Source organism: Desmodus rotundus, chromosome 1 (genome assembly GCF_022682495.2).
Source record: "Desmodus rotundus isolate HL8 chromosome 1, HLdesRot8A.1, whole genome shotgun sequence".
NCBI classification, from domain to species: domain Eukaryota; kingdom Metazoa; phylum Chordata; class Mammalia; order Chiroptera; family Phyllostomidae; genus Desmodus; species Desmodus rotundus.
This window is the reverse complement of record NC_071387.1, coordinates 133,064,637-133,196,839: the sequence shown is the minus strand read 5'-3', so window position 1 is coordinate 133,196,839 and position 132,203 is coordinate 133,064,637. Positions and strand designations below refer to the sequence as shown.

General features: G+C 39.3%; 2 protein-coding genes across 2 annotated transcripts; both read right to left on the bottom strand.

The window, feature by feature from the left end:
* Positions 1-2,920: 2,920 nt before the first annotated feature.
* On the bottom strand, positions 2,921-21,382 carry ISOC1 (isochorismatase domain containing 1). Its single transcript, XM_024571653.4, has 5 exons — positions 21,018-21,382; positions 11,143-11,262; positions 10,825-11,028; positions 8,960-9,076; positions 2,921-4,132 (listed from the first exon to the last, which is right to left on the bottom strand). The coding sequence occupies exons 1-5, from the start codon at positions 21,321-21,323 to the stop codon at positions 3,986-3,988; spliced, it is 894 nt and encodes a 297-aa protein (XP_024427421.3). The 5' UTR covers positions 21,324-21,382; the 3' UTR covers positions 2,921-3,985.
* A 29,934-nt stretch (positions 21,383-51,316) lies between these two features.
* Positions 51,317-118,593, bottom strand: SLC27A6 (solute carrier family 27 member 6). The gene is made up of 10 exons (XM_024571488.4): positions 117,246-118,593; positions 106,052-106,255; positions 102,608-102,766; positions 92,666-92,790; positions 66,642-66,836; positions 60,648-60,738; positions 57,512-57,710; positions 56,485-56,582; positions 53,970-54,100; positions 51,317-51,506 (listed from the first exon to the last, which is right to left on the bottom strand). The coding sequence occupies exons 1-10, from the start codon at positions 117,724-117,726 to the stop codon at positions 51,330-51,332; spliced, it is 1,860 nt and encodes a 619-aa protein (XP_024427256.2). The 5' UTR covers positions 117,727-118,593; the 3' UTR covers positions 51,317-51,329.
* Between the last annotated feature and the right edge of the window lie 13,610 nt (positions 118,594-132,203).

The following is a 132,203-nucleotide window of genomic DNA, read 5'->3' as shown; positions in this document are numbered from 1 at the left end:
GCACATGTGCCTGTGACGACACTCGGTGTCACGTCTAATCCATGCTGCCTGCCTGCAGGAATACGCTGCTGCAATCCAATACTGACATCATGGGGCACCCAGGATTTAAATTTTGCCAAATTCTCCAAAAGAATAAAGCACTTACTTATTGGTATACAAACAATACGACCAGCTGATGCTAACATTTGGTTAGCAGCTACCAATTTACACCCATGTTCTTCATTCATATATTTCATGTATTCTTTAGGGTCTTAATTTCTTGGAAAAATAACCACATTTTCAACAATTTATAAAGCATCTCACATTTTTAGTTGGGGCTGCCAAACAGGCAATTTTGAAAGCACAATATGCACTTTCCAGAGGCCCAACTCAAAGCTGCCTGTATTCAATATACGTTAACAACGAGTGCTTGCTATTAACTATCAGTCCTGAGACACGCCACCCCTCATTTCTTGCATTTACTGTCTGAGTGGGAGGAACAATTTAAATGGGAAACAGCTGCAAGAACAATGAACGAGTCCAAAGCCAAGTGACTTTTAGAGTTGAGTAGTAAACTACATGGTGCAACTAACAATTGTATGAAGAAATGACAGGTGTGATCTAAGTTGACTATCTTCTACACTTAAAGATACAAAAAGCTAACCTTACAATAAAAAAATGCCCTATTAACACAATGGACCATAGGAGGTATTTTTCCTGCCTGCACCCTACCTTTCTGGAAACAAATTAATAGGAGCTAACTGGAATTTAAAATACTTATTTTATTCTTTCATGGCATCCCACTTACCTCCTTCCTCCTTTCTTCATGGAAACACGACTGCAAGTTAAAAAAGAAAAACAACCCCCCAAAGCAGGTATATTATTTCTGTTGCTGTGTAGCAAGGATAAGCTTAGTGGCTTAAAACACGAGAAATTTATTACCTCACGTCCTGGAGGTGAAAAGATCAGGCACAGCATGACCGTCTCTGCTCAGGGTCTCACAAGGCAGAGAAATCAAGGTGTCAGCTGCATCGCGTTGGCGCCTGGGGTCTCTGGGGAGAATCTGCTTCCCAGCTCACTCAGGTTGTTGTTGAATTCAGTTCCTTATGATGGTATAATTTACGTCCCTGTTTCCTTGCTGGCTGCCCCCATTCATAGCCTTGGACTCCCCTCCTTCTCAAAGTCAGCTGTGGAGAGTTTGCCTCCCTGAATCCCATTTGCCAGGAAGAGTCAGTCCCTTTTAAGAGCTCACCTGATTGGCTCAAGACCACAAATGCACTCTCGCTATCTTAGGGTGAACTGATTTGGGACCTTAATTACCTGAGCAAAAATTCCCTACAGTTGCACGGAGGTTAGTATTCACTGGGAGATGCGTGCACACCAGGATGGAAACCTTGGGGGCCACATCAGAATTCTGTTCCTAACAGCAGGCAAATCAGGGTTATCATTTCTCCAATAGGAATTTGACTTGACCACCATTTTGGATTTGTATCTCTTCTAAAATTAAACTTTTTTGACAAGAGGTCTGCTGTTCAGAATTCACAGCTGAAACAGACCTCTGAGATCATGGTCTTTCAGGTTCCATTCAGCTCAAAAGCCATATTTGCCCAAATATCAACTTTTAAAAAGGGAAAATATCCCATCTCACTAAAGAAATGTGATATTTGAATGGATATAACAGGGTACTTGGTTTCCTGGTTAGAATAATTTATGACTTTTAATTTTAGTCAAAGTTTCTGCAAATGTTTTATTTAGCATTTCAATAAATGAAGTGTCTTCATCCTGCCCCTGACACCCTTGGATTCTTTTGCTTATGTTCTTTATTTACATCAGTTAAAAGAGTCTTATTGTCCTACAAAATTACAGACACTCCTAAATTCAAAGCCTAATGTATTAAAATCAATTCCGTTTTCCTATAATAATGCTTTGTCACCCTGCTTTTGCATAATTTGCAAAAAAAAAAAAAAGGCAGAATTCACAACTATGTTACCCTGAACTTGAACGTTGACTTGACATTCCCGAACCTTTGACATAACTTAATTCAATTCACATTTACCGAGAGGTCATACTATTGATATATCAGATTTTATACCAGACCATATGTTTCCGAGGGGCATTTGTTTTTATCTGAAACACACAGCACAATATTTAGAACGTACTAGGTTCTCACACGTTTCCAGAATGACTATAGGAAATGTACAGGTCCTGCTTTCCAGGAGCTTATCCTCTAGTGGGAAAGACTTCAGCCCAGTGAGACCCATTCAGTCTTTTAACCCACAGAGCTGTCAGCTGCTAAATATGTGTTGTTTTAAGCCACTCCGTTTGTGGTGCTTTGTGATTGTGGCCACAGAAAACTAACTCAGGGCCACAAACTTGGGTTTAGCTCCGAAAAGGCTTCACTGCGATGGCATTTCATGAGAAATGCAGGGCCTGGTGCAATGAGGGAAACAGGTGTTGTTACTAATCACTGCCACTCAAAGTGTGGTCCCTTCTAACAGCACGGGTGGAGACCGGCCTTCTACTGGAAATGCGAAGTGTTGGGCCGGACCGCAGACCTACTGAACCAGAGTCAGCAGGTTAGCAAGAGCCCCAGGTGATTCACATTCAGATTGAAGTTTGAAAGGCACTAAGCTAAATTTATTAAAAACTACTTTAAAATGTGGAGAAATCTTTGATACTTCTTCCTGACACACAAGGTTGCTGGAAAATATATTTAAACACACTACAAAAAGGGTGCTAGACATTTCTACTGCTCCTAAATCATACAGAAGGCCGTTCAGTAGAATCCATTTACCCCTGCCTGCAAAGGATTTTCCTTCTTTGAAAATCCCCGTGAGTTGAAAGATGATACATGTCGACCATTGTTACACCTTCAGAGTCCCTGGAATAGTACTCACAGAGCTGGGTTGTGGGGACAAAGCAATTTCATCCACGTAACACCTTTTCTTTAATGAACTTTAATATAAAAGCAACATTCCATATTTCACATAATATTAAAAAGTTTTAAAACCCTCTAATAAGTACTTCATGAAAATAAATTTATTGAAGGATAGCAATGACTACAAAATTAATACTACCAAATCAATACTGGTGCCTTTATAATTGGAGGGTAGGTGGAGAAAATGCCAAACAAAACTATGAACATTTAAAACTACATTTTATCCAGCCTTTATGTTTTTGCTAATTCTTATATGTATTAGAAGATATAGTCAAGATTTTTCTAAAGATATTCAGCTAAAGTAACACTTCACAGACTTGGAAACAGCCCTCCAGCAGTTACACGGCACGCAGATCTCCCCATCCGCTCACAAAATTAACACAGGGGCCCAACGCGTCTTTTAGAAGATTCAATTACAGAAGAGAACATTACCAGAGAATCAGTGATGGTGACCAGAATAAGAAAATCAGTATAATCAAGAAAGATATAATTATTCATTACATAATTTCGTCTTGTTAGATGATGCAACTCACTCAATAAGTAAGTCGACTGCACTATGATGGGAAGGGGTAACGTGGATCAAAGTCCTGCTTTTAAATCTTGTATAACAATCCCATTTCAATCAACCAGCCTCTAAAGTACCAGCACTGAATCCATTAATGTTTTAACATACATGTTACAATAATACAAAGGTCAAAGTATTATCAATACATCTTTTTCTTTACAGTGCCCAATTGAAGAAAACTTCGCGAATGTGCACTGTGGAAAGTTATGGTCAATGTGTACAGTACAGACAAAACAGGCACCTCTGTTATCACGTTTTTAATAAATATAAGCACATGAGAAAGAAAGACAATAAGCAGCACCTGAAGCATCTGTAACTTCAGCAGCATCTGAAACTAAATGCTGGTACCCAAATGGTCTAATTGGTTAAGTTTTACTAAGAGGCGCAAAAAAAGAGCCAATTTTTGATTTAACATTTTAATTCTAGTAGAGACAAGAGCTTGTCTGGGCTTACAGTTCTGTCGCCTGACGGTGACGGTGAGTAGCATACGTCCTTCAAACGTCCTACACTTTGGAAAGCAGACCTGACTCTGGAGCACTTGCCTTAATTAGGTTCTGAATTTCCTTGAACTTTGGATGGTCTTTATCGGCCACCAGCTGTAGCAGAACAGCCTCGCTGGTGGTCACGATGATCCCAGTTCGAGCAAGACGCTTTAAGAAAGAAAGACAAATCAAGACATAAGCATGAGAAGAAACACCATGTTAAAACAGCAAAAAGCATGCTGGGACACAATAATTAGTATTCTCTATTAAAACCATGGTCCCTAGCCATACTATCAAACTCAGTGATGGGGACAGACTTCAAACTAACCACACCACACACCTGCTGGGATTGTTCTCAATATTAGTACTACGGGCTGGAAACAGGGAAAAGAAAACAGTTAGCCATAGGATAGACAGGAAATCAAGGCCAATGACTGCAAAACACTGATTTTCATTTCTTTTCTCTGTCCACAAACTTGTGGTATGTAGCACGTGTGTCCTTCCACCAAGTAAGAAATGACCCGGTGGTGGAAGAGCCACACGTGAGGTGTAAGAATATGTCCCTGGAGGGTAACAGAACCACCACCACTGCTGCCACCATCGTTAACTCTTTAGAATCACTGAAGAGTTAATGATCACAGAGTATGAGAGTTAAGGTTGTGTAATTTCACTGACAGGTCAAAGAACGTCCTTGCCAAATTGCTCCAGTGGAATCATAATAAAGAACTAAGGGCAGAAATTTAAGGAGGGGGAGGAGGAAGAGAGTGGAGGAAGGAGGGAGAGAAAAGAGGGAGGGAGGAAGGCAAAAAGGAGAAAATAGAGAAAATGGGATGGGGGAAGGGGGAAAGGAGGAGGGAGGTTAAAAGAGGATTCTGGAGTAGAGATTCATTTTTTGGATGTATTTGTTATCACAAACCCTAGGCAAAAAATCGAACAAACAAAAACAACGTAATGGGTCAACTGTCATCCCAAGAAACATCCGTTGTAAGAACCACGGAAGATGAGGTGGTTAGAAAAGTTTCTAGGTTAGAAAAGTTTCTAGGCAAGTCAGAGGAAAAGACCCAGGTCAGTCTCTCATCAGAAAGGAGTCGCTTGAATAGCCTGTACATCCCTGTGGGCAAAAGTAAATCCTCCTTCAGATGGTTGTAGAGATACAGGCCCAGCCCCACCCCCCGCCCCCAGCACACCCAAGGACGCAGAGGGAAGCATGAGCCATAGCCTATTTGTGAGAAAGCAAGCCTGGACCTCAACAACCAGACGGCAGGGAGTGCAGAACAGATGACCAGAACTCTCAAAAAATCAAAAAACAGCCAGGAAAAAACGTAGGAAAGAGGAAGAAAAAAAGCAAGGCTGCTGGTTCCCTTTATGTTGGGAGTTATCTCTTGAGTTTTTAAAAGACTTTTGGAAATGAATTTCTTCTTCCTTGCTTTTCGGTGAACTTATGACACCATATCAAAACCCTTAGAAATCTCAAAGGACTGTGCCCTGGCCGGGTGGCTCAGTTGGTTGGAGCATTGAGCATTGTCCTGTATACCCAAAGGTTGCAGGTTCAATTCCTGGTCAGGGAGCATACTGAGGTTGTGGGTTTGATTCCTAGTCAGGGCATGGATATTTCTCTCTTTCTCTGTCTCTCTCTCTCTCTCTCCCTTTGTCTCTCTCTCATTCCCCGTGTCTCTCTCTCTCTCTCTCTCTCTCTCTCTCTCTCTCTCTCTCTCTCTCTCTCCTCCCCCCCTCTCTCCCTCTTTCCCTCCCTCTCTCCCTCTCCCTTCCTCTGTCTCTACAAGATTCAGGAGAGGATTAAAAAAAAAATCTCAAAGGACTGTGAGCGTGCTTCTGACAGAAGGGCAGAGAATAAACACAAGACTAATTGCAGCTCGGCTGTGTATGTCCAGTCGCTCAAACCCGGCTCTCGCCCTCCCCAGACAGCTGGCTGGCCTGCCCTGCCTTCCTTACTGCTCATGGCTGAATTAGTGGACTTTCAATGTCCAGCCTGAAACCAAAAATAAGTCAGTTGTCTAATCTTTCGAGTTCCTTAGTGAGGCAAGAAGGACAGAAAGCTGTCCCCAGGTCTGTGGAAGAAATCTGATGACATGAGAAGGGCCCGTCTCCCCCAGTGCTCTGCTGACCTGGGCCGGTGTGCTCTAGGTGGTGCGGCTAGGATGGGATGCTCCAGGCACAGAAACACACTTTAGTAAAAACTAAAACCTACCCAATATTACTTAGCTTCAAGATTGACACATATGGCCAATATTGGTTGGATTCAAAAATAAGCCAACAACCTGAGTAGGGGAAGGCGTGACTCAGTAAAATGCAAAATTAGATCAGGCGCGTAGACCTTCCCACAGTGCCTGCCCAGCCCCAACCTGAAAGGGGGGCCCCAGCAGGGAGAGAACAGCAGTAGCTTTTCCAGCCGCGGAAAGGTTCCCGCTTTCCTCCCTGAGCTATGAGGATTCCTACAACACTGCTCCCAAACTCACTTTCTCTCCTGGCTTAAATAGGGCCAATTAAAACTCCAGCTGTTTTAACTGCACGTGGGTACATGGCTAATGCTTTCCCAAAATTCTTCCCTTACACTTGCGACATCAGTCCAACTAGGCCAAAGGAAAGGAACGATTTGTCTGACCCACAAACTGAAAAATGCAAGAGCACAAAGCCTGGACAGCCTCAGAGAGAGCAGAAGAAGAAAAGGACAAACCCATTAAATTTCCAAGCAGCATTAACAACTCCCCAGAAGTACAAAGACATCAACTTCAAGAGAGGGTTTTATTCTACGTTATTTTGCATTATTTGTTGAAAGAAACGATGCTTGACAGATAGCAGGCGCTCAAAAATTTCTGTCGAATAAAGTACACAGCACAGACCCTGGCAAAGACGTTTCAGTAATGGCAACTGCAAGCCTTACCAGTATAACGATCTGAACAGGCAATATAGGTGCTCCCGGGAATTACCCTCCATAGTTGTTCTAAAGGAACAGAGAAGAAGGGGGGCTGGCAGATTGCTATTGAACTTTCCTAGTCATAAAATAAAAATTAACATTTGTCCCAATAATTTAGGGACAAACTGAAACACCTCTACATCAAAATCAGACTAAGAAAAAAAATCCGAAGTGCAGCACATCTGCCCCATCACCACGGAACCCGACTCCTCCTTCCCTTCCAACCTCCTCACTGTAATCCAAGGCCATGCCATTCGCTTCCTGCTCTTCCCTAGATCATACTCTTCCCTTCCCTCCTTCCAACTTCTCAGGTCTAGTCCCTTCTGGGTCTTGCAAGCTACACATGCTTATACCTTTCTGATAAGACTAGTTTCATGAAGACAACAACAAATAACAACCACCATAAAAATAAAAGCAGCAGCTGACATTTGTGATTACTGTGTCAAGCACTGTACTAGGTGCTACCAATATATTATCTCATTTAACCCTCACAAAAATCCTCCCACGTAGTGAAGATTACTTCCATTTCACCAGTGAGCAATCTGGGGCACAGATACTAGATAACCTGTCCAAGGACACAAATTTACAAAATACCAGAACCTGCATTCGAGCCCGTATTAGTTCTCCAGTGTTTGGACTAATCACAGATTACAGACTACCTCTCAAGGAATGGGGTTCAGATGGTAAATAGCTGTGGTTTTATTTTGAGTCTCCTGAGAAGACGGAATTGCCAATAATAAAAATCTGTAATAAATGCCATAATAACATGTCTAAAAAACTTACATGACTATAGAACAAAAGTCCTTGAAATGTCTTTACAAGCAAGGAAGGTTTTTTGTTCCTTGTATGTTTTTAGTTTTCACATTCTTGGAAACACTTCAAGTTCTAGACCTCAGCACTGCCAGAAAGATAAATGTCCACAGAGGGAAAAGGCTGTGAGCATCTGACAGGGGAATTGTTTAAGCTCAGATTACTAAGGAAATCTGAAAAACAACACTTAGTACCTAACTACCAGAGAACCCAATAGTCCGGAGGGCTTTAAAATAGTTAAACAATATTTTATAATAAAACTATTTCCACCTGTCATGCCAGAACAGGACGCTCTGCTCCAGGAATAAAATAGTGAAGGGATGGCTAACCAGGCCTTAAAACAAACGCTGCTGCCAGCCAGCTGCCCACCTGCTTCTCCCAGCACTCCCCACTGACTCTTCTTCCCTCCCTGACTCTTCCTCATCTGCCCTGCCCCACTGCCCCAGGAAGACTGTAGGCCACCAAGATGACTTAGCAGTCCTACGAAAGGTATGGTCAGTTAAAGAACTTGGCAACTCGATCCACATGTATATTACTATAAAAATTATTACAGAATTAGAGAGACGGGGGGGAGGGAAGGAGAGAGTGAGAGAGAGGGACAATCTCTACAATATGGAGTGAATGTTTCAAAGGACTGTGTGCTAGTTTTCTTTTCAATAGTCTTGGAATTGGAAATGCTGAAGTAAGACTACTGTTACGCAAGAATGACAAGAAATCATTGACTCCCCATTTCTATGATACACATCATGGCACTCTAGTGCAGAGTGGCACGGGAAACTCCATGTGAGTGGTATCCAGGCAGACATACTTCCTGTCTCCAGGAATTCAAGTCTGGGCAAACCCAATATGAGGCTGAACCAGGCTCAGGCCCACTATGCCCCAGGTTTGGCGAGACCTTGGTTAAGTTAAACCTTGGTGAGCTGTTTTTAATTTGCAAATCTCTACATGGCTTGGATTAAGCTTACTGGAATTCCTCTTAGTTCATGCACAAAACTACAGCAAAGTTATAAAGAAGCTCTTGGTGTCACGAGTGATCTAAATCTAGGGAGAGACTGATGTAAAACAGGACATGGCAGTGACACCTCAAAGGTGGGTCAACTCACAGGCTGGACCCTGGAAATCTGAATCTGACACTGTCCAGCCAAGCTCAAATTTGAGAGGTAAATCTTTCATTGCTGTTAAATATTCAATGCTCCTCAAACTTATTGGGAAAACTTGGTAAATGATTTATTTTGCAGCAGGACAATCACCTCGAGAGCAAACATCCTGTCCATCATGCTTCGCGATGAGGTGGCGTCAGCAACGATATGCACCTCAATACCTCGGCCAACGAGCTCCAGAGCTGTTTGTTGGATGCACACATGAGTCTAGGAGGAAATCAAGACATTGTACATAATAACGCAGTAAACTCAAGGTATCATACAATTGTGCAACCACACGATAAAGCAGGAAGAGCACTACAGGTCTAACAACCCTGTCCTCCACCTAGTTTGCCTGTAACTTGTGAGGTGACCTTGAGCATAAACAGCATCTCTGGCTTTGGTTTCCACTTTGTAAAGCCAGGAATGGGATTACATCAGTGCTCCTCATCAATGCTCAAGAGGATCCTTGACCATATTCTCAGAGCTCTGTGAGAACTTTCTCAAAGATTTTCCTCTATTTCATCTGGATGACCTTCATACAGCTTATGACTACCACTCAATTTTGATGCCACTCACAGCTGGGTTTATTTCTGAATTCACACCAAGTGCCTAACACAAAGAATGAGTCTGCAGTGCTGCAGACTGAGAAAGCAGTGGGAAAACGGAGTCGTTACAAGGCAGCCAGGAGTGAAGGTAGGCCAAGTGAAAAATAACTTGTGACACAGGCAAAAAATACCCACTTTATATCGCCAGCAAATGCATTGTACAGGTTCCACCTTTCTTAGGACTAACTTGTATATCATTAGTGGAAAACACAGAGTAAAAACTTGCTCCACCAATAACTGGACTATACAACAAATGAAAGCAGATTTCAGGTAAGGCCACGATGCCAACCTTATCCTTATGTGACAAGAGAGCTCTGGAGAATTATCAACTGACATCTCATTAAAATTAGCACTGGAGGACTGCCCAAAGATGATTTTCATTAGGTGTGAGGTCTGATGATGATGAATGAGCAAAAAGTGCAAAAGTCAGCAACAGCATTTGGTGTGACATTTATACAAATGGGCTTCCCCTCCATGGTCATTATTGACTTATTTACATGTATACCTAAACCTGAAACATCAAAAGTGTATTAAATTAGCATTATTTGGATTTCACTGTTTCTATAGCTTTTAAAATACTTTAAAAATTTTAGTTCGTTGTTGAAAAGATATGAATAAACCCACATTCTATTTGCACATGTGCAAAAAACCAAACAAAAATCATTTTAATCAGCATTAGGAATCCATGAGTATTTTTTCCTTGAAAAAGTTATATATATGTTTCAAATGTCAATGACAATGAACTACATGCCTTTTAAGGTTTTTCTAGAGCAAAAATATGATCCAAGGTGAAATCTTACAACACAAATAAAAATAATGCTTTCAGTGAAAATGTGTTCCAAAAGTAATGGTTAAAAGTAAAGACTCAAGAATTCATCAACCTAGACTGAAACCTAGCTCCATCCCTTAACTATAGCATCTCTGCTTTAGTTTCCTCATCTATTAATATGAGAGACCAAGATACTTAGCTCAGAGGGTTGCTATGAGAATTCAATGAATTAACATATAGAGTTTAGATCAGTGCCATGCAAGTAGTCAACACTTAATAAATGGAGGCTATTTTTCGTCACGATTACCATCTACCAGGAATGTCCAACCCTCGGCCTGGGATGGCTTATGAATGCAGCCCAACACAAAATCGTAAATTTACATAAAACCTTGTTTTTGCTCATCCGTTTTTGTTAGTGTTTGTGTATTTACTGTGTGTCCCAAGACAACTCTTCTTCTTCCAGTGAAGCCCACAGATGCCAAAAGGTGGGCCACCCCTGGTAGATGTCACCCGTGCCATGGTACTCTATATACAAAAATGCATTCTGGGATCACGTTTTCTACAAATGATATATCCAAAATGTAACAAAAGGTACTCACTTCTACTCCAAATAACACAACACTCCTGACTCCAGGAATCTCTGCTAGTGCTGCTTCTACTTCTGGAAGTACCATTGAAAACTTGGTCTTTGGCAGTACCAGTTTTACACCTGTTAAATCCATTTCTTGAACAGTACTTCCAAGACCTTTAGGGTACTGTTCTGTTACAATAACTGGAATTCCTAAAATCCGAGCCCCTTGTAACTGAAAAAAAAACCACAAACAGAAAAACCCACAAAGATAGTTAGCAATACATATATGTGTGTATATATGATGTAGCTAATGCTTCAGTAAATAGGAAAAAATGAGCAAACATACCAATCTTTGTCCCACACTAATAATATCCCCAAAATACTTGATGGCCGGTCTGAACCTTTCTTGCATATCACAGCAGAAAAACACAGTGCTTGACGGTGTGAGATTTCCCAGGGTAGTGAGCTGAGGAGAACAGAAAAAAGGTGATTTATAGCACTCATTATACAATGACATTTATTTTCGATGGAGGCCAATAAAGAAAGAAAACTGTTCCTATCGTTTGACCCAGTAAGTAAATTTCTACACCTATTACCCAAAAGAAATGATTTAAATTACAGGAAAAAAGTTATCCACAAAGATGATCACTGAATTGCTTTTAAGAGTGAAAATGAGAAATAAATCCAGGGCCAGCCATACAGGAATGACACAAATTTTAATGCATTCACATAACAAAACATTTTTTAGCTGATTAAAATAGCATATGTATATATATGTTCTCAAAAAATTCGAACCACCTAAAAAGAAATGCTTATAATTTAATGTTAATATTAAAAAACAGAGCACTGTTCAACAGTATTTCAATAATGTAAAAAACGTGAATAAAAAGTAGAAGCAAATATATGAAAATAATAGGTAGTTAATAGGGTTATCACTAATATTTTCTCTTTATACCTTTCTTAAATTTTTCAAGTGCTATTTAAAAAACATTTCCTGAATGCTGTTTAAAATTATGTATTACTTTTATAAAAAGACAAGTGTTACAACAGTAAAAAACTTGATGATGGCATTGCGCACAAGTACAAAGTAAAATTTACAATAGTCTGTAGGGGAGACCATGGAACATAAAACAAATCCAGAGTTATTGCCTGCCACCGAGACAGAAGCATCATGATGCTATTATTAAGAATAACTAACGAGTCCACAGAAACTGCAATGACATGATGCCAAGCACAGCACCACTGTTAAGTGGCAGACATAAATTTGATGTCTGTGTTTTAAAACATATTTATCAAAACCAGGAAAGCCAATGACTTTAGATGAAAATTAGGTACTAGATTGCCAGGCTCTGCATTGCTATAGTTGGTTACTCTAACGACTTGGGCCCAACATGAATCTACCAGAAAGTGAAAATCTTGAAAACAAGAATTTAACCTCCCTGGATTCTTAAAAGTCCATGGTGCTTTTCTTCCCACCTTCTCAAGTTACAGAAAGCTCTGTAACGGTTGCAGCCTGGTCCCGAATGAACCCACACCACTACTCTTCCTAGTCACCCCTAGGCCTCCCCTTGAATTCGCCTGTTTTACTCTCTCTAGAACCACCCGCAGATGATAATCATGAATAGTTTTCTACAGGAACCTGTGCCTCAATTACATGGTGGTGGCTTCAGCACCAGCCTGGCCTTAGACTGCCTTAGTGCCTCTGCGCACAGCCTTCCCTCAGCAAGCAATTACCACAGGAATTAAGCGAATCACTAAAAGAAATCTTTTATCCCTAATAGTATGACTGCTCTCATCAGCTTTCACTTTACTCATCTATGATCTATGTCCTGGTCTGAGGGACTCTGGCCCTTTAATCTCCCTCTGGTATTAACTCCACAGATGTGCACTGATTAACCACGTGCAATGTACCACCAAGTTCACGCCAGAAAGAGTGCCCTCTATAATTCGAACACTATGTATAGGGTGTTTCTACTGTGCCAATAAAGTATAATTAAAATAAATATTCAAACATCTGAAATTATATATTCTATCTTTGGCTGCTCCCTTAAAATTTTAATGGAAGTATTATGCCTTCCTTTTAGTCATTTTTAAAAAGCAATGAATACTATACATATATACACACACACACACACACTTAGGGGACCATTTTAAAAAGAATCACTTTTTATGTCTATGTATTTTAAATTCTCAGTAAACATTAAATCTTGGTTACAAAGGCTCCAAATCTATACATTTTCTTCTTGTAAATTTGAGCCATATAAATTCTCCCCAGTCATTTGCAATGTGTTTAGGGCCCACGGTGAAAAGCAGTTTACCTGCAACCGGCCCGTTTCAAATCACGGTAGAGCAACCCAGCCAATCTTGCCATTTCACGACAGGGAAAACCAGCAAGCAAGCAAAAGCCAACTCCTGGCAGTTGCAGAATTGTGTTGGAGAGGGGTGCACTAACACAGTTTATACCTGCTTAGCTCTCCAGCTCGCAGATCTTATCTCAGACTGTACGGATTAACTCGACACATTCCTAATAGGTGTGGTTGTCTGGATTCTAAACTCACAGATGGTTGTGAACAGCAAATGAAAACGCAAACTGCTGCAGATAGGCAGGCTGACAGCTGTGAGAAATGAGAGCTGACAGAGAAAAGATTCAATATGCATTAAAAGCAGATCAAAACTTAACTTGTTCTAGACCTCTAGTGAGGGAGGAACAAGCTATATAAAACTTATAAATTGGGCCAATATCATTTTAGCATATCCATTAAGAAAATGTTAAATTATATTAACATTTCAGGACTACAATATAAAATGGTCAAAATGTTCAAACCTATTTTGGATACTGGAAGAAACAAAACCTTACCTACCCAGAAACCTAAATATTCAGAGTTGCGGTTTTCCTGGGGTTCCTGTTCTGGGCAGGGGACCTCGTCAGAAACATGTCATATTAGACAGAGACTGAGGTCAGAAAATGCATCCCTAAAATCATCACCACTCTGCAAAGCCTTTCTAGATTAGGAACTCATCATCTATAAACCTTCATGACAAAGAAAGATAACACAGAGACAAGGTGGCAAGGCACATTTTATGCGTAGATGACCTGTTAGAATTTAGCTACTAAAAATGCCTATACTCTCCTCTCAAGCAGTTGGAATTTAACTCTTCACTTTCCCTTGAATGTGACCTGCATTTAATTTCTTTCCTCAGAGTACAGCATAGAGGGAGGAGGGTAATAGTACCATGGAAAAACCTGGCAAACGCTTGCCCCAACCAGATTAACAGGAAAGTGATCAGTGATGTCATGTGGCTAGTATGTGGCCTTGACATAATGTGAGAACGACCTTCATAGTCTTCCTCTCAAAATCCCACAACTAAACATGAGGGAAAAAAATAAGATAAACCAAAATTGAGGTACATTCTACCAAAATATCTGACTAGTACTCCTCAAAAGTGTCAAGGTCATCAAAGACAATGAAAGTCTGGGAAACTGTCAGAGCCCAGAGACTAAGGGGACATGACAACTAAATGTACTTCGTACCCTGGATCGGATCCTGGAACAGAAAAAGGGCGACAGGGAGAAGCTAGTGAGATGTGAATGAAGTGTGGAGCTCAGTGAATGCACTCATACGGGTTCCTCCGTTGTCACGAAAACGCCACAGTGATGGGGGGAAGCCGCAGTACACACAGGTATGTAGGAACTGTCTGTGCTATCTTTGCTGTAAATCTAACACTATTCTAAAATAAAAAGTTTGTTTTGGAAACAAATGGTCTCCCTAGGCTATCGTAGTTAGGGGGAAAGATGGTACTTTATGAATAACCTCCACACCTTACAAGCCAAGAAAGGCTTTGAGGCTACAAACCAACCAACCAACCAACCCTGAAAAACTTTAACCATGACCAACCAACCATCCATCCACCCCAAACCCACATGAATTCCAAAAGTTTTTGTTAAATTACACACTGACTATCATTCAGGGACTTCTTACTTTGACTCATGAATTTCTCTTAAAACCTTACAGACAACTAAAAATGCTGCTTATAGCCACACATTTACGTGTTGCAACCACAAGACAGCAAAACAAAAGTGGACTTGACCAAATGCCTTCCCAAGCAGAAGTGCGGCATTACAGATAAATGCACACTCAAGAAGCATGGAGAAATCACATCTAACAAAATAGGTGGGTATATGCACACAGCTTCACCTATCTACGGTATAGCTGCAGATATCCCTACAACATATGCATACATAAGTAATATATATTTCAGTACACATGTTGAAATACAAAGAGCTGATCACAGCCAATGGCTTCCTCAAGCAGGAGTTTAAGAGATCAATTTCTAGTATAAATGCTTTGTCCACTTTCTTAAGAACTGTCACGGCTGGGGCTTGACCTTGGATTTCATATTCAGTAGCCTTTCCACCCCCAAGTCCCACCATTACCACCATCACGGCAGTATTCATCCGCCTTCACGACCACATGTGCTCTATTTTCTTGTATTTCGTCTTCTTTCTTAATACCACCAGATCTTTTGTGTTCAAATTCCCAATTGCTTATATAATATTTGTTTGTACTTTTTACATTTTTTACTTTTTTCCATTACCATTTATCACCCTTATACCCTCTTCCACCTCCACCCCCTACCCCCGCCCCCAATCACCACACTGTTGTCTGAGCTCTATTTTCTAACAACGGCTTCTACCCCCCCCCCAAGGAATCTGTCCCCCTCCTTGCTCCGTCCCCCCGTTACTCAGGGCAGGCACATACAGGGTGACTGGCCTTGCTTAGTGATGAACTGTGCACCAGTTCTGTTCTCTCCATAGAAGTAATGCACGGTGAATGTCATATGTTGAAGTGAGTCCCCCAAAATTTGTATGTTGAATAATTCCTAATCCTCAGTACTTCAGAAAGTGACTTTATTTCAACATAGAGTCAATGAAAATATAATTAGTTAACATGGAGTAGGGTAGGTGCCTAGTCTAACACGACAGGCATCCTTATAAAAAAGGGCAAATTTGGACTGAGAGGCCTTGTGAACAAAAAGGCTGAGATCAGGGTGAAGTGTCTGTAAGCCAAGCAATGTCAAAGAGTGCCAACAAATCACCAAAAGCCAGGAGACAGGCAGGGGACCATTCTTCTTCACAGCCCTCAGAAGAACCAACCCTGATCTCTAGCCTGCAGAACTGCGAGACAGTACCCTTCTGTTGTATAAGCCACTGCGTCTGTGGTACCTTGTTCCCGCAGCCCCTAGGGAACTACCACAGTGAGTAAAATTTCTATCTTCAGGAACGATTACAGTTTGGAATTGTAAATGTGATGTTTTCAAAATTTTGGCAGTCTTTAATAGTCACAAAATAGTCATAATCTACTTGGGGGAGAGTCCAGAAGAGGACATAGGGCGTCATTATTTCCCTCAGAAGTGTTTCCAAGGAAATCTGCTTATCAGCTACAGTAAGACTTTGCTCCCATGTCAACTCACTTACAACAGTGGTCTGTGTGATGTGACTGCCCTGGTGACAAGGCTCCCTGCATAGCACACACCCCCTGCAGTCACTGGAATCTGAGTCCAAATCTCAGTTTCACTCATTTCAATGACATGAAATTAGGCAAATCCATTGTGATCTCCAAATGGCAGTTTATTAATCGGAAACAAAGCAAGAAGGAGAGTCTCTACTTCATATGGCTATTTGAAGGATTAAATGAGCTTCATGTAATCAATCAATAAATGTGTTAGGCTATTGTGATACACCTCATATAGGAAACACGCACTACACTCTGAAGTTCGGCACATGTTAGAAAACCTTTTTCTGAAATGAGGTTAAAAGTACCATTTATTACTAAGATCCATTAAGAAATACACACATACAGAGTCACAAATATTGCCTAACTTGTTAACATAGCCTGCAGAACTAAGAAAATGATTCATAGAGTAGATTTCCAAATGTCACCAAAAGGTAGACCATTGCATGACCTGTTCCTGGCAAAACAGGTTTTGGGCTTCTTAATTGAGGCTGCCAAAGAATATTTCTACATGCTCCTCCAACATACTCCCATGGTAAATGTTCCCTAATCAAAAAAAATCACCCCATCAAACTAGCAAGCCCAAGGGGAGCGGATTCCTTTCCTCTTCTTCACAAACCCTGCCTTCGCTCCCTTCCCACCATGAACTCGGGGGTCTCTTCTAGCTATAAAACGTCCATGCCTATGTTTGAAATAATAGCGGTAATAAACTTCCAAAATAGTGAAAGCTGGAGCTGAATCCCTTCCTAATTAACCATCTCAGGAAAAGGTCAAAACAACCTTCCCAGGGAAGCTCTTATCTTCTGCCCACACAAAGCTGTCAGAGCCTTCCCTTCTACGTGCAGAGACGACATCCTCTCACTGGCGTCCTCACCAGGGCCATTTCTTCCTCTCTTCTACTGGGGCTCCGCCTTCCCTGGTGACAAGCTGGAAAACACACGGGTGGTGGTATGACACCAAATTTACATGAGTGTCCAGAGATGAATGTTTCTATTAGTTAAAACGTGGGAAATGCCTTTTGGAAAATTAAAACTTGTAAGTCATAAAAATGACCCAAATTCCTACTGCATAATCCTCTTATTTACATTTCTTCCCCCATGTCTCAAAATTCCTTGGACTTCAAGCATTCTGACAAAGCTAAAGACTCATAAACCACGCTTGAAACAAGAGCTCTCTTCAGCAGCCTATAACAGAATATTTCAGAAAAGATGACATTAAAAAGTTACTACAGCCTACTACTGGCAATAGGGGTCTTAAAGTCTTCCTAGAACTGCTAACCAAACACGGGTGCACAGTGGGGCAACAAGCTACCACTGTTTTTACAAGGGCACTAGCAATGGCATTCAGAACAAGCAGAAAAACAAACTCAGACCCCTATGGAAATGGAGAATACATTCTAGAACATACAGTATGTAAGCCAGGACCACAGAAGCTCTGAGGCCTACGTTTGGAGAAATAACAAGTCATATTACTTAAGCACTGGCCTACATGTGGCTAAACTTAGACTCTCTGTCCCTGCCTCTAGAAGGGGCCTAGCATCCCAGTAGCATGGCCACTCTGAGTCTTTCTAAGTGACAGACATCTATTCCAAAGAACAATAAATACCATCGGAACAAATGACACCACAAGCTCAAGTTTGTGGCTTGTTTTCCATTCTGCTTGATATTTTCAGAATTCTATGGTCAGCTGTCAGGGAGAACCTTTGCATGCTTTGCTATCCCCACCATTACCATGGAGCCTCCAGCAGTTCCCTGTACGTTCTGCTCTTCTGCAAAATAAAGAGTTAGACTAGGTAAGAAGACTTGGATCTTATTCACGTCTGCATTCACCTGCCAGGCGGTTACAGCTGCCACTCAGATGTCTGTGGAATGAACAATAAGACCTCATCTAGCCATAAATGGCCCATGTCTCTAGGATTATACAGCTGTGTTCTAAAAAAGTATGTAAAACAGCCATGAAAAGAAATAGCTTCACTTTTTTTCTGAAAGAGTGTGTGTGTTTGTATCTGTATCTTCTCATAGATATAAACAGGTATCAAGGATATGAATATGAAGTGGGACCCCCCAAAAATCCTGGAATTATCTTCTAGAGGGTGGGCACCTTGTAGTACAGGCTTCCCCTGCTAGGTGAGTGTTCTAGGAGCCCATCTGTATCAGTGTACCAGCTGGTGGTGTTGTGAGAGGCTGTATTTGGCTTCAGTGATTTTTTTTTTTGGAGACTCTTTCAATGCATTTGCCCATTTCATGATGCATGATTTATGAGTGCACCTGCCCACACTGAGCTGAGTGTTCAGTAGTTTTTGACCAAAAATGGCCTAACTCCCTTGCTCCTCCCTCCCTATTCACCCGATCTCACCCCAGTGACTATTTTTTTTGTTTCCCCTGATGAAAAAAGTCCTCAAAAGAAAACATTTGGTTAACATGGAAGAGGTGAAACAAAAAATGGCAGAAGCACTAAAAAGCATCAAAGTAGACGAGTTCAAAAACTGTTTTAAGCAGGGGAAAAAACATCTGATAGGTGTATTGCATCAAATGAAGAGTACTTTGAAGGGGACAACAGTTTAAAAATGCAAGAATACATACACAGTTTTTTTACAAATAAATTCTGGGGGTTTTTGGGTCTCCCCACATATATGTGGGAAGTGTGTATGTGCATTTATGTATGTATGTGTATCCCTCCACATTCTCTATTTTCAAGGCACCTGGCTGAAGAAGTAAAAATATGATTTCTACAAGAAGATAATATAAAAATGTTTCAATATTTAAAAATACAGAAAGTATTATGTAACAGATACTTAAGAATTCTTGGGCTATTTAGTGAAAACAATTTTTTAAAGGACAAAAAAGAGTAGTGCTATTATTATTTTAAACACAACCACAAAAAATTATGTTATCTCCTATACCAAGCAAAATATTTCAGAATCCACAAGTGACCTGAATTATATAATGCCTTTTGATAATGTACAAGTCATTTCGAGTATACACATACGAGGATGTTTAATTAAAAAGTTGTCAGACCCAGGCCTTGAATTTTTCAAAATAAAATAATTCTATCTTGGGGGGAACCTCGGATGGTGGGGGTTGGGGGGCCCCAGTTTGGTATTACATCTTATTAGGTAACAGCCCACCCTCCCTCCCAACCACCACAGGAAGTCATTGAAATCATCACAAAACAGTCTGCATCCTCCGAACAGCTCCAGACCTCCTCAGTTAGTATTTGGATTCTTGCCTTTATTAATGGATTTTTCAAAGGTGCATCCAACTTCTTAGGTATTTTGGCAGCAATAATCTAAATACACTGACAAGGAAGGAAGGCTGCAGAGAGATGGTAGCCGGGAAAACTCTTTTTTAAAAAACAAATTATAGTTTAATTTTTATTTTAATTTTATTTTTCAATTATAGTTGTGACATACACTGTTATATTAGTTTCAGGGGATCAACATAGTGATCAGACACCCCCGTGACTATTTTTCTAACCGCCATGTACACTCCTGAAGACATAAACGGGGATTAGCAAACACCTACAACCCACAATCCTCCAAATTCTCCACCCGGACAGCCCGGCATCAGGGACCACCTGCCTCCCTCAAGGCTCTGCAGGGGTGGACAATGGACCCTTAAAGCCTTTGTCCTCTGAGCACGGGAACTTTATCCGGGTTAAAGCACCTGCTTTGGATGCTTCTGCTAAGGGTGCTGGGATGATAGGAAACACGACCAATTCCATAGCTGGCTGTAACTGAAAAATAAACCAACTGGGGAGTGATCCTGAGAAAACAACGCTTCAAACCGCGAACCCCACATTTCAGTTTGGTCTTCCGAAGAAATGGCTTACCAGTTTCTCCACTAAAGGAAAAACGTTGGTGTAGTACCAACACCTTATGTTTTTTCTTTTCAAAAATGTAAATCCTCCAGTGAATCCTCTGAGCGTAAAAAAGGGACAGGAGACTGACCTGCTGTTTAATTAGACTATGGCTTTTTAAAAAATATTAAAAAGCTATAAAAAATTCCTGAGGTATAGTAACTTTCTCGGCCAGCACGACCAGGAAATCCTGGTCTAGCTAAAGTTAGTACTAAGAGAGCACTGCAGTCCTCGAGTCAAATACTTTTTAAATGATTCGGATGACAGTTACTAGGAAGAGCTTCAGCAAATGGTTATTTTACTTTAGGTTGGAGGAGGCTTAACGTCAAGAAAACTGAAAGCTGGGAAGAGGAGGGGCAAAGGGTCTGACTCCCTAAGTTTTGGGTTCCATCAAGTGGTGAACGCAACTCCGGGGAACAAACCCCAAGGCCAACACTGTCCGTCCTCTCCTCGCCCACGCCCGTCCCGCATCACCCCTGATAAAAACACAGCCACTACGGCACAGCCCTTTGGTTACGCAGGAGGATGGACCTGCTCCGGGCACATAAAGCGGAGGCGGGCGGCTGGGGACCACACACGTGGGGGCGTTCGCGCGCGCCGCCACCAGCTGGGAGGCCCACGCCCCCACCTCGTCTGAGGACAGCTGGTGACCGTCACCTTAGGACGGACACGTTCTCGGGGCCGTCCCCAGCGCTGGCGATCGCGGGCGACCCTTCCGAGCCTGCGAGGCGCTCCGGGCCCGGCGTCTGCGCGGCGCGGGGCACCGGGGCACCTGAGGAGTGCGGCGGGGACAGGCACGCGCCGGGACTCGGAGGGGCGGCGGGGCGCGCGGCCCTCTCGCAGGACCCACCTGGATCTGCAGCGGCACGAGGCGCACCTTGCAGCGCTCGCTCACCGCGAACCCCTTGGGCAGGTCCACGTACTGGCCCCACTCCTCAGCGAAGAGCTGCACCACGAATTTGCGGTGCATGTCGAGCTGGTCGCCGTACAGGCTGAGGAACTTCTGGATGAGCAGCTCGTAGCCCGCGCCGTGGGGCACGGCCGAGGGCCGCGCGAAGACCGAGAAACAGAAGAGCACCGGGACGGTGCCCGACGGGGCCCCCGTGCCCACGCCGCCGCCAGAGAGCGCCGGGACTGCCGCCTCCTCCGCCGCCATGTTCCCCCGAGCGTCTGCCAGCTCGGCTGCCGCCGCGCCCCGCCTCCCCGCACCGCCCTCCCGTCCGCCCGCTCGGGGAGGCGAGGGGCGGGCCCTGGCGGCCGCAGCCGGTGCGCCCTCGCCTCCCGGCTGCGGAGGTGGGGCGCCGGGTTTGGGGTGCGCGGGGAGGCCAGCGCCTGCGCCAGCCGCCCGGACCGCCCCTTCCAGCCGCCAGTTGCAGTGCGGCCGTGGGGTTTGGGGGCGCCCCTTACATCCCGCTCCGCCCACATTCGAACGAGTGGTGTGTTCCAAGAGTTTAGAGTTGTGCCTAGGGCTACAGCGTGGCCGGTCTGAACCTGCTGCGTTACCTGTTGGCCTGGTGCGGAGGTATGCAGCCCTCCTCGAAGATGGCAGCAGTAGTCGTGAAAGCAAGAGGGCAGGCTGGTGCTGTAAGAGCAGCAGAGTTTAAAATGCTAACTTGGGGTCACCCAACGCTCAGAATTTCACGTATTTTTTTTTTTTTTCAATTCCATGGAACAAAATATCTCTAGTAATGGATTTACACTTTCTGAGAGAGCTTGATATGGAAACTGCAAAATAGAAACAGGTTTAAGAGTAAAGATCAGGACTTCATATTTAAACCGGGAACTTGTTTTTAAGCAAGTTAAAGCGATCACCTTCAAATGAAACAGTTCTCTGCCTTATTAACTCTGTAAGTCACTATAGTTTACTGGAATTAGAAAAGCATACACTAGGAACCAAGCTTCCTTAACACCAGGTCATGGGAAGATAGACTCATGAGTCTGAACATAAAATTAGATTTTAAATATTAAGGGTTTCCTGATCTTATAAATTAATAATTTTTAAGGCTGGGTTTCTCAACAGGCGTTGTAGATACTTGGAATGGATACTACTTTTTCATGGGGGCCTGTCTTGGGTATTTGTAGAACGTTTTGCAGCATCCCTGGCCTCTATCCACTAGATGCCAGTAGCACCCCACTCCTCACTGATCTTGACACTCACAAACCTTTTCCAGATAATGCCAAATACCCTCCAGGGGGCAAATTTGTCCCCAGTTGAGAACCACTGCTTTGAAGTAATGCTAAGACCATCCTTTCGCCTTTATTGCTCATTAGTACTCAAGCTACTGAAAATGCTGTTTTTTGGCTTCTCATTAAACTTTGTTGTCTGAACCCATCAGACCCAAAATGGTATTTTTACAGCTATTACTCCATTGCAAGATCTTATGTATACGGATGTGCAAATCTGTGCTAATAAGAGAAAAATAATTCCTGTAGGCTGATTACAAAAGGTATCTATTCTGGGTGGACTAATTATAAAAAGTGTTCCTTGCAATCTGTTAATAAGACTCAACTGTCAGAACCCTCTCCTCCACAGGAGTGCTACCTACCACCCCAAACCAAACAATCATCATCCCTCATCTGACTATAGTGTTATCTTCATAAATGGTGCCCATTCTTTGATATTCATACCCCTAAGATTCACTTCCACGTGGCAACCAGGGTAGTACTTAAAAAACCCCCATAATTCAGAGTATATCACTTTTCTGTTTAGAATTCTCCAGTACATACAGACATCAAGAAAATCCAGATGTTGGAATTAAAAAATTAACTTTATAGAAGTTATTATAAGTATATGTAAGAACATAAAGCATGGTCATAAGGATGAACAGATGGAGAATATCAGCAGAGAGATGAAAATGACAAAAAAGTAAACAAATGTAAATTTTAAAGTGGAAAAATACAATATCTGGAATAAAAAATTCACTGGATAATCTAAATATCAGATTACAATTGTGGAAGAAATGATTAGTGAAATTATCACAAACCCCAGAACACTTCCCAGCACATAGCAGGTTCTCTACAAATATTTGGTGAAGGGTTGTTACACTGACTACATCTTCAAGCTTACTGTACTGAAAAAAACAGAGGTATACTCAGTCAAAGGTGATTTTTTTAGCTGAATGCTTCATTTACATTGTAGATTAATCCTGAGATAGCTATTATTAGAGGATTACTGGATTTCTCAGCAGGCTCCACACAAGACATTTTGACTCCATTTATGTTTTCTGGAAACTTTGTGATAAGGAAAGCAAAGAAAGTCAGTTATGGAAATAACTTGTACCCTTCACCATGGAGAATTCTGACAGTTTTCTGCAAAGGAAAGGAGGGGTGTCAAGATGCTATTTTATACATAGATGGAATGTGGTAAAATCAAATGATCTGAGGAGCTACCAGACAAATTTTAGACCAGAAGACTACCTAATAGATACATATAGCTAGGATTTATTATTACTTTATTACAACATCACCAAAGGTCTTATAGTTGATTGCTGGCGCATCCAGCTGTGACTATCACCCATAAAATGTGATTCAAACTCACATTAATATAAAATCGATTGTTTGAAGTTTTCATCTAGTCATTTGATCAACAAATAATACACAGGAAGAATTCTGTAGTGAACAAGAAAGATAATGCTTTTGTAGTGCTCCTGGAACTCACAGAGCTTACAGTCTACGGGGGATCTGTAGACAATAAACATGTAAACAAATAAATGAATGAGATAATCCTAGTCGGTGAAAAGGCTAAGAAGAAAATGTCACAGAGCACAATGGGGAGTGGTAGGATGCAGGATCTTTTAAATAAATTCTGTGTGATCTACTTTCTTAGGAAGAAACATTTAAGCTATGATCTGACTTGGAAGGAGAAGTATTCCATACGGAGGGGAGAAAAAGGTCAAAGGATCTTAGAATGCAATGAGCCTGGTATGCTTGAGGAATGGTGGGGTTGGAGCCTGGTGAATTGTGTGAGATGAAATCAGAAATGTGAGCAATGGCTATGACCACATAAAGCATTTGGTTTTATTCTGAGTAAAATGTTTTAATCAGGAAAATGACATGAATTTATTTATGACTTAAAAACCACTCATCTTACTAGTGTGTGCAGAATTGCATGTAGGAGATCAAAAGTAGAAGCGGGAAGATCTGCTTGGTTGGCGGTTCCAGTTATCCAGGTGGGAGGTGGTAGCAGATTGCTCTAGAGCAGTGGTTCTCAGCCAGGGGCTATTCTGCTCTGGGGCATATTTGGCAGTGCCTGGGGATGTTTTTGGCTGTCACAGTTGGGAACTGGGATGCTACTGGCACCTAATAGGTAGGCCAGGGATGGTCTGGGATGCTAAGCACCCAACAATGCACAGTACATCCCTGCACAATGAAAACTGATTCAACCCAAAGTGTCACTAGTGCCAATGTTGAGGAACCCTGTTCTAGGCTATTGGTACTATAAATGGAAATGAGTGGATGAAATGTGCTATTGTTTTGGAGGTAAAAGCAAAATAACTAATAACTTCTTATAGATTAGATAAGGGAGAAAATAGAAGAGGCAAGAATTCAGAATGACTGCTGGTCTTTGGGCTTGAGTATTGGCAATGCCATGGTGCCATTCCTGCGATGAAGAAGACTAGGAGAAGGGCATGTCCGGTTCAAACCAAGAGTTCTCTTTTGGCCACGTGAAGTCTGAGATGCGAATTAGGTATCAAAAGTAGATGGTGAGTAGGTAGTTGCATATATGTATCTGGACCTCACAGGAGAGGAAACTCACGATATAAATATGAGACACCAGCACGAAGAAGCTAGTTAAATCGCAGGAACAAATGGGATCACCTGGAGGGAGACTATAGCAAGGGCAGAAAATAGGGTGTATGACAGAGTCAAACAAAGGTGATGAAGGTAGGGATGAGATTGATAAGGAATAGATACTGAGGCAGGAATAAAACCCTGAACACTGGTATCATGGAAGTTAGTAAAGTATTACTATTATATTGAGCCCAATGTAATTGCCTAAGTCACTTTTGACCTACAAACCCAGAAATTTCATTCAGTTCAACCTCATGGAAAGAAAGAATGCCCAGCTATGTCAAATACTGCTGAGATCAAGTATGATGAGAATGAGCATAGAGCATAAGATCACATCAAGGCTCTTGGTGACTCTGACCAGGGCAGTTCCAAGGAAATGGGGATAAAATCTGGTTTTATTGAGATTAAAGAGAAAATTGGTAGTGAGAAATGACTCAGTCAATTCTTTAAGAGAGACAAGGTTTTAGAAGAATTTCTCTAAAGATAGAAAATACTGGAAATGTTGGATTATTGTTCCACATGGGTGAGAATAACCAGAAGAAAGGGACGGATTGACCGGGCAGTGGAGAGAGGACACTTGAAGGAGCACAGGCTTTGGAAAGGCTGGAATCCAGAGCACAGAAGGGGGTTTGGGCTTCTTGGAGGATCAGGAACACCAGTTCTGCTGCGAGTGAAAGGTATGGGTAAACATACAGGCAGATTAATAGCTTTAGAATAAGAAAATGAGGGACTTGTCTAATTTTATTTTCTTTTTATATTGTATTTATATAACTATACCATTCTTAAATGTCTCTTACCTTTAATTCTTGGTTTATATTATATATGTTATATACTACTATATATATTACTATATATATTACTATATAAAAGGCAGTCATAATTTTGGTCTAGTGTGGTATTCCTGTCTTTAATTATTTTCTTTTCAAAAAACATACTGTCAGAACCACATTTCTATTTTAGTACATTCACCTTGCCATGACCATCTTTTATAGATAGAAAGGTGTTTATAATTTATTATATTTTTATATTTCAGAATTTCCATGTATCTCATCAGGAAGTTTCTGTCCAATGCTGAATCTGCTTCATTTTTCAGTAAAGGGACTGCTGGAGTTGAAAGGAAAGAACAAAGTTGTAAACTATTTCCCAAACCCAGAACTTCCTTTGTCTCCAAAATTTATCTTGCTATTCAGTATTCATCTTTTTCATAAGTTTATTTATGAAGTACATGAAAGCAGAGGCTTTGTCTACCTCAAATTATTCCCAAAAGCACAGTGCCTGTCAAATAATATAAACCCAAAAAATACTTGAACAAATCAATGAATAACTAAATTTGGTTTATCTTTTCCTCATCATTTCTTTTTAATTCTCTGAGTGATCTGAAGTCATCTCCCTCTCCCTCCTCACATACTCTGTAACACACGGTCATCGTCAGTATCCATGGGGATTGGTTTCCGGACCTCCGCAGACACCAAAGTACATGGAAGCTCAAGTCCCATATACAAAATGCACAGTATTTGCATATAACCTACGCATATCTTTTCGTATACTTCACATCATCTCTAGATTACTCACAGTACTATATACAATGTGAATGTTACATGAAGTGTTGTTATTCTATATTGTTTAGGGAATAATGACAAGGAAAACAGTTTAGTACACATGCAACTATCAGTGTAGGCCTAACTAGTACAAATAAGTGACAAATAGCAGTTTTTCAAATATTTTTGACTCACAGTTCTTTGAATTAATAAATAATTCAAACCCATGGATACGGAGGGCTGACTATAGTTACATCTTAGTGTGCTCCAAGGTCCCTGAAGCTAAATTATTGATAATCTGAATTTATTTGTATATACTGTATCAGTTACAGATACTTCTATTTGCAAGAAACAGAATGCCTGCCAAATAGTTTGCATTCGCTTGTAACCAGAGGTCCAGAAGAGGGTAGGGGCTGCAGTGGGGACAGGAACTAAACAGTGGCATAGGTTAAGGTCGGTGTCTTTCTAGTTCTCTCATGACCCTGTAATTCCAAGCATCACACAACTGTACTCAGCGGCTGGGAGCAAGGGCAGCCCAGGGGAGGGGCATTTTCTCTGCTTCCTTGCCATTGTGGAAGAAAAAACTATCTTTTCCACCACCCCCCTGAGGAAACCTCCTGGCACCTCATTGTCCAGAAGTGGGTCACATGCCCACCCATCCACTTCAAACTAGGTACTATTTGGGTTCTAAGGAAGAAGAAGGGAATGACTTCTGGTGGCCCACAAACTATCACAGGGTCGCCAAACTCAGCCTTCCATCTTGGCTTTGCTTAATGAAGGCAGCAGAGGGCAGTTGCCCCAGTTTCCGCTCCATTACTCCACTCACCATCTCGGGGGGGTCTGTTAACACGAGAGCACCGTGACTGGAGCAGAGGGGGAGGCCCCGGCTTCCTCCATTCAGGTGATACGCCTGGCTTTTCTGCAAGGCCTCTGTGGCCACTTTATATTGTCAATTCTTTCATCTCCATTAAATTTTAAAATCTAGCGATGAAGAGTTTAAGTGATTTCTCATAACTTCCTTCCTGGAGCTGAAACTTGGCAAAAAGAGGATTTCTATAATTAATACTGCTTTGATGCCAGCCTCTACTTTCATAGGCAGAGTTTCCCTCCAATTTATGTTGATCAAAAAAGTGTACTATCTTCTTTTACTTTTCTTTTCAGGAAAACCCCCAATATGATGCCCCTAAACATTGTGCTACTGGATTTTTAAGCTTTATAGAGTAAAGAAAACAATATTTGGGGCCAAAAGAAATAAAGAACCTAATGGGACTTTTGTGTACAAACTTTTTCCTTTCCCTTAGCTTTATTTAAATCAGTTGTCTACTTAATCCTTCATGTCTCTGAATAAATTAGTGCTTTGGTCTCACCTTTTTTAGATACTGTTTATTGAATATTTACTTTTCATCAGGTCCCAGAGTAAGCACTTCACATGTTTTATTTAATTTGATTCTACACAATTCCAATGAGGCAAGGTTTTCCCCTCCTCTCCCGCTCCTGCCCTCCTCCCCACAGTGGACCAAGAGAACTGAGGCCCAGAGAGGTGAAAAATGGCTGCTTGGGTGTCACGTAACTTGTAACTGTAGAGTAGGGACTCAGTAGGGGGTCAGTTTATCTGACTTGACAGGCTTTTAATCACTGCAGTAGACCTCCTTCTCTTGCCTGAGCTTCTTATCATTCTTTGGGAAGCAGATTTCAGCTCCATATACTGTTCAGTGCCACCATTTTCAAAGCTTTGCCAAATACCTCACATACGCTTCCAGGTGACTTTGCTGGCTGGAATACGAGTAGGACATACTCTTAACTAAGCAAAGGGGAAGGCTTTGGAGTGTGGCTGTGGCTACAGGAGCCGCTTCTCCCTTATTACATTTGATGGAAAGGTCCACTGGTGGACTGCCACTGGGCGTGTTCTGTTCATGCCCCTCATCAGAATAAGCTTCTATCTAAACCTCCTTCTGTGTGCAGACACAACCAACTGCCCTGAAAACACACAATTAGTGGTTTTTGAGCTCTCCAGTTCTCAGTATTTCAGAATGTGAACTTCTGGGTATTTCCTTAGAGTACTAATAAAAAATACTTTTATAATGCTTATAAAATGCTTATAGTGTTTTAGAGGCATGGGTCTGAGTGTATGTATTACTTTCCTGTGCCTACGTATCAAATTACCACAAACTCGGTGACTTAAAACAATAGAAGTTTACTCTCTCACAGTTCCAGAGGCCAGAAGTCTGAAATCAGTGTCATTGGGCTGAAATGAACATGTCAGCAGGGACATGCTCCCTCTGGAGACTCTAGAGGAGACTCTGTTCAGTGCCTCTTCCAGTTTCTAGTGGCTGTTGTCATTCCTTGGCTTGTAGTCACAGCATTCCAACCTCCGCCTCCGTCTGCATACCACCTTCTTCTGTGTCTGTCTGTGGTCTAACCTCCCTCTGGCTCACTCTCATATGAACACGTATAAATGCATTTAGGGTCCACCTGGATAATTTCCCCATCTCAAGACCTTTAACTTAATCACATCTACAAAGACACTTTTTGTCATATAAGGTAACATTCACACATTCTGGGGGTTAAGACCAGTATCTTTGGGAGCCACCATTTGGCCTACTCCAGTATTTTACACAGGTAACTAATTTAATCACACAACTATGAAGATAAGTATTGCTATTATCTCCATTTACTAATGAAAAAAACTGAGGCAGAGAGGTTACACAACTTATCCAAAATCATCATATAATCTTTATGTGGCAGTGTCTGGATTTGAACCCAGGAAATTTTTGACCTTAAAAATTAGTTGCCATTGTAAGTAAATGCAAAAAAACCCACCAAAAACAAAAACCATATAGAAGAATTTCCCAGACCGAATGTGCCAAGACAGAAGCCAAAGAAAAGAGGTTTCACTCTGAAGGCAGCACTCCTAGGTTACGGAATTTGCCCACGTCCCTTTGGCGGGACTCCTTGTTCCATCGTGTACTTTATCTTCTTGTACATACACAGTCCCTTTAAGTGAGGGCTTTTTAGAGTAATTTGAGGAAAGTATGCTGTATAAATGGTATGCAGTTTAGGTATTTGCTTAATGAATGGAATTTTAACCAATCCCTCAAAGGAACACCATGTTGAGCTGGTAATAAGCAGTGAAAAACTAGATACACCTTATTTTTTAATTTTTAAGACAAACCCTCCTAGACCAGCTTGCTGTAATGTACTGCAACACCTCAGCCTAGTTAAAGTTTCTCCTGCAACCCCGAGGTCCCAGGAAAGGGCTTTCTAGACTGAACATCTGTGGCATCAAACTTGTCAAACTCCTGAGCAGGCAATGTCTAGAGTGTGTTATCAGAAGGAAAATTAAGCTGAGACTTATTAAATATTGCCAGGTTGGTCTCTTATTTAGTTTATATTCTACTAGAAACATATGTGGTTCAATTTTCTATCCTTTTTGCCCATTTTTTTTTCACAGACTTTCTCTTTCTGCCAATCTTACAGTGTTTATAGATATCTCTCTGTGGTTTTGGTTTTCCTTTCATGGATTGATTGGGAGGTTAAACATTTTTCAGATTTGTGTTGGATGTTTAGATTTCATCTTAACATGGAATTGTTATTTTAATTCTTTGCCACTTGTTTATCTCTTACTTCTTGATTCATAGGATTCTATATGTATATTCTCAAAACTAAATTCATTTTAAGATACCAGCATCCCAAATGTCATTGCCTATTTTGTGGTCTGATAAATTGTTTAACAAAGAAACTTAATAATCAAGTTAATATTTGGTAACTCTGGTGGGAAATTATTATTATTTTCAAGTTGTTTTTATTGTGATTAATACATGTGGTTCCCTAAAGGAATTTCCGGCACAAAGGCAAATTCTACTCAAGTCAAAGAAAGACAAGTCACTGCACCTCGTGCAGGCCCCTCCCCTGCAGCGGAAGACAACTGAATCTAAACGTGCTGCAACAGCCCATCCAGGCTCAAGTGTCTGCTAATTTAGGTAATGGCTGCAGTCCATCAGTTAATAGTGTTTACAAGGAAACCATATGGCCAGTAGCTGGAAGGCCAGTCATTAGCTAATGTGAGTCACTTCCAGATGATATAGAGATAATTTATATTGCTAGTATGAATTCTGTTTGAGTAGTATGGCATCTGCCAGGGTTGACCTTAAGAGTAGACATTGGTGGCTACTTATGTGTTGAGTACTGAGGAACTTTGAAAAAGACTACTTGCCCATCACTGATTAGGAGGTACAGACTGAAGCAAGCACTAGAGAGAGCTTGTGTAAGATAGGGGAGAGATGAGAGGAAAAGAAGGAAAGAGTCAGAAAAGACTAGGAAGACAGAGATTGCACAAATTAAAGTCTACATTAGTCAGAATAAATGCTAGGTTATGCTATGTAACAAATAAACTCTAGTAATAATGGCTTAACCCAATACAATTTTCCTGCTTACAGTCCATGTTCAGCATGGGTCAGAGAGGGCTCTGCCTGATGTGGTTTCTCAGGAGGTAGAGGCTTCTGTGGTCATCAGAGCTTCTTCCCAAACTGATATGCATCATTTATGATCACACCTGGCTGTCCACAGCAAGTCCCATGGACACCTGTTACTTCACAGGAACCAACGCAACCCCCCTGGTGTGCCTGGAAAGGAGTAAACTGCATGTATGTGGCAAACAACATAGTGACTACCAAGGGCCACCCATTCTGGTTTTCCAGTGTTGGGTCAATTGTTTCACTCTCCACTCCACAAACAGAATACATGTACCCCTACTCTAAAGGGAACCCAAGAATTCCACTCAGTCATGGCTCCAAGCTCAGTATCTTAGACCTCTGCGTTATATTCATCAGTCTCCACGTCAAAGTTGGATGGGGTTATTTTTGAAATGGAGACCTATCACTTGAAAAGACAAGTTAATGACAGCTGACACACACATGTGCTTGCAACATACATTAGTGTAATAGAAACAGTAACCGTGATAATGCTGGAAACAGTAGAAGGTTAATTCAGGAAGGGAAGAACATATGAAAACTGTGAGTGCAGTGATTTTTCCATGAATCTTACCAACGAGCAGGAGAGGAGGCTGCCTGCCATTTCATTCATCCTAAACTAGGCCTAGGTGATGCCTGGAAAAGATAGACCCAAGGAGCTTCCACTACTCAGTACTTTGCCAAATGCCAAATTAATATGATGAAGTTAACCCCCTATGGAGCATATATAAAGATAGATGGGCACTAGAACATGATACAGTTTACTTTTATCCCAGGCATTTCTGTCCGTTTCTAGACCTGCCAAATAGAATTCCCCTGTGAGCTGGCTAAATTTAAACTCCAGAACTCCGTCAGTAAATGCACTGCTCTTCTATTCCCACCTCATTTTCGTCCTGCCAGTGCCGTCTGCACCCCCTGAGCTCATTTGGACTGAAGTCCAGTATCTCTGCTTCTGGCATCTAGTTTGTTTGGTCCCAAGTGAGCCTTCCCTTTACAGAGGGTAGATCTATAAAAAGAAAGGGGAAATTTTTTATAAGAATGGAAGACTTTCCTATCACAACTGTTATCAGTGACTGACGGCACAATTAGCTGAAAAATAAATTATAAATGAGAGAGTATAGGGGTTTATTTTAAGATGTAGATTCTACTTCAAGAAGAAAAACACCAAGACATAGTGAAATAACCTGGGAAGAAGTACAGAATGCCAAACACCAAAGGGAATAAGCAATTGAAAGGAAAAGAGCCTGGGGAACTTTTAAAGAGAAGTCAGCCCAGGAGACTCATCCTCCGGTGAAGCCGTCGTGATCTGTGCACCAGCAGCACGGGCATCACCTGGGAATCGGTTGGACGTGCAGAATCTTGGGTCCTGACCCCTACAGAATCCGAGTCTGCTTCTTAACCACATCGTCTGGTGATTCGTGTGAGTGTTATGTTGGCACTCATCTAGATGGTAATTATTAAAAGTTATTTAAAAATAGAAAAATGTAGCCCTGGCTGGGTGGCTCAGTAGGTTAGAGTATTGTCCCAATATGCCAAGGTTGAGGGTTTCATCCCTGGTCTGGGCAGATACAAGAATCAACCAGTGAGTGCATAAATAAGTGGAACAACAATTCTCTCTCTCTCTCAAATTAATAAAAAAATAGAAAAGTGTAATTGTTCATATGTTCTTGCATTAAGAAAGCAGCACCTAACAGTGTCTGACAACTAATTGGTTATCAGTGACCATTTATTATTAAAATCAAACTACCCCTTTTATACTAGAGACATTTCTTTTGCTGTATAAAATATTATTGCTGAGATAAAGTTTATGTGGATGGCAAACAATAAATGTAAAATTTGAAAAAAATAACTGAGCAGTGTCTTATCATTTATGTATTTTCACATTCCTGTGCAAGTGTACATACATAAATCATGTATACAAATATCTAAAATGTAATAGAAATAAAAAGAGTAACCTTTGTTATGTAAGAGGATATTTCGACACAGAGATGTTAAGCGTATCCAAGGCCACAAAACTACTAAAAGGCAGAATATGGAATCTAGTTCCCCTGACCATAATCTTACATTATATCTGATACAGTTGAGGCTAAATATTTTTATTAAGGTTAGTTATATTAGTATACCATGACGAGTTTCAAACAAGAAGCAAGTTCCAGCTAGAATGGTATGGATTTTATGTTCATGTTGTTCTAGAATTAAATTAAGTAATGAAATTGTAATCTTGTAGTTAAAAATATTTTTTGTAATTTATAATCATGTATTTTTATCTTTTTAAATGTTTTATTTATTATTTTTAAGATTTTATTTATTTATTTCCTTAGAGAGTGGGGAAGGGCAAGAGAAAGAGAGGAAGAGAAATAGCAATCTGTGGTTGCCTCTCATGTGCCCCCTACTGGGGACCTGGCCCGAAACCCAGGCATGTGCTGTGACTGAGAATCGGTGACCATTTGGTTCGCAGCCTGTGCTCAATCCACTGAGCTACACCAGACAGGGCCTATAATCATATACTTTTAATGTTTATGTTATTTTGTGATTATGGACTAACTGTTCTACATTCTAAAAAAATGGGGTAAATTTAATTAATTAATTAATTGCATTTTTTCCATTACCACTTAGCCCCCTTATACCTCTTTCTTCCCTGCAATCACCTCTCTGTTGTCCACGTCCATGAGTGCTTTTTCCTTTTTGCTCCATTCCTCTACCCCGTATAGCTGTCATCCTGCTATCTATGAGTCTGTTTCATATTTTTCTTGTTAGTTCAATTTGTGCATTAGATTCCACATATGAATGAATCATATGGTATTTGTCTTTCTCTGACTGACTTATTTCACTCAGCATAATATTCTCCAGGTCCATCTGTGCTGTCGCAAAGGGTAAACATTTCTTCTTTTTTTATGGCTGAGTAGTATTCCATTGTGTAAATGCCCCATAGGTGTTGTAACCACTCATCTACTGAGGGACACTTGGGCTGCTTCCATATCTTGGTGATTGTAAATAACGCTGCAATGAACATAGAGGTGCTTATGTTCTTTTGAATTAGTGTTTCAGGTTTCTTTGGATATATTCCCAGAACTGGGATTGCTATGTCAAAAGGCAGATCCATTTTCAATTTTTTGAGGTATCTCCATACTGCTTTCCACAGTGGCTGCACCAATCTGCATTCCCACCAACAGTGCAAAGGGTTCCCCTTTCTCCACATCCTCACCAGCACTTGTTGCTTGTTGATTTATTGATGATAGCCATTCTGATAGATGAGATGATATTTAATTTGCATTTCTCTGATGATTAGTGACGTTGAGCATATTTTCATACATCTATTGGCCATCTGTACATCCTCTTTGGAGAAGAGTTTATGCAAGTCTTTTGCCCATTTTTTAACTGGATTGTTTGTTTTCTTGGTGTTGAGTTGTATAAGTTTTTAAATAAATTTTGGATATTAACCCCTTATCAGATGTATTGGCAAATAAATTCTCCTGTTCAGTGGGTTGTCTTTTTATTTTGTTGATAGTTTCCTTTGCTGTGCAAAAACTATTTAGTTTTATGTAGTCCCATTTGTTTATTTTTTTTCTTTTGTTTCCCTTGCCTGGGGAGATATATCTGATAAAATATTGCTATGAGCAGTGTCCGAAGTTTTCTTCTAGGATTATGGTTTCATGTCTAATATTTAAGTCTTTAATCCATTTTGAATTTATTCTTGTGTGCGGTGTAAGAAGGTGGTCTAGTTTCATTTTTCTGCACATATCTGTCTGGTTTTTCCCAACACCATTCATTGAATAAACTGTCTTAAGCCCATTGTATGTGCTTGCTTCCTCTGTCAAATATTAATTGACCATAAAGGTGTGAGTTTATTTCTGGACTCTCTATTCTGTTCCACTGATCTATGTGTCTGTGTTTATGCCAATACCAGACAGTTTTGATTACTATGACCTTGTAGTATAGTTTGATATTATGTAGCATGATTCCTCCAACTTTGTTCTTCTTTCTCAGGAAACTGTTGCTATGTGAGGCCTTTTGTGGTTCCATATAAATTTTTGAAATATTTGTTCTAGTTCTGTGAAATACATCATTGGAATTTAATTCAAACATAAAGGCTTCAAATCAGAGGAACTTTAATTTCTCTAAGTTCATCACAAACTCTTCAATTTGAAAGTTTTTCTTATACTTGACTTGCTTTAATCTTTTTAATTTTTCATAATAGAAACCATAAAACATAGAAGTGGTAAAAAACCTAATTTTTTAAAGTATTTTCCACGTGTTTTCACTTATGCCATACTTTTTTTGTATCAGTAAAAGTTCCTTATCTTTAATATATTAATATATATTAGATCCAACTTTTATTATGCATAAATTCCTTATTTATACCTAGGAAGACTAAAAATATAGAGAATGTAGAAATCAAAATATATTTATGTTAAAATAAAATTTATATTAATTCAAAATTGCATGTATATCATGATTACAGTATAAATATTTGTGCATATAGAGGATGAAATACAAAAATAAAAAGCTTATTTTCTAATGTAAGGTTATACATTTTTGCTATTCTAGACATTTATTTAATGTTATGTATTCTTTCAATAAAAAGTGAGTACTCTGTGTGTGTCTGTGTACACATAGACAAAAATGTTTTCTCATACTCTGTGATGAACTTAGAAAAACATGGTCTTACCCAGCAATTCCACTGCTGGGATTATACCCTAAGAACCCTGAAATACCAATTCAAATGAACCTATGCACCCCAACGTTCATAGCAGCACAATTTACAATAGCCAAGTGCTAGAAGCAACCTAAATGCCCATCAGTAAATGAGTGGATCAAAAAACTATGGTACATTTACACAATGGAATTCTACGCAGCAGAGAGAAAGAAGGAGCTCCTACTCTTTGCGACAGCATGGATGGAACTGGAGAGCATTATGCTAAGTGAAATAAGCCAGGCGGTGAGGTACAAACACCATATGATCTCACCTTTAACTGGAACATAATCCACAAAAGAAAAATGCAAACAAAATATAACCAGAGACATTGAAATTAAGAACAATCTAACAATAGCCAGGAGGGAGGGGGGAGGGGACAGTGGGGAGAAGGGTTTTGAGGAACTACTATAAAGGACACATGAACAAAACCAAGGGGGAGGGTGGAAGCAGGGGAGGGAGGTGGTTTGGCTGGGGTGGGGGTAGTGGTGGGGAGAAAATGCAGACAACTGTAACTGAACAACAATAAAGTAATTAAAAAAAGAAAAACATGGATCTTAATTTTAATTAGAAATATTAATTTTCTTTATAGCTAGTATTTTAGTTTTTTCTAAAATTTTTCATACCCTGAGTCCATATTCTCTCATCTTCTAAAAACTTTGTTTTTCCTTTCACATTTATATTGTGGGATTTGAAGGGTGCCTACCACTGGTGGGCTCCGGAGTGCAACCTTTGTCCCCATTCCCCGCCCCCCACCCTGCATTATCTCAGTAGTGTTGCTCTGAGAGCCACTTCTGGGCCAGACCAGTCCCATGGGAATACTCGTTTCTCTGTATTTCTGTCAATGCCCAGTTTTCTGCATTTCTGCCTTCTAATTCAATAATCCTTTATTACTTTGTTAGGATGTGGATCACTTCAAGTAAGTCTCTTGTAACTTATTTTATTCAGGTTTTCTAGTTGTTCTCAGTGGGAAGAGGGGTCTCAATAACTAGTAATTCCCCTATTATTATTTTTACATACATAACAGCTGTCATTTTACCTTCTGACCTAGTTAAAATGGTTTCTTTATTTTTAAAATTTATTACACATAAGGGTTTTAATAAAAACTGCATACAAATCACATTAAAAGTCAGAGAATCTCTGAAGTCAATCATTAATGTTGTATTTATTATTCATAGACAAGGAATTGATGGATTTATTCTACACACTGCCCCAGCACCCAGTTCCACCAATATTCAAATGCGCATAAGTTTCATGCAAGCGTGTTTAACATCAATTTCCTTTGGCTTAGCTGACTCTAAGGAAAAATGCAGTAATGATAAATATGATCTTAGGGATAAGGAGCAAGTGGATTCCACATATATATAATGAGGAAGACATGGAGAATGAGAAGGATGATGCCGAAAGGAAGGCAGAAATAAAGGTAGACATGCATGGAGGACAAATTTCACTTCTCAGTTTTCCTAGGATCTATTATGGCTCTTTGAAGCTGTCCTAGAATAGCTGACAGCTCTCCTAGCATGCAAATCACACTGAGTTGGGGGCTCATGTGAGGGGTTCTTTCATCTCAGCCTCATAGCTCTATGCTTGGCTATTCTTAATAATGAAAACCAGGCCAGATGGTATGGCCACTAACAGGCTGTAAGAGATAGCTACTAGAACTTAATGGGAGTTAGTCTTAAATAACTCAAAGGCTTTTGGTTGCTTTTTTTCGTGTGAATGGGAAATGTGTAGTCAGTTGGCAAGAGATGGACTCAGCTACTTTATTTGAATACTTCAAGCTTTGCTTAATGCAGCTTTGTTCAGAAAGTGCTTATGGAGTTAGGAAAAATTTCCTGGTGAAGACCAAGTCTCTGGTGACTGTTGAGTAACATTCATTATGTTGAATATGAATTAGCAAGGTAGAGAAGGGCATGGGGAAGGGTAATCAATGCAGGGAGATATTTAAGAAATATATTTTAAAATCTTACTATGTGAGGAGCTAAGGAGTAATTTCTGCCTCTAGTCAGACAAAAGTTTCTGACCTGAGTAACCGTGTGGATGGGTAGTACTGCGGTTCACTATGATCAGAAGAAACGCAGTAGGTTGAAATCCTGAGATACATCAAAATTTAATAAATGAGTTGAAAAAGGGGGACAAAGGACTTTGAGGCAAATAGAAGAGAACCCAGAGAAAATAATATCCTACAAGTCAAGAGATCTGAGAGTTTAAAGAAGAAATAAATTATCAAAGGTGTCAAATAAAGCCTGTGAATCTGAACAGGAAATACTGAAAAGCCAATGGAATTAACAGGATGTTGATCATTAAGGACTTTTAGAGAGCAATTTTGACACAATGTTGGCATCAAAAATAAGATCTAACTGAGTTAAGATGCAAAGGAGGTGGAAATAACAAGGTCATAGTGGACTTCCAAGAATCTGGGCTATTGTAAATTGGAGTGGTAGCTATAAAAGGATGCAAGGCCGAGGAAAGTTTTTTTTGTTTTTATTTTTCTGTTTTTATTCGTCTGTTTTTTCTTTGCCACCAGAAGTAGTAAACTTAGAGGCCAAGGAAGACCCAGAGGACTGGTAGGATAAATACAGAAGAAAAACTGTCTAATTAATGGAGAAAATACCAAATGAGAAAGAGACATCTTGATGGAAAAGAATAGGGGGTGGTTGGCCATAAAACAGGGCATTTTTAACATCTGAGGGAAGACAAAGTTGCTTAATGAAGATATAGATGTGCATATGTTTGTAGAAGGTTAGCTGTACAGATGATTTATCATCAGACCTGAACTCTGCAAGATACATTGATTAGTTGCACTCTAAAAACTCAGTGGAAGTTGATTTTAATACAAATGTTATAATTAAGAAAAATAAGATGATTTGTAATAGTCATCCCCCTAATGCAGACTCAAATAAGAAATTGTATTGCAAACAAACCCAACAAGAAGATTTTAAAAGAATCTCATGTGCTAGACTAAGTTTGAATGACGATTATGGACTAGAAAGGAGTTGGTGATTCCGCAAAGGCTACATTCTCTTCAGCAAGTCTACCCTTATACTTCAAAGACAAGCCTGTGGTCAGGATAAGGAGAATATTTGAGATGACAGAAGACGAAGAGTAAGATCTAACTAAAAATATGATGCAAAATAACAGCTGAGAAAAGGGTTTTGAAACATTCGCTACAATTCATTGTAACTGGTAATCTTGTCTATTTATACTTGGGATTTAAATAGTGATCCCACATCTTTATTTGCCTGGTTTATATCTATTGTCATAGCATCATTTCCTGTTTAGTGTTTGTCACAGGGTGATCTAGATTTAGGCACACCTGGTTGGACACTAAACTAGGAAAGGCCATGCTAGAGTTGAGTGCATATGTCAAGTTAGGATGGCTAAAAATAATTTTAAATCAGATTGCTGTGTCCACTGGTGTTTGGCCTGGGCCACTTGCAGCCAATGCATTTTGCTTTAATCTAATTTGACCTTGATATGCTTGATATTATAAACTTAGCTATTCAGACTACAGGAAATTAGCTAAGGCTGAACTCTTGGCCTGATGATTAAAATCTAATCACAGGGAAAATGCCTGTGAGGCTCCTAAACCCTTGGAAACATTCTCACCGTCTCCTAGTGGCTCCTAGGAGAAGAGCCAGTGGCCTAGAAAGAAGTTATTTGCAGCCACATGTGATCAGAAAAGATTCTATTAGCATTTTTTAAAAAAGAGAGCAAAGGAAAAAAACAAGAAAAAAAGTCAGATTAATTTCTCCTTTTCCTGTTAATTTGCTTTGCTTTTCTTCTTTTCCCTCCCTATCTCCCTCCTTGTCCTGGAAAACTAACTTGTATTCTGAATATTGTTTCTTGAAGACAAAAATCAATTCCAAATCCTCTGTCGGCAGATTGGATTTTATACTTTAGCTCAATGGGTTTCCAACTTTGGCATTAGAAACTGCTGGAGGGCTTGTTCAAACACGGATTGCCCCCAGAGTTTGTTCCAGCAGGTCTGGAGTGGAGTTGGAGAACGGCGTTTCTCTCAAGTTCCCAGGTGATGCTGAAGCTGCTGGTCCAGAACCACACCAGAGAACCACTGCCTTGCTACACAGATAGTTGCTCAAAATACCCTCTTGCTTGCATGGTGCTCAAGAAGCCCTGATTCCTTCTTTCCCCACCACACTGCTTCCCAGAATCAGTGGAAATTCAGGCCTGCATTGAAATCCCAGATTACTCCTGATTAATCGTGTGCTTTAAGTGACTCTTTCTGACCCCCAGGGGGTTCTTGTGAGAATTAAGTGAGAACATACTAAGTTACATGGCTACCAAGGTGCCTGACAGAAAACCCAAAAGTCCACCGGTCACCAGCACAATGCCTATAGGAGCCTGATGAACCAGTGTACACGAAGAGCATCCCCGATTTGTGCTGTGTGACCAACTTGGACCCCTGAGCAGGCCAGAAAGAACTCGTCTGCAGTCACTGAAGCATCATTTCTTTCATATCCTCATACAACTACGATTTTAACAGCAATTGGCAGTTTTACAGATTACTTGATACAATCACCTAAACAATAAACCATCGTTCTTAGTAGTTCTTAAATTTTTTAGGTCCTGGACTTACTTTTAAAAATTGGGGAAAGCTATGGACACTTTTCCCAGGAAAATGCATATGATTTGTTGGGGGAGCAGTTAGAGATCTCCCAAGGGATCTACACTCCAAATTCAGAGCCTCTTAGCTGAGTGCTTCAGGTTGCTCCCTTCCTGATGAAAGAGCAGTTCACCATGGTACCATGGTGACTTCCCAGGGGATTTCAGAAGCAGGACGGGGTGGGTTCCTACTGACCTGATATAGTCTCTGTCTTTACCTCAATTGTCATCCCAGAACTTGGCATCTATATTAGTTTTAGCTGTTGTGACAAATGACCACATCTCTCATAGCTCTGGGGGCAGAAATCCTAAAATCAGAGTGTCAGCAGAGCTGCATTCCTCTTGGAGGCTCAGGAGAGAATCTGTTTTCTTGCCTTTTCCAGCATCTAGAGGTCTCTGCTTTCTTTGGCCTGTGGTACCTGCCTTGGTCCTCAAAGCCAGCAGCCTAACTCCTTCACATCTCTCTGCTTCCCTCTTCATGACTCCGGCTTTTGTTCTGAGTCTCCTGCTTTCTTCCTTCCCTTTATGAGGGCTCCTGTTCTTTCTTTGGGACCACCTGGATAATCTAGGATGGCCTTCCCATCTTGGTACCTTTAACTTACATAGTGGTAACATATTGGTAAATTCTCTACTGTGTTTAAGGGAACATAGTCACAGGTTCTGGTAATTAGGACACAGACAGGGTGTGCACGAGAGACATTAATCCGTCTACCACAACATCCATTTTTATTATTATTATCTCTCTAGCACTTAACACTAGCTTTTGGTTGCTTATCATTAAATTTGACATCAGTCAAATAAAATTAATAATAACTGTGGCTGTCAGTTAAGCACCTTAAACTTACTGGTAATATTTGGTAGGACTCCAATAATCACTCCATGAATTGTAAAAAACTTCTAAGATTAGATATTTATACCCACATGATAATAATGCTGCTTCTGGTCCTCTAATGTAAAAATCACATGCTATGGAAACATGGTCAAATGGTCCTATAATTTGGGACCAACTGAAAAAAGATAGAAAAAGAACGAATTAGTTTGCTTTAAAAGCAATAGAAAGACATGATTTCACAGAATATTGTCAAAAGTAAAGTGCTATGACTAGCTGACTCCATGTTCAATATGAATTTTTAAGATAGTGAAATTTTAAGCTGAATTAATAGTAGTATAATATTTAGAAAATAAGATAACATTCATTAATTTCAAAAGAGATTGTTTTGAAAGCATCTATGTGCCAGGTACTGTGCTAGACCATGGTGATACTTTCCACTTTGTGGTCTTACTGTGTCCTCATTTAAAAAACAATTAGGTTCATATAACCTGGATAAAAAATGATTGTGGTTATAGAAAAAGGCCTAACCTTTAAACTCAATAAAATCTTTGTACAGCAGTTTTTTAAATGAATTATTGTATCTGATCGCACAGATTTATTAGCAAAAAACTCATTTAAAATTATTTATTATCTTCTCGGTCTAGGTCATGCATATTAAGGTTTTAAACAAGCTTCTTTCAAACATCACCATCTGCAACATTTGAAGATTGTTTATTTTTTCTTTTAATCTTGCTTATATTCCTCCTGAACATTTCTCATGAACTTGAATCATTTATAGAATTTACATTCTATTATTATTTTAACTAAACTTTTAATATATTGCAATTTTAAACTGCAATAAGAGTAATGAAGGAGGTATTATAAAACGTTTTTAAGCAAATTATGTAGATAATACTCTAAATTATCTCAACTTTCTCCACAGACTCAACTCCCTATTTCATTAGTATATTTCACATGCACACATTATTAAAATCCTGAATTCATATATATGTAGGCAGATGCTATTTGTGTTAAGAGTTTTATGACAAAGAAGAAATTCATTCCTTTCCTGCAGCAAAGGAAACATTGCAGAAGGTGGGCAAATACAAGTAGTGGCTGGTGAGTGTGTCAGGTCACAAACTCAGGTGTGGAAATGACACCAATCCTCAGTCTTTTGTCACTTCATGCTGGCACCTGCTGACTTGTCCGTCACCCCATTAGCCCATCTGGTCTGCACACCAGACCAGTGGCACATCAGTGCTGAGCCTCTGTCCTCCCCAATGCCAAAGCTTTTTGGTCCAGTTCTTTCATTACGGCAACCCTCCAAAAGGCTTCGGAAAATACTTGGCTGTGCTCCCAAGTCCTGCTGGTGCGAGAAGCATTCTCTCAGGCTATCTCAGAACCGTTTTGCCTAGACATGCAACAGGCAGTTCCTACCCACCCACCATGTTGGGTAAAGGGGTCCTTTAGGTCTTGCTGCCCCAACCCCCCTCCACCGGATTTACTTGAACTGGTGTTCAGACTCCCCATCAGGTTTCTGTTAGTGTTTCTATTGTTCTACTCTCTCCGGTATTTGGTCTCAGACATTAGCCTGGGAATCATACCAATACTAACCCTTTTGTACCTGCCCCCCACCCTCCTTCCAGTCTGGAAAACTTCAATATTATTTTCAGAAAGAATAAACAGTGGCTCTGACTGACTTAGCAACATACATTTCTGAGGCCCAGAAGCTAAGTACTGACTTCTTTGTTCCGTGTTCTGCTCTAATTAGCAGGTCGACTTTGAGATCATGAATGCCTCTTGCCCTAGCTAGTTGAGAGGGTGGCGAGGGGGGAAGGCAGAGGGGTGAAAGGGTGGTTACTGGGATAACTAGGAGGTGGATACAGTACAGACTACTAGTCTCAGACTCCTAAGGACAAGGAAAGGGACAACTATGAGAGTAGATATTTGGGGGGGGGGAAGCTCTTAATTATGCAGAATTCTTGAAATTGGATGAGTTGTGGGGTGAAAATGGCTCTACTTGACAGGGAAGAGCATTGAAGAGTTAAATTCAGGCTAGAATAGAAACTCAGGTGGGAGAAAAAAGTGCTAGTTAATTAGCCAGTTTTGAAAAGTATGTGCACTTTTATTTATTGTGATTGTCTTGATATAAGTTAACTTTTAGATTTTTAAAAATGCTATGAGGAATGAAATATGCTGGGGAAGAAAAGAATTCACTCATTTTTACAGCCTGTTCTCTTCCAGTCACATGGCGCTTGCAACATTTTCCCTCAGGAAACAGTAAGACAAACAAGCAAAACTTGTCCTCATTGTCCTCTCCCCATTTTAGTGAAGTTTCAGTTGTAAACGTCAGATGCTGCCAAATAGTATGAGAGGGAGTTTTCTTTCTCTTTTTCTTAAGTTGATATTTTTATATTGCTACTAAAGTAATACTTGTGTTTTTGCTAGAAAGTTATTTTTATTACAAAACTCCATTTGATCTAAATGTCTTTTCATGTTTTCATATAGCACACAATTAGGTCATAATATCTTTAAATATGTCCTCTTTTAAGATTTAAATAGGGCTGGAAATTATTTTAATGTGGATCATAAATAATGGACCAGTCATAGGCTTTTTAAAAATTATATTTTATTGATTATGCTACAGTTGTCCTAATTTTTCCCCCTTTGCTCTCCTCCACACACACCCCCACTCCCTCAGGTAATCCCCCCACCCTTGTTCATGTCCATGGGTCATACATGTTAAGTTCTTTGGCTACTCCATTTCCTATACTGTACTTTACATCTCCATGGCTATTCTGTACCTGCCTATTTGTACTTCTTAATCCCCTCACCTCTTCACCCATTCCCCACTGTAGGGTAAATGGAGGCAATCTGGCTTCCTCACCTAGGTGTCTGGGTAGCTAAGGGAAGCAGTGTTCCCACAGCCTTGGAGGGGCCTGATAACTAGTGTTTTCATAGCCTTGAGACTGGGTCTAATAAACTGTTCCCATAGCGCAAAGTGAGTTGAATGCGCAGAATTATGTTATGTTATGTAATGTTCTGGCAGTTTTCCGACTTTGTTCCCCTCTAGCACTTAAACAGGTAGGGACTCCCTGCTGGGGCGATGATGATGGGAGACACGCAAGGGGACAGGTGCCACGGTGGGTGCCACACTGGGGAGCAGGGGCCACAACATGAGATGTGCGGGTAGACATGCAGCTTGCAGCGTGCGTGGCTTGCCCACCCATGAATAAAGGCATGCCAGACATCCCAACGGCTCCATGAATATTTTTCTGTCTGCACAAATACCATGGACCTGCCTGGCCTTGAAGGGGGGCAACACCCCCACACCCCCACATCTCTTTATCTTTAATCTTCAGCATTTTAATTATGATGTGTCTTGGAGTGAGCCTCATTGCATCCATCTTGTTTGGGACTCTCTCTGCTTCCTGGACTTGCATGTTTGTTTCCTTCACTAAATTAGGGAAGTTTTCTTTCATTATTTTTTTCAAATAGATTTCCAATTTCTCTTTCTCTTCTCCTTCTAGTGCCCCTATTATGCGGATGTTGGATTGCTAAAAGTTGTCCCACAGGCTACTTATAGTGTCCTTGTTTTTTTGGACTCTTTTGCTCTGATTGGTTGTTTTTTTGCTTTCTTATGTTCCAAATCATTGATTCGATTCTCAGCTACATGCACTCTACTATTGTTGCCCTGTAAATTGTTCCATTATTTCAATTAGTGTATCCTTCATTTCTGACTGGATCTTTTTTATGCCGTTGAGGTCCTCACTAAGTTCCTTGAGCATCCTTATAACCAGCGTTTTGAATTCTGCATCTGACAGATTGCTTATCTCCATTTCATTTAGCTCTTTTCCTGGAGTTTGATCTGTCCTTTCATTGGGGCCATGTTTCTTTGTTTCCTTGTTTTGGCAGCCTCCCTGTGTTTGTTTCTATGTATTAGGTAGGGCTGCTTTCACTCTGTGTCTTGGTAGTAGGTGTCCTGTAAGGTCCAGTGGCACAGCCTATTTTATCACCCATGAGGGCTGAGTATACCCTTCTCTTGCAGTTGAGCCTTGGTTGCTGTTGGCAGGTCCATGGGAGGCATTTATCCAGGCCAGTCAGCTGCAAGGATTGGCTGTAACCACTTACCTCAAACCTCCACCCTCTGTGGAGGATCAGCAGTGCAGGGTCAGGGTGGCGATGATCTGATGTGGTTTCTAGCTGTCTGCTGGATACACTGGCCCTGGGGTTTCCTGGGTTGTGCAGGCCAAAATCAGCCCCCATCTGTGTTTTGCCCGGGATACCCTGCCTGAGCTATAAAGCAATCTGAGAAGGCTGCTACTTGTACTGGGCTTGGAGATTCCCATGCAAAGCCAAGCTGTGAGTCTGGGCTGGCTGCTACTAGTGCCAGGCCTGGGGCTCACTCAGGCCAGCTGCTGCTTATTTGAGAGGATTCAGGATGTTGTGCAGCAAGAGCCAAGACCAGCCATTCATATGGAAACGCAGCTTGGGTGGGCCCCTACGTTGGGTAGGGCGGAGTCTGGGGATCTCCATGGCAGGTCAAACAGTGTTAGCCAAATTGATAGTCTCAAATATGGCACCAGCCTCCTGGCTCTGTGGTTCTGTGGAGGAAGGGCTCAGAAAAGGGACAATGGCCTCTGCTCACTCTAATGCCAGACACTTCAGCCTCCCCCTGCCCGCCAGTGGTGCCCTTCAAGTTGCTACCCCAGTGCTGGAACTCAGAGGGAGTGAGTCTGAGTAGGTGAGTCCATGTGTGAGTTCTTTAAGAGGAGCTGCTTGGGGCTCTCTAAGTTTCTTCCACTGACACAATCCCTGCTGGTTTTTGGAGCCAGAAGTTGTGGGGTCTTACCTTCCTGGCACTGGAATCCTGGGTTGGGAGGCCCTGTGTAGGGCTGGGACTCCTTATTCCTCCGATATCCCTCCCGAATTTTTATCATAACATGTGGGTGTGGGACCAGCCCATTCTGTGTCTGCCAGTCTGGATGGATGTGGTTTCTTTAATTCTGTAGTTGTCAGACTTCCATTCAACTAGATTTCTGATGGCTCTGAGTGATGGTTGTTCTATATTTTAGTTGTAATTTTGATGTGGTTGTGCGAAGAGGCGAGCCATGCCTGCCTACACTGCTACCTTGACTGGAAGTCCCTAACTGACATTTAATCTATGTACACTATTTGACTCAAATCCTTCCAGAGACAGACGCATAGCTGTACGATTACCGTCTGTGTACTCTGTCACATTTCAACAGTGAGATGAAAGGGTTGGAGGTGTGAATGGCTCCTTCTCCCCATCAAATCACTGTAGGGTGTCATTATTACCTTAGTCCCCGGCCTCCAACTAGAGACAAACGGTTCTGTAGGCCAGAATGCATAACAATCATTTGTGCAGTTTTTAATATTCAGATTCTCAGGTGCTACCCAGCCTACTGAGTCAGAGATTCTGGATGTAAGACCTGGGAACTTGCATTTTTAATAACTCCCCCAGGATTCTAAATTCTGGCTGTGTATTATATTTGGGTTTTTTATTCTCATTCTTTAACAGTTCCTGCTGCCCAGACTTTTTCCTCTGGGCCCTCTTGAAACCCAGATATGTGAATACCAAATTCCTTATAAACCTTCAATGTCTTATCAAACCCATCCTTCCAATATTTGCCCCATTGGAAACCTGGCTCTCCCTAGAGGGAAACATTTTCTCTTTGGCTCACTAAAGTGGAGGCTGTAAACTCTCATACACCCCAAGTGGTTTATGTAGTGGTGAAGAGGTTGTGCTCTTGTACCTCACGGTCCCTTCTCTATTCTGCTTTGTCGTCCTGTGATCTTGATTTCACACCCTCATGTCTTGGTGCCTCCACCTCCACCTTTGAAGACTGCAAGGGGCTTACAGCTTTCTTCTCTCTCCAGTTCACATCAGCCGTCAATACCAATCTCCAATTGATTTCTCAGTTTTTCTCCACTACATCATAACTTTTCCATACTTTTCTAATCTTCCATTCCTCACCCACCCCACTACTTTCAGCTGCTGGCTCCCCTCATACTTACTGAGAATAAACAAGTCATCAGATGGGAACTCCATCATTTTCACAGCACTCAAACCAAGCAGGCATATATGCCAATTATCTTCATTTTTCTTGCCATGGAATGAATGTTTCATTAACAACCAAAAGCCACTCTTATTATCTATGTCTGGAACTCATGTTCTCTCCCCCTCTTAAGAATTGTTCCAAGTTATTCTCTTTTCTCTTATGCATTTAACCTCTCCTCTCTACTAGATTATTTTCCTTAGCATGTAAATATGCTTTGTTATTTTCCATACTTAAAAATACTTCCCTTTCCTAGAACTAGGTATGGTGATTTTAAAGTTTGTGTGGAAAAATAAACAGGCAGAAAATGTCTAAGATAACTTTGAAAAAGGAAGAGCCACGAGGTTAAAACATACCATAAACCCTCAGCAATTAAAGCAGTGCTACCGGTTCATACGGACGGAGATGGATGCACCAATGGAAAGTGACCAGAAGGTTAAACAAAGGTACAAATTCACAATACAGTAAAAGTGACATCAATGGGACAAAGATACAATTTTAAATAAATGGTCTTCAGATAGCAAGATTACCACCCAGGAAAGACAGTTAAATTAATACCACACCACATGTGAGAATAACCTCTAGATACATGAAATAGTTTAATGTGAAAAACCCCATAAAAACACTGAAAGAAAATATAAACCAATTTCTTTATGATACCAAAGAAGCTAGAGCCTTTCCAGCTTAACTCAAAATTCATAAACCAAAGAGGGAAGATAAAACTATTCTTTACATAAGAATACATAAAAGGAGGGAAGGAAGGAAAGGAAAGAAAAAAGAAAAGAAAAAAAAGAAGGAAGGGACAGAGAAATGAGATGGAGAGAAGGAGGGGAAGAGGTAAGAGAGAAAAGAAAAAATTCTGCGTGAGAAAAAAGCTACAAATAAATGAAAAGGCGGGGAAGAGGATATCTACAACTCACACCACAGACAAGGGGTAATCTCTTAAATAAAGACCTCTTAGAAAAGGCAAGTAACAGAAAAAAATAGACTACGGTAATAAGCACAAACAGTTCAGAGAAAATAATTCAAGTGTATAAAAATGTCCAAGTTTATTCCTAATAAGAGAAGCACATACTGAAAGTACACTTAACTTCTATTTTTCACTTATCAGATTGGAAAAATTCAAAAGTTTCACAACAGTTGGCAGGGGAATAGGGAAACAGGTCCTCATATATTGCTGATAGGAATGTAAAAGTTTATAACCCCATAAAAGTCAGTTCAGCAATACCTATGTACATTATAAAAGCATGGCCCAGCCAACTCGTTTCCAGGGATTTACTCACCAGATGCACCTGGACATTTACAGGAGGAATGTTTACAAGGCCACTGATGTGGGCACTATCTGTGGTAGCACAATTTTGGAAGCAATCCAAGAGCGCTTTAATAGGTGGCTGTTTAAAGTGTGATGTATGCATCAAAAACTACTATAAAAAATGAGAAAGCTCTCTCTCCATACACTGATGTGGAAAGGTCTTCTGTATTCATTATTAAATGGAAAACTTAAGGTACAGAATAGCATTTTATATGCTTAAAAAGGGCACAGAAATAAGAACATGTATTCATATTTACTATACCTTCATAAAGAAACAGTGAAAGTTTTCATAAGAAATGAATAAAATAAAAAGTGTTCATCAAGGGTGGGCAACAGGATGCAACCAAGACTCATCAGTGGATCTTCTCATCTTGTCTCATTCAAATATTGCTTTATTTCAATCAAGATGGTTTACTTAAAATATAAATAGAGTATTTACATTCTCTTGACTCCACACACCCTTCAAGGTCTTTAATGCCAAATTTCATAAGAGATTCACCCCCACTTCCTCACCTATCTCATTCACTCTTCAACCTACTTGAATCGCTCTTGCTACCTCCCACCAGTCAAAAACTACTCTTGCTGACATCCATATTGACAAACCCACGTAACTCTTTCTAGCTTTATCTTCGTAGATTAATGAGTATCATTCTACACTGGTGGCTATTCCCTTGATATGTCTGTGACACCTCCTACTTTTCTGGTCTCCCCAGGTTTCCACTTCTACCTGAACTCTAACTGCAGTTTTCCTCACACGCTGGTCCTAGGCTCTCTGGGCTGGACATGGGTCATCTTTCGTTCTACTAGGTCTCCTCAAACTACTTAATGCTAAGTATCACATTTATGTGGCAATCCCAAAACTTCACCTCTAACTCAAACCACTCACTGAATCACATATTCACAACTTCATGTATATACTCGACCATCTGTGGATATCTCAGTGTTAACCTGGACAAAACAGAACTAATTCCCACTATTCTCACCACCCAAATATTGTTCCTGTTACCTTCATTCCAGTAAATAAAATCACTATTCACCTAGTTGTTTAAATAGAAACCTAGGAGGTAATTCACTTGCTTTCCCTTAACTCCTTATTCAGTCTGTCATTAAATCTAGTCAATTACATGAGAGACTGTATCTTGAATCTGTATACTTTACTTTTATCATCACTCTAATTTTATCTCTTGCCTGCACCACAATAATAGTGTATCAGTCAGGGTTCTCCAAAGAAACAGAATCAATCAGATATGAATTTATATCTAGATATATAACATGTATCTATCTTTAAAGGAATTGACTCCTACAATCATAAGGGCTGGCAAGTCAGAAATCTATAGGGCAGGTCGGCAGGCTGGAAACTTAAGCAGGATTTCTGCATTACAGTCTTGAGGCAGAATTCTTTCTCTAGGAAACGTGTGTTTGCTCTTTAAGGTCTTCATCTGATTGGATGAGGCCCACCCACATCTCTTAATATTAACTGATTGTAAACTTAATCACATATATGACATACATTCACACCTACACCAGTGCTAGCCCAAACAGCTGCACACCACAGCCTTCTAACGTTGACCCCAAACCATAAAACTCACCAAAACATGTACTTCTAACTAGTTTATTTGCCTCATTTCCCAGTCTGATTCCCACATAGCAGTTGGTGTCATCTTTCTAATAGTGTCTCTTCCATGATTGAACTATTTCCATTGCTTATCACTGCATTTGAAATCAAACCCAAACACTCTGCCTACAGGTTCATCTTCTAGCAAAGTTTTCTCCTCTGCGTTTGCTGTGCTCCAGCCACTGGGAGTACGAGCCTCCGTTCTGTTCATCCAGCACACCAAATTCTTTCCTATTCTCGGGCCTCTGCACCTACTTCTCAGATGTGTGATACACATTTGCTAATGAACAAATAATAAATAATCCCTTCCCATGGAAGAGACCTTACTTTGTTAAGAGAGTCGGCTCCTGCTTGAAGTAAACCCTGGAGGCTGGCGCTTCCAGACTGAGATTAGTATAATGTGCTCATTACAGTACCCTTTGTACCATATTCCCAGTTAGCCACTCACAGCCCTGTCCCACTCAAAGCCCTTTCTGCCTCTGGTTTCGGTGTTGAATCCTGTTATATCCTACTCTCTTCTTTCCATGTATTATTAGTGGTTTCTACAGCTCTACTGGATTTTATTGTAAATTTGATCCCATTTATATATCTTGAAAAATTCCTGAATTCTTGGGGCTTACCAGTGTTTCAACTATGTAGTTTCACAGTTTTATATTTCTTCTACCATTTTAATATGTGTTTAAGATAAGGGAGATAGGAGTGCATACATTTATCAGTTTCCTTTGACTGTACATGTACAATGAAAAATATCAGAACAGAACCTCAAAACACATATTAATGAAGATGATTTTATTGAATTACAGGACAGGGCACATAGAAATGAAACATTCAAGTAAAATTTAACCATGTATTCAGACGAGATCGGGCGTGTTCAGGGTGGTATGGCCGTAGACTAACCATGTATTCAAAACTAGAAACTTTAAGTATTGAAAAGTTCATTACTATTAAGTATCTAAACATTACCCACTTATTTATTATTTAAAAGTTTTGTGATTAAGGCAAATTTTTAGTTATGCACTGAATCCCCAAGTAGGTAAAAAGGCTAATCAACTAAAGTTTGTTATTAAAACAAATTAAAGTCCTTAATTAAAGAAAAGCTGTCACACAATAAGGAAATACAGCACATGCTTAGTGAACATCAGTTCCTTTCCTCATCTCACACCCAGAGCCACGTACCCTCCTCTTATCTCTCCTGAGAAAGCAAACAAAAATGACACAGATTAAAAAACCTTAAAGTCTGATCTCACCTTGCATTATTTGATCATAAAGTTCTTTGGTCAATGGAACATAAGCTTTTTTCAACTTGTCCATGAAGTAAAGTGGATCAGAAATTTTCAGTGGACTAAATCCTTCCTTCACCAGCTGAAACTTCTTTGGTTTGAATGTCCCTGTCATTTCCATCTTCTCCTACAAAGCAATTGCCAAGATTAGTGGAATGACTTAGTATTATTATAACACGTAAGTTAACACATTTAACAACACAGACTGTAATATTGAGTTGTAACATTTTCATAACCAGTGGCCATCTTTATGTACTACTAGTAATTTAACATCAGAAATAAAATATGCCCTCTGGAATATTTAAATCTTTAGCTTGATTTACCTGTGAACTTTATTCAACATATAAAAATTATGAACATAGTCAACAACTGATTACAAGTGATCACAAATATGTCTAAGGAACATTAACTCTTCAATTCAATGTCAATACAAAACGATGTACAAAGAATGCCATTTGACACCAACAATATAAAAAATGTAAAAGACAGCGATCTATTCCATCAGGAAGAACACTTTATGAACCAGAAGGAGGAAAGAATGATCTAAAGCTTGAGTTTCCAAGCTATGCACTGAGGGGCATTGTGGTACCTCAGTGAATTTCCAGGTTCTTCACAGAATATTTTAAATTTCCAAAATAAACCCAGTGACATCTGTCAGTCACCACTTGCAAACTACTAGCATAGTATTACTTTGTGTTACATTCTTATCAACAATGTTGTATTTTTGTGAAAAGGTTTTCAGGGGAGCTACAACGAAAGGCAAATCCAGCCCCAAATCAATGTGAAGGTGGAGTTAGGCTGACCCTGTTCAGTCAATCCAATTCCAAGGCTTGAAGAGTTGTGTACTACTCGATGTACACATCTTTAGCACTGTGGTTATTTGAAAATGAAATAAAAGCATATTTCTTTCAACTTCTATGCATTATTTTTTCAAATGGCAAGTACTTTGTTAGACCTGTACTTACTAATTTGTTTTGAACCAACCACTGAATAAATGAATGTTTAGGTATTTGTTTTGGCCCAAGAGTATCATGAAGTAATTACTGATACACTAAAGATGCCACGAATCTAGAAAGGTGAAGAGTCTCTGCTTTAAGGGATTTAAAGAGTCTCTGTGGCAGTTTCAAGCATGGACAATCAACCTTGTTTTAAAACAGATGACATGTACCGGTCCATGTAAAGTTCTATAAGTAGCTCGGTCATTTTGATTTATCCTTTTAGACTAATCCTAGAGTCAATTTCTCTTTGAAACTCCTCCCCTGATCCCATCCATTTTCACTCCTCTCCTACCCAACAATGTCTCCACAGAATTAGATATGACTGTGTAGAAACATATATTTTTAAAATTTTATTTTGATTTCTCAATTACAGTTTATATTCAATATTATTTTGCATTAGTTTCAGGGGGACAGTACAGTGGTTAGACAATCATATACTTTACAAAGTTGGACCCCCGAAATTTCAAGTGCCCACCTAACATCATACATAGTTATCACAGTATTATTGATTATATTCCCTATACAGTACTTCACTTCCCTGTGGCTATTTTGTAATTACCAATTTGTACTTCTTAATCCCTTCACCTTTTTCAGCACGCTTCCTAACATCCCTCCCCTCTTGCAACCATCAATCTGATCTCTGTATCTATGAGTCTGTTTTTGTTGTTTGTTTGCTTATGTTGCTCTTTAAAGTCCACATAAGTGAAATCATGTGGTATTTGTCTTTCTCTGTCTGACGTATTTCTCCTATGTTCATGCAGTGCTACTTACAACAGCCAAGGAAGGGAAGCAATCCAAGTGCCCAGCAGTAGATGAGGGGACAAAAAAGCGGTGGTGCCTACGCACAATGGAATATGACTCAGCCATAAAAAAGAATGAAATCTTACCATCTGCAACAACGTGGATGAACCTAGAAGGTATCATGCTAAATGAGACACATATTCTTTTTCTCTTTTTTTTAGAAAAGTAGAAGCTCGCTATAGTTATACAATTTGATGTTCTGCCTTAAAAAAATAGTATGCCAGGTAAATCTTCCCAGGTTAGGCAATTTTCATCAAAACAGCACTTTTTAATGGTGTCATGTCATCTAATTATAATATTTTAAGTAACCCCCCTCTTATTATTGAATTTAGAACATAAGAATTTTTACTACTATAAATAATACTTTGATGGTATATTTATACAATGGAATACTATTTGGCCATGAACAGGAAGAAAATGTAACCCTTTGCAACAGCAAGGATAGACCTGGAGAATATTATGATAAGTGAAATAGGCCAGTTAGAGAAAGAAAAATACCATACGATTTCACTCACTTGTGGAAATTAGGACAAAGACCTCTTAGCATTTTATCATGTTCCACCTTCTATAATTAGGCTTCAAATATGGCATAAACTAGCATTCCAAGACTTTTCATTGCTCTTGAAATTCTCGAATATAAATGTAAATTCTCAAATATAAATAAAATGCACATATTAGCTAAAGGACAAAATATTATTTTTTAATTAATCCATCTCCAAAGGATTCTTGGTTTGAAATTTTATGGGTAAGTAAAATTACTTTAATTCTTAAAATTCAGACAGCAAAATTACCTGAATTCTTAAAAACCACGGGCAGGCATAAGCTGGTAGAAATGTTACAACTTGTTCGTAAAGTTTTTCCAAGTCTAAAGATTTATCTGGTTTTAAAATAATAGAGGCCATTCCTGCCCTCCCTTCATAATCTGAAAAAAAAAGTTTGAAATAGAGTTTATTTTACGAGTACCAGGTGAATTTTTAAAATAATCCTGTCAATTGTATACCAATTGCTAAAAAGGGAGACATTAAACTATTGCAGTAAAGACAATGCAGTGGTAGGGTAAGAGTGGGTCCTTCCCCGAGCGTATGATTAACTCTCTAGAAATAATTTGGGAACAGGGAAGGGCCGAGTCTATCCCTAACTGCCTACACTACAAAAATGAGACAGATGGAATGGAAAACACCATAAATGACCCATGATTCACATCTTACCACCATTAATATAAAATATGAAGAGGAAAAATTTATTTAAAGACAAATATATTCCAGAGAAATGTCCATAATAAGCATCCATGTAAAAAATAAAGGGTATAGTTTTAAGGTCAGAAACCAGAGACTGGTATTTTCATAACTAAATCCACAGATCACTTGCTGCTTATTATGCCCCCATGGTCCTTTCTGGGGACTGGAACCTCCCACAGCATTTCTCTAGCACCCAGCAGCTGGCTGTCAGAGTAAACACCTGTTTCCTTTGCTCAGCCATGCACACTCTCATCCCCACGTGCCATGTCCTCAAGCACCTACAAACATTAGCTGGAAAATATTGTCATTAGTAAAAAAAAAAAAAAAAAAGACAGTGGAGAGGAATCTTGTGATTTCATGTCGGTCACTTTTATTTGCCATTTCTACCATCATGATATAACCCTGCATATTCATAAAGATAAATGAGGCCAAACAATTTAAAAATAACTTTTAAATAAATAATTTTTAAAAGATTCAACTTAACTACAAGTTAGTGTTATTAAACTTTTAAACTAGAACATGTTTCTGTTTAGTGGGACATGTAAACCCCAGTCATGAAGAGAAAAATCACTCAAACAAAAATGGGCGTTGTGAAGAGAGCAGATAAAGTTCCAGCCAAGATGGAGGCATAGGTAGAAACCCTTCGCTTCCTCCCACAACCAAAAGGAGGATAACAACCAATCTAAAATCAGTAAACAACCAGAAGTGCCAGAAAATCAAACTGCATGGAACTCCAACAACCAAGGGGTTGTAGAAACAGTCAACCTTCAAAACTTATTTGAAAATAAGTTTTTTCAAAACTTATTTGAAAAAATAATGAAGGAAAATTTTCCCAATCTGGAAAAGAAAATAGACTTCCAGGAAGTCCAGGAAGCCCAGACAGTCCCAAAGATGTTGGACCCAAAGAGGAACACACCAAGGCACATCATCATTAAGTTACCCAAGATTAAAGATAAAGAGAGAATCTTAAAAGCAGTAAGAGGAAAGGAGAGAGTTACCTACAAAGGAGTGTCCATAAGACTCTCAGCTGATTTCTCAAAAGACACCTTGCAGACAAGAAGGGGCTGTAAAGAAGTATTCCAAGTCATGAAAGGCAAGGACCTACATCCAAGATTACTCTATCCAGCAAAGCTTTCATTTAGAATGGAAGGGCAGATAAAGTGCTTCCCAGATAAGGTCAGGTTAAAGGAGTTCATCATCACCAAGCCCTTATTATATGAAATGTTAAAGGGACTTACCTAAGAAAAAGAGGAAGATCAAAAACTATGAACAGTAAAATGACAACAAACTTACAACTATGAACAACTGAACCTAAAAAACAAATACTAAAAAAACAACCAGAACAGGAACAGAATCAGAGAAATGGACATCACATGGAGGGTTTTCAGTGGGGAGGGAGCGGGGAAGAATGGCGGGGGAAAGTTACGGGGAATAAGCATAACAGGTAGGCATAAAATAGATGGGGGAGAGGTTAAGAATGGTATAGGAAACAGAGAAGTTAAAGAACTTATATGTACAACCCATGAACATGAACTAAGGGGGTAATGCTGGAGTGTTGGGGGTGCAGGGCAGAGGGGAGATAAAGGGGGGGAAATTGGGAAAACTGTTAATAGCATAATCAAAATATAGTTAAAAAAAGGGAGCAGATAAGCTAAGCAACTGCATCTTCACCCCTATTAATGTGATTTCTTTGCTTGGCCTTGTTCAGGATAAGCTCCTTTCACTGTGTAAGTCTCTCCATGGCAGTAAATTTTTAATGTAAAAAAAGAGGAAAATAATAGACTATTGAAAAGCTGTAACTGTGGTCAAACAGTGAGTCACTGACCAGAATTTTTTAACTCTGCTTAAAAACACACACACATATGTTAAATTTCAATGGGGAAAAAATCAACCCACACTAAAATAAAATAAAATAAATAATTAAAAAATTCAATGGGTACTTTTCCCCTGCAGGTCATTATTGGATACATAAAAAGCAAAATGTTGAATTACTGAGATGATTGCAAACTAAAGAAAAGTTGGCACATTCTTTCTGAGAATTCTTCTAAAACCTGAAATATATTCATACCTGGCACAGCCACACCATAAACATTTGATTCTTCTATGAAATCCAACATTCCAATAATGTCAGCAACCTCTGTGGTTGCAATGTTTTCCCCTTTCCATCTAAATAAAAAAGAAGTTCCATTTAGCACACCTATATTTGGAGAATTTGGCTCTGGGAAAGCACCAAGTAACCAAAAATAATGGCAGTTTTCAAAACAGAAGGCATTTTTAGATAAATGATACATTACGTTATTATTTTTATTTAATTTATTTTTTATTATTTATTTTTAGGGAGAGGGGAAGGGAGGGAGAAAGGAGAGAAACATTGATGTGAGAGATAAACATTGATCTGTTGCCTCTAATACGAGCCCCAGTACCTGACCAGGAGCTGGTAACTTTTTGCTTTGCAGGATGGCACCCAACCAAACCACACCAGACAGGGCCAAAAGGAACTGTTCAAAGATGTACTTTGTTGATAAGTCAACAAAATCAACAAAATCAATTTGTTTAGTTGAAATTACTTTCTTTCTCTCTCTCTTTTTAAGAGTTTATTTATTTTTAGAAAGAGAGGAAGGGAGGAGAAAGAGAGGGAGAGAAACATCAATGTGTGGTTGCCTCTTACACAACCCCTGCTGGGGTCCTGGCCTGCAACCCAGGTATGTGCCCTGACTGGGAATCGAACCACAATCCTTTGGTTCGTAGGCTGGCACTCAATCCACTGAGCCACACCAGTCTGGTTTTGTTTTAACCCTACCATTTAGACTCCATGTCTGTCTACTTGTTCAATATTCCAAAAAAAAGGAAGCTTACTAATTTGAACCAAATAGAGTCATTAAAATAATTATAAAAATTGACATCAAAATTTAACTTATGTTTCAACCTAGAAACAGATAGCCAATGGTTTTTTAAATGGGGACACATGATTGAGATAAAAGGCTGTGTCTGCCCCGAAGGTAAAGAGCATGTGGTCTGAAATGTTTCCACGGAGCCTTGCTGTGAGCAGGGTTCCCAATCACTGAACAGGCAGTGTGACTGATGATGTCTCATACCTGAAAGTGTCTCCGATACGGTCCCAAAAATAAAGGAAATCCTCCTGATCTTGGACCATTAAATCTCCTGTGTTAAAGTAAACATCTCCCTTCTTAAAAACACTACGTAGCAATTTCTTTTCCGTGTGCTTCTTATTCCCAGCATAACCAAAGAAGGGATTCTTTTCATTCACTTGAGAAATGAGAAGTCCAGGTTCTCCTGTGAGAGAAGGGCTTTCTTCAGTGATCTGATTAAAACTATGATTATACACACCATGCAGTACCTAATTTACATCTGACCAACACAGCCAGTGTTGCCTACCTTCCTTTCCTCTGAACTTATTTTTATTATATTTGACATCATTTGCTCTGGGTGCTTAGAGCAAACAAGCACATCCTTTCGCAGACTGCCAAAAATGCAAGTAACTTTGGAAAAACTAACAGAAAGGGAACTGAATGTGAAAAAAGGTACATACATCCTGGGTGGATAGAATAATGGCTACTTTTCTTTTGGATTATGTGGATTTTACCACTGATAATAATGGCAATGATGTAAATAACACCATGGTAATAATTTTAATAAGGTTATGCTAGTAGTCTTATTCATTGGGCACTTACTAGGTAGCAAGCCCCATGAGCCTATTGCGACTGCCATCTTGTTTATTCTTCACAGAAATCCTTTGAAATTGACAATTAAAATCCCTGTTTCACAGGGAAGGAACAAGGGCCCAAAAGAATAAAGTCATTTACCAAAGTCCAACAGATATAAAGGAGTGCATGTAGTACTCAAATTCAAGTCTCAATGATGTTGCAACAAGGTTTTTGTATAATACTATCTCTAGTCCAATTAATATGTTATTGGAAGTTTAGGAAAATGTTTTATTCCTCTGGGATGTTAGTCTGGAAATCCTCAATGGGCAAGAGATGAAACATGAAATTTATTAGTTTTACTTATAGACACACTATCAAAAATAATTTTCAATCACATTTATTCAAATGAATCAAGATTTTGGACAGCAAGCTGCAAGGTGAACAGCTACTTCTAAGAGAAGGGTAGAAGACAAGGGAGAGAGCAGCAATCACTGCTCCAGGAGATTTCAAGGCCATTGTTGATGTGCTTCGCCCCTTGTGAACAGAGTCGTCATCCTCTTGATGAGTTAAATGGATTGAATTCTAGTTTTTTTTTTTTTTAAACTCTCTATTCAACTCGCAATTACCCCCACTCCTTCTGGACATTCTGACTCCAAGGGCACACCTTGGAGTGGTCCAAACAAGCCTGCTGTGCTGCAGCAGAGACCGCTCATCCTCACGGTCATTGTCAACATCCTTGTCCTCATTGTCATCATCTTCATTACACCTATTGAGCACTTTTTGGGTACCAGTCACTATTCTGAGCACTTTACATATGTATCCCATTTGATTCTTATCCCGAACCTGTAAGACAGGGCCCTTACATAATCTTCATTTTACAGCTAAAAAATCTGAGGAAATAAAAGAAATGTATTTGCCCTGTGGCATACAGCAGCCAATTGTTGGGGATGGAATTTTTCTTTAACCAGGTCCACCTGACTCCAAAGCCGCCCCTGCATTGCATGTTCCATCAGTCCATATTCACTATAATTCAGAATTTCCAAGCCTCACATATTGCTTAAATTTTATGTTGTTTTTCTTTTTCAGGACACAAGTGACAGTTTCTTCCTGAGAAATCAATTTTTGCAAATGCTTAAAAGGTCAGAATGTTTTCTTATCTATCCTTTATAGGCAGAATTTATGCAAGACACAATCCTCTAATGGAAAAATAAAACACTTAGTAATCCATAATGAGAACAGCAAGGTAGGAAGAACAGTTCTGGGATTCAAGTTCCAAGATCAGATATTATTGTAATTGTAAAAAAAAACAACCAAAAAAACAACAAAACATACTAGCAAAGTGTGTTTAAATGAAATTCCTTGTAATCTCTTTAGAAATGGCTTTTCTCTTGAATAATATCTATAAAGTTCAATTAAGGAAAGATATTTTATAAACGCCCTTAGGCTTGAGATTCAGAAGACTGGGCAATCTGTTTTTTGACAGGTAAGGTTTATATTTTTCCAGTGTTTCAGCTGTCAGGAAAAACAAAACCAAACAAAAACCAGGTTTGCAACCTTTGTCTTCACAGCTGAAGTAAAGATTAAGGGCATAGCATCTCTGAAATGTAGTTTAAACTTTTTGAGGTATGAAAAAGTAATTTTGGCCAGATTTATTCAGACTGGAGCGCTAAACAATTCTAAGTGCACATCTATACATTTAGTTTTCTAGAATAATTATATGCAGTGGCAAGTTAACTGGAGCACTTGCTTTCATTAAAGTTTCTAACCAAAACTTATGAGAAAGTCTACAGTGGGGAAGGAGGGGGAGTGAGAGGGCAGAGAGGAGGGGTGGCTGGGGGACAAGTCACACGCCAGGCCTTCTGCAGGGCTTTGCCTACCAGGGGTGTCCAACCTTTTGGCGTCTCTGGGCTGCACTGGAAGAACAGTAGTCTCGGGCCGCACATAAATACACAAACACTGATGAAAGCTGATGAACAAAACAAAGGTTTTAAGTAAATTTACGATTTTGTGTTGGGCTGCATTCATAGCCTTCCCAGGCCACGTGGCCCATGGGCCACAGGTTGGACACCCCTGCATCATCTCATGTAATTGTCAACAATGACCTCATGAAATAAGTATGTCACTTCCACTCTACATGTGAAGAAAATGAGACTCGGACAGCTTGGGTGACTTTCCCACAGCAGTACAGTTTCCAAGTGTGCAAGCCCAGATTTAAATTCAAGTCTGCCTGACTTCCCCCTACACCCAGAATGTTAAATTAAGTCATTTGTTTTTATGTTGTGTTTTGGTGATAAAGGGCATTGGACATATGCCACTGTCACAAACCACAAGTGGTGGACTAAGAAAAATAAGAGCCCAACAGAAATCACTTTTAAAATTTAATAATTTACAATCTGAGAGACTTTGAATCCCCTAGCATCTAGTAATTAAATCATCCTACCTACATTGGAATTCTAAGTAAGTCACATTACAGGTTAGAAATAACCACTTTCTTTTCTAAATTTAGTAGTAATTCAAAAGGAAATTCAGAAACCTTGCCTGAGGTGACATCGTCATACAGTATTACCTTTTTTCACACGGCTACACCAGCCCTGTTCACTTCTAATGGGTTCATCTTTCTGAAAATCATACTTTATCAAGTCGAAATTGAAAAAAAACTGCAAAAACAAAATCAAATGAAAACAGTTATTTGTGCAGTGACATCTACTGGTAGTAGGTTTTATGCTCAATTGAAATGAATTAGAATGTGGATTATTAAAAGAAGGAACCTTTACTGATGGGAAAACTAAATATTGCGACATCAAAGTCAAAGGTAGTTAACAGCACTCATGTACTGGCATTTACTTTCATTTCTTTTACGTTGTACATTCCTTAGCAAAACATTACTAGTTTTAATGCTGAATGAGTGAACGCAGCAATCCTTGAGCTTGACTACATTTTCTATTAACTATAGGGAAGAGGACCACCTCTTGCCTTCTCCTTTTTGCATTCATTCAAAACATACCTCAAAGTGGAAGGTTTTGATAGAACTAAAATGTAAACAATGTGAATGCAAGGATTTTATTGCCTATTTTTAATTTCCAATCTCTTGAAAAGGGATCAGATGCCTAAAAAGTACTTGTTATCTGACACTGCGACCTTTCCCACAAACCTTTCACCCAATGTCCCTAATCTAACACTTGGTACTTCTGTGCACTATTGTGGTGTGAGATGGCAAGTTTGTTGGAACATCCTTATCACACTGGCTACCAGGCTTGTTGGACATCTCTCTTTGTTGCCAAATATTGCCAGCTGCCCTGTTCCTGAAATGTCCATTATTGCCATGCCATGCAGATTCCTAGAGACGCTAAAATTGGACCCTGGGAAAGAAGACATATTGATTCAATCCAACCCCCTCCCCCCATTTTATAGATAAGAAAATCGAGCTTTTCCTGATCAATTAAGTAAACAATCTTATTAATTAAGCTAAATTAGAAAATAGTAAACCAAAATGGAGGTAATAAAATGAAGTGAGAAAAAAACAGTAAGAAAGGACAAATAGGAATAGGAGAAAGGCCAAGAGGACGTGAGAAATGAACAAATATAGAACAAATAAGTTGGAAAGATGAATAAGATTAATGAGATAAATGTAATAGTATTATTTATTATAAGAGACTAAACACAAATATCTCTGGTTTTAATCTCAGTAAAATCAGCATACAGCTAGAATCACAATTCATTATTTGAATTAAAATATAATTAAAATATAAAAGGGAGCAACTAATATTGATTGGGTACTTAGAGTACGCCACTGTGCTAAGAGTTTAAGAGCAGTATTTAATTGTCAAGATGCTCTATGAGGTAGAAATTAGTATTATTCTATTTTAAGATGAGGTCCAAGGAAAGAGGTTGCAAAGCAAAATATGTTGTTATTCTAGACATAAAGATTCTTTATTAAAATGCAAGCCTGCATCTTGTTGGTCTTTGTCTGTAATTGGGATAACAGGATATTGGCCACTTGCCTAATGACTGGTAAAAAGAAAGATTCCAGAAGTTCCGGAACTGCATTTATCATTTTGGCCAAACAAGAACAGAGCCCTGTTCATTATTCAATCTTTTCTCTGCTGTTTTAACATGTTTCATATTTTGAAAAATTTGCCCACCAACTGGTGTTATCAGCTTCAGTGTTATTTCTTTTCAATTAATTTGGCAGCCACATGCGTGGGGGATATTCTTTCCACACTAAATCACTCTTCAGGGTGCCTGTTATCAGATATAGGCAACTTGATGGTCAGAAATTGGGCAATTTTATCATACGACTGAAACTTAAATATGTCACAACATCTTCTAGAAGTAGCCAGGATCCGAGCATTAAGTCTCAGCCAGAGGGATTTCTATATTTTGTCCTGCCTTTGAGAGGTCCCACAAGATTATAAAAAATGGCTGTTATAACGCACACAAAAAATTAGGTGCCAAACGTTAATATGCCCTCGACGTATATGCACAGGCGCATCTTCAGCCTACACTGTGTACATCCTTTGTTTTTTCTGCCTCAGCATCTCCTTATGGTTCTTCATGTTCAATAATTTCACCAGGATGTATTTTTCTGATGATCATTCTGTATCATATTTCACCCCACCCTCCCACCCCGGAATACAATGTGCTCTTTTGCTAATTATTAAAATCTTTATTTTAAGGAAGTCTTCTTCTGTTAGGTTTCAAATGCTTTTTTAAATCTTTTTGATTTGTTGTTTTTTTTTCTCCTGCAAGAACACCAATTAAGCATATGTCAGAATATTGTCTTTGTTTTCAAATTTTATCTTTGAAATTAATTTATATTATATGCATATTCTTTTGTTTGTGTGACCCCTTAATCCCATTCATCTTGCTCCCTAACAATGTTTACGGTCCTGTGTAAGTCCTTTAGTGGTGATCATCTCTGTAATATTTCCATGTTTTCTTTATTAATTTAATTTTCAGAGCTGAACAGACATCCTTTCCAATTCCTTTTGTTGATTTATGTTTTCCTTGCACTTTCATCTTCTTTGAGCTCTTATTTTTAAAGGACATATTATTGCAATTTTTTAACCTATGGGAAATTGTTTTTCTAAACACTTCCTGGCTGTGTTGGAGGACTTATTATTTTGATGTGCATCCATATTTTTTTAGCTGCTTTTTTATTTAGATTTCCCCTCCACACACTTTGCAAGTTTTATTTCCCCTAGGGATTTCATGTTTGCTCCTTCTCAAATACTACCTTCAGGTGTAGAAAAGAAAGCAAGTCCACAACTTTTACTTGAGTTTATTTCTCAAATGAGTTGTCACCAAATTTTTTATATTGTTTGTTTTGGGAGCAGATATAGGACACACAGCCTTAGAGTTTCATGAATTTAGACAGTGAGTACAGCACACAAGAAGGACACACAGAAGGAACTCTGCTGCTGCCTTATCTTCTTCCTTCACTTAGTAAATCCTATCTCTGTTTAGAACCCGATTCCCTTCGGAGACAGTGAGTGTAAACCTCTGTTAGGTTTAAATTCTTGAGAGACACACTTATCACATCTCCCCATACAGTTATTGGTCCAGTTTTTTTCTGATGGCCTGCTATGTAACAAAACAGTATGTGAATGAAATGATAAAAGACAAAATTTAGGGGAGAAAATGCAGACAATTGTAACTGAATAAAAATAAATAAAATAAATAAATAAATAAAAGAAAATTTGTGATATTAGGTACTTTTTTCATGTCCAAATTAAAAAAAACCCTAAAATAATTTGAAAATCAGAAATTTTCTAAATAAATAGGAGACATCAGGAGTTCCTACACCATTGCTATTATTATAATCTGACAGGGAATTTAAGATATCAGAAAATTATAATGAAGTCAAGACTAATAGAAATACAAATATTCTTTATTGTACTCCTATGGGATGATTACTGGAATGATGCAGCTTCACTAAAGGAGCTTTTAATATAAATGCCAGTTTTTAATGGAATCAGTTCAATGAATTGAGAAAATTAACTGTAAGGAATGTAAAACTCAGTAATATCATCACTTATGTTCCCCAAATTACTTTTGTTCAGAATGCAATAATTAGGGCAATTTACACCAGCTTCAAATTTACTTTTTTACTTAAAAAATTATATTTTATATCTTTTTTATTTTTAAATTGCAGTGGAAATTCAATATTATTTTGAATTAGTTTCAGTTTACAGCATATTTTTATCTTTTCTGACATTAAATGTTTCCTTACTATTTTTAAAATTTTTGCTTTTTATTATTTCCTTCATTTTATTTCTTTGAATAAAGAAATTCAAAGAAATATTTCTTTGAGTTTTTTTTTTAAGATTTTATTTATTTATTTTTAGAGAGGGGAAGGGAGGGAGAAAGAGAGGGAGAGAAACATCAATGTGTGGTTGCCTTCTGCACACCCCCTACTAGGGACCTGGCCTGCAACCCAGGCATGTGCCCTGACCGGGAATTGAACCAGCAGCCATTTGGTCTGCAGGCTGGCACTCAATCCATTGAGCCACACCAGCCAGGGTTCTTGGAATTTTTTAAATTAACTTATTATAGGAATTGATATTTAACCCACTAATTTTCTGCTGCTCTTATCTGAGTTTACACATTTTGAAATGTAACATTTTCATTACAATTCCGCTCAAATTGTTTTCTAAGTTCTGTTTTTTTGTTGACTCATGAAAATTTAGAGATGTTTTATCTGCAATTATATAGGTGATGATCTACCTGTCATTAAAAAAAATTTATTTTACCTTAATTAAACTGTTGTCAGAGAATGCAATCCATATAAATTCAATCTTTTGAAATTTAATGGAATTCCCTAAGTGGCCCAGTAATCTTTGTGAATTTTCATAGGTGCTTGAAAAGAATGAATATTCTGTAGCTTTCAGATGTGGTGTCCTATTTATTTCCATTAGTTCAAGTAGTTTGTTTATAATATTATTCAAATATCATATATCATTGAAGTTTTTCTTTGTTCTATCAAATATTGAAAGAGATGTATATATAGCTTTCTGTTACCAAACAAAAAAGATGGTTTCGTCTGCCTACTGTCACAAGAGCCAAACTCATGTGGTAGTATCTGGTAAAAAAGGAAAAAGGTTTTATTCAGATGGGGCATGATCTGGGAGAATGGTGGGCTCTGTCTCAAAGCCCATCTCCTCAGCAAGAGCAAAACAAAAGCCAGTGTCCAGAGTTTCTGCTCCATTTTAACATCCTTTGGAGCCCGCAGGTGGTTGCTAAGTGGACATCTAGGTAGCTTAACTTGTTCCTGGCTGCTGCCCATTTTAGGCTCCATTCTGGAGTCCATGGGCCATGAGGCTGCTAGGGCCACGAGGTTGTATATTCCTGTACCAGCAAATGCATCACCAGGTTTACAAGAGATGGATGGATGGATGGATGGATAGATAGATAAATAGATAGATAGATAGACAGACAGACATGTTGATTCTACCTCCTGGAGGCCATGGGCCATGTAGCTGCTAAGGCCATATAGCCTATAGAGAGAACAGGCAAGTGCACCATCCACGTAGTGAGCCATGAACAGGAGAGAGTTTCTTTGTTCCCCAGGGACTATATTAGCTTGGGTGTGGGACAGACCCAGCGCTTTCTCAAAAATGACCAATCAACTTCCCAAACGTTCATGTGCTTCAGATAGGTCTACCTCCCAACCAATCCCTTCTTTCCCTAGGTTAGACTGACAGGCCTCTTTGGTCCAGAGCCTCCCTTGCCACCATTTTGACTTCTATGGTGCATATTCCTGTCTTCCCCTGATCCTGGAGGGGAAGGGGGGAAGGGCTTTATGCATGCTTAGTGTAAGAACCTCACTCTGCTGCCACCTTGGCTGGGGGTGGGGGAGACACCCCCACCCCTGCTCTGAATGACAGTCCACTGGTAGTAACACCACTACAATTCTGAATTTATTATCCCTTAAGGTTATATAAATTTTGAGATATCTTCTTTATTTTCAATTTTATTCTTTAAAATATATTGTTGAGTACTAATTCTATTTGACAATTATTTTCTCCAAGTCCTTTGAAGAGATCTGTCTACTATCTTTTATCTTCCATGGCTGCTATTGAGAATGCAGCTATAATTCTTTCTTAAGAAGGTGATTTTTTGCCTGCTTTTAACATTTTAGTAGTATCTTGATATGGTTTTTAAGTAAACCATGTATTAGAAGCTTAAACATAATTTTTGAATGATATAAAAATGAAAAGTAAATAGAAATAATGGATTAAAAATACTCAAAGAAAATGGAATCAAATTAATATATCAGGATCTATGCTTGCTTTTCATACTTATATCATTAAATTTAAAAACTAAACAAAAGAATTAGGTATCATTATCCCCATATGATAGAAGGAAAACATGGGAGGTTGAGGTTTTCATAACCTATAGAATACAGTTCACCTAGAGGCCACTACTTTATTTAGAAGGTCTCAACTTAAAAACAAAACAAAACACGTGATAATATTTACCATAAGGTACAAGCACAAAGCTAGATGACAGGCTGGCAGGTCTCAGAATATTTCTTTTGTAAAGAAGAAATGGTACTTACTTTGTAAAAGAAATTTGTTTTCCCAACTGTTCCAATTTTCCCAGTGTGATTCATAAAACAAATGTTCCCTTCAGTGGCTCCATAAAACTCACATATCTTAATATTTCCAAATCTGTCCACAAATTCTCTCCATACATCACTCCGGAGACCATTTCCAATTGCCAAACGCACCTGATGGTCCTTTTCTCCTTCTCTCTGTCAAAATAAAAGATTTTCCTTGTAATTTATGAAATTCTAGTTCCCAATTCTTTTTTTTCATTACTATTACTTAACTGGTAAATATCTAGATGTTGCCTAAGTGCAATAATGAAAGGAAAGTAAAAAAATAAAAATCATGTAACTCTTACAGAACTGTGTCCACTAGCTAATGAAACTAAAATGGCCCAGAGTAATATAGCTCTTATTTTCCTGTATGTGGGAAAAGCTCTTCCCAAACTGCAGCTTATTGAAACATTATTTTGGTAGAGATAAGGTAAGGAAGAAAGTACATTTCAGGAAAAAAAAACATTACTTTAAAAATATTATAAAATACACTTGAGTTTGTATTGTTAGCTGTATCATTATCTATATAACTTTGAACAAGAGGTTGAATAATATTCCAATTCTCAGTTTATTGTTCTGCAAAAGCTGCTAATAATATCTATCTCATTTATATACCGAAGTATATAATTAAGCCCAGTGCCTAGCATATAGTAAGCAATAAAATGAGGTCATTTAAACACTATAACATTTGGCTTGTGAATATTATGATTATTACTAGTAACTATTATATTTTTCAATGTGCAATGTTCTATTAATTTTACTTCTAGATCATATTTTGTAATTAAAAGAAAAGCTAGATCTATATTTTATTCTGCATTCAATAAGCACTCTGTTAACTAATATGAATTATACAGTGATAAAAAAATCATAACCTCATACCTGTTAGAATGAGTGTTACCAAAACGACAAGATATAACAAGTGTTATCCTCTTTAGGATGTGGAGAAAATGGAATCCTTGTGCACTGCTGGTAGGATCTCCACAGTGAATTGCAATCACTATGGAAAGCAATGTGGAGTCTTGTCAAAAAAATTAAATATAGAACTACCAAATGATCCTGCAATTCTACTTCTGGTTATTTTTTTTCAACTTTTTTTTTAATTGTTGCTCAAGTATAGTTTTCTCAATTTTCTCCTGACTGCTCTCCCCCACCCCAATGACCCTCACCTCCCACCCTCAATCCTACCCCACTTTGGTTTGTCCATGGGTCCTTTATACATGTTCTTTGAGGATCCTTCCCCTTTTTTCCCCTTTACCTCCTGCCACCTCCCCTCTGATTACTGTCAGTTTGTTCTTTATTTCATGTCTCTGGTTATATTTTGCTTGCTTGTTTGTTTTGTTGACTAGGTTCCACTTATAGGTGAGATCATACGGTATTTGTCTTTCACTGCCTGGATTACTTCACTTAGCATAATGCTCTCCAGATCCATCATGCTGTCTCAAAGGGTAGGAGCTCCTTCTTTCTTTCTGCTGCATAGCATTCCATTGTGTAAAGGTACCGCAGTTTTTTGATCCACTCATTTACTGATGGGCACTTAGGTTGCTTCTAGCACTTGGCTATTGTAAATTGTGCTGCTATGAACATTGGGGTGCACAGGTTCTTTGGAATTGGTGTTCAGGATTCTTAGGATATAATCCTAGCACTGAAAAGGACAGGTCATAAGCCAGTTCCACTTTTGTCTTTCTGAGGAAATTCCATGCTTTTTTCCACAGTGGCTGCACAAGTCTACATTCCCACCAACAGTGCACTAGCGTTCCCTTTTCTCCACAGGCTCTCCAACACTTGTTGTTTGTTGATTTGTTATGATGGCCATTCTGACTGGTGTGCAGTGGTATCTTACTGTGGTTTTGATTTGCATCTCTCTGATGGCTAGTGATGCTAAGCATCCTTTCATATGTCTCTGGGCCCTCTGTATGTCCTCCTTGGAAAAGTGTCTGTTCTGATCCTTTGCCCATTTTTTAATTGGATTGTTTGTCTTCCTGGAGTGGAGTCATGTGAGTTCTTTATATACTTTGGAGAGAAAAACTCAGCAAAGTGGGAGTAGAGGGAGCATACCTCAACATAATAAAGGCCATATACGAGGCCAAAACTTTTCCCCTAAGATCAGGAACAAGACAAGGGTGTCCTCTTTCACCACTCCTATTCAACATAGTATTGGAAGTCCTAGCCACAGTGATCAGACAAGAAAAAGAGGTAAAAGGCATCCAAATTGGAAAGGAGGAAGTAAAACTGTCATTGTTTGCAGGTGACATGATAGTGTACATAGAAAACCCTATAGACTCCACCAAAAGACTACTCAACCTAATAAGTGAATTTGGTAAAACAGCAGAACACTAAGTCAATATTCAGAAACCGAAGGCATTTTTATATACCAACAATGAAATATCAGAAACAAATCAGGAAAAAAAATCCCATTTGCTACAGCAACAAGAAAATAAAGTACCTAGGAACAAACCTAACCAAGGAGGTAAAAGACCTGTACTCAGAAAACTACACAACACTGAAGAAAGAAATTAAGGAAGACACAAATAAATGGAGGTATATGCCATGCTCATGGTTTGGAAGAATTAACATAATCAAAATGTCCATACTGCCCAAAGCAATTTATAGATTCAATACAATGCCTATTATAATACCAATGACATATTTCAGATTTACAACAAGTGTTTAAAAATTTATATAGAACCATAAATGACATGAATAGCCGTAGCAATTGTGAGAAAGAAGAACAAAGTAGGAGGGATAACAATACCTGATATCGAACTATATTACAAGGCCACTGTAATCAAAACAGCCTGGAACTGGCACAAGAACTGACACATAGACTAATGGAACAGAAGAGAGAGCCCAGAAATAAGCCCAAGTCTCTGCAGTCAATTAATATTTGAAAAGGGGACAGAAGCATAATATGGAGTAAAAAATAGCCCCTTCAACAAATGGTGTTGGGAGACCTGGACAGCTACATGCAAAAAAATGAAATTGACCACTAACTTACACCATACTCAAAAATAAACTCAAGGTGGATAAAGGACTTAAATATAAGTTGTGACACCATAATAGTCCTAGAGCAGAACATAGGCAGGAAAATCTCAGATATTCCACGCTGCAATATTTTCACCAATATGTCCCCTAGAGTAAGGTACATAAAAGAAAGAATAAACAAATGGGACTTCATCAAAATAAAAAGCTTCTGCATGGCTGAAGAAAACATCAGCAAAACGAAAAGGGAACCAACTGTATGGGAAAATATACTTGCCATTGATATCTCAGACAAGGGTCTGATCTCCAAAATATACTTCTGGGTATTGATCTGAGAAAATGAAAACACTAATTTGAAAAGACAATGCACCTCTGTGTTCATTGCAGAGACAATGTGTTGATAGCAGAAGGGTACTGTTTATCTTGAGGGTATTATTAGACTTCTTAAAACTGTTAAAAACTAATTTGATAAAAAATAAAGATTAAATTAAAAAATAAAATAAGAGATAGCTAGAGTATGGCCACATTGGAAATAATAACATTCTGACTTGTTTTAGGCTTAGGCCCACACAAGGGGGTTAAGATAAACATTTTACGGATAGAGAAAAAAACTCACTCATATAAGAGCAGCTCCTTCCAAGTCATAGGATTCTTTCCAACCGCTAAATATAACGCTGAACTGTCTGCCCTGGTTCCCACCTATGGGCATGTCAGATATTGCCTACCTGGCAGGAACTAGTTCTTGGACCTTCCATGGCTATTTTCCCACATAAACACTAATGTTGGCAAATCTTAGGATTCATTCTGCTTGAACAGTGAACACTCTTTAATATGGCATAACTCTTGGATGCTTTTCAGGTCAGAGATAAGTTTTAGCAAGTGTTATTATTTATAAAATATGTTGGCATACTCTGAAAACCAATAAAAAGGAATCTAATGAGTAAACTAATGAGCAAAACAGAACCAGAGACATGGAAACGGGGAACAGACTGACAGCTGCCTGAGGAAAGGGGGCGGGGGATAATGGTGGAAAGAAGGGGAAGGGACTAGTCAAAGAGCATGTATGAATGACCCATGCACACGGACAATGGTGTGGGGATGGACTGTGGGAGTGGGGGATGGGGAAGGATGGAGGAGGGCAAAGGGGGAAAAATGGGGACAACTGTAAAAGAATAAACAAGAATAACAAAAAGAAAAAAAAAAGGTAAAAAACTTCCCTGAACATCCAATTTTAATGAAGTTTCAATAAGAATAGCATAGTTTCTGAGGGGAAAAAAGGTGGTTTATGAATCACATTCCACAGACTTTAATCTGTGTGGGCTATAACTACACAAGCTCACTAAGAATAAACATTCATCCAAAATAATTTAATTGCTATAAAAAATCAAATTATCAAAACTAAAGTAAGGTTTTTGTCAAGAAATATAAAATTCATTTAACTCTCCAGTTATTTTTATTGTTTTCCTCTCCTTTCAAAGAAAATCTGGAAGATCATGCTTTAAGTCGTATGAGAAAAGATGAACTAACTGATCCATTACTTAGTGTTGTGGGAAAAAGAGAATTTATATCTCCTCTTATGTCAAAAAGTATGCATATGATAGAAAAGTTGGAAAGTACCAAAAAAAAAGAAATAAAAGTAAGCTGTAATTCTATCACACCAACATTATTGTTTTTATATATCCAGATAAAAAGTTATAACCACACCATACAGAGAGCTAAATACTATTCTACTTCATTAATATATATTACATTCTGAGCATTGTTCTAAATTATCAGCTCTTATCCTTTAAAAACATGATTATGTGATTTTCATATAATGATATCACAGTTTATTTACTATCACCTATTTTGGGATAACCACAGTGTTTATAAATATGCACCCTTATAAATAATACTGAGTGAATATCTTGTTTATAAATCCTGGCATCTCATTAGGATAGACAGATTCCTGGAGGAAGCTAATACTTGTAAATATTTTTATGATTTTGCTATCAAATTGTTGTGTAAAAAGAACACCCTATTTACCTAATGCCTCTTCAATGCACTAGAACTAAAGATTGCCATAGGATTGAGGGTGGGAGGTGGGGATGGCTGGGGTAGGGGGAAGGGTGGGGGGAAAATGGAGACAAGTGTACTTGAACAACAATAAAAAGAAAAGAAAAAAAACATTGTTGATTTGATAAGAAAATGTGGTGTATTCATTTTTAGATTCAATCTGTTTTTCTTTGATTTTAGGCAAGTTGAATGCATATGATAAATAAGATGAATATTTGATTTTAATGGCATTATTCATTTCCTTTTAATTTTACCTTTAATATTTTTATTTGGTGTGTTTATTCCTATAATTAAATATATTATTCTCTTCTTCTGTTCCTATTTCTTAATTTATGATTAAAAATCTCCTTTCTCAACCCATAGCCAAAAAAAAAGTAGATTTTACATTTAACCATTATATTCATTTTAAACTTATGAGAAAGGTATAACATTTTAAATTTCATATAATGATTTATCTAATTTATTTCCAATTCAGACTTTATAAAAGTTTAATTTTAAATTCATTCAACTACACTTATACAAAGACTTGCAAATAAAAAATCTTCAATTAATAAATGTCTAAAATTTTACAATCATCTTTAAGCTGATTCAGTAAGCATCTATAAACAAAGTAATTTTAAACAATTCTCTAAAATCTTCCTTTAAAAGATAACTGAGAACCTAAATATAAGCACTACTGAAGGAGTAAAATATAAAGGACACAACTGACATGTGATATAAATTATTTTACAGTTTATTGAGATAATTATCTAAAGTTGTCATTGACATTATTCAGATTTTTGTTTGCTTGACTCAAATTATATCCAGGTAATATATATAAATAAAAATAATATATAAAAACAAAAAATATATACAAATAAAAATAATATATAAATAACAACAATATAAAAAATATGTGAAGCCCTATAGCAAGCCCAAAGGATACTGTTACTTTTGGCAAACACACACACAAACTCTCACTCACTCATCTGTATATACATGTATGGAAAGAGAGAAAGGAAAAAAACCCAGAAGGTTTTAAAAAACAACTTTACACAAGAATAGAAATTTTACCCGAAAGATATATGCAACACGATGTTATCATAAAGTCTAAATCAAGGGTTAGCAGACTACAGCCTACAGGGGCCAAATCTAGACTATGTCCTGTTTTTATAAATAAAGTTTTATTAGAACATAGTCATACCAATTTATATGAGTTGTGTATTTCTGCTTTTGCCACACAGGTGTAAGTAGTTGTGACAGAGACAGAATGACCCACAAAACCCAGAATATTTACTAATTTGATGCTTTACAGAAAAAGCTTGATGACTACTGTCTAAATTATAAATAAGGTAAAAAAACAACAAGTTCTTTACTGACACAAGTCAAACACCATTTGGTTCATTGTACAATACACTGGTGCTGCAAATATGGGTTCATTAAGCTTTCTCACCCACATTCCCAGGTATGTTCATTTTATGTTTCTCAAAATGGGCTTTATCTATCTCATTGGAAATAACTGGGCATTGGTTTTATTTGTAAAAGAGGTGAAGAGATTCTTAGGTGCATTGAGCATATTGGTAGGTGGGCAAGATTTTGGTCAGATAAGTCTTTAAAAAACAACTATCCATCTAGTGATGTTGTGAAGCTGTCTTGTGATCCTGGAAGATGACTGGAAGCCAAGGGAGGGCGTCAAGCAGAGCCTGATGTAAAAACAACATAACGTGGCTCCACCTGGCATGATGGACTGGGAGGATGGCAGCGTCAGGGATAGTGGCTGAAGTGGTTCAGATAAAAGATGATAAAGGGAAGAACCCAGATTATGGTCAGGAAAATGGAAAAGGAGAGTCAGCAGAATGACAGAGGTGAGGCAGGAAAAAATAATCACAATTGGTAAAAAAGAGCCTTAAAAAGTGATCCTGGAAAGCACAGAAATTGAGAGGAGGGTCTGAAGTTTGTAATTATTTTTGGATTTACACATGTCCATTTTGAAACTGCTGTCAAACTAGCAGTGCTTCATGTAAAACAGAACCAAGTCTTCATAACACCTATCTATAGTTTTAAAAATCCCCTTCTTTGTTCACCAATTCCCTCAAGCTTCCTTTAGAACAAATTCCTATTCCTTTTAATCCTTCCAGAGCCATAAGGATCACTGGATATCTAAACTATGCTGGGAATAGAATGAGGAGAGCAAGCATGCATAAATATGAATACAGTTAAGGAAAAGAATGAATATGTAACATCTGCATGTATATACACACACAAGAGAAAGACAAGCGTGGCAGAGAAAGACAGAGACAAAGAGATGGACAGAGTCGGAGAGAGTGCAATGAGACAGAGAGAGTGAAAGCAGGAAAGGCAGAGTGAAAGCTAAAGAAAGTGAAAAAAGACCCACAGAGAAAGAAAGCAAAATATAGAGATATAAAGAGCAAGAAGAGAGAGAGAGACAGAGAATATAAACAAAACAAAGAGTAAAACAGAGATGCTACATAGAAACACAGACACAGAGTGACATATGCAGAGACAGAGAGAGACCCACATACTGGGAGTAAGATATACAGGCACGCAGAGAGATGCTTTCTTTCTCTTTCATGCACAGGCTCATGCACAGACACACACTCTCTCTCTCTCTCACAGAAAAGCAAGAGAAAACCCAAACAAACCCAGACACTGAGAGACATACGCAAAGAGAGAGAGCACCTCACACATAGAGGCACCCTAGCATGTAGACACAGTTGTGCACAGAGACATAGTTATTGAGACACACAGCAAGATATACATACAAATAGAATAGAAAGATGTACAAACAGAAACACACACAGAGAGAGAGAGAGAGAGAGAGAGAGAGAGAGAGAGAGAGAGAGAGAGAGAGAGATCAGGAAAGAGTACAGAAATCCAGAGTGCAGAACAGGAACAAGAAACATGTTTGCAGCCAAATCAGGAGAAGCAAAGGGAGTGAATATGTTTGAGTTCCATGTCCAGGTATTATCTCATTTTAATCACCACGATACTCTATAAAATAAGACACATTATCCCCATTTTGCAAACTGAGATAATGAAGTTCAGGTCCAAGGTCACATACCAAACAGAGACAGAATTTGAACACATTAAAATGTAAGCACTATGTGAGCAGGGAATGTTGCCTGTTCTATCTGCTGTACTAATTGCCTAGGACAACGCCTGGTGCATAAGAGATCCTCACAACCCATTTGTAAAAGGAAGGAAGAAAGGAAAGGAGGGAGAATGGAAGGGAAAGAAAGAAGAAAGGAGGGAAAGAAAAGAAGGAGAATAGGGAGAAAAGCCAGCTGTAAAAAAACCCTTAAAAGCCCATACTGTATTTTCCCAAGCCTTTCCCCATGATTTCACTTATGGGAAGCAATCAGAACTTAAGTTTCTAATTCAGTAGTCAGTGTTTAAATGTTGACACACCTCCACAGACATACAGAGCAAGCCATTTTACGATATGCAGCAAGTACTTTTTTTATCTTCAGCCATTTAAAATCCCATTTGGAATTTAAAAGAGAATTTACTGAATGGCTCAGAGCTTTTAATATTGCCCCAAATCTTGGATTTTTAGCAGACCAGTTTCCTCCTGGCTTTCAGTGCCACGCATCAAATTGATGAGACCATACCTGTGAAAGAGTCACATAGACTTCAACCAAGGCTCCTGTTTCCTCAAAACCTTCTCTGGGGCCTGTGCTTCCAGCGTGCTGCCTGTTGCCTGCTATTATGTGAGGCGCTGACTGAACTATAGTTCCCTCCCACAGGGTCACAGATTTATTTATTCAGTTGCAGGGGATAGCAGGCCTCTAACAGTCTCTTTCTTCCAGAACATGTGCTTAATCCTACTCAGAGAATCTATAACACACCCAGGCTGAATGGCCTATTTATATGCTTATGAAAAGTGAAACTGGAAGTTCTGTTTAAATACAGGTAATTTTGTATCAACCTTGATTTCTGAGTCCACAAAGAATGTACTGTTTGTTAGCAGATGGAAAGACAGAAAAGAAACATAAATCCATAGAGCAAACAAAGGGGCATCATTTCTGCCGCCGACCCTGGAAAACTAGCTGCTTAAGGCCCCAAAACGGAAGTATGCTCTACTTCCTAAAGGATCATCTAAAACATATAACAGCACATGTTAGGGACTGTAATTCTTCCATCTTGACTCCATGTAATTCTTCACACTCACACTCACTGGTAACCACGCATGCGTGCCGCCCACCTACCCCCCCACAATGACTACGCACTCCCACAGCGTGCTTCCCTCACAGACGCTGACATGCACTGAGAACATAGGACAGAACGGGTACAGAATGACACTTAATACAAACAGGACAGCAGATAATCCTAGGACAAACAAACAAACAAACCCAGGCATAAAATAGCAGACTTTCTTATACTGCAGCAGGAAAGGAATGGTAGTAGGCGAAGGTGCGGGCCTCTTTTGAGAGAGGATGGGAGAGCCCATAAAATGAGAGGCCTGCTAGGCTAGGACAGTGGGGACTCCAGCTGTCCCCTAAAAGTCTCTGTCATGTTGCCTCTCAGCCTGGGTCTGGGCAGGCTATGGTTTCAGAGATGACAGCCATCAGTTCACAAACCATTTTAAGGCATAAATAATAGTTTGAAAAGACCTCTGTGATCTCCAGTGTTACAGAAAAAAAAAACCACCCCACATTGTGGGCTTATTTCTATCTCATTTTCTAGATAATACAGTAATAGGGATTGCCGTTTACAGGCCAGCTATTCTGAATAGGTGTTTTCTATCCTGGCAGCACTTGGGAGAACTGAAAGTGGAAGGAAGACAGTGCTTCAGGCCAGAGACATTTCAAAGTTGCCTTGGAAAGAAAGACAAGCTCCAACAGTCTGCAACTTACCTCTAACCTGAAAAAAGGCTGGGTAGACATAAAGGGAGGTTGCTATTACCTGAAAACCCAGGTAAAGGGCCACCTGAGCCGCAACTACCATGATTCATTAGTGAAATGTTCTAAAAAGTGCAGGTGCTCATCAGCAAGATCATTTCTGCTGTGAGCTGGGTGCAGCAATGGCCTGTCACCCTCTGTGCAATGACGCAAATCTTTGAGTCACCTAACTCCCACTTTGGGCAATGTTATTCCCAGGAGCTCTGACTTTCTGATTACAACTGAGCTTCCCTTGCACACTGATGACTAGGGAAAATTGGGCTGGACATGCGCACATAAGTTCCTGGCAACTGAGCTTGTTATATTTATTACTTGATTTAAAAAAAATAATTCTACAAGTTTTCATTGAGCACCTACTATGTGTCAGACACCATTGTAGGGACTGAGGATACAACTATAGATAAAAAACATTAACTCCTCACTCTCCGGGAACTCGTTTGTGTGAGGTAATGAAAGGGTAGTGTGTAATGGGCTAATAAGTTAGATGAAGAAAAACAAAGCAGTGAAAGAAGAGAAGGAGATAAACACTGTAATAAAGAGTTGGACTCCATTCTTGATGTTTAACTGCTGATGACTTTCAAGCCCCACCAGAGCCCTTTCCTCTTCTGCCCCATATCTGGCAAGCCAATAGAAAGCCCAGTGCTCCTTCCTTTGGCACCAATAGGAAGTTCAAAGCACACAAGCAGTTGTGTGTGCAGATTCCTTATCTCAGCACTGCCTGCCTATCACAATAAAACCTGAACCAGTCTCTTTTCCTGCTTTTTCAAGCCATGTTTCGACATGCTTAGGACTCTGCCCTGCTTACCCCAGAAAGCCCCATTATGTGAGTAATAAACCTGTTGATATTCTCCTGGTGCACATGTAGCATCAACATAACCAAATTTGGTACAGGGTCTGTCTGAGTTGGTAAGGTGACCATACAAGACATCAATAGGGATTGTGACCAGAAAAGGCTCTTCCTAGGGGACTATGTGACTGGGTTAGGAAGTGAGCCATCAAAATTTTGGGGGGGAATACTCAATGGGGGGAAACTGAAAGTCCCGGTACACAAAAGGAACAGTAAGGAGGGGAAGCTGCAGTGGAGTGAACAAGGAGTAGAGTGGGTGTGGGCAGGGGTGCAAAGTTATGGGAGGCCCCAGCAGGGGAGGAGATCCCTTAGAGCTTTGGGGTCCATGCTAAAGGAATTTGGATTTTCTTCCATCATCAGAAGGACCTGAGTAGTAAGTATCATAATCTGACTTATACTTTATTTGAATCCTATTAACTGCTCTTCCAGGGTAGAATTTAAGAGGGCAAACGTGGGGTTAAGAAGAGGCTATTGCTAACATTTTAGGCAGGAAGTAGTGCTGACTTAGATGAGAGCAGCAGGTAGGTGGTAAATTGAGGTTTGACTGTGGACATATTTGAAAGTACAATCTACAAGATTTACTCATGGATTAGACAGGAGGCATGAAAAAAAGAAGTTTCAAGGTAGATTCCAGAGTTTTTGTGACTGAATACCTGGAAGGATGGAGTTGTCATTAACTTCAAAGGTCAAGATGGCAAGGAGCGGTGCATTTTGATGAAGGAGGTGGTAAAAAGTTAGGCTTTGGCCATTTTTGACATAAGATATCAATTAGATTTCTAAGTGAAGATATCAAGTAGGAATCTAGACATATAAAACTTAAAACCAAGGGAGAAGACAGGGCTGGAGATATAAATTTGAGATTTCAGTTGTAGACAGTACCTGCAGCCAGGAACACGTTCAGGGAAAGAAAGAAGAAAAAAAGAAAAGGTTTGACTATGAGTCCTGGGCACTCTGACATTTAGAGATCATGAATATTGAGGAAGACCCAGCAATGGAGAATATTTAAAGCTATAAACTGGCATTTTGGAGCCTGGTGTATGTAGGTCTCATCTACAGACATGCGCTGATTCAATGAGGTTGTGAACCTGTTGGGATGAAGGTGAGATCTTCAATTCTTGTGCATTCACTAAGATGAAAACCATCTTGCGAGGCCTCTTGGGAGAAGGCTGTCTCCTTTCCCAGAGAACCTCTACCGCTGTGGTCTGTTTGTTTCCATGTGAATTTCTAAACTTATGTCAGCTCATTAATCCTTATATCAACTCTGGATGCCATTGTTATTATACTCATTTTATGGATGAAAAAACTGAGATCAGGGCTGCTCAGAAAAGCAAGACAATCTGCTGAAGATCACAGAGCTTGGAAGACAGAGAATTTAGGCTTGAATTTCAAGCTCTCCAATTCCAAGGACAAAGAAATAAATGACTTGCCTGATGTCAACTGGTGAATTAATGGAAAAGCTGAAATTAGATTTTTGGTCTTTTTAAATCTAAATTAATTGCTGCATATTTTTTTTCCATTGGGAACAAAATGGTCTATTGGAAAATTATAGTCATTAATCATTTGCTGAAGATAATTGTATTTGCTGGTAAGTCCTCACTGCAGAGCAAACAGTGATCATTTCTGACCTTGATTTTGTATATCCAGAGCAAGGAGAAGTACAAACTACTAAAGGAGTAGGCAACGTAAAGCATAGCAAATGCATAATAATATAAATAATCTTGAACGTAAATTTTAAAATGTTAAATAAATTTGGAATGTAGGAAAAGCTAACATACCACATTTATAGTAACGAAAGTGTATAACTCAAGAGGAGACAGGCATAATAGTTTCAGGGTTTCAGATTTTATATTCTGATTTCTAGTGTTTTCATTTGTGACAAGTATATCACTAAACTGTTAATATTTTAATATTGTCAAAGTTTTATTTTTAACTGATCATGATCTATTTAAATGGACTTTTGCAATCAGTGTTGTATGATTTTTTTAGTAGTCAAGACCAATTATTTTTCAACACCCACAAAAATTATTCTAATTTATAATGACATTCATGGAAAACATTACTACATTCTTTTAAAATTAAACCCTTCCATTTCTATTGGACATTCTGGTTTACAATTTTTTTCACATGTGTCTTGTGACTGGATTGGGAAAATCAAGGGCCAAATTAGGAGAAGTAGGTATTGTTACCTATTTTATATAAAGACAAGAACTATGGCTCAAAGGGGAACATGATGAACAGAAAGGCAGACCACAAAAAGTTTGAAATTGAGCCTGTGTCTTTTGATTCTACAGCCAATGTACTATCTGATGACTTTCTACATAAAGACTATATAAAGCACATTTATTGGGAAATTTAATAAATAAGGTATGTGTATTCTCAGTGGGAATGATAGCATGAATTGTATAAGCAGGTCAACATAAAAAGACATGTCTATTTTATATGTAACTTAACCATGAACTATGAATCATTATGTATTAAAATTAGCACTTACTAAAAGCCTTTAACATATACACAGTTCTAAAACCTCCCAAAATATTTATTAATTCCCTTCTAATTCTACTAGCATTTACATTGCTAATAGCCATTTTTTATCTTAGTCTCTTATATTTCTACATTTGTAGCTTGTGAGCAGAAAAAAAGGTGTTACTTTGCCAACTTTTCTAAATGCTTTCTTATCTAGTATGAAAACATTAAGCACATCTTTGATTTACTTGAGGAATACTGAGATTTAAAAGAGAGGTGATTTTTCTCAACCATATAACAATATGCTTCAAATATTTGGGGAAAAGAAACAATAAAAATGTATATATATCTTAAAACAACTAGGTCTTGGAGATGAATCAATTGTTTTGAGCATTACAAAGAAAATGGTGATGAAACTAAATTGGCACATCTTAATAAATAACAAAGTTTATATTAATTTAAAAGTGGCACTCATTAGAGGTTACTAAGCAATGAGAGAAGTTTTCAATGATTAATGCTTTGGTAGCTACATCTTTTACAAGACGTGGAATGGGGAAAACATGATTACAAAACACCTAAAGTTATGTAAAAACTAAAAAAATGAAGACATAAAAGAACAAATATTTTTGACATATCCATTTTCAATAGGAAAAAAAGAATAAATGGTAATGCACTGAACCAGGGACAAGGTAATGCCAATGCATTTAGCCTGTAACTATCTCTAGATTCATTTAAAACATAACTGGTAAGAGAGATCCAAGATGGTGGCAGAGTAGGTGGAAGGTACATTCACCTCCTATAAGAGAAGCCTTATAACCAAGGATTTGCAGAAGAAGCCACACTGAGACTGGTAGGAAGGGTGGAAATGCAAAAGGGGCTGGTGCTGCTTCCATAGACAGTAGCTGAGGTCCTGGAGGGGTATCTCAGCTGCAGGAAAGGGTTCCCCCTGATAAGTGTGGGGTCTAAACCCCAAGCTAGGCTCCCCTGTCCAGAGCACCAGAGCTGGGAAGAGGTACCCACATAACATCTGGTTGTGAAAAGCAGTGGGGTTTCTGTCCTTCAGGGAGAGATAGGAGTCTGCTGGAGACACAAGGACCATGTTAAAGGGTCAATATACAAAATTTCACTTGTAGCCACTCACCTAGGCTCTGGTAGAGGAAGAGCAGAGTAGACTAGTGTCGTGTAAGGAGAGTCTGGGATTTGTGGCTCTGGGGAGAGACCTGAAGGAACAGCTGCCAGAATCCCTATGTTGAGTCTCTCTCCCATACTACAGATGCCATCTTTCTTGGGTGGAGGACTCCCCTCTGTGCTGCACAAGCTTGGGGGAAAGCAAAAGCCCCACTCTCTGGATTCTCTCTCACAGCACTCGGCAAAGCTATGCCCTGCTGGGAAGTCAGCTGTCTTGGCTAGAGTGTAGAGGTCTAGGCAGATTCAGGGGGTGTCAGTGACTGGGCTGTGTGACTTTGGGATGGGGACCATTCCCCAATTTTCCCATGACTGGCACTTCCCCCTCACAGGAGATCCACTAGAACAACCCTCTGGGCTTTAGTTAGACCCACTCTCCAGGCTCTGGCTCCAGAGGCCCACCCAACTCCTAGTGGCTCTACCCTGCTGGGTGAGGGCAAAATCTGGGACAAATTGAGTGGTGTGGCTCTGGAGCAAGGGCCACACATCTGCATTCCACAAAGCCTGACTGGCACCTCCCCTTCATGGGAGATCCACTAACCACATCCTTCTGACTCCTGACAGCCCCACTCTCCTAAGCTCCATCTCCTCTCAGTGATATCTGGGACATACTGAGCTGTGAGGCTCTAGAAAACAGGCCATTTTTCCCTTGCATGCCTGACTAGAGCAGAACCTTCCCTTCACATGGCCAAATCTGTCTGTTTGGGCCTAATAAACTCTGCTGGCCTCACCCTGACAATTCCGTGAGATCCTGTCCCAACACAGAAGTGCACAAGCACCCAGCAGGTGGCAGCTAGACTTAGTATACGCAGAAAAATTTGATGAGTGACCTCAGGCCCAGTACTGGCACCAACTTTAAACCCGTACAGACCTGGTGAGCACTACGCATCCCTACCTGGTGACTCACTGGGAACCTACTGCATGCAACTGGAGTACAACCAGAGGCTCATTCAGTGACTCAGCCTATTGGGCAGCCAGCAGGCAAAGGCAGGTGGAGGAAGATTTTGGAGTGCCTTGGGACTTTTTCAAGCCTACCCCTGGGCCTGGTGTGGTAAGAGCTGGCCATGGTGCACAGTTTGGTCCTTTCCACACACTGCCAGGCCCAGCAGAGGCAGCCAAAACTGTGAATTGCTTGTAGTTCCAAAAAGGTTGCTGAGGGCCAGCCACAGGAAGCATCTTATATTGGGCTGTACAAGAGCCCCTCTCAAAATGCCCAGAACCAACACACCCTAAGACTAGCTTCAGAAAACATCAGAGCAAGATCCAATAAGCTTCACAGCAGCATATCCAAAGAGGGAGACACCAAACACTAATGAGACAAATTCTGCTTTGTGTGCTTGGCACCTGCATAGCAGCTTGCACACCATGGTTGGAAATGAGTCTCAGAGTAAATCAGCCTAAGGGTGGGTCCTACACACAAAAGGGCCATAGCAATCAAGACTCAGTTACAAACGGGGCCCCATATAACCCACACAAGAGACATTCCTGGAGCATCTGGCTCAGGTGATCAAGGAGACTGTACCACTGGACCACACAGGACATCTACTACAGAAGGCCACCACACAAAGACTGGGAGTCAGAGCAGATCTACTTAATACATAGAAACAAACACAAAGGGCAGCCAAGATGGAGAGACAAAGAATCAGGCCCCAAATGAAAAAACAGGAGAAATCTCCAGAAAAAGAACTAAATAAAATGGAGGGAAGCAATTTATCAGATAGAAAGTTCAAAGTGATGGATATAAGGATGTTAAACAGCATAAGAAAGGACATATAAATCATAAAAAAGGATGAGTCGGAAATGAAGACTATTCTATGTAAAATGAAGAGTAAACTGGAAGGAATAAACAGGTTGGATGAAGCAGAGGATCGATCAGTGATTTAGAAGACAAAGTAGAAAAAAAACACGTAATCGAAGCAACAAAAAGGAAAAAAATAATTTTAAAGAATTAGGATAGTTTAAGGGACCTTTGGGACAACATTGAGTGTAACAACATCTGCATCATAGGGGTACTGTAAAAAGAAGAGAGAAAGCAAGGGATCAATAACCTATGTGAAGAAATAATGAATGAACACTTCCCTGACCTGGTGAAGGAAAAAGACATGCAAACTCAGGAAGAAAAGATGTCCTAAACAAGATGACCCAAAGAGGCCTACACCAAGACACATAATAATGAAAATGGTAAAGGTTAAACACAAAGAGATAATCTTAAAAACTACAAAAGAAAGACCATTAGCTACCTACGAGGGAGCGCCCATAAGACTGTCAGCTGATTTCTCAACAAAAACACTTCAGGCCAGAAGGGATTGGCATGAAATATTTAAAGGGATGAAAAGCAATGATCTATAATCAAGACTGCTTCACCCAGGAAGGCTATCATTTAAAACTGAAAGAGAAATAGAGAGCTTCCCAAACAAGAAAAAGCTAAAAGAGTTTGTTACCACTAAACAAGTATTACAAGGAAGGTTAAAGGACCTTCTGAAGAAGGAGGAGGAGGAGAAGGAGGAGGACAATAGAGAAACCTAGTTAAAACAATAAAATCTAAAAAAACACATACTTATCAATATTCAGATTTAAATGTAAGGGCTTAAATACTCATCATAAGACACAGGGTAGCTGAATGGGTAAAAAACCAAATCCATATATATGCTGTCTACAAGAGACCCACCTCAGAACAAAAGATACATACAGACTAAAAGTAAAGGTATAAAAAAAGATATTTCATGCAAATGGAAATGATAAAAAAAGCTAGGGGAGCAATACTGTATCTGAAAAAATAGACTATTTTCTTTCCATTTGTAGTTCTATTTATGTATGATGTATGTATGTATGTATGTATATATGTATTTATTTATTATATTGTTCTATTACAGTTGTCTCAATTTCTTTTTCCCTTTTGTCCCCCTCCACCCAGCCTACCCCTCTTTCCCACAGTCAATCCCCTTTCTGTTGTCCATGTCCATGAGTCATTCATACATATTCTTTTACTAGTACCTTCCCCTTCCTTCCACCATTCCCTCACTCCCTACCCCCCCTCCTACAGCTATTAGTCTGTTCCATGTTTCCATGTCTTTGGTTCTATTTTTCTTATTAGTTTATTTTGTTCATTAGATTCCAGGTATAAGAGAGGTCATATGGTATTTGCCTTTCACTGACTGGCTTATTTCACTTAGTATAAGAGTCTCTAGTCCTATCCATGCTGTCCCAAAAGGTGGGACTTCTTTCCTTCTCTTGCATAGTATTCCACTGTGTAAATGTACCACAGTTTTTTAATCCACTCATTTACTGATGTACGGCACTCGGGCATTTTCAAAAACTTAGCTCTTGTAAATAGTGCTGCTATAAACATAGAGGTGTATAAGATCTTTTGAATTTCTGTTTTAGGATTCTTAGGGTATATTCACAGCAGTGGAATTGCTGGGTTGTATGGCAGTTCCATTTTTAATTTTTTGAGGAAATTCCATACTATCTTCCACAGTGGCTGCAGCAGTCTGCATTCCCACCAACAGTGCATTTGGGTTCCCTTTTGTCCACGTCCTTACCAGCACTTGTTTGTTGATTTATTCATGATGGCTATTCTGACATGTGTAAGGTGATAACTCTCTGTGGTTTTACTCTGCATCTCTCTGATGGCTAGTGATGTTGAGTATTTTTTCATATGTCTATGAGACATTGTATATCTTCCTTGGAGAAGTGTCTATTCAGGTCCTTTGCCCATTTTTTGACTGGATTGTTTGTCTTCCTGGTGTTGAGTCATCATATGAGTTCTTTATGTATATTGGAGATTAAACCCTTGTCCGATGTATCATTGTCAAATATGTTCTCCCATATAGTTGGTTCCCTTTTTATTTTGATGGTTTCTTTAGCCATACAGAATCTTTTAAATTTGATGTAGTATAATTTGTTTATTTTTTCCTTTATTTCCCTTGCCCTAGGAGATATATTGGCAAAATACTACTATGTGATATGTCTGAAATTTTACTGACTATGTTTTCTACTAGGATTTTTATGAGATGGACCCAAAGAGGCCTACTCCAAGACACAACATAATTAAAATGGCAAAATTTAAATATCAAGACAGAATCTTAAAGACAGCAAGTGAGAAACAGCTATTAGCATACAAGGGAGCCCGATAAGGCTATCAACTGATTTCTCAACAGAAACACTACAAGCCAGAAGGAACTGGCATTAAATATTCCAAGTAATGAAAAGTAAGTACTTGCAACCAAGACTACTCTCTCTAGCAAGAGTCTCATTTAAAATGGAAGGTGAAATAAAGAGCTTCTGAGACAAAAGAAGGCTAAACGTTGCATCTCCACCAAGCCTGCACTGCAAGATATGTTAAAGGGACTGCTTTAAGAAGAAGAAGAAAAGGGAGAGAGGGAGAAAGAGAGAAAGAGAGAGGAACACAGGTACAAAGGGAAAAGTGGCAATGAACAGGTACCTATCAGTAATAGCCTTAAGTGTAAATGAATTAAATGCTCTAATCAAAAGGCATAGGGAAGCTGAGTGGATAAGGAAACATGATCCACATATAAGCTGTCTACAAGAGACCCACCTCAGAACAAATATCTACACAGGCTGAAAGTGGAGGGATAGAAGAAATATTCCAAGCAAATGGACATGAAAGAAAAGCTGGGGTAGCAGTACTCATATCAGACAAAACAGACTCAAAACAAGGGCCACAACAAGAGACAAAGAAGATCACTACATTAATACCTAAGGGAATGAATGGTAAAACAAGAGGATATATCCCTTATAAACACATATGTACCCAACATAGGAGCAAATAAATACATAAGGAAAATCTTGGAGGACTTAAAGAAGGAGACAGCAGTACAGTCATAGGGAATTTTAACACTTCACTCTCAACAATGGATAGATCTTCCAAAGAATCAACAAGAGTATTGGAGCATAGAACAACACTCTAAATCAAATGGACTTAATTGATATTTACAGAACATTTTGCTCCAAAGAAGCAAAGTGTACATTCTTTTCATATTTACAGGGATCATTTTAAAAGATAGACCACATGGTAGGACACAAAACAAGCTTCAACAAATTCAAGAAAATTGAAATCATATCAAGCCTCTTTTCAGATCACAATGGCATGATTCTGGCAAAAAAACAGATATAGAGATCAATGGAATGGAACAGAATAGAGAGCCCAGAAATATATCCATGCCTTTATAGTCATTAACTAGACAAAGGAGGCAAGAACATACAATGAGGTAAAGATAGTCAATTCAGTAAATGGTGTTGGGAAAATTGGACAGACACATGCAGAAAAATGAAACTAGACCACCTTCTTAGACTGTACACAAGAATAAACTCAAAATAGATTAAAGACTTAAATGTTACATTTGAAACCATAAAAATCCTAGAAGAAAAACTAGGCAGTAAAATCTCTCGACATTTTTTGTAGCAATATATATTTTTTCCTGATATATTTCCCTGGGCAAGGAAACAAAAGAAAAAAAACCAAACTAATTGGACTACATCAAACTAAAATCTTTTGCAAAGCAAAGGAAAACATCATCAAAATTAAGACAATCCACTGAATGGGATAACATATTTACCAATCATATATCTGATAAGGGGTTAATATCCAAAATTTATAAAGAACTTATAAAACTCAACACACATACACACACACACAAAAATGAAACCAATCTAATTGAAAAATGGGCAAAGGACCTGAATAGACACTTCTCCAAAGAGGACATACAGATAGCCAACAGACCTATGAAAAGTTTCTCAATGCCACTAATCATCAGGGAAATGTAAATTAAGACCTTAATCTGCCATCACCTCACACCTGTCAGAATGGCTATCATCAATAAGTCAACAAACAACAAGTGTTGGCAAGGATGTGGAGAAAAGGGAACCTTCATGCACTGTTGGTGGGAATGCAAACTGGTGCAGCCACTGTGAAAGCAGTATGAAGTTACCTCAAAAAATTAAAAATGGAACTGCCTTATGACCTAGAGATTCCATTCCTGGGAATTTATCCAAAGAAACCCAAAACACTAATTCAAAAGAATATATGCACCCCCATGTGTATTGGAGCGTTATTTACAATAGCCAAGAACTGGAAGCAGCCCAAGTGTCCATTAGTAAATGAGTGGATAAAAATGCTGTGGTACATTTACACAATGGAATACTACTCAGCCATAAAAAGAAGGAAATCTTACCCTTTGAGATAGCATGGATGGACTTGCAGAGCATTATGCTAAATTAAATAAGCCAGTCAAAGAAAGAAAAGTACCATATGACTTCATTCATATATGGAATCTAATGAACAAAATGAAATAAAGAAAAAATGAGACAGACTCATACAGAGCAGGCTGACAGCTGGCTGGGAGAGGCTGCGAGACTAGGGGGTGGAGGAATTGAGCAAAAATGAAAAAAGAGAAAAAACTCATGGACACGGACAACTGTATGCTGGTGGCCATGGGGAGGTGGCATGGGAGAGGGTGGAAGAGACTACAGGAAGGGTGAATGGTGATGGAAGGAGACTTGACTTGTATTGTCAACACACAATACAATATACAGATGATGTGTTGTGGAACTGTGCACCTGAAGCCTGTATAATTTTGTTAACCAGTGTCACCCCAATAAATTAAATAAAGAGGAAAAAATATACAAAATTAAAGTATAACTGGTAAAACAAACAAGGTCAAGAGAGCTACATCAGGTCAACATGGTTGAAATTTCATTCTCTGGTACTTTTAACATCGTCCTCATTCTCACATCTTATCTAAATATGACAAGGAAAACTCTCAAACCTTGAAAGAAACGGTGGGCTTTTATTAGAAAAAGTAAAGGTGTCCTTTCAAAATGAAGTCTTATGAAAAATCTCACAGTGCCGTGAAATCCAGCAAACACTTAGGGGTTCACTGCAAGATTGTCTAAACTTTACTAGTGAAAATACTGTACAATTCATATGGTTTTTAACAAGCAATATTTAATAAACATTTATCAAATATCCAGGGGCTTTAAAATGTTTCTCTTTTCATAAAGGGAGTTGAGTATAATCCATTTTGTCAAAGTTTTAATACACCTTAATGAAAGTATCCAGAGTCAGAAGGATACTTTCTGGTTCTCAGTGAATTTCTTAGCTTTTAAGAAAACAGAATAAAGAAAAGGGATATAATTTACAGAAAACATATACATTAAAATACGTACATTAAAAAGTATGGGCTATGTGTTTAGAATGCCAAAATGTAGGTGTTCCACACGAAAAGGTATGGGCAAAATATATAGGCTAGATGATAAAGTATGATATTACCTTTCAAAGTAGGCATCACACCTACGCATCATTTTGTTAATTAGACCATGTCTTCTGTACTCTTTGGGCTCCAGATTTGTACATCCAACTGCCTATTTTACTTCTCTACTTGGGTGCCTAATTAACATCCCAAACTTAACAGGTCCAAAAGAAATTTAGTTTCATTCTTCAAATCTCAATTTTCCTTATCTCTTCAAATGTTTCAAAATCTACCTAGATGTTTGAACCAAAATTCTGGGATCAATTCTTGATTTTATCCATTCCTTCACTCCCTGTCCCTGAACTAACATGTCCTGTTGTTATCTTTCCTCCAAAATAGATCTCAAATTGACATAGATTTTTCCAATTTGCTTTTATCTTTTCACAAATGCTCTGATGGAAGTCAAATAAAAATTTCTCTCTATGGTCTACCGAGCGCTGTAAGATCTCGTCCATGGATGGCTCGGCCACACTCTCCTTGCCGTGTGGCTTCTTCATTTTCAGCCTATACTGTCATGAGTGCAGTCCCCCAGCTTTTCCATGTCTGGTTCCCACTTGTCCTATCAGTTCCTCATCTCACAAGTCACCATTTCACTCACACCTTCCCCGACCACTCAATCTAATTAGCAATGTCTCACTCCCATCACTTACTATTCCCTATCACCTTAACTTGTCTTATTTCTTCACAATACTTGCCACTGTCTGTAATTGCTTGTCTTCATGTTTTTGCTGGTCTATTTTCTTTCTCCCAAATGAGAGTGTCAATTCCATGGGAAAAGGGATCTTGTCCTGTGTACTCCTCATATACTCAAACCTACAACATTACTTGAATGAAGGAATGAGTGACATATATGACCCTACCTCTAGGTATACCCTTACGTATGGCTCACTGTCGACTGCCTTAGGCACAGTTAAACACAACATACTATGTGCAGCAGGAGTCCCCCAGGTGATCGCTGCTGTCTAGAGTTCCACCATATCCCTCATGTATTAAGATTAAAAGCAGCATTAATATTAAGAAAATGTAAAACTAGACCCAACAGAAATTGTAGGGTATTGATTCAGTAATGTAGAAAACTTGGAAGACTGAAAAGTTGGGAAGAGCTGCTCTCCTAGTCTCAGGAAAGAGAATAATTACCCCATCGCCCTGTGACTAAGAAAAGCCAGTACCTTGGCTTTTTAAAAAGGATAGTGCTGCTGCCAGCAGTTTGAGGCACATCCAATGTTTATGCCAAAGGAACTGTTGCAACTGGAGCTTTGAAATCGAGAAAAAAAGTTAGGATTCTGTGGGGGCTGGATAAACACTTTCCCCCAGGGAAGTCAGGGAAAGGCAATCCTAGGGCATTTTTATGCAACTACATATAAATGCTCAACTCAGACTGTGAGTCTGCTTGCAGGTAAATCTCCTTAGAACACATTTCTTACCCTGAGATTGACAACAGATCTGGATATACTTAGAAAGTATGTGGTTGTTTTTTTTTTTTTCTTTCCTTAAGTATTTAAGTAAATGTCTATGTTGCTTCAAGCCACAGCTATGAGACATTCAATTTTCATTCTCTGAGGGTGAGGACTATGTCACTTGTTCACTCCCTGGCCCTACCTGAATCCACTGCTGTTCCGGTTGCACAGCAGACACCACCCGTTCCCTGCAGAAGTTCATTGAAAGGAATGAATACTGGACAGCAAAAAGTAAGCTCTTGAGGGGAGAAGATGTCATAACAGAATGACTCTCCTTTTCCTAATCTTTAATGCCAAGAACTGCTTGTACTCGCTCTGTGTGAGATCAACCATGGGGATTAGGTAATACAATGAATCTCTGCTCAGAAAAATGATTCAGCTTTCCTTTGGGCCAAGCCGTATTTCCCTCATTCTTCCTCAACTTGCCTTAGAGGTTATTTCACAAATACTGTCTTGCCTTCAAAAAACTGTAGCTAAGAATGAAAATATTTAATTAACTAAAAGCAATCAGGAGCTCTTTTTCAGTTCTCAGTTTTCTCAAATTATCTAATTGCTCCAAAACTTGTGTGTTACAAATTCAAAGAGCTGAAAAGAATATTTCATTTCATATAGAGTGAAAGGAAAACACCTTGGAAAAAGATTTGTAGGAAACATAACAAACTATTAATATCTTTTTCTATCTGAGATGATAGCTCAAATGGATGCGATAAAACATTGTGTGCCAGAGGGAAGAGAAAAAAACTCAGAAGAGATTTTAAATGGCAAATACAGATAGAACGCCATCCCACCTAGACAGTAATCTTAATATAGAAATTTAAAATATGCTTACTGCATTCTATAAAATTAAAAATAAAGTTAAATAATCTTTTCCTCATTCTTTAAAAAAAAATCCAAGGCATTCCTTGTTAAAACAAAATATTATTAAGAAGCCCAGGCACATTGGGTTTCATCCACCCTATTTGACTGGCCTATTGTCCCTGTTCTTCCCTCAAGGACTTTGAGGAAGCTTGAAGGAGCATCTAGTTCTCTAGCACAACTGGAAGACCTATTTTTAATGCCAGCCAGTACTAATAAAGATGGCACAATAGGCATATTTCCACATTGTTGACATACTATATCACGTCAACCACTTTGAAAAGCAATCTAGAAATATTCCGCAAAAATCACCCAGATATCCATGTCCATTAACTACCTTCACTTCTGTGACCCATAAACTGGCTATAGCACATGAAGATACTAATTGCAGCATTATTTAAGGTGGTAAAACTTTAGGAAGAAAATAAATGCAGGTATTCAATCATTTAATAATATTTCCTGAGTAAATAACCTTGCAAAAGCTAATGTTTCTATTAAAGGATGAGCGGAAATAAGAGTGGCTGGAGGAACAGTTAGAAAGGCTGGAAGAAGTTCATTAGATAGTGCCCACTCAGCCCTTTACTGAAGGTGGCTTTCATCTTACTAGAGGACATTAATTCCTTAAATTAACTTAGTTCAGATATCTCACCACCAGAATATACAGTGAAAACTAGAAGAGAACATTTTTCCATTGGGACTCTTCAGGTGAGATCACAACCCTGATATTGGTAAAGTCTTTCTGAAGAGAATAGAGGTAAAAATAACCTCCAACATTTCTCTGGGACTCTCTATCTTAGGTGTAGGTCTAGGGCCATTTGAAGCACTCCTGACCGAGCGGGAAGAAGAAGGATTGCTTCTGCCAGAAAGTAGGTCAGGAGCTAGACAGGAGGTTTCTCCCTGGTAAATTCCAAGCTTAAAATGATTAAAAGCATTTGTAAGTAAGATTATCCAGTTTCACATTCTTTTCTGTGTTTATTTCTCCTATGTAACCCCATATCTTCAATAAAGTTTCATTTAAATGCCTCCAGTCTTGTCTCAGCTGTGCTGTGCGTAAAAGGATTCCTTATTTTTAGCCAACCAGAGAAGATATCCCAGCCCCCTCTTATGCCTTAGGCTGGTATGATGATGGCAGAGGTGATGAGTGACAGATTCCCCAGTTGAGGAAAGGTGTTTCTCAGAGGCCCACAGTAGGCCAGCAGATTCTGCTGCCTTGGCCCACACAGGGAAGCATTTTCTATCACCATTCTTTAAAGGGCTAGTGTTAATTTGATTACTGAATCACTTCTTCGTAGCCTCAAAAACGTTTAGAAATCAGGCAGTTAAAAAATAGGCATCTGGAAATAGAAATGACAGCAGGGAAAGAAAAATAACTTCTGAGGGCAAAAAGCAAACAAACTAATAAAGACAAACTTCAGGCAACTCTCTTTGCCTGTTTACTTTCGAAAGAGGGCAATTTATAAAACTATTGCAGAAATGAGTGCTCTAGGGGGGAAGACAAGTATAAATCAAAGTAAACCCAAATAAAAAGATATTCTAATATAATCACTTATTCAAAAGAAAAATAGAAAAACAAGTATAATCAGTGTTAGTTTTCATTTAAAAGATTATTTAATTCAACCTTGGAATAGTTGGTTTCTGTAAACATAGCATGCATCTAACTTCATAATCAGATGTATGCCATGTATGCAGAAAGTTTAATCAGTCTAAACATGAAGTGAACTGGATTGCGGGTCTGTCTTTCCTGCCACATTATAAAGCAAATTATTAGTACATTCCTGGATAGCTCTCCTTTCATTTTCTCTGACTTGTTTTATATTCACTTTATCTTGGGGTAAGTCATTTTATCTGTGTAAGTCAGCTAAACTATGTTGTGGAAGAAGATGGAGTATAAACCAACAAAAATTACTTTTTCTCTCAATACTTTTTCTTTCCGGAATAACTTTTTCTCTGTGAGAATGATTACTCTTACCTTAGGTTGTTTGCAAAGGTAGCGACAGATTTCTCCAATATATTGAAACACAGTCACATTATACTTTTTGCAGTCATTCCAAAATTGGCTTGCGGAGAATTTCTTCTTTAACACACAAGTAGCTCCTATGAGAAAAGGCAAAAAGAAACCCTAGCTAAGAAAATTCAAGGGCAGAGTTAAGATAAAACACACATGATATTGCTCTGTCAGTTTATCACTTTCAAGGCTTTTATAATCCATCAGTGACCTCTTACATGGAGTTCATTTGAAAACAATGTTACAGTTCATATCTTGAGGTTGAGAGTAAGGCAGTTAGTTCACTGATGACTGCAAAACCTAACTTTAGCAACAATGTAAGGCATATGAATATGTCTGAAAGAAAAAACCATACTGACCTTTATCTTTACTTATGGTGAAAGTTAATCACATTCTAAATATGCTACTCTATAAAATTACTTTATAGTATTTTAGACATAGGAAGGGGGACCCCAAAAAACCAGAATTATCTTCTATAGGTTGGACCCCTTGTAGTACAGATGTCCTCCATGAGGTGAGTGTTTTCGGAACCCATCTGTATTACTGTACCAGCTGGTGGTGTTGTGAGAGGCTGCGTTTGGCTTCAGTGAATTTTTTTGTGAAACTCTTTCAAGGCATTTGCTCATTTCATGATGGGTGCACCTGTCCACACTGCATTGAGTGGTTAGCAGTTTTTGATCAAAATCAGCATGATCCCTGTCCCACTATTCACCCAATCTCACTCCAAGTGACATTCTTTTTGTCCCCAGGGAAAAAAGTACTCAAAGAGAAATGTTTTGCTGACATGCAAGAGGTGAAACAAAAAACAGCAGAAGCACTAAAAGGCATCAAAATTGACGAGTTCAAAACTGTTCAAAACTGTTTTGAACAGTTTTGTGGAAAAATGGCTCTATAGGTGTAGTGCATCAAATAGAGAGTACTTTGAAGGTGCCTGAAGTTTAAACATGAAAGTAAACACACAAATTTTTATAAATAAATTCAGTTTTTTTGACCCCCTCCCCCCCGATCCCGTATCAAACACAGTAAATGATCTCTCTTCATATGTTATTTCAGGACCAGCTGGTAATGGATCCATAATCTCAGCATGTTTATAAATGGAATTTACTGTGTTACCAGCACTACCAAATGACTGTGTTATAAGCACTACCAAATGAATTTACTGTGTTACGAGCACTACCAAATGGGTATTTGGGGTACACTGTTTGTGAAGATAGCCTCAGCAATGCTTATTATGCACTTACCTTTGCAATGTGAATTTGCCGCTCCTCCCTTTAAGAGATGACATTTATTTCCCAATCCTTCAAATACCGAAACTGGATTGGCTTGTGACTTTCTTAGATCAACAAAATGCAGATGAAATGATTTAGGTGACTCCCACAGATAACCCTTAAGAGCTGTGTAGTTTCCACATTCACTCTCTTGGAAGGTTCCGCACACCATTTAAAACGGTGGGGGCAGATTATGAAAGGTGGAGTGACCACATGGAGAAGAAAGCCCAGTTAACAGCCAGTACCACCCACACAGCCAGAATACTGGGGCAGTGCTCTTTCAACTTCAGGAATACGCTCAGGGCGCGCACATGGTTCCACCGCTGAGCCATGAGAAAATTCCAAAAGAGTCAAAACGAAACCAGTGTAATACAAAGCTAAATTTTGAAGCCCCAGAATTTGGGCAGTGGCGTCCTTTCAGCCACTGCCCTAACTGCTGAAAAAGCTCTGGCTTAGGCTACTGGGCCCAGCAGAGGGAGCCACACTCTGCTGATCACTGATAGCCCCAAACAGATTGCACAGGGCCAGTAACAAGCAGCATCTGAAAAGGTCTGCACCAGAGGCTTTGCAGATCAATCTAATACATAGAAACAGATACAAAGAAACAGCCAAAACGGGAAGATAAAGAAATAGGCCCCAAATGAAAAAATAAGATAATTCTCCAGGAGATTTAGATGAAATGGAGGCAAGCAATTTATTCAGACAGAGAGTTTAGAGTAAGGATTATACTCAACAGCATGAAAAAAAACATAGAAATCATAAAAAAGGACCGGTCAAAAATAAAGAATGCAATATCTGAAATAAATAATAAACTGGAAGGCATACACAGTAGGATAGAAGAAGCAGAGAATCTAATCTGTGACTGGGAAGACAATGTAGAAAACAACACCCAAGCACAGCAGCAAGAAGAAAGGAATTAAAGACTTCTGGTCAAGATAGAGGGGGAGGTAAACACACTTAGCCTCCCAGCACAACTACGGTAAACATTGCACCTAGACTACAAAACAAATATCACCCACATTTGTCAGAAAATCAAGCCATATGGAAGTCTGACAACCAAGGATTTAAAGAAGCTACATCCATCCAAATGGGTAGGAGAGCTGGAGACGCAGAGAGGCACGGAGACGTAGAGTGTTACAGAGAGGTGGTGGAACAAGTGGTCCCACATTCTTGTGTGGTGGATAAAAGTGGGGAGGGATACATTGGGAGCAAGCGATCCCCGTCCAAGAACAGACCACCCAGCCCAGGGTTCCAAGTGCTAGGAAGAAAAGTCCCCATAACTTCTTTCTGTAAAACCAGTGGGGCTTGGGGTCGTAAAAGAAACTGCAGGTTCCTCAGGAGAGTCCTCTTCAAGGATCCCCAAAGGTCTCAGGATTTATGCAGAACCTACCCCCTCTAGGATTCAGTGCCAGGGCAACAGCTGGAAGGGCACAAGTGGCAGATGGGGAGAAGGGGAGAAAGTGAATTGACTGGCAACAGGGCGAATGTGAGAAGACAGCTTCCTCCCAGGCAATCACCACAGGCCAGGCATCATCACTGTCCCCTCTCTCAGCTCCACCCTCCCTCCCCCCACAAAACAGAGCCACGAAATAGTGAAATGGGTTGCCTCACCCTGGTAATTACCTAAGGCCACCAAACAATTTACACGTGCCTTTGCTACAATAGGCCACACTACTGAAACGGGAGTCAAAGCAGCTCTACCTAATACACAAAAACAAACACAGGGAGGCTGCCAAAATCAGGAGACAAAGAAATATGGCCCAAATTATTACATGAAAGAACAGAACAAAACTCCAAAATAATAACTAAATGAAATGGAGATTAGCAACCTATCAGATGCAGAGTTCAAAACACTGGTTATCAGGATGCTCAAAGAAATCACTGGGTACTGCAACAGCCAAGAAAGACCCAGGCAGAAATGAAGTTGGCATTAAGTGAAATTAAGAAAAACCTACAGTGAGGGAGAACCAAGATGGCGGCGTAGGTAGACACACTGCGCCTCCTCGTACAACCAGAACTGACAGAAAATCGAATGACAAGGAAATCCGACACCAAGGAGATAAAAAATAAACATTTATCCAGACTGGTAGGAGAGGTGGAGACGGGCAGCCGGGGGCGGAGAGGACTCTCATTGCCATGGTGGGACCGAGAGTGGCGGAGTGTGGGACAAACGGGGCAGGTAGTCTGACCACTAGCAGACCCTGCAACCCCACATTCGTGCACAGATAAACCGAGAGGGCCAGACTCAGAGTGGCGGAGAATGGGGCAGGCAGAGCGGTGGGGAACGAAGCAGACTGCGCAACCCAGGGCTCCAGCTCGGGGAAATAAAGCCTCAAACCTCTGATTGAAAACGCCCGTGGCGGTTGGGGCGGCAGCAGGAGAGACTCCCAGCCTCACAGGAGAGGTCGTTGGAGAGACCCACAGGGGCCTAGAGTGTGCACAAGCCCACCCACTCGGGAACCAGCACCAGAGGGGCCCAGTTTGATTGTGGGGAGCAGAGGGGGTGACTGACATCTGGCAGAGAGTGGAGAGGGCGCCATTGCTCCCTCTCGGCCCCTCCCCCACGTACAGTGTCACAGCACAGTGACCAGCGTTACCCGGCCCCGGTGAACACCTAAGGCTCCGCCCCTTAAAGTAACAGAAGTGCCAAGGCCGAAAAAAAATGGCCCAAATGACAGAACACTTCAAAGCTCCAGAAAAAATACAACTAAGCGAGGAAGAGATAGCCAACCTATCGGATGCACAGTTCAAAGCACTGGTTATCAATATGCTCACAGAATTGGTTGAATCTGTTGCAAAACCAGATGAAAAAATGAAGCCTATGCAAATAGAAACAAAGGAAAATGTACAGGGAACCAATAGTGATGCGAAGGAAACTGGGACTCAAATCAACAGTGTGGACCAGAAGGAAGAAAGAAACATCCAACCAGAAAAGAATGAAGAAACAAGAACTCGGAAAAATGAGGAGAGGCTTAGGAACCTCCAGGACATCTTGAAATGTTCCAACATCCGAATTATAGGGGTGCCAGAAGGAGAAGAGGAAGAACAAAAAATTGAAAACTTATTTGAACAAATAATGAAGGAGAACTTCCCTAATCTGGCAAAGGAAATAGACTTCCAGGAAGTCCAGGAAGCTCAGAGAGTCCCAAAGAAGCTGGACCCAAGGAGGAACACACCAAGGCACATCATAATTACATTCCCCAAGATTAAAGAGAAGGAGAGAATCTTAGAAGCAGCAAGAGAAAAGGACACAGTTACCTACAAAGGGGTTCCCATAAGACTGTCTGCTGATTTCTCAAAAGAGACCTTACAGGCAAGAAGGGGCTGGCAAGAAGTATTCCAAGTCATGAAAGGCAAGGGCCTACAACCTCCATTACTCTATCCAGCAAAGCTATCATTTTGAATTGAAGGGCCGATAAAGTGCTTCCCAGACAAGAAAAAGTAAAGGAGTTTGTTAACACAAAACCAGAATGAACAAATGTTACAGGGCTTACTTTAACAAGAAGAAGAAAAGGAGAAAGAAGAAAAAAACCAGAGGAAAATACTCTAACAATTAGTGGCACTAAATATGTGTCATCAATCATCACCTTAAATGTAAATGGCTTAAATGCTCCAACCAAAAGTCAGAGGGTAGCTGAATGGATAACAAAATAATATTCATGTATATGCTGCTTCCAAGACCCTGCCTCAGATCAAAAGATACACACAGACCAAAAGTAAAAGGATGTAAAAAGGTATTTTATGAAAATGGAAAGGAAAAAATGGCTGGGGTAGCAATACTTATATCTGACAAAATAGACTTTAAAAGCATAACTATAGTAAGAGACAAAGAAGGACACTATATAATGACAAAGGGACCAATCCAACAAGAGGCTATAACCCTAGTAAACATTTACACACCCAACCTAGGAGCACCTGAGTATGTAAAGCAAATCTTGAGTGACATAAAGGGAGAGATTGACAGAAATACAGTCATAGTGGGGGATTTTAACACCCCATTGACTTAAATGGGTAGATTTTCCAGAAGAAAATCAACATGGAGATAGTAGCCTTGAACAATACACTAGATTAAATGGATTTAATTGTTATCTTCAGGGCATTTCACCCCAAAGCAGCAAAATATATGTACTTTTCAATTGCACATGGAATGTTTTCTAGGATAGACCACAGTTAGGATACAAAGGAAGTCTTAATAAATTTTAGAAGATTGAAATCATACCAAGCATCTTCTCTGACCACAATGCTATGAAACTAGAAATCAATCACAAGCAGAAAACTGAAAAACACCCAAAGACATGGTAGCTAAATGATATATTATTAAAAAATGAGTGACTCAACAAGAAGATCAAGGAAGAAAACAAAAGATACCTTGAAACCAATGAAAATGAGGACACAACAATCCAAAATCTGTGGGACACGGGGAAAGCAATACTAAGAGGGAAATTCATAGCATTACAGGCCTATCCCCCCAAAAGAAAAAGCTCGAATAAACAATCTAACTTTGCACTTAAAGGAACCTGAAAAAGAACAACAAAGCCCAAAGTGAGTAGAAGGAAGAAAGTAATAAATATCAGAGCTGATATAAATGAAATAGAGTCTAAAAAAAAAATACAAAAGATTAATGTATACAAGAGCTGGTTCTTTGCAAAGATAAACAAGATTGACAAACCTTTAACCAGACTCATCATGAAAAAAAGAGAGAGGACCCAAATAAATAAAATCAGAAATGAAAGAGGAGAAATAGCAATTGACACCAAAAAAATAGAAAAAATTGTTGAAAATATTATGAACATCTACATGCCAACAAACTGGACAACCTGGATGAAATGGATAAATTGCTAGAAACACACAATCTTCCAAAACTAAATGAGGAAGAATCAGAGAACCTGAATAGACAGATTACACCTAGTGGAATTGAAGTAGTAATCAAAAAACTCCAAACAAACAAAAGCTTTGAACCAGATGGCTTCACAGGTGAGTTTTACTAAACATTCTAAGAAGAACCAACACCTCTCCGACTCTATTTTAAAAAATTCAAGAAGAAGTAAGGCTTCTAAGCTCATTTTATGAGGGCCAGCATTATCCTAATTCCAATACCAGATAAAGACAGTACAAAAAGGGAACCCTAGTGCACTGCTGGTGGGATTGTGGACTGGTGCAACCACTATGGAAAACAGTATGGAATTTCCTCAGAAAACTAAAAATGGATCTGCCTTTTGACCCAGCAATTCCACTGCTAGGATCATACCCTAAGAACCCTGAAACACCAATCCAAAAGAATCTATGCACCCCCAATGTTCATAGCAGCACAATTTACAATAGCCAAGTGCTGGAAGCAACATAGGTGCCCATCAGTAAATGAGTGGATCAAAAAACTATGGTACATTTACACAATGGAATTCTACGCAGCAGAAAGAAAGAAGGAGCTCCTACCCTTTGTGACTGCATGGATGGAACTGGAGAGCACTATGCTAATCGAAATAAGCCAGGTGGTGAAAGACAAATACCATATGATCTCCCCTTTAACTGGAACCTAATCAACAAAACAAACAAACAAGCAAAATATAACCAAAGACACTGAAATTGAGTACAGGCTGACAGTGACCAGAGGGGAGAGGGGAGGGAATCAGGGGAAAAGGGTGAAGGGTTTGTAGGAACAATTATAAAGGACACATGGAAAATAATGGGGGGTGGGGTGGGGGAGTGGAAACGGGAGGGAGGTGGGGAGGGCTGGCGGTTAGGCTGGGGTGGGGGGAAAAGGTAGAGAACTGTACTTGAATAACAATAAAATTAGAGGGGAAAAAAAGACACTACAAAAAAACAAAATCATAGGTCAATATCCCAGATGAACATAGATGCTAAAAACCTCAACAAAATATTAGCAAACCAAATGCAGCAATGCATCAAAACCATCATACACCATGATCAATTGGGATTTATACTGGGAATGCAAGGTTGGTATTGCATTCACAACAACACTCACAAATCAATAAATGTGATTCCATGCATAAACAAAATGAAGTATAAAACCACATGAGCATATCAATAGATGAAGAAAAAGCTTTTGATAAAATCCAGCACCATTTATAACAAACGCTCTCAGCAAAGTGGGAATACAGGAAATATACCTAAACATAATAAAGGCCACATATGACAAACCCACTGCCAGCACCATACTCAACGGGCAAAAACTACAAGTGTTTCCCTTAAGATTGGGAAGAAGACAGGGATGTCCGCTTTCACCTCTCTTATTCAACATAGTAATGGAAGTCCTAGCCACAGCAATCAGAGAAGAGGAAGAAATTAAAGGCATCCAAATTGGAAAGGAGAAAGTAAAACCATCATTATTTGCAGATGACATGATAGTGTACATAGAAAATCCCAAAGATCCCCCCAAGAATCTTCTAAAACTGATAAATGAATTCAGCAAAGTAGCAGGATACCAGAAGTCAGTTGCATTTTTATATGTCAATAATGAACAGAAATAGAAATTAAGAAAGCAATCCCACTTACAATTGCTTCAAAAAGAATGCAATACCTAGAAATAAACATAACCAAGGATGTAAAAGGCTATACTTGGAAAATTATAAGACACTGAAGAAAGCATATATAAGTGGAAGCACCTACCGTGTTCATAGATAGGCAGAATTTACATTATTAAAATATCCATACTACCCGAAGCAATCTATAGATTCAATGCAATTCCTATCAAGATACCAATGATGCATATCACAGAACTAGAACAAATATTTCAAAAATTTATATGGAACCACAAAAGGCCCCACATAGCAACAGTGATCCTGAGAAAGAAGAACAAAGTTGGAGGAATCATGAGACTTAATATCAAACTATACTACAAGGCCAAAATAATCAAAACAGCCTGGTACTGGCATAAAAACAGACACATAGATCAATGGAACAGACTAGACAGTCCAGAAATAAACTCACAACTTTATAGTCAATTAACATTCAACAGCGGGAGCAAGCACATGCAATCAGCTAATGATAGTTTATTCAATAAATCATGTTGGGAAAATTGGAAGATATGTGCAGAAAAATGAAACTAGACCACTTTTTTATACCACACACAAAAATAAATTCAAAATGGATTAAACTCTTAAATGTTAGACCTAAAACCATAAAGATCCTAGAATAAAACATGGGCAGCAAAATCTTTGGACATTGTTTGTAGCAATATTTTATGATATATTTCCCCAGGCAAGGGAAACAAAAGAAAAATCAAACAAATGGGACTACATCAAACTAAAAAGGTTTTGCATGGCAAAGGAAAACATCAACAAAATAAAAAGACAACCCACAGAATGGGAGAACATATTTGCCGATATATCTGATAAGGGGCTAATATTCAAAGTTTATAAAGAACTTACAAAAGTCATCACCAAAAAAATAAACAACCCAATTAAAAAATGGGTGAAGGATCTGAATAGGTACATCTCCAAACAGGAGGTACAGATGGCCAATAGACATATGAAAAGATGCTGAGCATCACTAATCATCTTACACCTGTCGCAATGGCTATCATCAGTAAGTCAACCAACAACAATTTCTGGTGAGGATATGGAGAAAGGGAACCCTTTTGCACTGTTGATGGGAATGCAGATTGGTGTAGACACTGTGGAAAGCAGTATGTAGATACCTCAAAAAATTAAAAATGGATCTGCCTTTTGACCCAGCATTCCCATCTCTGGTAATGTATCTGAAGGAATCCAAAACACTTGAAAGAACATAAGCACTCCTATGTTTGTTTCAAACATTATTTACAATTGCCACCGTATGGAGGCAGCCTGAATGTCCATCAGTAGATGAGTGGATAAAATAACTATGGGATATTTACACAGTGTAATACTACTTGGTCATAAAAAGAAGAAAGTTTTATCCTTTGTGACAGCATTGATGGACCTGGAGAATATTATGCTAAGTGAAATAAGCCAGTCAGAGAAAGACAAATACCATATGATTTCATTCATATGTGGAATCTAATGAACAAACTGAACTAACAAGCAAAATAGAAACAGACTCATAAATAGAGAACAGGATGACAGCTAAGGCAGGGGTAAGGTGAGGGGGTGGAGTGATGGAGCAAAAAGGAGAAAGGACTCATGGACATGGACAACTGTGGAAGGAAGGCAGGTGTAAGGAGACTAAATGGTAATGGAAAAATACAATAAAAATAAAATAAAATAAACTTATTGAAATTAGAAAAAAGGAATATACTGAATATGTAATGAAAGAACTACTATAAAGGACACATGGACAAAACGAAGGGGGAGGGTGGAGGCGGGAGAGGGAGGTGTGTTTGGCTGGGGTGGGGTGGAGGGGTGGGGAGAAAATGTAGACAACTGTAACTGAACAACAATAAAAAATTAAAAAAAAGAAATTGTGTACTTTTAAGAAATTGTATAATTTGTTAAATGGTATGATTATATAATATGCACACAATCATTCTGAATTCTACTGATATAGTTTAAAACTTTAAAAACATGAGTTCTAATTATTAGTAATGATGTATGAGTTCTAATTAGTATGAGTTCTAATTATATGGTAATTAGTATGAGTTCTAATTATATGTAATTGTTAGGCATTTTGAAAACTTATTATAAAGAAAATAAAAACTTACCTAACTCAATACATCCACCAATTCCCAGGAGCGATCCTGAGCTATGATACAGAGGAAGGGTTATATAAATGATATCGTCAGTAGTACAACCAAAACCCCACAATCCAGCCGAACCCTTTAAAGCCTGCAGCTGAGTAATCACAGCTGCTTTTGGTAGACCTAGAAGTAAAGAAAAAAAAATACATATGTAATATGTAACAGAAATCAAGTCTAGCCTTTCCTAGACATTTTTTTTTAGGTGTCGAGGGGTCTTTATTGAAATAATAGCACAGTTACACTTCTAATACCCTTTCCACTTGTATACAATAGCTTAAAAATGCTCGCTACATACAGTGCACATACAGTTCAATAATTAGAACCATCTCAAATACAGTTGAAATAAATGAAATAGCCTATTAAATAATTTAAAGTAAAATTACTGTACAATATGAAAATAAGGATACAAAAGTGTTAGGATTACTAGACATGCTTGAGGCCACCTAACCAAGGCCAATGGGAAATTACAGAACTAGAAGTTGGCAGACTGAATATACGCATGGGCCCTCAAAACAAAAAGAATGGAATTAGAGATAACAACAAAATTTAGAAAAGCAGATGGACGACTGACACCACCCATTCAAGAAGCTGAGAACTAAGGTGAAGATATTTGAGGTAATCCTCTAGGGTAAAGGTTAGAGACCAATACAAATCCAAAACAAAAGGATGTTGAAGAAAATAAAGACAAGATAGAAGAAATTAAAAAAAAATATTATAATTAATATTCCAAGAGAGATGAGACTATAGAATGTCAAATACAAAGATAACAAAAAGGAGTATTCAGGGAGCACAGGAGTTAGAAGATAACTCTCTCAAAAAGTAAATTGAAAGATAAGAGAAGAAAAATGGGATAGAAAAAAATACAAAATTAATAACTCCATCCAGGCGGGCCAATCTTCAAAAAGTTAGAGTTCCAAAGATAAATGAATAAACAAACATGAATGGAGAGAGAGAACGGAAATAAAAAAGGAAAGAGAAGGAAACATACAAAAGAATTAAAAGAATTTTTTTCAAGTAACTAGAATTGCAAGATTTGAGTTTCTAGACTAAAAAGGCCTACAAATTTCCCAGCAAAAGAATGAGTTAGGCCAGTCCTAGTACAAGTCATCATGATGTTATAGACTAATAAAAACTCATAAAAGATTCTAAAAATCCCCAAAGAAAAAAAAGAATACCAGTTTGCACATAAAGGATAAGAAATCAGAAAGAAAAAGACTACTCAATATGCATGCTGAAAGTCAGAAGGTAATAGAGCATGTCTTCAAACTTCTGCAAAAACCTCTTTTCTAACCTAGAATTCTATACAAATAAGTGTAAGGGTAGAAAAAAAAAAGACATTTTCAGACATGTGAGGACTCAAACTTACCTTCTAAACACCCTTTATCTGACAGCAGGACAATGATAAAATAAAAAGTAAATCGGGAGACAAACTTGGGGTTTGTCTCAGAAAAAATAAAAGAGTCGCAGGGAATTCCCAGGAAGTTGCTGAAGAGTGAGCCCAGGGCTGTGAGAGAGTAGCTGGTCAAGGCTGAAATAGAGGAGGAAGGCTCTGGGGAAGAGGTGGATGGAAACACGGGCTTGATAGAATACAGACTGCCTTTCTAATATCAAACCTTTTTGACACAGGGGTGAGTATGATCCAGTTTTAGGTGTATAGGAAACTAAGCAAGCAAACAAACAAAAAAAACAGCAATTAGTTCCAGGTTGGAGGGAATTTTATGTGAAAGAAAATAAATATACTTTTATTACACTATAGAGCTCAGCTAGAAACAGTGTTTACCAAGTTATAATACTGATACCAATCAAGTCAACACTTACGATGCAACGATATTAGTGCGATGCTGGGGAGAGCAAGTGCCTGCACGAGAGCGAGAAATGAGTGGGGGAAGAGCGTAGTGAGAAACGAAGACAAAATCCTCATCCTCCTGGAAAATCAGCAGACACGTTTTAGTACGTACGTATTAAGTGTCTAGTTAGGTGCTGATTCTATTTAGGCATATGGAGGTAATTCTAACAGGGAAGATGCAAAAGTACTACATGTGGTTGGTTTGGGGTAGGAGACATAGGGGATAAGTGGGGTGCTTTTCTCTAAAACTTCTATAATTATTAGAATTTTTCACCTCTGTGCTGTATAACTTCCATACAAGTAACTATCAAATGAAAAAAACAGTAATGCTTTTGCTTTCGGTCTGTTGTGCAAATGTATAAAACACTCTGCTTTTAATCTGGAAGAAGAACGGCTGGTAATGGAGTGCTCCCGCCTGTTCTCTTTGGGTTGGGGAGGGGGCCGCAGAGAAGGGAGAAGTGCTGGAGATTGTTTTGAAGACCACAGTCACTTTCTACTTTTCATAACAGTCATAAAAATATACCAGTTAAGTACCTTCTGCTGGAATTTTTAAAAGTTTATCATTTCTAGAATTTCATTCTCTTTCAAAGTCTAACATCAGACTGAATTTATGCTGACTTGATACATATTATAACAGCATTTTCCAGTTCATTTATCAAAGCTATTGTAAGCATAGTCAAAAATACAGTCTGCTCTCTAGTCTAAAAGAGATCATTGTTAAGCTCCAAATAGAAAAGAAAAGAAAAGAAAGGAAAAGAAAAGGAAGGAAGGAAGGAAGGGTGAGAGTGAGGGAGGGAAGGAGAAGAAAAAAAAGAAAACTTTAATTATACAATAGTAGTTTTGCCTGAAACACTATCTGTGCACAAGAAATTAGTGACAGAATACTTTTAATATGTCTAATTCACACGTCCAGTCATCTCCAAACTAATCACAAAAGCTTTAGCCTACAAAATACCATTCAGTTTTTCTTAAGAATCAATTAAGTTTAACATTTCTTTTGAATTCTTGGGCAGTTTCATTATTTTTTTTGTGTGTGTGCATTGTTATTATTTATCTGAAAAAGGGAAGGAGTGGTTTCTTAATTCTATTCTGTATTTTCTCCCAAATCTGAAATGCCTTCAAGACTTCCCGTTCGTCACACGTTGCAATCACCCTGAGGAAAATCGGCACGGCTAGCAGTAGGAGCTTAAAATACAGCTATAGTTGGAATCTGTTTAGGATTTAACATTTCCCACAAGAATATAAAAAACTGTTTTAAAGTAGACTGATGGATTGTCCAGAAGGATAATTAGAAACTATCTAAACTAATCTCTTCATTTTATATATCAGGAATCTAAGGAACGGAGAAGCTAGCAAAGATCTTGCCAGAGGAGCTGGTCAAGGCTTCCACGGTCCTTCGCTCTTGGTACTGTGAAACTTGAAGACAATAGCCAAGTAGTAAGTGGACATGGTGGCTTCCAAATTAAAGGTAGACCAAGTTCAATTTAATGCCACTACTCTTGGCAGACATTTGTCCAACATTGTTGCTTTCTTTTTAGATCTTAAGAAAAAAGAAATCATACCTGTTGTTCCAGAGGTAAAAATATAAAGATAAGGAGACTGGAGGTTTGAGGCGACACTGTGGCTGCGTGGCACTGGCTTGTCAGATGCTGTTGTCAGTTTTTCTGTGAGTGAAATTATGCCTTGGGGAACAGAGTCTCTTACTCCCCAAACGCTGATATCTTCTGGGAGGTGGGGGAGGATTTCTTCTATGGCTTCAAGCAAATCTAAAAACCAAAGGATTAGTAATCAGTAACCAAACCATAAATCTCAAACCACTCACCTTGTGCTTTCTCCGGCAAGCTGGAACAGAGATAAAATTTAAGTACAAGGCTGATTTAATTTTCATGTTGAGTAAGTAATACCAAAGTCATGTTATGATTCTGTTCCGACAGGACCGACTAAAAGGGAAATCTAGTCATCGCCTAATTGAATCAATGCAAACAGACCAATTCAGATTCGATTTTGGAGAAGCCATTATCCAAATGGCTATTTTTTTCCAATTTTCAAATAAAACTAATTTTTATACTCTGCTTTAAATCTAAGTTCAGGACACTGCACTAAATGTTGTCCTTGAAATACTGTACAACTCAGTAGCTCATTATGCCAAAAAGCACATCTGTCACTGTTTAGTTCCACAATAATGTAACACGTTTGGGAGAAACCCCGACCACCCTGGAATCACAAGGTCACTATGACCTAGAGACCACCGCAGAGTCAAAAGGTAAATGAGGAGATTTAGAGATGCCACTGGCCCTTTAGAGTTACACAAAAAATGCCCTTGAGGGGAGCACTTAGATCCTTGAGGGGAGCACTGCCCTGCAGACACTTTCATTTTGGACTCCTAACCCCAGAACTGTGAGGAAACAAATTTCCATTTTAAGCCACCCAGTTGTGGTACTTTCCTATAGCAGCCTCAGGAAACTATCACACCACGGTCACAAGTTGGTGGACAGTAAAATTGATGTTATTATAACCCAAGTGCAACTCAAAAATTTATACATGACCTCATAAAAAATATGATAAAAAATAATATTATTAAATGTAAAACATACTCTGGTCAGAATGTTCAAGCATGTAAATATGGACCTTTCCATCTAAGCAATTATATTTATTCTCAGATTTTGACAAAAGTTTAAAAATCATCACCAGATATATTCTGCTTTGAAGCTGAGTCCAGGGTGCTGCATTAAAAATTTTTCTGGAAATGTCAATCACTATCCAGTTATCTCAAAAAGCCATCTGGAGACTTCCAGTCAGGATGGCAGCATAGATAAACACGGCTCGCCTCCCTGCACAACCACATCTAAATTATAGCAAAAATGTAGAACAACTATCACTCAGAATTGTCACCAATTGAGCTGAATGGAAGTCTGACAACTACGGAATGAAAGAAACCACATCTATACGGACTGATAGGAGGGGCGCAGATATGGAACAGGCTGGTCCCCCATCCACATGTGGTGGGTAACAACTCAGGAGGGTTATCTCAGGAGTAAGAAGTCCCAGCCCCACACCAGGCCCTTCAGCCCAGGGTTTCAGTGCCAGGAAGATAAGTCCCTTTAACTTCTGGCAGCAAAAACTAACAGGGATTGAGTCACTGGAAGAAACTTTTAGAGTCTCAAGCAGTTCCCACTAAAGAACCCACACAGACCACAACAGACTCATTCCCTCTGACCTCCAAGCACCAGGGTAGCAGCTTGAAAAGCACCAGTGGCATACAGGGAGAAACTAAATTGTCTGGCAGAGGCCATGGTCCTTTTTCTGAAACCTCCTACCACAGAGCCACAGAGCTGGATGCTGGTGCCATTTCTGAGACTCCATCAAGCTGGCTAACACTGTTTGCCCTATCCTAGAGATCCCCAGAGACTCTGCCCCCCCAATTTACAGGCCCACCTAAGCTGCTTTTCCGTATGAATGGTTGATCTTGGGTCATGCTTCACAATTTCCTAAATCCTCTCAAATAAGCAACAGCCAGCTTCAGTGAGCCCCCAGCGCCTGCACCTCTTGCTAAGTGGCCCCAGGCCCAGTACTAGTGACAACCAGCCTAGATTCACCACTTGGCTTCCCCTACAAATCTCCAAGCCCAGCACAAGTAGCACCCAACGTAAATTGCTTTACAGCTCTGGCAGGGTGGCCCGTGGCAAAACACAGGTGGGTGTTGATTTTTCTTGGGACACCACAGAGCCTGCATACCCAGTGGAAAGCTACAGGCCACTTTGAAGCAACACCACCCTGCACCCTCACAGCTGTGCATTGGGAGGTGGGTGGTCAATGGACACAACCAGTCCTTGCAGCTGACTGGTCTGGGTAAATCCCTCCCATGGACCTGCCAGCAGTAATCAAGGCTCAAGCACGACAGGAGAGTGTATTCATCCCACAGGAAAGGCGCACCTCAAGCACTCAGCTTAGGTGAGGCTGTGCCACTGGACCTTACAGGCTACCTACTTCATTAGGCCACACTACCAAGACAGGGAGTCATAGCAGCTCTACCTAATACATAGAAACAAACACAGGGAGGCTGCCAAAATGAGGAGACAAAGAAACATGGTCCAAATGAAAGAACAGATCGAAACTCCAGAAAAAGAACTAAACAAAATGAAGATAAACAATCTATCAGACGCAGAGTTCAAAACACTAGTGATAAGGGTGCTCAAGGAACTTAGTGAGGACCTCAGCTACATAAAAAAGATCCAGTCAGAAATGAAGGATACACTAATAGAAATACAGAACAATTTACAGGGAAATAACAGTAGAGTGGATGAAGCTGAGAATCAAATCAATGATTTGGAACATAAGGAAACAAAAAACAACCAATCAGAACAAGAAGAAAAAAAGAATCCAAGAAAATGAGGATAGTGTAAGCAGCCTCTGGGACAACTTCAAGAAGTCCAACATGATAGGGATGCCAGAAGAAGAAAAGAAAGAGCAAGAAATTGGAAATCTATTTGAAAAAATAATGAAAGAAAACTTCCCTAGTTTGGTGAAAGAAATAGACATGCAAATCCAGCATAGAGAATCCCAAACAAGATGGATTCAAAGAAGCCCAAGACACTTCGTAATTAAAATGCCAAAGGTTAAAGACAAAGAGACAATCTTAAAAGCAGCAAGAGAAAAGAAGTTAGTTACCTACAGGGGAGTTCCCATTAAGACTGTCAGCTGATTTCTCAAAAGAAACTTTGCAGGCTAGAAGGTATTGGCAAGAAATATTCAGTCATGAAAAGCAGGGACCTACAGCCAAGATTGCTCTACCCAGCAAAGCTCTCATTTAGAATCAAAGGGAAGGTAAAGAGCTTCCCAGACAAGGAAAAACTGAAGGAGTTCATCATCACCAAACCATTATTATATGAAATGTTAAATGGACTTTTTAAAGAAAAAGATCAAAACTGTGAATAATAAAATGGCAATAATTACAAATCTATCAACAATTGAATCTAAAAAACAAACTAAGCAAACAGGAACAGAGACAGAATCATGGATACAGAGAGTGTTTTGATGGTTGCCAGATGGAAGAGTAGTATGGGGGAATGGGTGAGGAGGTGAGGGGATTAAGAAGTACAAATAGGTAGTTATGGAATAGCCATGGGGATAAAAAGTATAGCATAGGAAATGGAGTAGCAGAAGAACTTATTATATACATGACCCATAGACATGAACAATGGTGGGAGGATTGACTGAGGGAGTGGAGGTGCTGTGTGGAGAGGGGCATAGGGGGACCAATTGGGACAACTGTAACAGCATAATCAATAAAATATAATTAAAAAATAAAAAGCCATATGTCAGCCACTGTTTAGTTCTACTACAACACAAGACATTGGAGAAAAACTCATGATTTCCTTCCTCAAAATCTATAATCCAGGCTGATCACAAAGAGGCAGCAAGAGAAATATGTCAAATGGGATGAGGCAGTTCACAAATAACACCTGCAAGAAAACAAAGGAAACACAGAGAATGATAAAGAGTTTTTATTTCGTAGGTGGTAGGAGGATTGGGACTTGAAATTTTTTACACTAGTTTTTATATCTATCACAAATCCAAACAAAGCAAACTGCCCAAGTCCAGAGAAAGTATCTACGATAGTTCTACTGAGCACACACAGCAAGCTGCTGTGTATAGTTTGCTTTGGTAAGAGGGAGAAGTGAAAACATCATGAGGAATGCTAGGGGAAGAACAAGTCATAAACAAATGACAAAGCAAGACAAGCAAATAACCTAGACTTCCTCTTTTCTTTTAACAGTGAGTTTTGTTTAATCACTCTCTGTGGCCCTTTGCACGTGTGAGTGCAAGTCTCTGTCTGAACCCACTCATTTCATTACCTTAATTTCAAATCTCTCATCTGGAATTGAAAATTAGCAGCGTATACTTTTTATAGGTTCTTAACAATATGTATGTCTAAATCGACAAAATTAGCGTAAATCAAGTTAAAATATGGTTCATTTAATTGTGGCCCCAAATCTTTGTTGGAACTGTGGAGTCTGAAGAAACAGTCAGCATTTACAAAGGGATGGGGAAATTTTACAAGAAAAAGGAAATGAGCAGATTCCTAAGAATCAGAGGAGATACAACTTAATTTCCTTCATACATAGAAGTAAATTGACTTAGCCGAGCCTTATAGAATTTTAAAGTAGAATTTTATCTCACAAAACATTTCTGTAATAGTGGAAGGAAAAGTGGTATGCATAGTGAAAACTGAAATAAAAAACTGAACATCATATAGGGGATAAAGAATCATTGTTTGCTTATTACTGTCAATCTTTTGTAACAAGAAGAAAAGTTTTAGTGTTATTTGGAAAGTAAATTCTGCACATTAAGTCCTAACCCTTCCCCCGCCCACCCCCCAACCCCCATCCCGCCCAAATAGCATTTGTTCAAATACTTTAAGGAAACTTGGCTGTGTTTCTGGAAGGTTTCCTTTTTGGCGAAGTGTCTTGCCATTGAAATCTGTAGAACCATAATGTAAGCGCCTCCAAAGGGGGATGTGTGTTCTCCTCGAGTCGTCCTTTGGCTGACTATGCCGGGCACACTCACCATAAGGGATGGCGAGATACCTGGCCACAGAATTGAGCTCTGCCCATGGGGTCCATCATATGCGCAGGTCTTAAAAGTAAACTACCATAAGAAGTGAGATAGCTGAATATTCTATGACCTTTAACAAAGTCTACATTACAGGAGAAGGGTCGATCTCTCTTTTCAAAGCAACAGGGTCTTCCTGAAAATACAAACGATTTCTCACGCTGTAAGGCACTGTGTTAGGAGGGGTTGCAAGCATAAAAACAGGTCTCTCCTTATAATCCTTTAGCCCTTTTTGTACAAATTAATTTCTTGTTTCTACATCATTATTATGTATCTTATTCAAATTTCTGAGACTATAAATTCAATGAGTTATTCACACTGTATTCAAAACTCTTGTAGCTCTTAATACACTGGCAAACATTTCAACTTCAAACTTTCATGCATTAATAGAACCACTATGATATTCAACTACAAATGGCCGACTTTAGTTTTCCATTATTGAAAGGTAGAATCCAAGGGAAATTACAGATCTCACCACACGCTTATAACTACCATCCCACTACTTGGAGCGATTCTGGAGGCTGTTCACAGAACGCACGTGCCGGCTATGGTTTCTAAGAGAACTGACGCACAAGTAAGCAATGTCCTAAAGCGATTCATATCATGATGTAGATACTAACACTTCACATCAGTCCAGAAACTCATCGCAGCATAAACAAAGTGCCAGCTATTTTGACACATATTAGTTTATTAGTAATCATCCTAACCCTAGGAAGTGTGCAGAAGCACGTCTTTCAATTGTGATTACATATCCGTCCTTGAAACAGTTTTACTAACTGCCCTGAATACGTGCACACGAGTTTGTAAGTGGGTTCATGTCTTTTCCCTTTCAGCTGTCCTCACATCTCCTGGGGAACAGATAGGGAAAAGTGCACAAGAAGACAAAAGGTAGAACACTTCATTTGATTTTATTTCCAGCACATCTATTGCCAATTAGTAATCATTACTCAAATGCGACCACAATGGCATGATGCATCCGGTTTACTATTTTGCTATGACAAAGCAGTGAAAATTAGAAAAGCAAATGCACAAGAAAAGCTCTCTAGACACGAAGCTGTTTCAACTTCTGTCAAAATCAGTTGTTCTTTTGGAACGGAGGTAATTCTTGACCTAGCTGAGTCTAAAATGGGGGAAAAAAAGGCATTCTGCTAAATATGAGTAAAAGAAATTTGCTGAAAGTTAAAACAGATTCATGTCAGGATATCATAGTACACGGATAAAATAATAAAAATTCACATAAGCTATTTTATCTCTCTGAATACCTATTACTTTTTATAAAACTTAAAGGGTCTTCACGTTGTCTCTAATTCTTCCTTTTGGTCTTTAAAAAGCAGATGCCTTTATGGTTGAAAGTCGTTTGGAGATTGCAATGGCCCCACTGCTAACTGGAACGCCTGCCCTGCACGTCCCGAATGCAGCAGTTCGTGCAAACGGACAGGGCGAGGCTGCAAGCATCATTTTCAGTTCACCGAACAGACACGGCGCGTTTACTTCTTATGAACAGAAATCCCAAACCCTCCCAAACATGCTGAGATGCAAAATACTATTGAATCTAAAGACTGCAAGGTAACCTGAACACACTTTTTAGCTATATATTTATAATTATAATGATTTAATACGTGGTATGCTGACAGAATCTGAAATCTGGTGGATGCTTAGTGTGTCTAAACACTGCACTTGTGGGGAGTCAGGATTCTGGCACTTGGCAACACTGATGTACAATAACACCACGAAGAAATTCCATTGACGTACCTACTCTCAAAATCGGTTACCAAATGGGCAGCAGAGGGTCAATTTAGTAGCAAACATTTGTTAAGTCAATAAAGTTACTGAAGGTCCGTATCTACCTCATGGTTTTTTGTTAGGTCATTCAATCATCCAGGCAATGAATATTTATTGAACATCTCCTTTGTGCTAAATTCTGAGAATGTTTCAGTGAACAAAACAAACTTCCTCAGCTCAGAGAGCTTACAGCTGAGTTTCTGGTTATTCCCAAAGCCACACGAATATCAGTTTGTGAATTGGCTATAAAACTTTATCATTCCATGGCATCACTGTGAATCGTAGAACACCTGCGGTGTGAAAGGTGCTGAGAGCCAGTAGATGGATAGAGGGAAGGAAAAGAAACAACGTGAGGGGGGTGGTGAGGAAGGAGTGGATGGGAAATGATGGAGGTGAAGGAATAAACAGGAGCAGAAAGGAGGACAAAGACAAACATGCACCCAATATGCTTTTATGACTTAGCATCAGAAAATCCGGGCGACATCCCCACATGGCCTCTCCGACACGCGTGAGCTACAGGAGATGGCATGCCCTCTCTGTGCTTTCCTCGCCTTTGAAACGAGGCTGTGGCTGTGGTGAGGACCACATAAGACAGTATGTGGAAAACACTGAAAGTTATAAAGTACTTTAAAAATGGAAGAGATTATTATTATTGCTAAACACGTCAAGGGTGTAATTGCATATACGTTTTTAAATGACATACAATCATTGCAACATCCTGTTTGCTCTCAGTTAAGAGAAAAGATTACACAGGTAGATGACAACCTTGACAGTAGGCAATAATAATCAGAGGTGAAATACTGGGGGAAAGGAGTAGGTTTAATCTAAGCACATTTAATTTTCAACGAACACTGAAATCGTCCAGGGAAATTTAAAACGCTACCTGACACGTCTTCTGCACCAGATTACACAGATACACAACTTATTTGCAAGCATTATGAGAGTAAAGGAATACTAATTTTATAAACATTTAAATTTTTTCTAGTTATCTGTGTATTATAAACCTGAAGTCTTAATATTTGCAACTTTTACTTTCTATCTTTGCATAACTGGGATGCATGTATTTTTCACAGTTACATCCTAAGGGGACTGACAGCCTCAGAAACAACTGGACTGTACCGTACAGCAGGGTCTTACACCAGAGACCGGAGTCTTTACTCTGGAACCTATTGAGTTTGTCATCTTGGTCACCTAGGTGAATTTCTTTCCCTCTCACTCTCCAGAAGAGAGCTCTGCGTCTGCCTCTCAGAATCACTGAGTCTTTTACACAGTCAGCCTTGAGTAAATGGCAACTGCTGATATTTTTGTTAAGAACAGTGACAGTAAAAATAACATTTGCCCGGTGGCTTAGCTTTTCCTTTGGCTTGTTCCTGGACAGAAATCATTAGACACCTGCCACGACTGAAACTTCACCGATCATCACGGACACCGTCTGGCCTGTCCATAGAACCTTTTTGAAATTGGTTCTACAATACTACTTAAAAATAAAATTTTGCTAATTTTTCTTATAGCTAACAGGAAATAAGGTTGTAGCAGCAAAATCCTAGTGAGATGCCAATCAAAAGCCTCAGGTGACTGTAATAATAATAGCAATGATTTCAATTCACTGAGGATCTAGTCAGTACATACCAGGCACTCAGCTAGCCACTCTCCAAAAGCTATGTCACCTAGTTTTCAGAATTACTCTGTGAAGTAGATGTTATCATCACCATCTTACAACTAAGTCAAGTGAGCCCAGGGTATATACATCTCTATCAGAAAACTCCAATGAGAATCTAAGACCTCTGAAATTTATTCTAAAACCTATATGTATATCGTTCACTGATTAGACAGACTCAAAATGCCAAAAACACAGTATTTCAGGGTAAGAGCTTTGAATACAGAAAAGTTATCTAAGCTATGCCTTACAAAAAAACATCTAGTAATTAATCAAAATAGAATTGCTGCATCTTTGAAAAACATATGTAATTTATATATTTTAGAGGTATGCTAAAAAAGAACCATTAGTAAGAATTAAGATTGATTTCTCCAGCTACCTACTTACTAAGCAGAGCGACTAAACGGTTCTGGCTTATAACTCCAGCATCTGCCCTGGCTGGTGGCTCAGTTGGTTGGAGCGTCATCCTATAAACTGAGAGGGTTGTGGGTTTCATAACCAGTCAGGACACATTCCTACATTGTGGGTTCGATCTCTAGTTGGGGCGCACACAGGAAGAAACCAATCCACGTTTCTCTCTCACCTTGATTTTCTCTCTCTCTCTCTCTCTCTCTCTCTCTCTCTCTCTCTCTCTCTTTCTCTGAAATCAACAAACATATCCTCAGGTGTGGATTTTTAAAAAAACAAACTCTGGCATCCCAAAGTGGCTTTTATATGTAAAAAAATGAATGTTAGTGTTCAAAACAAAAACAAGGAAATAATGAAATTAGTTATTGCAATCAAAGGAAAAGCAGGCACAAATAAAACTGCGAAGTTAATTGGTCCTAATTAAGCAACAACTCAGTCAACAGCAAAGTTTGCATACTCTATTTTGAGAGGGACCAGGCCTATTCATGTTAAGAGGCCCTCAGGAGTCTGGCTGTGGGATATTTCTCAGGTTGGCCTTAACATCATGGCTCCAGAAATCGAATTTTCAAGGATACTGTGGTCCTCTTAGTATGCTTTTCTAAAGGGAATTTATGGCTTATCAATTTGTAACACAATTTGAGGTTTAGATTTGCTCTAGAAACTGCAATCTAGATTAGAACGAGCAATACTGTGGGAAGTGGAATACATCAGAGGATATCCACAGATGAGCTGTGATACTTTTTTCCTACTGCATTCCCATTATCACTTGCCCCTGCACAAATGGTAAACATTGTTTCACCATGTTATTAAAATTGTGTGACTCATTTATCCTTCTTATTGCTACAGTTCAGAGAATAAGTATCATTTTTTCATACTTCTATTCTAGAATGCTTTGTAATGCAACCCATCTTCCTAGGTTCTTTGTTAATAATTAGGCACTCAACCAAAGACTTTTCTTCTTAGCTCAGGCTCAACATGTATATCCAAAGCCTAACTCCAAGGGGAGGGAAACAAAGGTTAAAACTTACTGAAAGGAAGAAAGCTGTGTGTGGTACATTTACACAAGGGAATACTACTCAGTCATAAAAAAGAAGGAAATCTTATTCTTTGTGACAGCATGGATGGACCTGGAGAGCATTATACTCAGTGAAGTAAGCCAGTCAGAGAAAGGACAAGTACATAACATTTCACTCATATGTTTAATCTAATGAACACTATAAATTAACAAACAAAATTGAAACATATTCATAGATAGAGAACAAACTGTCAGAGGGGAGGGTTTTGCAGGGTTGGGTGAAAAAGAGGAAGGGATTTAGCAAAAAAAAACAAAACCATAAAAACCCCCAGAATAAAACAAACCTCATAGACACAGAAAGCGGTATGGTGATTACCAGAAGGAAAGGGAGGTAGAAGCGGCTAAAGGGGGACAAACGGTGAAGGAAGGAGACTTGACTTTGAGTGGTGAACACACAAGACAATATACAGATGATGTATTATAGAACTGTATACTGGAAACCTATATAATTTTATTAACCAATGTCACCCCAATAAATTCCATTAAAACAAAACAAAACAAAACAATAAAAATTGTGCTTGCCATTTGTCTAAAAAAAGAAAAAGAAAGTAAGTAATGATGTACAGAAGGGGGCAGGGAAGAGAACGAAAGAGGCCTAGAATCTACCAAGCAACGCCCCACTGGCTGCGAGATGGGTGCCCAACCTTGCTAGGCAAATCCTAACTTGCAAGCAGTGCAAAATAAGAATAGATATGAAGACAGGAATTCAAGCACTTCTGATGAAAAATGTTTGTTTTGAGAATGGAGTCAACTTTGATAGTGTTACTATTAGAGGCAGGTAGGTGGTATTCCACAATGAAATCAAGATAACTTTACTACTCCTCAGTTAATTTTGTCAGATGTGATAAAATCTAGAACTGACTGAGTTTTAAGTCTGTGAGTTATTGCACTCAATGAAGCTATAATAAATAGCAGTAAAATCATCCTCTTCCCCAACTAGTTAGAAGCAGAGATTTCATAAGTTTTCTGAAACTGTCTTGATATTCACTAATCTACAACAGAGTAAGTGATCGAAGTGGGAGAGGGATATTAAACAGCCAGTAGTAGAATTGTAAAATTATTTTGTAATGTGCAAATTTCATCATACACCCAAAGTATTAGATGTGCATTGTTCTAACAAAAAAAAACAAGAACAAAAACAAAAAAAACAAAAACAAAAACGGAGGGGCTGGAGAACAGTCAGGGCTGCCGGTTCTGTAGCAGAGGACACCCCATACTCTACCTGTGCCCACCACGACGGCCCTAGGCTCACAGCTGCGAATGCAGTGCAGGAGGGACTTGGAGCGGATGCTGGAGTTGAGGAAGGCCACCACACAGCCCAGCTTGGCCAGGCCGAACCACACGTGGACAAAGTCGGGTTCATTGCTCATCAGCAGAGCCACGGTGTCCCCCCTTTTCAGCGTGGAATGGTTCAGGAAGACATAGGCCACTTTGCTGCTCCTTTTGTCCACATCCTCATAGGTGTAGACGTCCCCCTCGTAGATGATGAAAGGTTTCTGGGGCTGCTTCTTGGCTTGGCTCAGAAATTTATGCAAGACAGTGACCAGCTGCCCTTTCCGACTGTACAGCTGCAGCCGGATTCCATAGCACACCACCTTCAGCAAGTACCAGAAGTCGTTCCAGAAGTAAGGGAACAGGAGTTTCTGCACGAAGTGCAGTAAGACTATTCCAGCCCCTAGACCTGACATCCATAACAGGAGCATGGGGGCCGCGGGCCAGAATGCCCCTCTGATCCCAGCCTGCCGAGTGAGAGTCCTTCTGTTCCAGGCCGGTCGTCAGGGCTCAGGACTGGCACCTGCAGTTTATACCAGCCTTTGGGGGTGGAGCTGGGGGAGCGGAGGAGAGAACTTGTGAGACAGCATTAGAAGTTCTCAAAGAGAACCTTGCAACAAAGGAGAGGACGCCAGCAATAAGATTTGAGACACCTGGCGGCTGGGAAGACAGAGCAGGATTCTGGTGAAATCAACGCAGGCAGCCTCAGGGGCCTTGGCGCAGTGCCTGCGCCCGACGGCGGCTCTGCTGCGCTTTCCAGCCGCGTCCTCGGGCGGGCTGGGTCAGTTCCCGGCACTTGGGCGGCCCTACGCAAGACCCACCGCCCCAGGAAAAGTCAGGCCAGGGTCCAGGTAGTTTTTCCAGCGGCTGCGATTTGGAGGCTAAATTGGAACCGGCAGAAACTGGGGTGGCGATGGCTGAGAAACCAGAGCCTTCAAACGCCTGGACGCGCCAGAATCCGCGGAGGGTTTCGGGGCCCCGCAACCGCAGGCGGTTGCCCCCAAGGCCGGTGGGATCCGGGCGCCGGAGGAACGCCCCCGCCGCGCTCCAGGCTCCCCTCTCGGACGCACGGGGTGCTGGCGACCTACTCCCAGGTGACTCCTGCTCCCGCTGAAGGATTAGCTTCCAATCCCGGCAGCTGCTCCCCTCCCAGTGACCTTGGGGCTGGTCTATCTCTCCTCTTAACTGCGGTGGGATTGTCTTCCGCCTACCTCCCGCCTCGTGGTTCCGGGCCACCCCCAGCTCCGACTGCGGTGTTGCTGGGACAGCTGGGACTCCCCCTCGCCGGCTCCTCCTTCGGTGCTCACTCTGCCTTCGGGCTCAGAAGGGCCTCTGGCGGGGAAGCTGGAGGAGGTGGTAAAGGGTCCTAGAGAACCAGGTTGCTGGAATTGGGTCGGGGTTGTTCGTTTTAATTAAATCAAAAAGAATTAACTAGAGTCTGGAGAGGAGAGGGGAACAAACAAAACTACAAAGAGAGACAGGGAGAGAGATGAATTGGGCAAAGAATGTTTGAATTCTTGAATTCTTTGTTCATAAAATACCATGAAACTGGCTTGTTCTACAAAAAGTATTTTTGAAAACATATATTAATAGGTTGTTCTAGACATTTATATTGCAACTCAGTGCTTAGAGTGCCCAGACAGTGCTCTTCACAAAATTTCCAAAAATAATTGATGGATGTGGTAGCTTAAGTCCATATCTACATCCATATTTTTTTAAAAGTATAAAATTTTTAAAAAGTAAGAACCGACTATTCTTTGTCCTTAAACATAATTTTTTTTAAACAGGTAGATCATTTAAAAAATTCTGAGACTTCAAACTAAGGATTCTAAATGAGAAAGAAGGAAGTGGAGACAGAAGAGGTAATTGCAAAGAATAACAATAAAATTTTATGCAATGAAGAAATTTTACTGAAGACAAAAAAAAAAAAACCCTGAAGGGCATTTAATTACATATTTTCTTTTCCTTGCAGACACTCATCTCAGCTCTCTGTTTTTAAGAAGTGAGTATAAAAAATTAACTGTACACATTGAAATGATTAAGAATTGCTTTTCTATGTTTTGCAACTGGGTTCTAGCTAACCTCAGTTTTTCTATTAAAGAAAAAACTGATAACTCTGAAGACAGATGTCTGAAATGATTATTTGTAGTCACAGTGAAGAGTCCAGAAGTAAGACAGGCTCTTAAAATCCTTTTGCGTAGGTGAAGAAAACCCTTTCTAAATCGACTCAGAGGCTCTGGTCTTTTCAGTTCAGAAACATCTTTTCAGTTAAAATGAAAGTATCAGTATCAAATATTTTACAACTGAGAAAATCAGTTTATAACTTGAAAAGCATCTTTGAAATTCTCTCCTTTTTACTCCTAGCTCCAGCCTTTGGCAGGCAGTCAGACAGGAGCAGAGCGAGGACGACTGACAAGGTACAGAAGGGCACCAGAGGGGAAAGCGCCTGGGGGCCTAGCAACTGGGAAAACAAGGACCTCACCCGCAGGGTCACCTTTCCTCCTCTGGCATATTGCTGGTCATGGGGTTTGGGCCCTCCTCTGACTCTTCCTCCCCCGGCACATCACTAGTCATATGGTAGACTAGTGACATGCCATGAATGAACATGGCAGCCAGAGAATAGCCCTTAAGCGTTCAGTCAATGAGGTTCTGACCCACATCAAATACATCTAGGCCTCAGTTGTGCTTCAGCTCCAGACCCAGAAAAGCAGCAAAACCAGACGCATGAAGCCCTGCTGACCTCAGGACCAGCTGTATTGACTAATGGCCTCCTCCCCTAGTGCTGACCAATCCATGGAAACCAAAGCCTTGAAATGACACACCTGTAGAACTGATGCATATTCTATTGATATCCTCCCCAAGGACTGCCCCTGAAATCCCCATTCTTAAAAGCCCTTAGGATAGAGGATCTAGTGCCTCTCCCTCCTGGGGAGCATGCGGGAGCCTTTCCCTTCCCCTTCCTCCCCCCACCCCCAGTGCTACCTTTACCTTCTCTCCTGAGCCCCAAGGACCCTTCTTTTGCCTTTGTAACTTGATTCCTGAATCCATTTATTCTATGGCTCACTTCTTCTACCTCTGTGACTTTCTAAATAAACTTTCTCTGTTGTTTGAGTCTTGGTTCTGAATTCTTTCCTAGCCAGATCTCGAGTACTAAGGTTGCTGAACCAGGGTCTGGTCTGACCCCACCTGTCTAACACTTGGTGCTGTTTTCGCCACCGACAGTCTGGTTCAGTCCTCTCCTAGAATGCATATGAAGCAGAGAGCAGAATATGGGACAGCTGGTCTCAAATAGAAGTAAAATATGTCCTCCTTTAGTGGAATAAAATGAGAAAAGAAACAAGATTTCCATCTTTTAATTTTGTTAAATTAGAAACATTATGCAAGCATTAAAACAATTACCATCTACTGTCACCATTGTTTCAGTAGGGAACCATTGTTTAAAGGGAGGATGTATTTCAACATTAAAAAGAAGAAAGGGAATACCATTATAATAAAGGAAGATATTTCAAAATAAATAAAATTACTTCACCCTGGCTGGTGTGGCTCAGTGGACTGAGCCCTGGCCTGCAAACCAAAAGGTCACTGGTTCGATACCCAGTCAGAGTACATGCCTGGGTTGTGGGCCAGGTCGAGGCAACTGATTGGTGTATCTCTCTCACACACTGATGTTTCTCTCCCTCTCTTTCTCCTTCCCTTCCCCTTTCTCTAAAAGTAAATAAATAAAACCTTTAAATAAAATAAAATAAAATGAACTGCATGAGAAACACATTGTGTTGCACTCACTTTTCTTATCATGGACTTGCTAACACCACCTCAAGGTTTGGAACTAAATTTTCAGCAACTAATGATGTGAGTTGAGAATATATTTGACACCATAAATGTGAGACAATTTGACTTATTGGGAGAACTACAAGCATATTTCACCAAAATTTATATTGACCAATACCAATTTTGTGCCTGAAATCTTATAATGAAAGAAGGAATCAATGAAAATCTTGGGATTTTGTGCATTCCTATCAATCCATATGACTATTTTTTCCAGAAATTTTGTTTTATTTTCAAATTATTAATTATAATTTTAATTATTGCAAAATGGGGGAAAGACTAAGCTAGTTGCAAGTGAGTAAATTTATCATTTAACTAAAGTAAAGAGAAGTAAAGACATGCAAATAGTCTAGACATTTGTTAACATTACATTTGATCAGGGACAATGGAGTATTTCTTAGTTTCCCCTTTAGAAAATACAGAAATTTTATGTTTTTCTTTAATACTATTTGAAAATAAATATTGTGACAATGCAAAAAGAAAACTTTTCTTTTATTTTTTTATCTAAATATGTTCTCATCTACCCTTTCCCCATTTGTGATTAGAGTTTTCTCTCTAACAGACTCCCAATTCCCTCTGCACCCCGAGTTCTGTTGAAGATGAATTGTTTAGTGGGGATCAAAGTGAGACTGAGCCAATAGCATCGTATGATGGATGCTGACTCATCTTGTGCTCTCAGGGCTTTACCTTTGTAACCTGGGAATTCTGACTTTGTACAAACATATTACTTGTGTCTAGAAGAATTCTGATAAAACTCTAAGGCAGCCACATTCTGGATTATGAGAAGTTTGGGTGAGAAGGAAGTTTGAGTATAAAAGGACCCAAATGATGCTATGTTGATACCAAAACATGATGACAGCTGTGTGCAATGGGCTCTGAGTACCCAGACTGCAGCTGGCACTTGGGGAAGAGGATAGGGGTGCAGTGGCTATGTGAGGGAGTGGGTAGCTCTAAACATGAGGGTCAGATGCTGAATATAAGACACATCTACTTTCCAATTCCATCCAGGAGCAGAGTTGTGTTCAGGTTTTAATCACTATTTTACTCCCTGATTATAGCTTGGTTTTTGATGGGAAGCTTACTCTGCCTGTAATTTGTATTTATGAACAATAATTGCCCAGAATCTCATTCCTAGGACTCATGAAGCAAACTCAACATTAAAGATGTAGGCTGCTGCTACAGGGCTGGGGGCATTAACATTACATGTCTTATACACATCAAACACTTCTTGAAATATAAAAATTTTACAGCACCAAATAAGTGAACCTATAATAACAGTCTCAGGAACAATTCTCAAACAAATTAAATATTTAACTATCATTTTTGCCACAGACGACAAACTACGTCCAGAAATTTATGCCAAACAGGATCCTCACGAGAAGACATTTTACACCTATATTTTATTCATGGTTTTAAAAACAGTTTTCTTATCTCCAGATACTTCTGTTTATGGAAGTTCCCCTTCCCTATTGTTGGTGAACTGTACTATTTGGAAAAGATATTTATGTAAAGTTTTATCGCTGACTCTGAGTTTCCAGGGCAGCTTCATTTCTATTTTATAAGCCACCTACATGGAAATAGGTCATTTGATCATCAGTGAGATAAATCAAAGAAACTGGCCAATTTTATTAGGCATTAACAATATTTGGAATATCACAGTGAATTGTTCCATGGGCCCCTACTTGTGCATGTCCCATGAGGTCTAAAATTTAGTCTCAAAGGTTTGAGAGGGGAGAGTGGGGCTTCTGAGGTTCAGAGGGTATATCTCATTTCTTGACACATCATGCAAATTTAGAACACTTAAAATTAAGAAATTTTCCCCAATGGCTTTATTATGATAATTATTTCTCCCTTGGTGGGCAGATAGTCCAGTGCTGGTAGGTCCAGGGCTGACTTGACTCTGGTAATGTCAGCCTGTGGCTTGAAACCTGTGGCTCCCACTTACAGAGTTAAGGCAGCTGCTTCTGCTCTTTCCCTATGGAAGTCATGGGGTGGCAGGGGGACAGGGAACCCTAGGAAGGTCAAGACAATTGGTATTTCTTTGTTTCAGTTTCGTTGTTTAGTTGTCATTAAGTGAAAAGTTTCAAACACACAAGAGTTATAAATAATAAAAGTGACACCCTCCACTCATCCCCTAGATCTCATAACTAACATCCTGCCCAATTTGTTTCAACTATTTTTTTTTCTGAAGTACTTTAATTACAGACAATATGGCATTTCTATCTTAAATATCTTTGGGTACATATCTGAAAAAAGGACATTTTCCTATCTAATCACCATATCATGATCACATCTGGTAAACTAACAATAATTCCTTAATAGCATCTAACACTTTGTCCATATTTAATTCCTCCCAAAATGTCTTGTGGAGTTGGCTGTTCTAAAACCAGAATCCATTCCACCTCTAAGGTCTAAGTTACCTTTTAATATAGACTGATCCTTATTATAACCTCTTTATCTTTTCCCAAGACATTTCCCTGTTAAAGTTCACAGGCCAGCAGTCTTGCAGAATGTCCCACCTTCTGCACTGGTCTGATCGCTCCCCTACGCTCTCCTTTGTTAAAAAAGAAACAGCAGGTAAAAATGGAGCCACTTTTGCTAAGCTATTTCACCAAATCAAAATTTAATAACTAGCTTAATTGCAGTTACAGTGTCTCCCAGGAGTGGAATTTTAAGCCAACCAATCTGGAATTTTTTGATCAACACTAGTAAAGTAATCTGCCTGATATGACTCTCTGCCTTCCCTTACTGAGAGCTGTCCTTGCCTGAGATACTGCACTCTTTTAAATTCTTAGTCCTACATTCTTTCTGTCTATAAAAACTTTTCATTTTGTACAATTCACTATGTGCCCTTCCAGTTGCTAGCTAGGATGCTGCCCCATTCACGAACTGCTTAATAAAGCCAATGGGACCTTCAAATTTACTTGGCTGAATTCTGCTCTTTAACATCATGAACATGTTCATTTTCCCTGTATTTCATGTAAAATGGGAGTTAGACCTGAAGACTTGGTGAGACTCAGGCTAAACATTTTTGGTAAGAATACTTTATGTACTTTACCAACTTTAGGCTGTATCACACAAGGTAAACATAATATCTATTTGTTGTGCATTAGACAACTAATTTCACTATTGATCACTAATCATCACTATTGGTGATGAAATGTGGCTTGTTGTGTACACTGACCTGCACCTTGCTTTTTTCACCTAATATATCCTAGTGATCATAATCTATCATTATGCAAAGATCCTCATTTTTTAGAGGTTGCATATACTTCATTGTATGATATAACTTAACTCATGTCTACTGATGGGCTTGTTTTCAATCTTTTGTCATTACAAATAAATAGTATTACCATTAGTGAATTTGTGTACATAGCATATACACTTGCCAGTGTAACTTTAGGATAACTTCCTAGAAATGGGATTGCTGAGTTATAAGGTAAATATAACTGTGATATTTCTGGATATCGTCAATTTCCCCTCAGTAGCAGTTGTATCATTGGCTCATTGGCATGCCCACCTTCCCTGTATGAGAGTGTTTGGGAAATGCAGAGGAAGTCTCTAATAAGAGTGCTTTCACCACATTAGACATACAAGGGACTACATACAATGTTCCCACAGATATGTACACATTAATTTGTGTTATATTTTATAAAGGTTTTGGTTCTGTTCTAACACCATTATTAAAGTGTTTCATGCCTATTAAATGTATATTTTCTTTTATTTTACATGAAACTATATAATTCAAAATCCACATCTGTTTTATGATTGTGCAGTACTAAATTTCAGCCTGTATTATATAGTAAATTAGAAAAACATATTTAGAGCAAAAGCTAAACTAAATTAACATATCTTTTCAGAGAGGAGAAATATGGGAGCAAAGTGGCCTCAAAATGCAGACCACACACTTCAAAAAGATATTGTTCTCCAAATTATTACATGAATGTGTACTCTGATTTCCTATAGGAGGCACATACAATTTTGGCTCTTCTAATGAACGATATACATGAACAGCATAATATAATATCAAGTGAAAACCAAAAGTTTACAGGAAAGGAATTTCTGATACATGCCAATGGGAAAAACTTGTCAACTCTTTAAAATAGTCTTTTCAACCCAAGGAGAGATTCCAAAAGGCCTAATGTGGACCATTTTCAGTGTGGAAATTTCACGACTAGAACTACAAATTTGAAAATACATCCTTTTGCCGCCAAAAGACCCCTAAAACAAATGGTGAAAACCTGGTACTCCATCACAACTATGGGTTTCCAGGATTAAAGCCAGATTCTGTGGCTCTGTTCCAACAACCTGAGAACAAGAACAAGCATGGTGTGTGATATCTTTCTCTAAAGATCAGAGTACAAGGGACGTAACTTCGAGCAATAACATGCTGGAAGAACTGTGGGCTAGATGACTTCCCTAGGGTAGGGAAGAAGCACAATTAGATCTGACTGCCCACATAATCGATAATTGATCAAAGCCTAAGCAGAGGGGTACTCTATGCAACTCAGGACTATCCTTAACAAGGCTCTAAAGCAGGAGTCCTTCAGCTCTCTCCTCTCTGCCTGTGGACGCAGTTCCCATTACCACCTGAGCTCTGCCTCCTGTCTCCCCGCACCCCAACCCCAGATAATGGAAGAATCATCTTCCATGAAATGAGCCCCTGGTGCCAAAAAGGTTGGGGACGACTGCTCTAAAGGGAATGTTAGTTAATGAAGTTGTTTCTCACCGGAGAAGCTCATGTCTCGCACTCAGTCTGCGCCTTGGCTCAGTGGATCACCATACAGAATCTGGGCTTCAGGGTCATCTGGTGATGCTCACCTGACAAACGACCCACAGCGTAAGGAATATATTTGTCTACCAGATGAACCAAAGAGATTACCGTACCTGCTATTGATGCCCAAGCACCCCGGGGTCTGGCCTCAGTGGACCTGCATATTTGTCTTCACGTTCCTATTAGCCAAGATTGCCCAATTCAACGCTTTTTATGAATCACTCTCAAAGCTCCACACTCAGTCTTTATGTCCTCTGGCTTCCAAGATCACATGACATAAGACTAAAGAATTCTAACTCCTATTCTCTTGGTGGGCCCTTTAAAAAAATTCCAGGTGCTTATATAGTTCTGTTCTGTCCCCACTCCCATGCCAATAGCCAGTGCAGAAAGAACTGTAAGCTGAGGGCTCCTCCAGTGCTGCACCACCTAGTGTATCACTCATTCCTTTGGGACAAAACTGACATACTTTAGTTCTCTCCAGGCATTGAATTAGTACATATTCTTCACTGTAACAGCTTTATGCCTCTTACTCTCATTGTGGCTATTCCAACAACAGGTCCAAATTCAGGGAAGCTGCATGACAAATAAAAGGCTTCAAGGTAGGCAAATCAGATGGAAAACTGTAGCTAATAAAGGCTAGATCCTCCAGGCCCACATATATTAGGCAGCCTTGGTAGGTGTAAGCTATAGCTCTCACCTCTCCAAAAATCATTCTTCTTGGACCTTCCAATAAAAGACAAGTTCTTTGGCTGATGCTCAGGGACCAAGCTAATATCCCAGGAAAATGTCTGAGGGCTCTTTTCCCTTCTTTTAGGATTTGAACCCTGGCTTCCACCATTTCCTCCAATTATTAGCCCATAGGATGCTGCCTTATTGCAACACTCTCTTGATCGGCCTGAGTACCAAGAGGAAAAGATTGGGCTACATGGCATAATAACCATGTACTCACATCACCTCAATGATCAGTTGTAGAATCAAGTGGAATGGGATCCTTCTAGGCCTACCCACCTCAAGGATACTTCTTAGCTCTGTTGGGTCAGCAGAACATCAAGAGACCCAGCCTGCCCCTTTTTAGCAAAAATCACCTACTAGAAGATGAATGAGCAATGTTACCTGATACTTGAAGGGCTCTCAGGCCACATGGGAGAGAAGTATCACTGCCGGGACCCACTCTTGTGTTTCCCTACTAGAAGAGTGCAGGTGGGCATATCCCAGTCTTCCAACTTCTGCAGCTGGCCATCCCCCACTGACTTGCATGCTTGATCGATCCTTACGTTACCAGTGTGCCAAAGATCAATCTGATGAGTGACAAATTCACCAAAAGTTAATTCACGAAAAGATAATTTGCTGAACTATTGAGAATTTCTTTAATATTTTAGGGATTTTGTTTGTTCTTCATCTTATTCTATTGGTATCAACACCTCAGGCTTGCCCTTGTACCTTCCAGAGGCCATGAGACAAATATTGGAATATGTATAAGACAGTCAATTTGGCATTGTTGTCACTCGAGGCAGGGAAGGTGCAGACGCAACTGCAGGAGCAGGGCAACACTGAGCTGCCGGGAGTTCGACTTTCAATCATAAAGCCTCAATTCCAGCAGTGACATTTCTCTTGCATGTGGGCTGACGATCCTTTCATTTCACCTTTGAATGTAAAACAGTAAGCCAGGAATGTAAAACAAGTGTAGACGGTGGAGCAAGAGAAGATGTGGGGGTGATAGGGGAACTCAAGAGTTAAAGATTTGAACCTTAGCTATACCTGATAGGCTTAAGTGATTAGTTCATGTAGAAAGCAGTTATTCCAGAAACTGGAATGCATGACGTACCTGACTCCAGGAAGTTGACAAGCAGTTCAACATTTGTGCCCCAGGGGGTCTGCAAGCAATGGAGATGGTATCTGAGCCATTGTGTTCTCAGGAGGGAATGCAGATAAAGAATTGTTGGACAAGGAGTAACAAAGTACTAGGAAACTGGCCCCTGACTGCGATTCTTATCCAATTAACCTTTTTTTCCCCAAACCCTTTAACTACTTTCTTCTCCTTATAAAAATATCGCCTTGAGACGAAATGTTAAGGTAGTTTTTGAGGGTACGTAACCCGCCATCTTCTCAGATCGCTGGCATCTGAATAAAACTCCCATAAAGAATCAATCCTTGTCTCTACTTACTGGTTCTGGCAGTGACAGGCAGCATGAACACCAGATTTTCTGGTTTCAGGAGGAGGTAGTTACCTCATTTAGCAAAATGGGAACTTTCTAAATAGTTCAACAAAGTTTGAACTAGGCACAAAGTTTGCTATGTGTCCTCACACTGCACTAGGAGAAAGGTAGAGTAAACCTACAAGTTACTGGACATTCATTATGGATCTAGAATGAGAAAGGGACTGACAAATGCTAATGAGGATTTTTCTTTCCTTAAAGCCTCTTAATTATCTGAAAATGAATTTGACGGTTATAGAAGATAGAATAAAAGGATTAGAACATACAAACTACTTCTTTATGTTTATTTCTAGGAATTATGATTTATTTAAAGCACCAGGCTAAGGCGAACCCACTCGTTTACTATACCAGTTGCTTCAGCAGCTCCTCTTCTGCTTTTAGACTGTTTTCTAATGTGCTCTCATGAACCATTTGGCTTCCGGGCAGGCTTGGTTTTGAAATGAAAAGCAGGTTTGTTCACTGGATAGAAAATGGAGATTAAACAACATGCATATACAGAAACTACTACTACGGAGGCATTCATAGTAGTATATGGGGTCTTTTTGTTTAAACTTCACAATGTGGGGGTCTAGAATGAGTTGCTCCAAGATGTGCCTCTGAGATAAGCTGATAGTGTTCAGCTAAAGCTAATTTTAGTCACCAGCTCAAGAAAATCTTCTGCCTCACCCTTCCCTCCCTGAACTACCTAGAAGAATTTAAATTAGACGCCTTTTCTATAAGAGATTATCAGAGAGAACTTCCTTTAACATATCTATAGGGTAGGGCAAACTTCTGTTTAGGAAAGTCTGCTCTTCTTATCATCCTGCAAAGACGCTGTGAAGCCCCCAAGGCACCTCACCTCTTCCCTAGCTCGGCTGTCTTATATGCTCATGCTCCCTTTCTGTCTCTGAACCTCTCCTGCATGTGGGGTCTCTAATTCTCTCATGTATATGGGGCTCCCATACATACGTGTCTATTAAATTTGGTTATTTTCTCTTGCTAATCTGTCTCATGTCTATCTAACTATTAGACCAGGAAGAAGAACTGTGAGCATAGAGGAAAGTTTGTTCTTCTACAACAACAATAAGGTAAATAACTCAGAATTAGCTCATGTACATATGTATGCGTGTGCTTTCGCTCTCTAGTATCTAATAATAAGAGATTGTTATTAGTCAAATTTAAGTGTTCTTTATGTGACTAAGTGAGTTTTTGTGAATATCTTACTTTTAAACAACTTAATCAAGGAATAGTATAATTAATGTAATATATAATACCAGTGCATGTTTAAAATGTACAATTTAATGTCCTCTACTCATCTATATCCAGGTCTAGTCCCTTGCATGTGAAAGGTGTGAACAAAAAAGGGGCCACACACTAAACCTGACAGTCAGGGGAGGCCCTGCAGGCAGGCCTTGCAAACTCAGAGACCAAAAGTGACCACAAAGGAAGGTCTGAACATAAAACTTCATAATTAAAAGCGAGTCATGGTGGACACTCAGGTCCTAGACCTGTAGCTTCCTTGACAAAGGTCAATCTTTACTTTACCCAAGCCCACCTAGTGTCTTTTTGCATCGAAGGTAACATACATTCGAAGCTTCAGAGTAATCTGGAGGGCAGATCCCTCAGGCCTGAGCACAGAACCCTGGGAGGTTACCTTGTTTTCTCCAAGTGCTGTGAATGTTAACTATTAGCAGTCCCGAACCCACTGATGTAAAAGAAGTATGTATCTCTCCATTTTACTTTTTATCCAATCCCAGAGACTTCTCCTAGCTTTGCTTTCTCCCACCCCCTTAACCTACTACCAGTGGGTTTAATGCAAAACCTTCTTGTGTCTGTTCCTTTGATCCTAATGTATAAAATAAGCTGCAAAACTGCCATTCTCCAGAGAATTTTCTCAGTCAATTGAGATTTTGCTTCCTGGCAATTGTCATCAGTTTGGTTCAAATACGCTATCATAAGACTTTTTCTTAGGCTGTATGTTCTTTTGTTCACAAAGGCTATCTCAGGGAGTGACAATATGGCTTACTTTTTATTTCCCAGTGCTACAACTAGAGCTCCCTTCTTTTTCATTGCTGATGACTGCCTCCCTCTTCTCCCCACAGAATCTAGGTTTTGGTAGCCCCACCCTCACCTAGAGTTTTAGACTCCAAGCAAAAAATAATGAGGAAGTTAGTTGACAAAGGAAAGTGGAAAAACTCCAAGATAGGTTCTTCCTCTACTTATTGTCCCATGAGCAAGCCACATTCTCCACCTGCCAATCAAACTTTCTCTCTCAGAGTTCCCCATCCTTCTCTTCACTGGAATTCTAGTGCATGTTTGCAAGAAATTGCCAACATAGTCTTCTTTTGCATAAAGCAGAAATAAAATCCCTAAGGCTTAATTAAACAATAGGGAAATTGATTGCAACTGACTGCAAACAAGAGAAACTAGTTGACACTATGCAGATTGAAACAAAAAGGGAATTCCTGGAAAGGCTGGAGAATAAGACACAGGCAAACCAAGAATCCAAGGAGGCTGGGTGCAATGACTGTGACTGAACTGCACCACCAAACACCATGTGGATGCAGACATTGCTACTGGGTGCTGCATCGGACACCTCAGTCCACTTGGCACAAAACAGTGTATGCTGTTGCACTGCGGTGATTGTAGCCAATAGTAATTTATGCTGCCAGACAAATTCTTGTTCCAGGCCAAGGGTCTGGAAAAGTTGTACTCATCTGGAGTACAGATGGGCTGGAAAAAGAGCATGTTTGGACAGTAGAGACTGTGTAGTAGGAGTTGAATCCTGCCTGCCCAAGTTATCACGAGGTGAAGAATTTTCCAAACATAGGAAGGAGCTTCAATACCTAAATAGCCAAAGTAAACTAAATGTTCAATACGGTGACATTTTTGGAGGACTTGAAATTTTGTGAATTTCCTCTTATTTGTTAGTTTCAAGCTGTTTTTTGTTTTTAATTATTAAAAAAAAATTTAAGCCCCAGCTGGTGTGGCTCAGTGGATTGAATGCCAGCCTGTGAACCAAAAGGTCATGGGTTTGATTCCCAGCCAAGGCACATGCCTGGGTGGCAGGCCAGGTCCCCAGTTGGGGGTGTGTGAGAGGCAACCAATTGATATATCTCTCGTACATCAATGTTTCTTTCCTTCTCTTTCTCCTTCCTCCTCTCTCTAAAAATAAATTTAAAAAAAGTTTTTAAAAAAGGAATCTTTGCCTATCATAATGTCATGAGGATACCCAGTATTAAAAACAATTAAACCTTTTAATAACAGTTCTTCAAACGGTGGACTATAACCTGTAAATCAAATGTGAAATCAATTTAGTGAGCTGTGATTAACATTTTTTAATAGAATGAAATAAAAATTATCAATGTGCACATCACATAATATGAGCTTTTTTCCATAAAACTTTTGTTTCAGTTATGTATAAATGAAGGTGTGTATTTATTTAATTATGACAAAAAATGCTTTTATTACTGTGGGTCACAGTTTCAAAAATTTTGAAAACCACGGCTCCAAAGGACTGGAAACTAGAGAATAACTTTAGTCTTTCGTGGCAATGGCCTAGAAGAAGAGACAAACAGTGGACAGGAGGGACATGTCAGAGTAGCAGAACTGGAAATTTGTAGATTGCTTTCAGGGTCTTATAAGAAATGTAATTAGTAGCTGATGCAAAATCAAGGATCTCCAAGGGCTCCTTCCTTGCTCTCTGCCTATTGTCCTTTACTCAAGCCCCAAATGGCTGAAACTCTTTACCAGTTCCCAATAATTGTCACCAGTGATTGAGGAGAGAGTGTCGGAAAGGGTTCAGCATTGTGACTTGGTTCCTGACACCCTAAGTTAGAATCCATTGTGAATTTCCCCTGAGACAGCTTGGGGTACAGAGCTGGAGTCTATAGTATTATTACTGCCATATTTAGGCACATCATGAATTAGAGAGGCTACATGTATAACATTATTTCTATAAGAAATATGTTCAATTTCTAAAGAACTGCCACCACTTTGTACTGATTTGGTAATTTCCTCCCATAGTTCGAAGAGGTGGGGCTGTCCTGTGGACAATAGAGGAAGTAGCTTTCAGTATGAATAGATGAACAGGCAATAGAAGCTATGTAGAAAT

What these genes read in the sequence shown, in the direction of transcription:
- ISOC1 (XM_024571653.4), bottom strand. Translation starts at nt 21,323, where the DNA reads ATGGCGGCGGAGGAGGCGGCAGTCCCGGCGCTCTCTGGCGGCGGCGTG. An exon ending in TTGTGTTATTTGGAGTAGAA is followed by an intron (nt 9,077 to 10,824) that starts GTGAGTACCTTT and finishes ATTTCCTCCTAG; the next exon opens with ACTCATGTGTGCATCCAACA. An exon ending in ACAGGATGTTTGCTCTCGAG is followed by an intron (nt 4,133 to 8,959) that starts GTGATTGTCCTG and finishes TCTTTCTTAAAG; the next exon opens with CGTCTTGCTCGAACTGGGAT.
- SLC27A6 (XM_024571488.4), bottom strand. Translation starts at nt 117,726, where the DNA reads ATGCTCCTGTTATGGATGTCAGGTCTAGGGGCTGGAATAGTCTTACTG. An exon ending in TGGTGGATGTATTGAGTTAG is followed by an intron (nt 92,791 to 102,607) that starts GTAAGTTTTTAT and finishes CTTTTCTCATAG; the next exon opens with GAGCTACTTGTGTGTTAAAG. An exon ending in ACCTTTGCAAACAACCTAAG is followed by an intron (nt 66,837 to 92,665) that starts GTAAGAGTAATC and finishes TTATTTTGACAG; the next exon opens with AGAGAAGGAGAAAAGGACCA.